The sequence below is a fragment of the Rattus norvegicus genome, chromosome 7 (assembly GCF_021556685.1).
Source record: "Rattus norvegicus strain SHRSP/BbbUtx chromosome 7, alternate assembly SHRSP_T2T, whole genome shotgun sequence".
NCBI lineage: Eukaryota > Metazoa > Chordata > Mammalia > Rodentia > Muridae > Rattus > Rattus norvegicus.
In genome coordinates, this window is record NC_141540.1 from 126,199,948 (window position 1) to 126,340,775 (window position 140,828).

The following is a 140,828-nucleotide window of genomic DNA, read 5'->3' on the forward strand; positions in this document are numbered from 1 at the left end:
CTTCAGAAAAACTTGGCCCTCTCCTTGCCACCCTGGTCTCCCTAGAATGAGGCTGTGCCAGGCAGGCAGCCTTGGGCACAGGCGAGGCTTCTTCTGAGTCCCTGTATTCAAGTAGACACTCACTTTAGTCCCCAAACCAGCCAGCTGCCATCCAAGCCCTTTTAAGAATAAAAACAAATATTTGTTAGGCGTGTTGTATGTGCTGGGGTTGAGTTTTTCTTTTTCTTTCTTTCTTTTTTTTTTCTTTCTCTTTTTTTCCCTTGAGGCTAAAAATAGAGATGTCTTGGGTCCCATCCCTGTGGGGAGCCCTCCCAACCCACTGCTTGGTGCAAGGTCTGGTTTGGCCTCTATAGTACGCCAAGCATTGACTTCACCGTCAGTTGGGGGAGGAAAGGTTTTTGGAAAAATGGTGACAGGCTGAGGTTGCCTGTCTGGATGGGTCCCAAGGGAGATTTAGTTCTACAAGGCTGTGCACACCCAGATGTGTAAGGGGCAGAGGGACCCAGGGAAGGGTTTGGGCACCATTCCCCAACAAATGATGTCCTAGAAAGGCCAGAGGGATGACCTGGTGAAGGGCAGGGTGTCTCAGACTGGCAAAAGCCTGAGAAATTTGGGAGGTAAAGCCAGTTGCCCAGAAGGGTCTGGTCCTATACCCTCTGGTTTGACCCAGTGGCTCTTTTGACTGCAGCTTGGCACACAGTCCAGAGACTGCACAGAGGTCTCAGGAAGTGGTCCCAGAGAGTCCTCTGAGGGGAAGGGGCTTCAGCTTTTCCCAAGTGACACAATGGGGACACAAAACTCTCAGGCCTCGAGGCGGGTTAGATAAGAGGCAAAAGGGCCGTGGTAAACTGTCAAGTTGTATGGGCACACACTCCGACTGCTAATCTTCCAGGCAGCCCCACTGCTGCCCCCAGCCTCAGACGGTCTCCAGAGACCACATTTCCCCTCACTCTGACAGGTCCCCAGGTCAAATCCTTCTACCATAGTCTCAGCCTAGAGAAGCGCTAGCAGAAGAAGAAACTGAGGCACACTGGGGCCAGTGTCACATAGCCAGCTGTCATGAAGCCTGGCTCAGAACTCCATCCAACCCAGAGGCCCTGATTGCAAACCATCATCTCCAAGGTCAAGTCAGGTCCTCTGCCTGCGGCCTCAGTGGTTGGAGGTCAGGTGCCCCCAGGTCCCAGGCCTCTCTCTGAGCAAGATGTAGACCCTCGCCCTGGCTCTTCTTCATCCCCAGAACATGATGCATACACACATCTGAGGGACAGTCAGGGAGCCAGCCTAGGCCAGTTTACCATCAACTTCCTCAGACCTTGTCCCCAGGGACTCTTCCAGAACCTGCCTACATGACTCTAGGAAATTGCTCTGCCTGCAAAATATGCAAGGAATCCCGCTGTATCCCCTGTGGCCGTGCCACACCTGAGCCGCTGCTGTAGACTCCACTCTCTCCCTGCCTTCTAACCACACCCTTATACCCCTCCAGAAGAGCCGAAAGGCCCCACCACTCACTTTCTTCCCCCTTAAAGTCCAGCCACTAGGAGAAAAGGCCAAACCTTGAGCTGGAACTTCCTGCTATCTAATGGCCTGTCTGCCAATCCCCTTCCCCAGGCCTGACTGATCCCTCTGCCTGGTTTACCAACTCCCTATCTCCTCCGAGCACGTGCTCAGCCACAGGCTTTCACCCTGTCTCCAGCCCTCCCAGTTCTACATAGCCATCGGCCCCTAGGCTCCTGACAATGCTGGCCTACACTGGCTGTCCCTTCTCATGGAACCTGGGCTTTTGAGCCTCCAGAACACTGTCCTAACTGCACCCTGTGGGATCATGGATAAGGGGAAGGCAAGGAGTTTCTAGTGTCAAGAGACCTTGCTGGGTGAGGGCCAGGGGTCATGGACAGACTGATCTCCCCTGAGTCTCTCAGCACTGTCTCCCTAACCTAGGAAAATAATCAAGCTCTTTTCTGCCTCAGGAATGAGATTGCTGACACCTTGGGCCTGAGCACACACTCTCATAGGACCTCAGAACATCTCTCCCCTTCTGTGGAGATCAAGCTATGCTTGAATTCCTCTAGTGATAAGGAGTGAGCTCCTTCAGGCTTAGAAGATCTGGGAATTGTGGCCTGTGGTCATTACCAGTCCCTGATTAGATCTCCCGGTCCATCCCAAAGTCCCCAAGATGAGACCTACAGACCCTGCTGTCACACTCATTCCCAATAGAATGGAAACTTAACACGGGGCAGTACCACTCCCTGCAGAGGTATGCCCTGTTCCCATGCTGTCCCAGTGACTCAGCTGCCCCTGTGGCTGCCATTCCTTCCACAGTATTTGTCATTGAGATGGAATCAATCTCTCTTGGCTGAGAACTAGGGAGGGGACGTGGGAGTGGGACACTTCTGCGTCAGGGCATCGGTGCACTGGCAGGTACCAACGCATCCTTCAGCTTGGTTGACAATGAGCTCACCGCCTTTGACAGTAGCCTTGTTAGTGTAAAGAGGAAAACGGAGCAGTGCTCCACCAGGTTCAGATAGTCCTCCCCAGCCTAATGAGATACTCAAGGCGAAACCAAGCCCGCCTTGGACAGGGAAACTGAGACCCAAGGAGCCACACAAAGGCCACTTTTAGAGTGTCTTTATGGTCTGTGGGTCCTTGTGGAGCACCATCTAAACCCCTCAGAATACCTCAGCCCAGCCTTCAGCCATGGGGCCCTCACCCTCAAAGTCTACAGACACCATTCTCTGTTACAATGGCAGCCCATGGGCAGTCTGGGGTTATAGGACAGTGAGAAGCTGGCCCTTTGTCCAGAGGGGATGCAGCAAGCCTTTCTGCCGAATCTTAGTTTATGGGGCTCAAAGGGTTCCTGTCTACACTCGTGGAACTTTCTAGAACTTCATCAGCTCAGAGTAGCTCTTTCCCTCTCCAAACTCCACCCCACCCCCACCTCACTGACTCTCAGTTCACCTCAGCTCCTTAGGCCTTCCTTCTCCCTTTCACCACACTTCTCTCTTTCCACTTGTGTTTCTGGCCTCAGCCTCAGGAAGCCATTACAGAGCCTCCTCAGCTCCGTGCCCATCCCTGCTGCTGTGGGAGGCTTCCCCACTCTCATTGACCACTATGCTTGGCTTCCCCCAGCCTGAGGCTCTCTGACTTTTGGAAGAGGCTCATCTCAGACTTAGCTATGAGCGCTCGCCGTGGTCCAGCCTGCTCTGGCCCCAAAGAGCTTGTAAGACCTGAGACAGCATAGATACTGTGTCCTACAGAAAAAGCTGGAGCCCAGGGTCTGGAAGCCAGGGAAGGGCCACAGGTAGAGCTCTTGGACTGCTCTATTGTAGGGGTGTGTGGTCGGCACAGCTTCTGAGGGGAGATGGAGACTGGGCCCTACCCAGACAGCTCATGCCAAGGGCTTCCAGGGGTTCAGCCATGGCTTTTTACAGGGTTCATAAAAAAAATCAGGATCCTTAAGTCACCCATGAGCCTCAGGTGTACAGGCTGGTCATTCAGGGGGGACCAGCTGTTTAAGGAAGGACATCTCTGTCTGGCCCCTGGAGAAGAGCCAGCCCTGTGCTCTCCTGCTGAGCCTCCTGTAGGTGGAGTGAGAGATCGCTTAATCTTCTACCTGAAGCCTTCTTCAAAGGCGGCTAAGGTAATGGCCCAACAAAAGAGGACACTAGGCAGCCTCTCCAACATGCACCCCTTGTGTCTGGAGGTAGAGTAGGGCAGTCTACAGCTTAGCCCTTCACCAGCATCTTCTTCAGACATCCTGCCTCTACGCACTTTCCTGGCTGTTGCTATAGCACCAAACCTATGATTCCCTGGGACCCTGTACTTGAATTCTGTCCTGGAACACCCAGTGGCCTTCAGTCACAGGGTCCTTCAAGTTCAAGGACCTAATGAACAAACAGGTCCAGTCCCAGTTGTGGACTAAGGAGAAGGAGAAGGAGAAAGTGTAGGTTCGAAGGTCCCCACTGGCATCAACTAGACCTGGTCCTGTGGTAGAGACTTGGGAACCAGCCTGCTCAGTGACTCTAATGCCCTGTTAGAACAGAGACACATTTCCACTCACCTCTCACATCCCCTTAACCTCTGCCTCCTCATCACACCAGGCCCTAGTCAACAGCCCCACCTACCCATTCACCAGAATACCTCCTCTTCCTCCCTTCATTAGAGAAGGTGACCCACAGCTACCCTATCTTGAACTCCCTCCAGTTCACTGAGAGATCTAACCCAGGTCTTGCCTGCTTCATCTTAACCTAGTCTTTCTTTCTCTGTTCTTAGAGATGATATTCTTGGCATTTCTTCTCAGCCATTTCTTTCCCATTGTGTGGTCTCAGAGGAAATCCTTCTGCTTACCTTTCCCCAGATGGGAGACTATGGACTGAGGAGAAAGAAGACCCCAGGAGACCTGGGTTCGAATCCTGGCTCTGGCTCTCATCAAATGTTCCCCCATAATTCCTGGGTCTTGGCTAATCCATTCGCAAATGAGATCTTGCACGGGAAAGGGTGTTGTGAAGGTTGCGGGTAGCAGTAGACTACCTAAAAAGGGCTAGCCTTGGGGATGTTCTCCATCATCAGTGGAGGCCTAGGAGGTCAGAGCTCAGCCTAGTCAGGGCAAGATGGCAGGCAGGAAGGAGCAGAGGTGGCGGGGGTAAGCAGGCTGGCTTTTCCTACAGCTCTAGTCTTTCCAGTTACTGTTTCCCCAAATTCCTTCTGGGGTCCGTGTGATTCCTGTTGCCAGAAGACTCTGTGTTCTTGGGGTACAGAAGGCAGGCCATTCTAGGAAGGGAAGTACTAGGTATGCAGAGAGGAAAGGCCTGAGGTAGGCAATACCCAGCAAGCTACAGGGGTGATGAGCTCAGAGGAAAGGGGTGTCATTTGAAGGATAACACAAAGCCACTGGGGATATCTGGGCTGGCCCAGGCCAACACTCTCACAGTGCCTTAAGGTAGGGCCTGGGGCCAGGCAGGGCAGTGCGGACTCCACGCCTCAGGCAGGGCCCCCAAGGATGCGTGCCCTGGCCCTGGGAGGCCAGGTTGGGATTGAATCACAGCCAAGAAATAAGTACAGTCTGGGCACTGGGGCCAGGGCATTCTCAGGGCTCCTTCCTCATTCCTGGCCCTGTGGGAGTAGCCAGACCCTGAGCTCCGCTGCAGCCGCCACTGAGAATTTGATGAGTGCTTCATGGGGACCCAGGGCCTCCTGCCAGCCCGTCCAGCCCTGGCCTGCTTCAACCTACAGATCACCAAGCCCCAGCCTTGGACTACCTCTTGCTCTCTGATGGGGAGACATCTCAAGGCTTTCTATGCATCAGGAAGGAACAAGGATCAGATGCAGGGTTCTGTCCCTAGAGTGGTGTACCCCCCTTTAAAAAGCACAGTCGGAGGCCCCTGCAGGAGACTAAGGCATGTTGTGTGGGTGCTGAGTAGGGAGCACACAGCTAGAAGTTCTACCCAATGCCAGGCTTCCCTGGGACAACGGGCAGTGGCCAAACCGGCCCCGCCACATGCCTTCTGACCCTGGGTAGGAATGCCATTCACCGTAGGCAGTGCATGGTCACCACAGGCTGTGGCCAGGCAAGCAGTTGGGGTTGTGAGCCCCTAGGGACTCTAGACTCAGGCCCTGTGTAAACAAGGGAAGTCCTAGAAGTTTACCACAGACATCTGGGGGAGACCCCAGGTCCTCAGGCCTAGGAGTCTGAAGTCAGAGAGGAATGGAAGCAGAAACAGGCCCTTCTATCCCACCTCCAGCTGAGGGCATATTGGGCCCAGATCTGTGGTTGGTTCCTAGGCAGCAGACCATTGGGTCTTGGGTTCCTGCAGCCTGAATCTTGTATTATCCAGAGAAGCTTCAAGATCTGCGTATAGGCACATACCCTGGGACTCTTGCTAGCTGCTAGAGGCTGGCAAGCCTAGTAGTCCCAGCCGAGCCTGGCCAAGAGCCTTAAACATGGAGGGGAGGCACGCCTCCCCTTAGCCAGCAGAGGAGGAGAAGGAAGTGGGAAAGACAAAAGGGCTCAGCTCAGTGGGCAGTGTGTGTCCCCACCCTCAGGGCAAGAACTGCAGGGCTGTCCCACGGAGATGTCACACACACTTGCTTTTCTGATTCCAGCTTTTATTGGGGCTAAGTGCCCCCCTCCAGAGGAGGCAGGAACACAGCCCATCAGAAGTAGGGCACTTCAAGGACATGTGGTGCCCGGCCACCTCCACCCCAGCACACAGCATTGGGACAGCCAGTGCCCTGCCTGGGTCCACTAACCACCTCTCTCCCCCAAGGCAAGGTCTGCGGCTGACCGAGTGCAGGCGCAGGTGCCTGGCAGCCCAGGGACAGTGCGAATTGCCTCGGTGGCATCAGGGGCCCCCGAGGGTCTGTTTCAAGCAGAAGGAGGAGCCTGGCTTGGGGGACAGCAGCGGAAGCCATCCCCCATCCCCTCCAGTACCCAGTGTAGGTCACAATAACTTAAGAGACATGACAGACAGGGGACGCTATATAACAATATAAGTTAACCAGGCTCCTCACAGGGGACACTGGGCTATGGACATGGGTATCCCAGGACTTGGGGTGAGGAGATGGGGGCCAGGATCAGGGTGGGACATCTCCAGTGACCCAGAGGCTTGGAACATCCTGACATGACAGGGATACACAGCTGGATGCAAGGCAAGGGCAAACAAGGGTCACTTTCCCCAGGTCAATGTCCGGGCCACCTGGCTTGGTGGCTACCAAACCCCACATTCCCATGGGCTTCTGCTATGAAACACCTTAGTGTGGGGTGGGCTGTGGGCAGTTGTATTTTCCACCCTGGCAGTTCTGTACCCCTGCCGTGTGTTGTAGAGGACAGGGACATGAGCCCAGGACTAAGCTCTGACGTCCTGTCTGGAAGGGTCTAAGGAAATGGGACATGAAGCCTCACACAGACCCCTGTTTGAAGGTCCCATGTCCTCCTAATATAAGGTCCCTCAAGCAGGTGTCAGTGGACACTAGGCCGGGAGCCTGGCAGATACAGGCCTAAACTCTGGATGTCAGTTCTCTGGCATCAGGGTCAGAGGAGATGGACAAACCCCAAGGTATGGAAACGAGGCTGCATCCTCCCCTCACCCTGGCAACTTCCAGAGTTGGGCTGGTTGGGGCTGAAGCGGTATATTTCACAGAAACATGGGGTCTCCAGGAAATCTTCAGATTGCCCTCTGCCCATCTGTCACGTGGGGCAACTGTCTCTGACCTCTCCTGAACCTGCGGGGCAGTCCTGGGTGTCAGGTAGCTCCAGAGGAGAAGGGAATTTGTAAACTGGAGGTGGAGGCTGGCAGCGGGCTGGGAGGGTGAAGGACAAGGGCGAGGAAGAGGCATGCCTGGAACCTGACACAAGCCACATTTGATTTGCATGACAGTCTCCAAGTGGGCTGTCCTCTGTGGCCATCTCAGGCCTTGTAGGGCCACCAAGTCCCTCCCAGGGTGCTGATAAGGAGTCCCCCCACCAGTCAGCCTCTGCGCCAACTCTGACATCCTCAAGTTCTGCAAGGGGCAGAGGACCTTCCAGGGAGGGGCCAAGAGAAGTGAGGGAAAGGAGATGGTGGTAGGGCATCCTCAAATAGGGTTAGGTCTGGCTACCCAGTCGTTAGTACTGAGTCCTCATCTGATGCTAAGAAAACATAAATAATTTTGTCAACATCCATCCACACTGCCCAGGGCCAGCAGGAAACAGCCCAGGAAACAGTTTTGAGTGTGACTGGTGGGTGTGACCTTTCGGTGTCCAACCACCAGGCAGGGAGGTGATCCTCAGAGTCTTGTGGTCGCTTTGAGGTTCACTTTCCCGAAGGGAAGTAAAGGGATTTGTCTCCATTGGGTACCAGACCACCATTGCGTTGACCTTGGACACTGGGTAGGGACAGGGTAGGTAGGAAGGAGCCTGGAATATCTCGAGCTCTCCACCCCCATCTCCACCCTCCCGTGTCCGCAGCTGGCAGCTCCGGAAGCAAAGAAGGATGTGCAAAATGTGGAGGGCCGCAAGGTAGGCAGGCGCCCAGCGCGCCTGCGCGGGAGCCTCACTTGCAGGTGAAGACCTCGGTGCGCTCGCTGCACGTGTTGCACTTGACGAAGCAACACCAGTGGAATTTGCAGTTGCACTGCCACACCTTGGTGTACTGGTGCGTGTTGTAGCCACGGCCGCAGCACATGGTGTCACAGCCGTCGGCACCCGGCGAGGTGCGGTTGCAAAGGCGGCCCTGCGTGCCTACGCTGCCCGTGGCCGCGTCCTCCTCGCAGTAGTTGGGCGACTTCTCGATGTACACCAGGTCCGTCTCCATCGGCTTCTGATAGCTGCGCAGCTGCTTGATGCGCAGGAAGGTGGGCTGGCGCAGGCGGCTGGCTCGCACCACCTCCACCTGCACAGCTGCGTTGTACTTCTCCTTGAGTAGGTGGCCCACCTCGCGGAACTTGGGCAGGGTGGTCCAGCAGGTTTTGGTAGTACATGAGCCCGACACTCCGTGACACTTACATTCCAGTTTCATGCGGTCCTCCAGAACCTACAGGAGACGGAGAAGAAGCTCAGCAGGGAATGAAAGAGGCTGGGTGCCGTTCAGAATTCCCCAGCTAAGAATGGGGATCCCGTGTGCGTGCTCTGGAGAGGGTGGTGTATTTGATTAGACTTGGTTAAATCCAGCCCTAATGAGGAAATGGCACCGGGGCCACTTGAGCGGCAGCAGGTAGGAACGCTGTGCTGGGAGAGGCCCGGCAACAGCGGGTGATTAATAAGCACAGGCCTCTACATCTCTGTCTCCCTGTGACCGCCCTTATGCCTGGTGCAGGGCCTGGCATGCAGTCAGAGCTTAACAGCCAGCTGCTTAATGACAGCCTGGCGTGCCAGTGATGGAGGGAACTGGGAGGGTGAGGGCACGGGTCAGCGAGGCCCAGTCGTGCCATCCTCTGGGAAGCCGACAGCCAGGCCTAGCCGGTTGTTGTTCTTTCTCCCAGCGGCATGAGGGCCCGGGATGGGTGCAACCCTGTGTTTTCCTTGGGCCTCCCTCTCACCCGGGAAGGCCAGTTCCCAGAGCTATCCCTGACCCCAGGTACTCATTTACCCAGATCGAAAGAGCCCTGCCAGCCGGCCTGATGAAAGATGGGGACTCACTGTTAGCCGCCGCCCTGTGGCTGCCGAGGGGCTATTTGTCAGCTGTCCCTGCTTCACTGGCCTCACCTCCACAGCCTGGGACTTCCGGCGTTTGCCCTCTGGTTCCACCCTCAGGCTGGAACCCACTGTCAAGGGCACCTCTTGTCAGCCCCCAGCTCTGCTCTAGACAAGAAGCCTTCGCGAGTGAATGAGTGAATGAATGAAACAAGAGTGAAAGGAAGACCTCCCACAGAGACTGCCTCTGCCTCAGCACCTTCCCTGGACCTCACAGAGGACCTCTGGAGCACATGGTCCAGTGTAAGAAACAGAGAGAGCTGGTAGTGGTGGCCTCCACCTTTAATCCCAGCACTCAGGAGGCAGAGGCAGGTGGAGCTCTGAGTTCGAGGTTAGCCTGATCGACAGATTAAGTTCTAGGATAGCCAGGGCTTTACAGAGAAACCCTGTCTGAAAAAAGGGTGAGAACGAGCACGGGGGGGGGGGGGGGGGGTGAGAGAGAGAGAGAGAGAGAGAGAGAGAGAGAGAGAGAGAGAGAGAGAGAGAAACAGATTAACTCCCAGGGAAGCTCACAACTCTGCAGGGATAATGGTACCTGGAGCGGGGGGGGGGGGGTCCCAGAGAAGGTGATGTTTATGATGGGCATTGACGACTGGGTAGGAGCTCACTGAGCATTCCAGAGCCTCCCAAGACACAACAGTGCCACTGAGGGTTCAGGGGAAGATGGGGCTGTGTGCTCCTCATTGCTTGGTGGACCCTGGATGGGCATCCCCATTACTGCTTTCCAATTAAGTGAATGATGGCCTGTGGCAAGGCCTAGAGAAGCTGGGCAGAAACTGGGGGAGCTGAGCTAGGACTGGCCCAGGTTTTCTATGGAGGGAAGCGGGAGTAGCGGGAGTAGCAGGAGTAGGTGGAACGGAGTAGGACCAGACTGATCTCAGGCATACTTGGTACCTGTTCCCTACATCCCTCATCCCTCATCCATCCTGGTGACTCTCCTGCCTCTGATTCTGCTTTACTTGGCTATGTTCCCTGCTAGTCTTCTCCGAGCTTGCTAAGTCCTCTCCTCTGACCACCTGTTTAGCCGCTAGCTGGGTCTCAGGCAGGAGCAGCCGGTCACTCAAGGGCTGGCCGAGAACGCTCCTCCAATGGCTGAGAGCAGTGGGGGACCTGGTTAAGGCCAAGCAATCTAGTAGTCAGCTACCAGTGTCCCTGCTGGACACCCCTCACCCAGGCCATAGCTCCTGAGCCCCATTGGGGATCTACAACGTGCTGCTCTGTTCTACTCCTGCCTGCCTGAGGACATCAGATCCTGTGCAGCCCTGTTGGTGGCAAGGGCAGATGAAGTTGATTGGGCAGGTGTTTGCAGAGTGAGGGGCCGAATCCTCGCTTGGCTGGGTCCCCTGAGCTGGAGCCTCGCCGGGAAGTGATCACAGGATTCAAGAATGTGCCGTTTCCTTCTCCAGAGCCCTCGCCATGAGAGCGACAGCAGTTGTGGCGCCAGGGACAGCCAGGAACTTGGGGCACTGAGACCAGCCCAGGCGCCCAGGAGACACCTGGAGGTTGCAGAAGGGGCCTCCTGCCTGAGGGGCTGGGCTGAGGCTGACTGCTCTGCAGGCCTGGATCCTTCCACAACACACAGGAGTGTGGTGTCAGCTGTACCCAGGGAAGGGCTGACATGGAGGAGCCAGGCTTTTGGAGCAGAACTCTTTAAGGCCAGGCTAAGGGAGTCACCAGGCTGAGGACCAAAGTCTTTCAGGAGCAGATTGCACAGCCCAGGGGAGTCTGGGATTCTTCTATCCCAGCAAGACAGGCCTGAGTGGGTGGGGAAGGTGCCTCACATTCAGTCTGGGAGGAGCTGAGGCCTGGACCCAGGAGTGGCTGTGAGTCTTGATGGCCTCAGACCAGCAGCCTCACTGGGTTCACCATGGGTTTCCTTCCCAGATGCGTACATCTGGAATAAGCCTGCCCAGCACCACTGTCAGGAACCCTTGGTCAGGACATGCTCTGAGGTCAGCTGATAGGGTGCCAGGCCTGATGGGTATCAGTGAGAGGACCCCAGTGCTAGCCTGAGCACAGCACCTGACCCTCCCACAGAAACAGCCCTGACTGTCACCCTGTCTGGACAGAGGAAAGAAACCATAGATTCCACCCTGTCAGGCAGCCATTCCATCTACCCATTGCCCTTGGTCCACACTGTCACGGGGCCCACGTGGGCAAAACCATTGACCAGGCTCCTTCACATCTAAGTATCTTTGGGATCAGTCTTTCTGTCCAGACACCAGGGGGCATCTCTCTTTAATGACCAGCACGGCCCCTGGTGTGTCTGGGAAGGTAAAGCAGGGCGGGTTGGTGCCCATAACAAGCTAGGTTCTGAGCTCGGTTCATCTCATCCCAACCCATCCAGGACACCAGCCTTTAGTTCATGCAGCCTGTGGTGAATGGGGAGTGAGATGGTTGGAGGCTGCTGCCAATGACTCAGATCACAGGAAATCTCAGAAGTGACCTCACTGGGATGAGACAAAGGTAAAACAGAACTGTGTCCATCTGGAACAGGGTGGCCCACAAGACACTGAGTGCCCTCATATGCGACAGAAGAAAAAACATCCTCAGAGAGGCCACACAGTCAGGAGCAGGGGCTAGAACAACACAGACACAAACCAACAAACGCTGGGGGCTCTAGAAACTGATCAAAGAAAGTGGGACCCGGCTCCTCCATACTCTATACCCCCAGATCCTTTGGAGAGGGCATGCATGGTCCTGTCACACCTTGATGCCAGGTTTCAGGGTTAGAATAGTTGGAGGACATGTGTCTATCCTGTTAATGCTGTGAGTCTGAGGGGGTCTGGGACATCTGTCTGATGGCCTGGGGTAGGTTCAGACCCAGTTCTGGATCAGTGTGGCAACCTCAGGCCTCCACCACAGCTAATTCTAGCACTGAGCTGCTTAGAGGAGAAGGCCCACATGCAGCCACCAGCTAGCTGGCTTTAAGTGTCCTCACAGCTTTAAGAGGTGGAGCTACTAAAGGGGCAGCAAAGGAGGCTGGCACAGCGTCCAGCATCTATTGTGCAGACAGGGGGAGGCAAAGGTTGAGCAGAGGGATAGGGTCAACTCCCACACAACTGAGGACAGAGCTGGCATGTGGACTGTGACCTCTAGTTGACGTTTGTTTTCGGAGGAGACGGTGTCTTACTGTATAGCCCTGGCCAGCCTGGGGTTTACTATGTAGATCAGGCTGGTCTCAAAATCCCAGAGATCTTCCTGACTCTGCCTATTGGATGCTGGGATTAAAGACACACACACACACCGCTGTGTCTGGGTCTTTCTCTTTCTGAGACAGGGTTTTGTCGTGTAGCTCAGGTTAGCCTAAAACTCACAATCTATGCCAGCCTCAGTAAATGCACTGCCACGCCTGGGTACCACTGGCCTTTAACAGTCTTCTCTTGTGGCTCCTAGCCAGCCTCCATCTATCCTGTTCTCCCGTGGTCTGCTTCTCAGTTTCATTCATGGTACTGCTTTCCTTTAAACCCCTAGGATGGTGTCTGGGACGTTTGTGATCCCTTATCCATCCCCTCAGCCGACACCTGCCAGAACTCACCTCTTATCCTTAATTTTGGTCCCTAGTCCCATTGTCAACTTCTATCTTTCCATAGCCCCAGGGGCCATTCCTACCTTAACTCCCTTACACCTCTTTACCAGATCAATCCCAGACCCAAACTGGAGATAACCCAAGCTGGTCTTCAGTGGTCTTTTGCCTGGAATCCTTGCCCCAGTGAACAATGGCCAGAACTCAGGCCAGAGGGACTACTTGGCCAACTCTGAAATGCCTTGCCCTGGGGCTCACTGTTCTTATCTGTAAACTGGGAACAGTGAAATCGTCCTTCCAAGAGGAAAAAAAAATCTGTTAAGAAAGAAGCCACAGAAGAGACTCAAAGGGCTCCTATGAGGGTCCAGCCTTGCCTATTCTCCATGATCCATGTTGGCGATTTCCTTTTTAGCATCCCTGGCAGATGGGCCTGAACCACGTGCTATGAATTGGTCCTTGTCTGGAGATGTGGGCTTCTCTGGGAACCCATTGGAGGCCATGCGACCATTCTGTTCTTACCTCTTTGTCATCATAATCTAACTGCCCCTGGTGGAGACACCCCATATCAACCTTCCTCCTCAAGCTTCCCTGGACCTGACTCATCCACCCCTCCTGCTCCCATTGGCTGGAATTGCTTGTAGCCATTCCCTAGGAACAGCATGCTTGTCCTTCAAGAACCTTCTCCTATAGCACTTCCTCCAGGAAGCCCCTGTGCCTTCCCTGGGCTCCTAGGCTCTCCATACCCTTAGGTGATCCCAGACCCCCTAGTCAGTTGGATTCCTCTCTACTGCCTGACCCGGAAAAAAGGAAGGCAGAGTGTTAACAGAATAAATGAATATACCCTGAAGTAGAGAGACTCATCAACACTTCTTTGTCTGAAAAGGCAGCTCATTCACGAAGCCCCTAGGCCCTGCAGGCATGGGTGCTGCCCCTAGAGAGAAGGAGCCAGATCCAGCCTGCGTTCTGCTCGGCTGGCTGCCCTATCTCGGGCCATCTTGCCGCCGCCTTGCAGCCGCTCCTCCTAGCTCAGTATCTGGGGCCTTCATCTCCCTGTGGTGGCTGGGCTCACCCTGACTTCTTCCCTAGTGTGTCCTGGCCTGATTTTCCTCCATTATAGCCCTCACGCTATCCCATGAAACGCAAACCTGGCATATTCTGCAAGCGTCCCCAGCTGACTGCACCTGCCCATCTTGAGACCATAATCTTTCTTTTTCTGTCCTTGGCTGTCTGAGTTTTTGTTTCTTTTCTTTTGTTGTTGTTGTTGTTGTTGTTGTTGTTGTTGTTGTTCTTACTCTTGATTACTGTTCAGAACCAGGGATGTGGGCTATTTTGGCCCGGTGCCTTGGTCCACCTGCAGGTCCCCAGCCAGGCCCAAGTCATGCTCTACATAGAAACTGGTCTTACACGTCCAAACCTGAGGTGTTAGGCCTGTACAAAGGACAGAAAGACTACCTGGGGCTGCAGAGAGATACAGAGACGACACAAAGAGGATCCGGTCCATGGAAAGCAGATACTATGTCTCTAATGCCCCCATGGCTCCCCGCCCACCAGACCCTCATCCCAGCCATCGCCGCCATACCCCCGTGCTACCTTTCTGCCTGCCTCATTGTTGTGAAGGTTCATGAGGCGCCTGGCATTCTTTTTGATCTCACGAGCATCCACGAAGCGGCGGGAAAAGTCAATGCCATAGCGGACGTCTGCTGAGCAACCCCCCCACTTCCAGCCTTCTGCCTGGTTGTAGTAGCCTTGCTTCTCGCGGTCACAGCCACAGTTGCTCAGATTGCCCTGGCTGCAGGCTGCCGTGACAGCGTGTGCCACTCCTGCTGCGGTGATGGCGTATGTGAAGGCAGCCTCTCGACTCCCTGTGGAGAGAGACAACAGGTATGGGTGCTGAAGCCTTCGAGTTCTGAGCCAGGGGGTCACCAGGGATGTAGTCCACCTGCTGTGTGACCCTAGGCTCAGCGCTTGCCCTCTCTGAGCTCGAGGTTCAATAAAGTGGGGCTGATGAGCCCCACCCTGATGGATATATTTGGCCACCATTTGTGTATGCTGTGACCTACAGCTCATACCACTGTTCTCTGCTGTCCCCTGTTCCCAAGGGAGAGGTCATTTGTGTTCTGGACAGAGGTGTTTTACTGGGCCATGAGGAAGTACAGAGTCTCTGCCCTTGTTGGAACCCCTCACAGCTCAGAAATGTGCTTCTCTCTCTCTCTCTCTCTCTCTCTCTCTCTCTCTCTCCTCATTTCTAGTCCATTTCAGGCCTTGGGCTCCCAGGTCTCCCCTTCCATCCAACCTCTGGGCCACAGCCACCCATCACTACCTGGGTCTTTCTAAGTGTGGTCTAGACAGGGCATCCCTTTACCCCAGTGTCTTCACTGGCTCTCCCCTGCTGCAGAGACAAGCCTATGACCCACAGAGCTGGAAAGGGAAGCCACTCTCCCATCCCATCCCTGCTGACACCTGCCTGGCTTCCTCAGTCCTCTCTCTATCCTCTGTCAGGGATGATGACTCAAGCTTTCTGGGCGTGGCTCACACCCCTGTAGATGTACTGGTCTTTGGGGTAGGATTCCCTTCCCCTCTTAAGACCTGGCCCTAATGCCTCCTCTTCTAAGTAGGCTTCTCAGGATAAAGCCCTCACTGCTCCCATGAGAACCCTGTCTACCAGCTTAGCTCTACGGGGGGCTCCCTGGATCCTTGTAGGTCTGAAGGTCTTTAAAGTGGGTGAGATCTGCTGTTTTCTTATCTTCCACACCCCCAGGCTGGGTCCTGCAAGCCTTCCAACTCAGACCATATCCCTCCCTGTTCACCCTGTTTCCTTCAGGACTCTACTCATGGCAGTGTCTGGTTGCTCAACAGACTCATGAAGGCCATTCCAGGAACCTAGGGTAAGCACCAGTGGGGTGTCTCCCCACCATCTCATCTATGGACAGCAGGGCCTATGGTCAGATATGGCTAAGGTAGTGGAAAAGAAAGTGCAGCCTTATCAAGGCCTCATGCCAGCACCTGCCTGTCCCAGCCTGTCCTGGGTACCTGGCTGCAGGCCCTACTATCTGAGGCTATGTCCGCTGTGACCCACCACTATGGAATAATGGGTCAGAGTCAAGCCAGGCCCATAAACCACGTCAAGAACCACCTCTATGCCTGGCCTACCTATCTACCCACCAAGCAGCTGGGAAGTGTCAGAAAGTATCTTCCTTCCCAGAGGGAGATCATTAGGGATCCCTCTTCCCTCAGATGAGAACAATTGTCTCAGGCCTATAGCAGTCTCTACTTTACCCTGTTGCTCTGCTAGACCACCCTCACCCCCACCCCCACCCGCAGAATGTCAGAATACATTCCCAGGGTCTGTGGGCTCTGGGTTCCATCTATCACACGGAGAGAATGGAGAGAGTCCCAAAGCCCAATGGACTCTGCACAGTCCTGTGTGGCCAGCATTGTTCTCAGAGGACCAGAGCTACCTTTTCCCAGTACTGGTAGAGGCTGGCCAGGAGCCCTGGACAGAACAAAGACTGGGCAGGTGCAGAAATCCATGTCCCTGGGTCTAAATCAGGTCACCAAGACCCTGGTCAGCTGTTGAGGATAGCAGTAGCCATTCCAGGGAGGAGTTCTGTAAGTTCTCTGTGGAGCATAGGACTTGGGACCCCAGAGGACATCCAACCTGTTCCTGCGGGCTGGAGTATAGGCCGACTCCTGGTGTGTGCTGAGGTACTGTGTGGAGGCTTAGGCTGGATTAGGGAATTGGGCAGTTCTGTGGGTGATACGAGCAGGACTGTGAGGTGTGGTGTGCATGCTGTGCTGCGGGGGTGTGCACAGCTTTCTAAGGAGAGCAGTGGCTGGCAAAACACCACAAGACCCAGATACAGAAGAGTTCACCATGACTGCACGGGAGACAGGATTCTGAACCCTTCAAAAGCAGCTCAGTGTCCTCATCGTGGCTAGCACTCCTGCACTTCCACCACCATGCATCCGGCTCCTTTCTGACCAACCTCTGTTCTTACAGAATTCTTATGACGATGAGATGAGGCAAGCTTTACTCCCGGTTTCCAGAGGAGACCAAGGCATGGGGAGGGTATAACTCTGGGCATTAATGGCTGAGGTGGGATTTGAACCTGGCTATGGTGCAAAACCTAGAAAGGCTGGTAAGGGGGGCAGCTGCTGATCCCTGAATAAGGGGTTTATGGAGGCCAACCTGACTTTCTAGTGAGCACAGGTTGCGAGCACCAGTGCAGGGGTCTAGAAAATTCAAGTGATCATACAATTCTGCAATACAGACAGACAGCTGCAGGTGTCACTTACCACCACCTCCAACACTACCAGCACCACCACCACCTAGGCCAAGGCAGCCACCAGACACTGTTCGCTTTCAGTCTGACCAGGAAACCTATCTTGAAGCCCCAGGCAAGCAGACAGGTGTCCTGGCTGGCAGGTGTGTTCCAGGACAACCCAAGGCGTCCCGCATGTGTCCCGCTTAGGCCTCAGCCTTCACCTGCTTCTGCCTCTACTTGCTCTGACTCAGCAGTTACTCATTAGGCTGCCTCGCCTGCTAGGGCCTTTTTTTATTTAGTTTTAATGAGCCAAGCCCTCTGTCTGTTGCCATAGAGACAGGGAAAGGGGACCAAGAGGTAAGTGGTAGTTTGTGGAAAAGAACACCCATGTGAGGTCAAACAAGAGGTCTGAGTGTGGGTCATGGGCTGAGGGGTCCCTGCAACTAGCAAGTGTTCTCTTGAACAAACCCTGGATGCTGGCTCAGTAGGCTTGGTAACTCGCCCCTGGCTATAGCATGCCCAGGTGTTGAGTGTGGAGGGAGGAGTGAGTCTAGGCTTCCGCCATCCCTCCTGGAGCCTTGGCTGGAGCTAACCTAAGACTTTAGCCTACTCTCTCCAGGAGAAAACAAGCAAGAACTGACTCAGAGTTTATCATTTTCAGATGCAGACAGCCCGAGCTCAAGGACCTACTTCAACAACCATTGATGGCTCCCAAGATCTCTCAGATGGATTCTAGGGTCCTGCCCTGGTCCTCAAAGTCTGACAACTTATCCTCTCACACCATGAGCTGCAGCTTAACATGGCCAGGGTGACTGGTGGCTCATCTGTGGATAGGAACTTGTAAAGAGAGGAACCCACAGCTCCCTGCCTCCTCTCTGACAGCAGTGGCAATTCTGCCTTTGGTGACTGTCAGTGTCCCCATGTCAAAGGCTCTGGATGCAGCTGGGACACTAGCCCTGTCTCAGAGGTGTATCCTGGGGGCAGTTAGAGCTTCCTCAGGGCAACCTTCCGGTCAGTTTTCTCCTGCATCCTACATCCAAGGTCCTCTCCCATGTCCTCAGGCATGGGCGGATCTGGTTATCTTATTTTATCATATCTTTCCAACATGCCTAAGAATGGGTCATTTTAATTGGACACATTTCTCAGATAGGAAGACTGAGCCTCCTGCTGGTAAACAGTTTGCTCCAGACAGTGGCTGCTGCCTGGGCTCAGGTGGTTTGTTCTCCGTGATTTGATGGTGAGGAGAGGGACCAAGTGAATGAGGCCAGCATGCAAGATTTGGGTAGCCACCAGCTGCCCTGAGAGGATGCCCGACTCACAGACACCTAGGGATCCTTTGGGATCAGAGACTCTTCCCACCCAGGTCTGCACCGTTAAGCCCTGGAGCCCCCAGACCTCCCTAGAAAACACTACAGGTGGGTGAGGAGGCTTACAGTGGCCACCCCTTATTTCTGACTTTCCAGAGTCCTTGGATGGGTTTCTGAATCTTGATGGTCCTCGGGGGACTAGGATGAGATAGATCCTCCCCATCCCCTCACCCCCCAGCCCCCTGCCTACAGCATTTGGATACATCAAAGCAAGCACCATTAGCTGAGGGGCTCCCGCCAATAAATGGTAAAGTAGAGAGAGCCTGCAGAAAGGCTTGGAGCAGTAAAGGCAGAGAAAACACTGGGCTTGAAGTTGCTCCAGGCTGGGGTGGGGTGGGCAAACCACAACCCGTCTAGAAGCCCATGTCCCCATTGGCTTTGTAGAAACAGAATGCTCCCCTGGTCCCTTGGTCTGGAGCTGGCTCTGGGAGCCAACAGAACCAGCATCATTACCCCTATCAATAAGAGGGAGAGGAGGTCTAAAGCGAGTGGAAGAACCTCAGGATGGCCAGGCACTTCTCTGGGTCCAGTCCTCTATCAGGGGAGCAGCCTCTGAGACCACCACCATGTGAGTGAAGCACAACTGTAGAACAGAGGCTGGCCCAGCCACAGGAGGGATGCCCAGTTCAGTGTGGCCCTTAGGTTATTCAAACTTGCCCTCACTGAGCCCATGCGCCCCCCTCCCCCCAAACTGGCACAGGCTGGGCTCATAGACAGTACACATAGCCCCTGCCTGTCGCATGCCTGCAGTGAAAGACTAGAGCTGAGCTGACTCTCAACTGCCTGCTGTCCTCTCACACTGACCACCAGAGAACCCACTGGCCAGAGCTAATGGGCCTGCTTGCCAAAGCAGAGTGAAGATGGGGCTACTGAGGTGGGGGGCTGCCTCAGGGCAGAGCTGAGGCTAAGCTACCCCAGACCTATCACTCAAACTACCTGCCACTTGCTGGCATCTACATAGGCCACACACTATTTTTAGAATGCTATAAAAGCCAGAATAGAGTTCACAATGACCCCATGGGCTACACTGAGGAGGCCATGCTACAAAAGCCCTTGGCTGTCTGTCTCTCAGAAGGGTTCTGGAAAGGGCCTTGAGCACCAGGATTGAGGCCTGGAGGAGGACAGCATACTGCCCAATACTCAGGACATGGTAGAGCCCGGCCTCACAGGCCAAAGTCACTGAAGTCAGAGGTCAAAGGTCTGGAGTTACCCAGGGTCTAGAGTCCTTCTAGAAGTCTAGATCCTAAAATTGGCTACTTGGGTAATGCTGGCCCAGCCAAGGGGCCTTCCTGTGTCTCTGTGGCCACACATAGACCTCCAGACAGGTTTCCCTAAGGTTCATACCCACATATGTTACACACACAAGGTCTCTGTGGTATGCACATGCTTAAGCAACCCCATGTGGTGTGTGTGTGCGTCATGTGCCCACACACATGTATTTGAGTATGCACAATATTCTGTTTAAACTCAGCACTTGGGAGTGTGTGCGAAGGTGGGTGCTGTGTGACCCCTGTGTGACCTTGCTCCTCCTCTTTAAGAACAACACTGTCTTCAAGTCATTAATAAAAAAAAAAAACAACCAACCAATTAAAAACAGGCAAAGAAGGGGCAGTGGGCATGGCCCAGTGGCAGAGTCCTTGCCTAGCATGCAAGGAGCCTCAGGTTTCATTCCCAGGACTGGGATATGAAAAGGGGGGGGTGGCGTCAGAGAGGGGAGTGTGTGGACAAAGACTCTAAGAGACGTTTCTCAAAGAGTACGAAAATGGCCAAGAGACCATTAGAAGATGCTTAGTGCCCAGTGTCATTAGCAAATCTAAATCACAGGGAGATGCAGCTCATACCCACCAGAGTAGTGAGAATCAAAGACCACTACTATCACAGGCTGGTGAGGGCCTGAAGCTTCCCTTATTTCTGGCTTTCCAGAGTCCTCGGATGGAACTCACTCTGTAGACCAGGCTGGCTTCAAACTCACAGAGATCCACCTGCCTCTACCTAAGTGTTGGGATTAAAAATGTGTTCCACTGGGGTTGGGGGCTTAGCTCAGCAGTAGAGCGCTTGCCTAGCAAGCGCAAGGCCCTGGGTTCGGTCCCCAGATCCAAAAAGAAAGAAAAAAAAATGTGTTCCACTTTGCCTGGCTTCACACAGAAAGAGAGGAAGGAAGGAAGGAAGGAAGGAAGGAAGGAAGGAAGGAAGGAAGGAAGGAAGGAAGGGCGGGAGGGAGGGAGGGAGAGAGAGAGAGAGAGAGAGAGAGAGAGAGAGAGAGGGAGGAAGAAAGAGAGAGGAAGGGAAATGTGGTATACCCATACAGCGGATTGTTACTTAGTCTTCAAAGAGAAGTGACCCTAATAGAAAGTCCTGGTCCCTGAAAATGTGGTGTGTGGTGAACGAAGCCAGACACGAAGGCCCCACATTGCAGGCTCCCACTTGTAGGAGTATCTACGGTTAGCCAGTCCACAGAGAGGAATTGGACTGGCGTTGCCAGGGTCAGGAAGATGGGCCATAGCAACTCGAGGCACAGAGTTTCTTCCGGGGCCAAGAAAATGTCTATAATCAATAGTGATGGTGGCCACGCTGCAGAGACTCCGGAGCTGTCTGTGCAACATCCACAGAGCTGTTTGACTGGCCACACACATCCTGTTACAGAGGTGCCACATTTGATGGTCTGAAGGGTTCCACACACCGGTCTTCATGGGACTCTGTCAGCTCCAGCTAGATCCTCAGTTCTCCATAAAGACTTGAAGCTGAGACGAGTGACTAGCCCGAGGGCACACGTCATGTGATCCACTAAGCTGGAGTCTGACTAAGGAACACCTGAATCTCACTGCCCCTGAGGCCTAAGTGCCAAACTGGAAACCTCTACACTCCACCTCCTGCCTCAGACCAGGGACCTCATACTCTGAGGTCAGTCCAACATCTCTCCATCACAGACTATGTCACAGCCTATGTGTCCCACACCACCAAGCCCAGCCCTGCCCCTGGCCAGACCACCTAGAATCTTGAAGAGACATCTAAGATCCCCCATCTTTCAGAAGGCTAAGCATGGGAGGGGGGGATGCTGACCCAGGGCAGACGTGTTAGGAAGGACTCCAAGCTGTGAAGCAGAGGGCAGCAGTTGGATTGTGCAGGGGTCAGCTGGAGGGCAGTGGGGGGGGGGAGTGGGGCGAGACAGGCAGGATATGAAGCTGGAGAGAAGTCCTAAATGGTAGGAAAGAAAGACAAGCAAAGGCCTGAGGAACTGTGCTTCGGGCAGGTGGACCATCAGTGCCACAGTCCTGAGGAGGAATGAACTGAGCACCCTAAGTTTATCCTAGGAAAGCAGTGACAGTTCTCGGGGGCTCCACACTATTGTTCTTGGAAGAGAGTCAGGAAGAAATAAGGCTTTCTTCTGAGAAGACAGGCCATCCTTGGAGGTGTGGCTCTGATCTAAGCTGAAGGGAACCCTCTGGGCAACTGTAGGGGTTTGGAGGTAGCAAGGAGAGGCAGGTGCAAGGGTGCCTGTAGGTGAGTCAGTGGGATCAACAGCGGGTGAGAGGGACAGAAGATTCCAGAAGGAATCTATGTGGTATAGGAGCCTCTGGTGGAGGACATCACCAAGGGGGAGAAGAACCTTGGGGACTCAAAGGAAACCTTACCTGTGAGACATAAAGGGTCTGAAGGCAGGAGGGGAAGAGCCTAGGACAGGCTTAGTCCCAACAGAGCCCTGCTGTGCCCACAAACAACATCACCAAAGCCAGCCTCAGACACAACTGGGTCTGGGCTATGTGACCCTGGCCAGACCTTTACTCTTAGGCCTCTGCGTTCCTGAGTGCAATGGGTCCCCTTTCGAATCTCCTTCAAACAGAGTAGCACTACTCTTCTGAACTTTCTGGAAAGATTCCTAGGCAGGCAGTAAGGAGGCACATGAGACAGTGGGACTGAGCAGTGGGACATAGCTGGTGATCTCCCTGCTCAGCTAAGATCCCGTCTCCCACCCCAGCCTACCAGGTCTCCAGTATCCTCATAAGTCTAGAACTGAGCAGGGAGTATACTGTCTCCAACAGATCAATCTATAACTGAGAAATTGAGACTTTCAGAGATAAGGACATCCCTGGACCTGTGGTAGCTCCTGATGTCCCCGGCCATCATCCAGGGGGACCTCAGTCTGGACAGAGCTCTGAAGAGCTACTGGGCACAGAAGTTGGGAAGGAAAGGCTAGGGAGTCAGAGCAGTGTCCCGTATGTCCCTTATGGCTCTCCATACCCCAGCCTGGCCACTCAGCCCCAGTGTGGATTCAGTTCCCATGGTCTAGGTGCAAATCCTGCCTAAGTGGATCTCATACCTGCACCCTTAGCACACAGTCTCGAGCTAGGGACATCTGTGTGCAGCAGGGGTTGGGGTGGGCCAGCACAGATACCAGGGACACCGAGGCAATCTCCAGGCTCTGCCCAGTATAGGTCAGGCAAGCTGCCTTGTTTCTGTGCTTACTTCTGCCCCAGTAAAATGTGGTGGCACCAAAGGCCCCTTGAAGAGGCCTCTGATAAAGTAATGCAGGAAGGTGTCACACGTGCCAGGGCTTGAGAATCAGGTGACATATGTATGGACTGCGGATACCATCCCTGTCAGAGCGGGTCTGACCCTGGGCCTGCATAGGTGCTGTATATCCCATGTGTGAGCAAGGAATATGCATGTGCACGTGTGTGTGTGTGTGTGTGTGTGTGTGTATGAGTGTATGTATTTGTGAGACTGTGTGTGTGCATGCACACACACGCACACACACACGCACACGCACATACACACATATGCACACATATATTAAGCTCATGAGCATGCATACATGTGTACATAGGTGTATACTTATGTGCAGTCTGTGAGTGTGTACATACATACATCTGTGAGCACGTACAGATGTAGTTGTATAGATACATGATTGTGTGTGAGTGTGTGTGTGTGTGTGTGTGTGTGTGTGTGTGAGTGTTTCTATGTGCCTATCTGTCCTTCTCTATCTCTCTGTGTCCCTCTGTCCCCTCTGGCTCCCACCCCACCCGGCCCCACCCGGCTTGGCTGAGTCAGTGTCTCCACTCTAAGCTCCTCGCTGCCGTTGTCATAAACAGAGCACCAGGGAAAGACCTGCCAGGTCCAAACATGCAGGCCCGCCCGCGCCCCAGGCTTTTGTTCCGACCCAGGGTGGCCTGCACATGCTGCTGTGCAGCCCTGTAGATAGTGCCCCAAGTGGGGGCACTGGGCCCAGAGGACAAGATCTGGCTACCTGACAAGGGGACAGAAGGTCAGAGTCCTGGGGTCTGCGTCTCTTTGGATCCTGTAGAGATACTGAGGGAAGATAGGAGGACCCCGGACAGCCATAGCCTCTCATCCATGGTGCCCTGGGATAGGGTTAGCTACCCTCCATTTCTCCCTCCCTCGGGGCTGCAACAAAATCACCGCTGAGAGAAGCGGGGGTTTAGCCTCAGCCCCTTCTGGCACAGGAGGGAAAACTAAGGCCCCAAGGACACAAGGCTGTACTCAAGGTCATCTGGGTGAGCTAGACCACTGTCCCAGGAAAGATCTACCCTTTTCAGGCCTCACCCTGACTATACTGACAGGAGCCTAACAACAAGGTGAAAATTCCAGCTCTGGACAAGTTCCAGGTCGCCTCTGAGGGGCTGAAGGATGACCCAATTTACCACACCCAGCTGCTTGAGGCTGCAGAGGTCGAAGACAGTGACAGCGAGGTCCTCTAGGAGCAGCTCTCTCGTCTGTGAGCTGCCTTTCCAAGGAGGGGTGGAGTCCAGGCAGTAGCCTGGGGTCTCATCACATCCCAGGACAGCAACTGACTTCCAAGCTCCTGATAGTCTCTAGAGTCTTGGACACTGGGACCTGGACAACAGTTCTGCTGCCTTGGCTGGCCCTGGTGACAGGATCTACAGGACCATGATATGAGATGCTCAGACCAAGTCTGAAAACCTCTTTAGCACTATTGCCATCTTCCTGCCTACCCATCCCAGTTCACTCAGGGTGCCCCGGGCAGAGCCCTAGCAAGCTGAATGGCTACGGGGATTAATAATGGCAACTATCCCTCACACCGCCCTGATGCGTCTTATATAACTGTCTATTCAGTGAATGCACACCTGTTAGCAGAGACCTACAGCCATGGAGAAGTTAGGGCAGCCAGTGTCCTTCTGAGGACAATGCCCCCCTGCCCCACAGGGGCCTGCTTGCAAGCCCTGGCAGAGCAGCAAGGACACGTGATGAGGAGCCACCCTCCTTCCCCAAAGGCCCTTGATTCTCAGATGACCTAAAACCCATCAATCGCCCACTCCCCGGGGGGCCTCAGCTGCCCCTCTGCTGGAACATTCGTGGACTTTGGTTATAGGGATGCTGCCCCCCATAACGAAGCTCATTCAGAAAGCCAGCAGGAGTCAGCCTTGGTCTGCTCACGTGAGCTCAGATTAGGGGCAGCCCTTATGCCTGGTCATGTCTGAGAGCAGCACATGATGGGCAGAAGTTTGCATTATGGAGCTGAGGGCTGTGCAAACCACAGACCAGGCCAGGTTAGTGGGTCAGAGGCTCCCAACTCAGGAGGAACTGGGGTTCATGCGTCCTCAAGGGAAATTCCTGCCTCTTCAGATTCTTCTGGATGCTCTGACCTCTTTGAATGCTCGGGACGCTCTATCAGTGTCTTTCCCCACCCTCAACTCTCCCTCACCGATCCCCCAGCTTGCCCCACAAACCACCTGCCCTTCAAGAGAAAATACTTTCCGCTTTCTGGCCCAGGGTCTTAGCACATCCTGTTTTCTCGGTCTCCTTCCCTGATCTCCCCTCTGAGGGAGACTTTGCTGAAAGTTCTGGCTTTATTATGGTGACTATTAGCGGCTCCCACACTTACCAAAGAACCCACATTTCTAGTAGACTTCCCTGGACTGCCCAGGTACACTCTCATGCCTCACCTCTGTCCCTCTCCCATCTCAGGGCAGAGCACTTAGGATGTACGCAACCCCAATAGAAGAGACCCGATGGAAGAGCTCTAGGCCACCGCTGTGGAAACAGAACTGGACAGGCTAGAGTAGAGTGCCAAGCATGGACTATCACAAGAGCAGGGGGGAATCTAAAGACTGCCTTGACTTTCTCAAAAGGACGGACTCACTAGCCCTCTCAGCGTGTCAGACAAGGCTGGTGTAGTGGCCATTGTGGGAGCATTGAGCATCCCTTCCCTGGAGATAAACAGGCTCTTGCAAAGGTGTTGGAGAAGTGTAACTTTGCAGGGGGGGGGGGTGCTTTGCTGTCTTCACGAGGTTTCCCTTCAACATTTAAGTTTCAGGACTGATCCAAGGTCACAGGCAAGGCCTAAAGGGGGCTGTCTCACCATCCAGACCATTGCCACTCTCGGGGACAATCATTAATTGGCCCCGCTTGAGAGGCTGCTCCCATGAGAGCACCCCGGCTGCCTGCCAGCTTGCAGCCCAGCTTTTGGGCATGTCCAGGCATCCAGCAAGCCTCTCAAAGTGGCCAGCTCACAGTACAGCCAGCTTGCTGCTTTTGACTCCCCCACCACTGAGAAGGGAGAAGGAGCCTTCCCATACAGGCAAAGTCCCTGTGGTTCCTGCCCTTGTTCCATCAGCTTGACCTGTGGCCAGAGCTTCTCTGCTTGAGTACAGCAGGAAGACACAGGAGGCTACAGCAGGGCAGCGAGACCCAGGCTGGGCTCCAGAAAGCCTGCCCATCCCCATCCCCGGGGCAGGGAGGGCTAGGGACAGGCACAGGCTGACCCAGCTTCAGGGTTTGGGAAAAGCCCCCCAGGAGGAAGATAGATAAGCTATGAGGAGGTATAGCAGAGGAGAGAGGCCTCTCAGATTGAGAAACTAAGCTCAGGCAGAGAAGCCAGATGTGGCTGGGGCTCTGGTTAGAGGGAAGCAGGACGAAGTACTCCAGGCTTAGAAATTACTCGTACCTAAGGGCAGTAGAGAACTTCTGCAAAGATCAAACATCACTGGTTTTTGTTGTTGGTCATGAATTAGAAACAGAGTCTCAGGAAGATTTGGTGAGCCAGTATCTGGCAAAGGCCCCTCCCGCAGCTTCCTGAATCAGGAGGTGCTGGGGAGTGAGAATCAGATCCTGTGGTGTACTAGCCTGGGTGTCTACCCATAGAACAGAAGGGAAAGGACACAAGGAGGCTGTGGTCTGACCTGCTAAATGGGTCTGTAGGGGACGGGAGGCATTCACAGCTTCCAGGGGAGGAGCGGAGAGAGAAGCAGCCCTGACAGCGATCAAAGGGTAGGGTAGAGGGGTGGAGAGTGGGAATGGTGTCAGGCGGTCAGGTGAGTAGGGGGGAGCCATGAAGAAAAGCCAAGGTATCTGTGGATCCGGGAGACTCAGAACATCAGGGAGCGATAAGCTGCCAGGGTGCTGTGGAAAGGGTCCTGCACGTGTGCCAGGCAAGAGAGCATACCTTATCCAGGGCCACACAAAAGACAGCAAGAGGCAGAAAGGACTCAAGTTGGTGAGTCAAGACAGAAGGCAGGGAATGGAGACAACCAGCAGCACATAGGCCGTCAATGACCTAACGAGAAGCTGCGTGGAGGGGACAGCTGTGGGCCAGGTTATCAGGAAGCCTGCCAAGGGCCCCGAAATGTTCTTGAAGGTGGGATGAAGGGCCAAGGTTCTCCCTAGGAGAAGCGTTGGAAGCAGGAATGGTGCTCTCCAGAGTAGGGGCCACAAAGAGTGGGAAGCACTGACTATTGAACAGCCTGGTCCCCCAAGGGAGCAAGGGGCAGGGGGGAAATTCAGGCCAGCCCCGCCTCAGTGTCTTTCTGGAAGACAGAGCTGTGCTCCTCCTAGCTGCTGGTGGGCCCAAGGCCATTTCCCAAGTGTCAAAAGGGGACACAGTGAGGTAAGGGGACCACTGTGGGGCCAGCATTACCCCTGTTCTCCCAGAGGCCTCCGCATATGGCACCTGCAGAAGTGGGTGGGAAGCCACACAAGGCGGGTACCTCTGCCCACTACTGCCCTCCTCCCCACCATCCACCCCCCAAGCTGGCACCTGGAGGGAGCGATCTGCACTTGGGTGGCACAGCCCCGGGGAGGGGGCGGTGCCATGCTTCTGGCTGCACTAGGTGCCACCCACAGGCTGCTCACCGCAAAGGGGCCCTCGGGAGCTTTCCTCTAACACCACCTCTAGCCCCATGCTGGTGTTTGCAGCCCTGCAAAAGCAGGCTCTGGACTGAGTCCTGTGGCAGCTGCAGCCCCCTGGTGTCTGGGGGACCCTATGACCTGAAGGCTAGGCAGCCAACAAGCCATCTTATTTAGAGCCAACCAGAGTCGTGGTCCCTGACCACGCATAGCACACGGCATTTGTTGAGCACTTAACTGATTTCTGGTGTTGAGAGCCAGACAAGAGCCTACTGGCTCCAAGTTCACACTACAAATGGGGAGACAAAGGCTCCAATAGTCCTGAGGGACACAGCCAAGGTCACACAGCTGGATTCGGATCCAGATACTTTCTGGAAATTTCCTTTAAGCCTCTTCCTAGCCCCGAATAGGGTCCTTCCTCGGCTTCATTCACAAAATATTCACCACACAGTGCTTCAAGGGCAGGCAGGCACCACCACAAATCGGAAGGGCTGTGCCCTCAGTAGCTGCCCCACCTGACAAGTTCTAGTAGCTGATCACTGTCTTCAAATGGAATCCCATCCCTGTATCACCCAGATCTACCCCTGCACGTGGAACCCTTCCTTCAGGGTCAGAGCCATCATACCGGAGTCTCCTATAGGCTCTGTCTACTGGAATCGCTCAGCGAGGAGCAGGTGGCATCTCACGGTCCCCTCTGGGTGAGCTGTAGCTCTCATCTACGTCCAGAGCCCCAAACATTCTCCACGCTTTCCAAAGAGCAGCCACAGAAAGTGGTGCAGGGACCTGGGTACTTGAAGCTACAGAGTAGACCAATCTACTGCATCAGATCCCCTTCCTCTGCTCCTGTCAGTGCCCCCAGCCCCCAGCCCAGAGCTAGGACACTCATCCATACACATAGGCTGCATGAGCTGTCTGGCCTGGACTTGGGTTGGCTGGTGGGTGACCCGGCCCAGAGACACCCTTACCTACTCGGAGCTCTTGCCCAAAGACGGTCTTCTCGCCCAGGGCGGAGCAGTTCCAGCGGCCGAATCGGAACTGGTGCTGGCATTCATCGATACCCATCTGCGCCCCCTCCCCGATCACGATGATGGCATCGGGTCGGCTCTGGCAGATGGCTCGCTGCCGTGGGGCCAGGCCAGGAATCTTGTTGCAGATGATGTTGGCTCCCAGGGCCACCACGGATGACAATGCTCTGAGGTGGGGCAGAGAGAAAAAAAAAAAGGTGTTGAGAACCCCTCAGGCGGTCTGCTGTCCCCCACTGGCACCAAACACCTCCTCCACTCAGCCCCACCAGCCCTGGAAGTGTTAGAACCACAGACCAGTTCACACCTGCAGAAGCCATGATCCCCGGGCCTGAGTCAGACACATAGATCCTTCCAATCAGACAGCATCCCACCTGGGATCTGACAGGCTTGGCCCAGTTCCCAGCTGCCTTGGAGTGGCACGCCCAACTCCCAGACCACTGAACTTCCCTCTCTGCTCCTTCTGAGTCCTAAGGACACTTCCTCCAGTTCCTACCCGTGTGTGACCTGGACAAGACACTCTGAGCCTAAGTTTCACATTCAGGGAATGGGCATAGACACCTGCTGCCCCCGGCATGCAAGCGCAGACACACACCTGGAATAGCCCGGCCCCTTCACGTCTACATGAGTGGGTACACTGGGAAAAGACAGGAACTGACACGAGATAAGCACCTACTGTGTGCTGGACTGGGCTCAGAGACTGTGGTTGCCTTTGTAATGACTCCTGGCAACTCCCAGGGAGGAAACCTCTTGCCAAGTTCACTCTGAGCTTGGAGTATTATCAACATGGTTGTTTGTTTTTGTAATGAGGGGAAATTCGCATAACATAACATTAACCGTTTAAAAATGTACAGCCCCGTGGCCTTTAGCGCACACACACAGTATTGTTGCCTCTGCCTCTATCAAGTAACAAGCTTTTCTCCACATCCCAAAAGGAAACTCTGTACCCACGGGCAGGCACTCCCAGCCCCTCCTCCCCCAGCCCCCGGCAGCCACTAATCTGTCTCTGTTCCCACGGGGCTGCTGCTTGCGCTCGGACAGTCTGTGGAATCTTACAATCCACATGGTCTTTGGAGCCAGATTCCTTCCACTCAGTGAAACGCTTTCAAAGTTGATTTGAGTCACAGCCTATATCAGGGCCTTGTTCCTTTTAAAGGCTGAATAATATTCCATTTGCACACCGGGCCCTCACTTGTTGATCCACTCCCCATGGATGGACACCTCTCAGCTGTTACAGGCCATGGAGGCACTCGTGCCCGTCATTGCCTGAGACCCTGTTTTCCATCTTTCAAGCACCTGCCGCTAGGAATGGTCTTCCGGAGGCATGTGGGGGCCTTTGACCTCCTGAGGAGTCAAGGAATCGCTAAACCGTCTTCCACAGCCTTTATACTGATCTTTCGGTTCTAGGCAATTAGAGAAAGATCATTAAGACAGAGGAGTGGAAGGCCAGTCCCCAGCTTAACAACCAGGGATCAGGCTCAGTTTGTGGAGATCTGTCCTTCCATGTACAAAAAGCCCTCAGCTCAATCATTCCTAGTAACGCACAAACCGTATGTGGTGGTGGCTCACGCCTGTAATCTCGGCACGCTGAAAGTGGAGGCAGAAGAATCAGTTCGAGGTCATTCTCAGAGCTCCTTAAAGTCAGCCTGGGTTACAGCAGATCCAGTCTTAAAAACAACAAAAAAGTCTCTGGCTCTAAAACAACACCACTCTGGTGGTGGTGGTATTGGCCTTTAACCCCAGCACTCCGGAGGCACAGAGAGGCAGGTGGGTCTCTGAATTCCAGGACAGTTAAGATTACACAGAGAAACCCTTTCTTTAAAAAAGATGATAATAATAATAATAATAATAATAATAATAATAATAATAACAATAACAATAGTAATAATAAACAGAGAAAGGTTTGCTTAGCAAGGGAGCACCAGTGCAGAGGAACCACCAGGGGCCCCCAAAGCTGACAGCTAGGCCTGTGGCTGTTCTTTAAGAACTCTGTGTTTTTCCAAGCCACCATACTCCCCAGGCAGCTGGGCAGTCTCCGTGTGGCTAGAGCCCCCAGCATGAGCTGCAGTCCTGTGACACTCAATCTCTGTGGCACGCCCCACCTGCTCTACCTGCTAATCTGGCCAAGACACCCCCTGGGTCTCCCATGACACAATGGGGTAAACACGCCCCAGGCTGGCGTTGAGGAAGGGCATCTGGACGGGTGGGGCTGGGAGCGGGCTGGAATCCGGGGAATCCGGCCCAAAGTAACAGTAGAATCCTCGGAAACCGAGCTGGGGAAACGAGAAGGATGGGAACGCCATGGGGCACTGCCACTGCGGCAAAGCTGTCACTTTGGTACTAGATCTCAAGGGCACTCCTTGTTCCCAAGTTCCTCCAACAGGCCTGGACCTCATGCCTCAACTGCCTTCCCTGGGGGAGCACTCAGACCAACAGGCTAAACTGTGGGGACCTTCAGGGGTGAACAGATCCCAGGATGCACTGAGATCATTGCAGCCACCCCTGGGCCTACGCTCCCACCTACAGATGGCTCCTACAGATATCCACAACCCGAGACTTTTTGTCATTGTTTTTAAGACTAGGTCTGCTGTAGCCCCTGCTCAGTAGTCATCCACAGCTCCTATTGCCCTGGGGTATTGCCAGAAATATCCCCTGGGGGATTGGCTCCGATGAGCCCTCCCTCTGTCTTCACTGTCCACCTTGACTGTTCACATCAATCCTTCTGTTAGCACGCTGTCCCTCCTCTACGACTCCATCTGGAAAACTCTACTCTCCCTTCCAGGTGTGCCCTGGCACCGAGAAGAGGAACAGTGAGCATTTGTTCTGAGAGTCGAATCTCATCCCTCTGTACCCTGCTGATACTGCCTTTATGCCATCTCCAAATGCGTCCTCAAAATACCAAATCCTAGCTGATTTGGGGGCCCAAGAATGGCTGTGTAGGGGAAAGGCCCTCTCCAGCTCCCATAGAATGCATGAAGCACACAAACGACTGCTGGACTTCAGCACCAGACAACAAGACATTTTTGTAAAGGACCTGACATGTTTTCCCCCAGAGACGTGGGAGAAGCAAGCGTCGTGCCCAGTGAGGTACAACCTCACCCATTCTTCCAGGAATGCAAACCTGTGCACGCCCACCAGGACCCCTGTGAACAGAACGGGAAAGCTGTAAAATACCATGTGCGGGTGAAGAGGCAGAGGAGCAGAGTTCTCCCGCACCGCAGTCCCTGTGGGCAGCCTTTGGCAGAGAGTTAAAAGTCACACACACAAAGCTGCCCGGAAATTCCATTTCTTGGCATAGATCCAAAAGAATTGAAGACAGGTGTCGAAACAAAACCTTCTGTACAAACGCTCCCAGCAACACTATTCACAGTAGCCAGAGGATGGAAATAACCCAATTCTCCATCGACGGGTGAGTGGCTGAAAACAAAATGTGGTATGCCCATGCCATGGAGTATTATTCAGCCATGAAAAGGAATGAAGCACGCACTCATGGCCCAGTACGGAAAAAGCTCGAAAAGATTATGCCATGAGAAAGAAGACAGACTCGAAATCCCAGATGTTATCCGACTCCATTTAAAAGTGAAAAGCAGAATGGGCAAATCCACACAGAGAGAAGAGAGAGACATGAGGAGGATGGGGCGGAGACTGACTGCTGACTAACAGTGGAATTCCCATCTGAGTGATGGAGTTCTGTAGGCTTATGTTCCTGTAATGTCACCACTCAATCACACTAACAACAACCACCACCACAGTTCACAGACTCTATACACCTCAACGTAAGGGGTCCATTGGAAGTGGGCTTTCACCTAAAGGGTGGGTGTTGGTGCTGCCAAGACGGGGCTTCTACCTCCTCAGTCCAATTTGTACCCACACACCCTTGCCAGGTTGTGAATCAGAGCCTACAAGAAACATCGCCTAAGTGACTAGGTACGGTCACCAACTTGAAGCTGACAGCCAACTTGTCCTCCTTTGCACTAGAGGGAATTCCACTGACAGTACTCAACACTCCCCTCTGAAACCAGTCCTCTGTGGTGTCTCCCATACCCCAACCCTGCAAGGACTCTGCTCTGCAAGGATGGGGGTGAGAAGTGCTCTAGGGAGCTGGGAGGTGAGTGGTCAGAGGGGGTGGGGGGCTTGGGAGGCCTTCAGTCCCACTCAGTGCCTGCACTGCACTTCCAGAGCTCAGGGATGGAGGCTGAAGTGTGCAGTTGGTAAGACCAGGGAGAGGTGGTGAGGTGGGAGGTGAGGGTGGGGTGGGAGGTGGGGGTGGGGTGAGGGTGAGGCTCAGTCCTCCTTCCTTTCTTTTTTTCAAAGAATTTGTTTTTTAACTTATTATTTATTTAGTGTGTGTATCTATGTGTTTGTGCCACAGCTCATGTGTGGAGATCAGAGGGCAACTTGTGAGAGTCGGTTCTTTCCTTTCACTGGGTGGGCCGTGAAGACCAAACTCAGGCTGTCAGGCTTGGTAGAAACACCATTAATCCATGGAGCCTCCTCTTCTCTCTCTCTCTCTCTCTCTCTCTCTCTCTCTCTCTCTCTCTCTCTCTGCCTCTCTCTGTCTCTGTCTCTCTCTCTCTCTGTGTCTCTCTCTCTATCTCTCTCTCTCTCTGTCTCTCTCTCTGTCTCTGTCTCTCTCTCTGTCTCTCTGTCTCTCTCTCTCTCTCTGTCTCTCTCTCTCTTTCGCTCTCTCTCTGGCAGGTCTTACTCTGTAACCCAAGCTGACTTGAACTCACTCTACTGGGGTTGTAGGAGAGTGCCACCCTATCACACTAGGTCTGTTTGAGGTTTGTTTTGTTGTCCTCAAAACCCAATCCAAATCACCTCCTTGCTGAAAAGCATTCATTCATTCATTCGTTCATTCATTTGTTCATTCATCCATCCATCTGGGCTTATGGCATAGAGGTCTAGTTGCAGCTCCCCACACACTAACTCCTAGACATCAACCGATCATTTCCTGAGCTCTTAGAACAGGTTAGACCGTGGACAATCCAAGTCTTTGGGACAGGGGAGTGGATAAAGGCAGAGCCTGTGAGTGGGAAACATGGTTTAAAATACTAAAAATTAAGTAGTGGTGCCAGCAGGAGACTAGTGGCGTGTGGGGCCTTGCTGGGGTTTTTGGCAGTCGGATGACAGTATGCCTGGCACCTTCATCGGGCCACCCTGCAGGTGGGCCCCCGACTGTCATCCCACACTGGGAAAACCTCTTCCCAGCCAGCAACTGCCTGTTCAGGTGTCCCAGTGACCAGACCGGGGAGGGCCTGCGAACAGTGAAGCCTGGCAGGGGTGAGCGCCTCTGTGGCTGACTTTTTCCGTGGAAAAATTCTGTTCTGGGCTTGTCCCTCAAACTGCTCAGGGGCCCTAGGACGTGGGCAGAAAGCCAGGAACAGTGGGCCACACGGTGAGCCTGCAAACCTTCCTCACCTCTTGCCTGGATCAGAGCTCAGAGGAGCCGTGAACAAGTCAGTCCTCCAGGCTCACACCAGAGGCCAGCGGAGGCCGGGTCTTGTGATGCCCAGCTCTGGGTGTAGACTGGGTGCTGTGAGAAGGAGGACTTTCCCAGACAACAAGAAAACCTTTCTACCTACCAGAAGCTTAATTAAGGGAATGGGGCTGCCTTCGTGGTGAGGGGCTGAAGGAGGGAGTGGAGGGCAGAGGAGATCGTCTCAACCTTGCTGGCACTCCCCAGTGGTAGATATCCAGGCCTTCTGATGCAGTGGCTAGGGCCACAAATTGGGGTGCCGACAAGATCCACGGGAGCCCCAGATGTGCCTCTTCATGGCTGAGCGGGGCGGGCTCAAGCACACTTCTTGGTTCTTTGTGCTCCAGCCTCCTTCTCCTCAGTAAAAGGGGTGTGAGAGCATCCTGGACATGGCAGAGTTGATGGGGAGAAGACCCGTGTGGCACAGGCATACCACAGCCAGCGTGTGGTAACATTTCACGTGTGGGGCCCACTCTACCCTCCAGGCCTGAGGCTGGGATCACTCTGGTCCTGCATTTACTGGACATACACGGCTGCTATACTCCTGGCTCCAACACTCCCCCTGGGACCAAGATGGTGCCATGCCTATAGTGGAACTCTGAACTAGTGAGTTCCCACTGCTGTCTCCATGCCAACCCAAGGGGCCATCTTCAGTCTCTTCTTCCCTCTAACCTTGCCAACTCACTCTGTGTCTGAGAAACAAGGGACCCCAGCCAGTACAGTAGTCAACCACCAGATGAGCTGTGGCCGTGCATAGGGGACACATCTCTTCTTTAGGCCAGGCTTCATTCACGCTGGGGTCTCCTCCAAGTATCTCCCCTCTCTGACATTCTTGAAGAGCACTAGTTCACATTAAAGGCTGGTGGAAGGGTGTCCCCTAAGCCCAGGACTGAGGTTGCCCTGTCCTTACTTGGTGTGTCCTACTTCCTTCAGGAAGTAAGCCCTCCAAAGCCTGCCCTCAGGACAGGGGTAGGAATCTAATCTAAATTCTTCATGCTGATAGTGTTTTCAGTGCCTGAGTCAGAGAAGACCTACTGTGTGCTAGATTGGGCTCAAGGTCCACATTAAGTCCCTATGTGAAAAATGTGTGATAAGAATTGATATTCTTCCCCCGCCCCAGAGGCCCAGAGAGGCTTGGCTGCCCTGGGCTGGCAGGCAGAGAAGGATCGGGGGACTGTAGCCTACTGCCCCACCCCTCAGTGGGTTAACAAATGAAGGAAGCTCAGACACACTGAAACACAGAAGAGGCCCCTCACAGGACAATGACCAGGCTCCTGGCTCACATGCCCAGCTGAGTAAAGCATGGGGTAGTCTAAGGTGGTCACTTAGGATCTGCACCCCACTATTCTCTTTAAATCTCTACCCACAAGAGCAAACAGGTCCCATAAGAGCAGTGACCTCTGCCAGGCTTTTCTCTCTGACCTGAGGCCTTTCCACGTGGGACCAGGCTGCCCCCAGGCTGCTGGGTTGGAACAAACAGCTGTGAGGAGAGAATGTGAAGACAAGCATAGGACCCAAAGACAACTTAGAACTGGAACTGAGCCCATCCTGGCCTAGAGAAAGATATGAGCCATTCTCTCTAGAAAGCAGGACCCTTTCAAAAAACCCTTCCTTGGGACAGGCCCCTTAGCCCTCTGGTCCCACCACCCTTACCTGCTCCAGCTCCTGGCCTAGCCCAGAGCTCAGTCTACACCACACTGGGCCTGTCCCACCTCAGGGCCTTTCCCAGCCCTCCCAGCTGCAGCCACAGCCTCTCAAACAACTTTCTTTGCTCCATGCTACCTACCCTGTGGTACCAGGATTAGGCCAAGCTCTTCTCCCTCCTGCTGTGCTTGACTTTCAGATCTGTTCTCCCACTGCAGACACACCTCCTCACAGGCATCGGACCTCTCAGCCAGCTTGGAGCCCTTGGACTCAGTGTGTGACCCTCAGTCCTCTCCAAAGGCCCTACCTCTTTGCCTGCTGCTGACTCCCCAGAGCAAGGATTTCCCACCATTGCAAGGGAACCAAGGTCACTGGGTCTCCTGCCCCAGTTCCAGTTCTCAAGAGGAGGGTCAAGCTGGTCTAAGCGTCCCTCCGCGCCCCCTCAGCCTTGGCTCGGACAGCTACCCAGCTGCCCAGCAATTCCAGCCCACACTCCTGGCCCAGGGCGCTTTGTAATTCTTCCTTCTTGGGCATCCTCCGGCAAAATATTTGAAGAATGTTCTAATTATCTATGATCGGCCAGGAAGGCGGGCCTGGGTCCACTCATCCAGGAAGTAACTCAGCAAATCCCCTGGAGGGTGGTGCTGAGCTCTCCCTCCGGTGGGCAGGTGTGTCCATGGCTTTTTCCAGGCACTGAGGGGCCCCGGGGCTCTTCCCGGGCTCTGGATCACACTCCGGGTTGGGGTGGGAGGCTGGTTGGGAGCCAGGACTAGAGGAACCTCGATGTTCTTGCCAGGTAAGCGGGGATAGGAATGTCTTCCCATTGCAGATTGGCCTGAGCCCCCAGATCAGAGTCCCCACACACCCACACACACACCCCACACACACAGACAGACATTAGCTACAATCTGAATTAGATTAGAATGACCAAAGGAAAGCTCACCTAGGCCAGAACTGAGTACAGCAGGTCCCTCTGGCAGGTCTGTGGAACAGAACCGGCCAGAGTGGAACACAGCAGATGCCAAGGCCTCTGCCCTCAGGCTACCTGTCCTCCCTCAGTCTTCTTCCCTCTGCTGGCTCGTAATCCCAGCTCAGAAACATGGGCAGAGCATGTAGCTCCAAAAGCTGTGTTTTCTTTCTTCACCCTTGTCTCCTCCCTCCTCCCTCCTCCTTTCCCTCTTCCCTCCTCTCTCCCCCCCTCCTGCTACCCCAGTCTTCCTCCTTTGCCTCTTCTAATTTTCATGTAGCTCAGGCTAGCCTCAAAACACTAAGAAGCTAAGGATGACCATGAACTTCTGATCCTCCTGCTTATATCTCAGAGTGCTGGCAATGCAGGGTGCCCCACCTGAATAGTAAGTGCCTGGACCCAGATGAGGCCCTGGAGGGAGTGTCAGAGGGCAGGTCCAGCCTGGCCATCTAACTAGCCCTTTAACATGCCCTGATACGGGGTCTGCACCCATAGCTACAGAGCAGAAAGAGCCATCCACCTAGTTCAGTTTCCTGCCTGTTCTGCCCCTCCCTACAGCAGCTCCTGGGGTCGAAGCCTCAACTTACAGAGGGGAAAACAGACTGAAAGAGACCCAGAAGGGTCTGGAGGCAGCCAGGGGCTGGAGATGGCTGAAGGTGGGCAACTCTAGGGTTTGCTTGGGAATTCAACCACCCCCAAACCCCTCCCTGGCCTGCTTGTGCCTCAGTTTCCCATTCGAATACCAAGGGGATGAGATGAAAGTCGGGGTACCGAAGACATCCTCTGTGGCTGTGGTTCCAGTTCTGCTAAGTCTCTGACTCTTTCTGACTTAGCTTGGCCTCAGTCTACCCACCTGTCAGTAGTGGGGACAGCCTCTGGTGGGCAGTCCCTCCCCTCCAGCATGGGGCCCACACGCGCCCTATCTTTTCAAGCCACTGCCCCCCTCAGATGCTCCTGGTGTTCCCAGGCAAGAGAGCAGAGATTCTGCTAAAGACTTTCCCACCCTTCTACATAGCTGGCATTCCAGCCAGGCATCCCAGAACCCCACCCTGGAGAGAAAGAAGGCAGTCTGGGAGAAGCAGGCGCTGAGCGGGAAGCCTGGGTAGGTTGAAGTGGTTGAAGATGGGAAAGCCACGCCCACCAAGTGGCACCTGGAGACTTGGGCCAAGGGCTTAAGGGGGCTGATGGGTTCACTGAGTCCTCATGGGGTTGGGGGGGGGTCACTGTAATTTCACTGACTGACCTCCGACTTCAGAAACGTCAGCTTTCCTGGCACACAGGGCCCAACATAACACGCCAAGTCCTGGCCTTAATGGATCAGGTCTTCGCCCTGGGAAGGGTACCCTGTCTCCCCAGCCGTCAGACAGTGCCTCCACCTCCAAGAAGCCTGTCTGACCCTGCTTTGTTCTCACTTTGAAGACACCTGTGTGTGCCAGGCCTGGTGCAGGGGCTGAGGTGGCTCCTCTGGCCCTACTTTTTGCTTCCCACGGTACAGATGGAGATTGTCACATCCGGAGATGCCAGGGCCCCTGAGGCTGTGAGGCTGGCTGGAGTCCAGCTGGTGCTGAGACCCCCTAAGCCCAGCATGGCGCTTGCTAGAAAACCTATGTGATATGAGATGCCCTGAAGGCATAGCTGGCCAAGACACTAACCTGAGAGAACTAGGGACAGAAGGACAGGTGGGTGTAAAGGGAGGGAGGGAGTTGGCAGGCCCCGCTGGCCTACCGCCAGTTTGGGAGTCTAAACACTGGATGGCTGAGCCAGCACTTCCTGGGACACTCTGAGTATGTTCTGAGCTGTGAGTTTGGGGACCAAGTCCCACACACGGGGGACAGCAAGTCACCATCTCTCGACAGACTTCAAGGCAGGGCTGAGTTCTTATCCAGAATCAGGTAGGAGACAGAGTCTAAAGAGGGTGTGGTCTGTCTGACCACACAGCACCCAGGGCAGTGTGAGTCTCAGCTAGGGGTCTGACCACCCCTGCCGTCTTCTGTCATCACAGCCTATCTGAGTCAGAGGCCCCCCTGGGGACTGTTCCACGGTCCCTCACTTTAGGGCTCTCTCCATGACCTCAATGGCTTCCCCAGTCAACTGCCTCAGGCTGAATGCCCTGGGAAAGGGGCCACTCAATCCCAATGGCTAGCCTGGCTGGAAGCCCATTGTTCCCATTTTCCAGAGGAGGCTCAAAGAAAGGCAGAGTTTTGTCCAAGGCTGAATAGCAGCTTGGCAGGGATAAAGCCAAAGTCGTCTCTGTCTCCGTGATATCTTCCCGCCGCAGCTGTGGCTACCCTGTTCCTTCCTGCTACAGGAGTCTCCATGTTGGAAAGCACAGGCAAAGACAGGGGTCTGGGCTTGTAGAGCTGACTGCACACCCTGCTCCACTACTCTGTGAAGGGTCCAGAAGGCATCGCTGACCTACATGCCAGCCTATGCAGCTTCTGGAGCAGGGCTAGCCCACACACTAAAAGGACTTCCCCCAGGTGGAGTCACTGCGACATACTCTACCACAAAGATGCCAGGGAGGAAACCCAGACCCTCAGTCAGGGCCAGGAGCCCGCCACCACAGGCTCTACAGGCTAAAGGAAGGTTGTCCAGACCCAGCACCTCGCCTCTGGGAGAAGACAGGATAGAAGTTCAAGCACTGTTCTTTCTGGACATTTTAAGGGTTGTGTCCCTGGGGTCCCTCATGCTAGGTGTCTCTATCCCAGAGCTGTGGCGGGATGAAGAGGAGCTAGAATTGTGACCCTCTGGCTAACACTCCATACCACCTGTCTGCCCAACCAACCTCAGGCTCTCTCATTGCACAGTGCTTTGGCTATGGTACATTACAGCCCATCCGAAGGTTCAAAAGGTCACCCTGAGATGCCTGCGTGCTTAATCTGGTGCTCCACCCTGTGGCAGGGCCACCAAAGGGAATGTCAGTCCTGCTGCTGCGTCCACAAAAAGGCCACTCCGGCACTTCAGCCGACAGGAACATTTACGGTGGCTTAAATCCATCCTTCCCCACAGGCCAACCTGGTCTACAGGGTCACACCATGCCTCTGAAACACAGAGAGAGCAGGGTGGCAAATCTGGCTCCCCGGGGAGAGTCAGCACTTGGAAAGTCCCAGTACTCGGTGCTATAGGTGAAGTGGGAAGACTTGAGTCGCCTCCCGGAAGGTCTTCGGACTCAGCCCAGCCCAGTCTCTGCTTCAACCTCAGGCTGGTAGAGATGATTTCTGGACATGCTCAAGTCACCCTACTCCAGAAGCTTTTCCTGGTTCATCCTCACTACAGGTGGTCAGGGTCCCTGCTATGGTAGTGTTGGGGCTCTGTGTGAACTCAGAAGAGGGTGGACAGGAAGGCGCTGATGAATTAAGGGAGCGTGAAGAGTCCACTGAATACAGTAGGATTAGCTAGAAGGGCTGTACAGCCACCCCCAGAAATCTCAAGAAGCTGAGGATACCACAAGTCTGTGCCCAGCCACATCTGAGAGTGTATCACGAAGCACATACAGGTCACAGGGTGGCTTGCTGGACCTACCTACCTTTTTCCCTGTTAAAGCTGATCTCAGAGATGCTGAAGGGGTGCCAAGTCAGGCAGGGACATCGCTACATCCTCCAAGAGCATCGTATCTCTGTCCCCAGGGCTAATGCAAAAGCTAGCCCCCAAGCTGTAGAGGAAGCCTTTGCTCAGGGCCCAGGACCCCCTGGTCCACAGACAATTGCATCCCATTGCCCTGGTTGGGTTCTCAACCCTTATAAAATATAATGAATGTGAGGCAGGCAACCATGTTGGGTAGAGGCTGGGAGGCACCATGGACCTCAGAGTCTTACAGATCTGGGTTCAAATCCAGGCTCAGACTCACCTAGCCCTGAGCTCCCCACCTCACAGTCCTATGCTGGAGGTGGCTTGGTTTAGCCCCTGTGCCAGCAGCCAGGGAGGAAAAAGACTCAGCAGCAGACTCCAGACAGACTGTGCGTGCCAGCTCACAAGACAGGTCCTTCTGGAAATGTGGACTCTGGGGTCTATGCTCCTAGTCAGGAGTCAACAAGACAGTTGGTCCATTCTCATTCTAAAAACGTTGAAACAGGCTGCAGTATGAAACACACCTTAGCTTTAAACCGATGGTCCTCCTGCCTCGGCCTTGAATGCTAGGGAAACAGGTGTGCGACATAATACCCAACCAGGGCTTTTAAAAATCTGTTTTATACCCAATGACCTCCTGCTGGGGGTAATCTGAAATCCCACCTATCTTCTTCTTTCTGAGGACCTGGCCACATGTCACTACTTGGGTTTGGTGTTGGGAGTTTTGAGGACAAAGAGGTGGATCAGGAAGCACTATGGGAGAGGGTTCTGGAAGGTGGTGGAAGTCCTTGGTATCAACTGATGGGACTCCTGGGGGTGGGGGGCGGGGTCTGGCTTTTCCTCTAACCAGCCTTCAGGAGGTTTCACGAGCAATAACTGTAGTACTGACTCTTTTGTTGTTTGTTTATGGCGATTTGATGAAGGCCGGGGTCACCTAGAAAAGGGGAATCTTTATTGAGAAAATGCCTCCATAAGACTGGCCTGAGGGCAAGTGTGTGGGAGTATTGTCTTGATTAAGGATTGATGAGGGTGGTTTCCGTCTCACTGTGGGGGAGAGCTCCTGGGTGCTGTAAGAAAGCAGGCTGAGCAAGCCACGAGGAGCAAGCAAGTCAGTAAGCAGCACCCCTCCATGGCCTCTGTTTCCATTTCTGAGAATAGGTTCTTGTCTTGGTTTTCCTCAATAGACTGGTCTGGGATACGCAACCCAAATAGATCCTTTCCTCTCCAAATTGCTTTTGGTGACGGTGTTCATCACAGCTATATAACAAACTAACAAAGATGGGTGCCGTGGCCTCTCAGGGGGAGATGGTGCCCTGTGGCATCTTCTACTCACGGTCTCAGCACCAATATAGTAGCCTCAACCACACACCTAGAGGCTTACACTGAGGCCCAGAGCACTGGACTCTCTGCTCCAGCAAAGCCCTTCTTTAGAATCCCTGTGCTTACACCTGCTTGGATACCTCCAGGGCCAGGAAGCTCAGTGTCTCCCAGACACACACAAGGCTGGCCCAAGCTTGGGGATCCACACTCAAGGGCAAGGTGACCGTGGGTGGGTAAGGGGGCTGGGGGAGGGGGCTGGGGGAGGGGCTGGCTGAGCTGGAAGATGAGGAAAGAGAGGGAGCCCAGAGTGCACCTGTACCCACCCCCACCCATCAGCCAGCCTGAGGGGAGGCCCCCAGCCCCACACCAAGGAGGGAGGACAAACGGCCGTTTTGTCCTTGGCCAGCGGGCGGCCTGTACTACACAATGACCCTTTCATCAGGCTGAGAGAGCCCTGGGCCGGGGTTTCATCTGACAAGGGAGGGCGCCAGCCTCTTGTCCCCTTGGGAGGGGAGCTGAGCCCTATCCCAGCTGGACTCAGGACTGTGCAAAATGGAGGCCTCCAGGGAGCCTGCTGGGACTGCTCCACCTGCCTGGGAGATGGAGAGGTTAGTGAACTGGGTAGAGGACGCACAGAGCCACCCTACTTGGGACACTTCCCCCTGACCCTCTCATGACAGGCAACCTCTGTTCAAAATACTGCTTCCCATCCCAGCCATCCACCACTACCATGCCCAGAACACTGGCTCAAACCCTAGCAGGGCATTGATGCCCACCCACCAGGATTCCTGCAGCAATGTAATCCTGGTCTGCCTGCCCCTCCAGGCCAGCCTGAGGCTTGGAGGCCCAGCAGGAGAGCTCCAGGAAGAGTCAGGAAGAAGCATCATTTCTAAATATCTCTCTTAGCAGTGGTCACCTGTGTGATCACTTGTAACAGCTGGCTGTGCCACCTCTCCCTTCTGGGATGGATCACCCAGGGTGAGCCATGTAGGGGCTAGAGCCAGGAGGACAAAATAGGTGACCTCATCTCTCAGGACCCCAGTACTATGTCTATCTCTCCACAGAGTCCCCTGGGCAGATGTGTTTGACAGTCACAGTCTCCTTCAGTAGTCTTCCTCTTTAGTTTGGCCAAAACTCATCCATTCTTTAAACTCAGGTTTAGATTGTAAAGGAAGCCCTCTGAGGCATCCAAGGAGCGCACTACTCCTTCCCGAGTGACTGCTTCCTCTGGACCTCCCTCTGGCTCCCTAAAGGCAAATGTCTCTGCTCCTGCTACCCAAGAGCCAGCCACCTGTCTCCTGAACTGTTCCTAACACCAGAATCTAAACTAAGCACTGGCCCTGAATCTTCTCTGAGTGCTCCAGTCACCCTGTGAGGTCTGTGCCCTCGTAGATTCTCCCTGGGCAGAGGAGTGAGCTAGAATCAGAATACAGCCACACAGACAGAGGTGGCCCTAGGATGAAAACCCAGGTTTGGCACATCTGGTAGTTTCTAGGACTCCAAGGAAGAAAGGTTAGAGAGGGCTCCAACCTCCAGCTTGCCCCATAACCAGAGACCACAAAGGCAAGCCCTCTCTCCGCACACAGAGTGACTGGGAAAAGCCCATCCCAGAGTGTACTTCAGCTCTCCCCTCTCAGCTGGTGAGTTCTACCATACCACAGTGGGTTTGGGGTCGTTTTCTGTGGTTATAGGGGCTCCGGCTGGAAGGTTTCCTGGGACTTAAGCTGTTCTCGGGTGTTCCGGCTCTAACCCTGTTGTGTCCATTTCCCTATGGGGTGTCACACACATGCTTTCAAACCCAGAGAAACCTGGGCTTGACCCGAGTCTTCTTTCCCCTATGACATATGAGGACACTGAAGTCCAGACCCTCCAGGTGACCTGTCCATGTTAAAGTCCTGTGACCCACACTGCCCCCGGACTGTGATGCCACGGGAGCAGCCTGATTCAGCGCCCATCTCACCAAGGGGCATACCCACAGGGCTTTTAGGACTGTGGTCAGCACCACCGGCAAAGCCACAGCAGGAACGAGGAAGAGGCCTGACCCGGCCTGGGGAGGCCAGTGGTGAGCATCCTCTGCACCCTCAAGCCAGGTGGTCGGTGAGTAACCATCCCGTCATTCATGACTCACTCGACTCCCCAGAACAGGCGGTTACCATGACATGCTCTACCGGAAGACATGGGGGGGGGACGCTCATCACAGCCAACTACCACATCTAGGATAGGGAGGCCAAGAACGGAAGGGACCTGCCCTTACAGTAGCCCAGACTGGTTCTGGCTCCAGACTTGGGCCAGGCCCTCATACCAGCTGACCCAGCACTAAAATGCTTCTTGTGGCCTCATTTCCCCATTTGCCTTTCCTTGGTCCCTTGTTGATTCCCCACTGGGTCGTCCCCCTCCCACCCCGCAACACAGGGGTACAGGTGGCCAGAGCTGCCTTTCACAGCCAGGTCACACGTGGAGTCTGATAGGGGCTCAGGGCCCTTCCAGGCCAGCACACCCGTCCAACATGATCAGCGGCAGGGGCCCAGGCATGTGTCTGGGATTCACTGTGTTCGGATGGTAACCCGGCATGGGGAGCTGGGAGGACAGCCCAGTTGAAAGGACAGGATCAACTGTTGGCTAGTGTTTGTGATCCTAGCAATGGGATGCCTTCTGGAAAGTTCTCTGGAACAGAACACAGCCTCCACTCAGGGCCCCTCCTCTCTATGGCATCCTCTGGGACATTCCTGCAGTGCTAGGAGGGGTGGGTGGGTGGGGTGTCTCACACTGACCCCTACTACCTTCCACAGTTAGCAGAGTTCTATGCTGGCCATCTAGCCAAACTCCGCTGACAGGGGTTGTCTAAGCAGGCATCTTAACGAAGCCAACCTCTCACCTGACACACAGCAGGTGAGGAAAACCCCACCCTATTACCATCCTTAGCCCTTTCTCTCTCCCAGGAGCAGGGCTTATGAAGGGCGGAACCAGTCAGGGCTAAGGATGAAGAAGAGACCCCTTGCTACCTCCGGCCACCATCACCCACGTTGGCCTCAGCACTGGCCTGGACACACTTGAAAAGCTGCTCCTTGGGAAAAATATCAGCCCGGAGAATTGGCAGTATAGTCAGGGACGGCCCTATGTGGCAATCAGACCCCACTAAGCTGGAATGGGCCCTCCTGGAGAAAATTGGGGGCCTCAGAACTACACTGGCTACCATCTGCCAGAGAGCCCTGCAGTTGCTGTGGGGCAAACCACTTTTACCATCCTGTCCTCTCAGACCCAGTTTCTGGCCTCCACTCCCTGGACACCTCCCCAACCTCAGTGCCTTAGCCTCCCCAAATGATTTCTCAGACAGAGTAACTGCTGCCTCTTCAGCAAGGCTTAAGACTGACAGGCCAGGATCTGGGAAAGAGGAGCCTCGGGAGCTCCAGAACTAGGAAGAGCCTCGGCTGATCCATTTCAAGGAAGAACGACAGAAGCAGAATTCTCTTGGCGAGGTCTCCATGATCAGGCGGTGCCCACAGGCCCTGAGCCCTGCCCGGGGAGGCCTGCTACTCTCCACCCCAGGCGATGCCTCCGTAGCCAGGGCTGCCCGCCGGGCCTGGAGCGCTCCCTCTGCCTGGACCTTGTAATTATGTTCCACAGCCGGGGAAACCGCGGGCCTCGCAGCATCTGGCTGCGGTTGCGAACTTTTGTTTCAAGATGCGCGACTATTTATAGAAGGAAAACTGGTAGGATAGTAATTTCCTAGGAGCTGGAGGAGAAATTGGCCGCGTCTTTATTAAAAGGGGTGGGGGCGGGGCAATTTATCAGGACTGTGGCCGCGGGGAGGGGAGGGGGTGGTGCAGGGAGCGGGAAGGCGGCTGCCGCCTCTGGCCGCGTTAGGCGACCCCGGACGTGGCCCGCGTGTTAAGGAGGGGGAGGGGGAGGGGAGGAGAAGAGAGGGAGAGGGAGCGCTGGCTCTGAGGTTTAATCAGTAGCATCCAGCTTCAATTCCCCCAAACGGCGGTTCCATAAATCAAACTTCTTTTTAAATCGGAGGCCAGAGCATATGCGTCCCATTAGGAATCGGGCGAAGCCACCGCTGTGCGGACGCGCCCCCTCGACTCGCAGGGCCGACTCGGGCCCTGTCGGGAGATTCCGGTAGCCTGGTGGGCGATGCTCTGCGCGCTCCCTAGACCTTAGTTACCTGCGCGCACATTGTGCGCCCTCCTCGCCTCCTGAAGAGGCGTCTAGTAGAGGAGAGGTCAAGACCTCCCGGTGCCGCAGGACAGCACCAGTGGCCACAGAGACTTCGGGGAACAGCCTGGGCACGCTGTCTGGTGGGGCGCAGCATGCACGTGTCTGCCAGTGTATGCGCTGGGAAGCGGATGTGTGCTTGTAGCTCTCCTTAGTGTGGCACGGCCATGCGCGCCTCGTGGGTTAATATGGTCTAGAGAGAGGGTCACCCACTGATCCAGGATCATGCTGGGACGCGACTAGCTAGTTCTGGCTCTCACGCTCAGTGCACATAGCCTAATCTGGAAAGGCAGTCGGACCGCTTTTCGGCCACCTTTTCTCTGACCCCTAAGCTAGAATTTCTCGTTGTTACAGCTGTCCTCCAGGTAATCTACCTCGGCGGCTTAGGCCAGCAAATTGACCCAAAGGCCCACAGTTTCTTTGCGCGCAGGGCACCCAGCGCCCCACCCGCGACCATCTTACCACCTCCCCCTTCCTCCTCCAGCAGTGGTGGCCAGGGCTCCCTTCCCGCCCATCCCTCCCGGCACCCGCGGCACTCACAGGTAGCTGCCGCTGGACAGAAGGAGAAAGATCTGCGGGCAATAGACGGAGACCAGAGCGCTGCGCGGCGACAAGAGGAGCATGGTGGGCCGGCGCGCCTGGCTGGGCTGGGCAGGCCCCACCCGCAGGGCTCCTGCGCCAACTGAGGTTGGGGTCTCCGCGGCCCTCCCTGATGCAGGGCAGCAGCGCTGGGCGCTAGGGGCCAGGGCTCCTCGGTGGCCGGGGGACAGTGCTCGCCCGTGACTCGCTGCCAGGACCGCGCATCGTGCTGTATCTGGGGCAGTAGCCGGCGCTGGGGCTGGAGTTCGGGGCGGGGGCCCGGCAGGGGGCAGTGAGCGCGCCTTAGCGGCTGTCTGGTCCTCTGTCCGTCTGTCGGTGCGAACCGGTTCTGTCGCTCACTCTGGCTCAAGTCTCCAAGTCTCCCGAAGCGCGCAGCTGCCATTGGACAGGCCGCCCCTGCATCCGCCTCCTCCGCGGGCGGGTTTTTTTTAAAGGGGAGGTTGACCAGAGTGTGCGGCGGGTGCCGCCCCCAGGGTTTGCCCAAGTTGCCTTGGCCGGGATACCCTCGCCACAACCTTTGGCGAGAAACACCGCTACGGAGAGCGCATCTCCGGGAGGCACCGCGCGGAGGCGTGTGCGCCTCTTAGGGGCTGTGCTCAGCAACGTGTGCTCATGTATGCATGCATGTGCTTGCATGTTTCTGCAGAAGCATGGGCGGTATGGGAGCCCGCAGGTGTGTGTGCACAGATGCCCTGTGTGTGTGTTGTCCCTCTGTCTGCATGTAGCCTGGTTAGGGATGGTTGGGTGTGGGTCCCTTTCACTGCACCTGGGCCAGCTCTGTTCTGGAGCTATCGACTCCACGCACCTCTTTGGAGAGGCAGGCACGGAAAGCCCTCCATCACACAGGGCTATCACCTCTGCTTTTTCGTCTCTCATTTTTTACTCTTCTTTGAAGAGAGTTGGTTGGAGTCGGGGCATGGAGAGATTCTTCTAAAGAGCCGTCCTTTTTCTACTACTTTTTTTTTTAATAGTCTAGACACAGATTTGGGGTCCCATTCCATCTCCTATTTCTGCCGAGCCTGGCTGTATCTGAATGTCTTAGTATAGAGGTGTACGTCAGCCGGGGAAAGTATCAGAGCAGGGAGGACAGCAGGATAGGAGGAGCTGTGTGTGGTACAGTGGTGGCCCTAAAAACTGGATCCCCAGCTCCTGGACTTAGCATGGAGACTCCTGGGCATCCAGGAGTCAGAAACTTCCCCTACCTCCAGATCTCCCTGCCCTCAGCCCCTTTGCTTCTCCCATCCACAAAAGCAGAACAAGCCTAGCACAGGGCTGGTCCTAGCACCTCAGTGACCTTGGCTGCTCCCCACTTCACCTTGGCTTCCTCCAGGACAGCGACTCCATCCACAGGGACCTTAGGCTGAGCATTGTGACTCCCCAGTGCCATGGTGCTTGGAACTTGCTGAGAATCAGAGGCACTTCTGGTTTTGGATGGTGAGGGCTGAATTCTGGTTCTTGCTTGCACAAGAGGTGTGTATGTGGGGTGAATGCTCTGGTGGATTTCTGGAGGCCCCATTGCACATACAGAGACATAGGGCAGAGGCAGGTTCAGGGGCCTCCATCACGAAATAGCCCCTCCCCCCAAAAAAACTATCCGTAGGAGTTCCCAGAATGGCTCCCACACCTTAGATCTCACAACCACTGGCAATAAACCACTGGTGGTTGCCAGTGATATTCCACCACTTAAGGTCAGGGCAAAAGCCATCTGAACTAATCCCTCAGCAGTCCCAAGGGGGATACTACCACGACTCTGTTCTTTTCAGATGAGGGTGAGAGAGTGAGAGACACCTGCCTGAAGTGATGTGGGGTGCCTACTCCAAAGAGATCGTGTCCACACCACCTACCCCTTTAGGTCACATGGGAAGGCCCAGCTGCCTTTCCTGCTCACCTGATGGGACACACACACACACACTCACGAGAGAGAGAGAGAGAGAGAGAGAGAGAGAGAGAGAGAGAGAGAGAGAGAGATTGTAGAGGTCCAAGTCTCCCGTTTGCAGGTCTCAGGGTAAGTCTCTGACTTCCCTGGCTGTCATTCCACTGGGTTTTGGTTTTTTTTGTTTTGTTTTGTTTTGTTTTTTAAACTCAGAAGCGGAGTGTGTGTGTGTGTGTGTGTGTGTGTGTGTGTGTGTGTGTCTGTGTGTGTGTTATGTGCGGGGGTGCAGTTTATGGAAGGAAAAGAGTTCTCCCTTCGCAGCTCTTGGGCAGAGGAAAACTTGCTCGGTGTTAGAAAGTAGTGGTCACAGGCATCCAGGAACCCCGGCTGGGCTAGCAGAGACGCTCGGGGTCTCACTCATTCATTCTCTACTCAGCACGAACCACCATGTTGTTCAGAGCACCAGAGCCAAACCCTCCCCAGCCATGAAAGAACAGGTAAAGGCATGAAACCCAGGGACCGCTCCAGGGAGCCCCCCCAACCTCGGGACCCCAGATCCTTCTGCTGACACCTTTTCCCATTTGATGAAGAGGCCTTTGCAGAGACCTCTTGTTGGAGAACCAATGCTAGGAAGGAAGGTCAGCGATGGAAGCTAGAGCCAGTGGAGTCAAGCACCCAACTCAAAGGCCTTGGAGCCAGAGCAAGGTAGCTGGGACCTGCCTGGAGCCTTCTCCCAAAGGGCTGTGGATGGATCCTTTCACAGGCCCAGGAGAACCATTGCACGCTGCTGAGAGTCCGGGAAGCAGTGGCCTGCCACCCCGCCCCCAACCCCAGCAGGCTCAACACCGGGCACCCCTCACCTTCATAAACAAACACTCAGGGACACAGCCTACCCGCACAAACCTACAATAAACACAACCACTAGCAGCCGCAGACACTCCCGCCCAGGTCTGCAGGAATAAGGAAGGGACTTCCAATCCTGCCTCTGAGGCCACCAGGTTTGGTCCCTGCCCCTCTTCGGGCCTCAATTTCTTCACCTGTAAGATGGCGGAGGTGCAGAGGGCTGGGAAGGGTGCTGATCTTCAGCGACTGTTTCTACCTCTCTCCTGGAAAGCCGGTCTCCCAGGTACCGGAACCCGCCCCTCCTACAGGTCTAGTCACTGGCCTTCCTAGGGCCAAGATGAGCCTGGTCTCAGAGTGCCAGGCGGCACATAGTAGGAGCACTGGGCGAGGGGTGCACAGATGCCCGCAGGTGCTCAGAGTGGGGGTGGGGGTCTAGGCCGGCCCGGACCGCCAAGAGTGACTAACACCCGCGAGGTGCACTGCGCTCCGTTCGGTCACACTGCCCCTCCACCCCCAATCCGGGGAGGCCGAGACAGATTCCGTCTAAAGGAGATCGCGGCTCAACAGGTAAGGACTCGGCTGGGTTCAGGAATGTGGAAATACGACTCGGAGCAGCTACGGCGGCGAGCAGCGAGCGCGGCCCGCCTGGAGCCCGCCCGGCCGGCCGCGCCAGGGGGAGCTCCGCGAGAGGGGGCCGGGCGCAGGGCTCCGGGCGGGCGGGGGCGCGGGCCCCGGACGGAGCCCGAGGCTGCCGCGCCAGCCACACAGCCCATCCTGAGCCAGCCGGACGAGTTGTCAAGGTAATTTCAACATGTCCGGGTGATGGATAGAGACGAAGGGCCGCGGCCGGTGCAAGGCCTGCGCGCTCGCGGCGAGTGCGCGCCCCGATCTCCCCCGCCGGGGATGCCCCCCGCCCCCGGCCCGGCGCGCCCTCCGGGCGGCTAGCGCTGGGCCCGGGCTCCGCGCCCAGCGCAGCCCGGGGGAGGGAAGGCGCGTCCCACCCCCGGGGCCTGGAGCCCAAACAGGTGAAAGTACGCGCCCGGCACGCTCCCCGCTACCCGCGAGCCCTGCTGCGGCCGTCCGCGGGCCGCGCTGTCCGTGCTGCGTCCTGGCTCCGCGCCCCTCCGGAGGATATCTGTCTCCGGGGACTCGGATGAGTCTCTGCGAGGCTTCGGCGGGGTCCGGAGACACCAGCCTACCCGGCCACTTCAAGGAACGCCCTCCCCCACCAACTCCGGTCCTCAGGTCCGCTGGAGGAGGTTCTGGAGGTTGCCGGCTCCCCTTCTGCCGCACCGCCCCCCCCCCCACCCCGCTCACAGGAATACTCACCCGAGCTTCACGTAGAGGACGCCAAAGCAGAGAAACACGTAAAAGATCCACTTTCGAAAGTTTCTGTGCATGATCCAGGGAGGGGGGCTGCGCCATAGACAGCTGCGGCCGGAGGGGACGCGCGAGTGGGCAGGGGCCGGGCAGGGGCCAGGGGGCTGCGATAGGACCACGTTCAGCCGGCACTACGGCTCGGGAGGCGGGCGACGCGCGGGCACCCGGCACGCGTTGCCACCATGGTGAGCCCAGGGCGCCGCAGCCGCCGCGTGCGCCCGGGGGAGTGACCCGAGCGGAGAACTGCGACCTCGGAGCCCAGAGAAGTGACCGTGGGGCTGTGCGAGCGCAGGCCAGGGCCAGGCGCAGCGGGCGGGCGCTGCCTTCACTGGGCTCAGCCGCCTGGGGCCGTGCGCGCCTCGCGGTGCGCCGGGGCGGCCAATGTGTCCGCACTTGTCCGCCTCCCCAGGTGACTCGCGGCCCCGGCAAGCGAGCCGCGAGCAGGCGAGCGCGCCCCAGGTAGGAGGATCCGCCTCCCGCCCGCCCTCCTCGCTCGCAGCGCGCTCTCTCGCGCGCGCTCCCTGGCTCTCCCCTCCCTTTTCTCCTCCCTCCCCCGTGACACACGAACGCATCTAACCCCGCGCCCCCCCTCCCCAGGCCAGCTCCCTTCGGATCGCCCTTTCAGGACTACGTGGGAAGAGGGGAGGGAGGAGAGAGGGTGCGGCTCCAAAGAGACACCTGCGCCCCTGAGACAGTGAGGGTGGGGGTAGGGGCGGGGGCTAAGAAACTACTCGCTCAGGGCCTGGTGGTCACTTGGTTTCCAATTTCTAGTTGAAGAGAGAGACCACCCACCACCATCTCCTGTCTATATGCAGACATCTTTCCCCTAGACATGGGTGCTTCCAGGACCACAACCCCGGATCAGACATTGTTCCCTGCCCAACAAACTTGGGTGAAAAATCGTTCCAGCGCCCAGCACTGCAGAGCGCAAGCAGAGAGCGCGATTTACGACTGGTAGACACCCCAGTTTGCCCACCATTAAGAGTGGCACCATGACAGAGACTCAGAAAGGCATCCCTAGAGAGTCCCAGTCTTAGGATTCTGTCTCACTCTGCAGGCCTGTCCGATGCGGGCGTCAGATCTGATTCTTGTTGAACATCTAGAGTGGAAAGTTAGACTAGCCTAGGCGCCTGGCACATCCTGTGTGTCTCGCTTGATTCTATCCCGCATAAATGGGTGACAGGGACACTGCCTGCCACAGCTAGGTCTGTCCTAGCTCAGCCTCAGCGGACCAGCTAGTAGCTAGACACATTGTTGGGGGTGGGAGGGGGACCAAACCAGGTTTTCAAGCGTCTTTGGCCTCGGACAGCAGCATCAAATGGAGCCTTTGTGACTAGGGGATGAACTTGGAGAGCGCTTGTCTTTAAAGACTGGCCATCACCCAATTGCCTGGTGTGGAGATAAGGAAGGGTATGAGGGGGCGCTGTCCTGGGCCCGGAACCTCGAGCTCAGAAGCTACCGTCTCTGCTCCTAATCCCCTCTTAATCTTTCCAAATCCTCTGAACTTTTGCCATGACCTGACCTGGGAGAGTCCCGCTCCTGAACCCCAGGTTCAGAAGCCAGCAGGTGCAGCTGTGTAGAACGTTTGGGCTGAAGGACTTTTTAGAAAGGAGAATTTGGACATCACAATAAGGGAAACTAAGGCACAGATGTCAAACGGTAGTTGCAGTCCCACACCACTGTCCCTTAAAACCGAGAACTCTGGATGTCATCACACAACTTGGCAAGAAGCTGAGCTGGGCCAGGTGGCTGGGAGCAAGCAGAACAACCTGGGAGCTTGGCAGGTGGATGCTGCCACCCTGTGGCGACAGGGAGCAACGCTTGCAGCCAGAACTGAACTTGAGATGTTTTAGAGATCCCTCACCTTGTCCTGGAGTCCGGGGTCCATTCCACAGACCCCGCCAACAGCCTCTGTCTTGGGATCTGTTAGAGAGACAAAAGATTTATGTGGCTGCAGCGGGGCTGGGATAGGAACTACATCCACGACCGCCCCCTACCCCCGAAAAACCAAAAAACCTGGGGTCTTAAGATTCCCACCCCATCTCCAGCCCTGTCAGATCGAGAGGCCCAGTAGAGGGTTGGCCTTGGGATTCTCCAGGAGGGTTATGTTGGAGAAAAGTGGGTACTTCTATTGGTAGATGGTACCTGACCTGCTTCTATGCCTTAGTTCCCCCAAAACAGAATGCATGGTTGTCAGACGTTCCGCACAGGATCTGTAGCACAGCGATGTGCTTCCCCCTGCTGGCAGCACGTGGGAAGTAGCACAGCCCAGGCATCCTAGGAGACCCAGAATACACAGATGGGCTCCTACCCACCATTTGACCTTGCAGCTTGAAGAAGATCTGGTTAAAGCTTGTCTCCAAGGTCCCCCCACACTTCTCTGTGGGATAAGGTGGGAACTTGCTGCTACTGGGGGAGCTTCTCTCTGCAGGGCTGGGTTGGGATTGGTCTGAAGAAGACAGAAGTCTCCAGAGCCAAGACAGCTAGCTAATTTGAGGGGCCTGGTTATCTGTGGGTTCAGCCAGGTTCATCTATCCTTGCCTGTGCTTCCTCCTCACCATTGTTGTCATCATCGTCATCGTCATCATTGTCATCGTGATCATCATCATCATTCCTATACTCCATGGTGTAGTTTTGAAATAACCACTCCAAAACGAGTGAACAGTAATGGGTGGATGCATGTCTGGATGAATGGGTAGGTGGGGAGACTGAATGCACAGATGCATAGGAGTGGATGGATGGATGAACGGATGCATTAGCAGGTGGGTAGAAGTGATGGGTGCATACACTCATAGAGTGCATACATAGATGGATGGTGTCTTCTATGGAGTTTCTATTGGGATAAACAGCATAACCAAAAGCAATGGGGTGAGGCTTTTTTTCAGTCAACTATCAAAGGAAATTCGAGCAAGAATTCAAGGTAGAGCCTGGGAGAGAAGTCTGGAAGGAATGCTGCCTTCCAGCTTGCTCCTTGTGGTTTGCTTAGGGGGCTTTCTTATAGAACCCAGGACCACTCTCCCAGGAGCATACATGCACTGCCCACAGTGAGCTGGGCTCTCCTACATCAGCCATTGACCAAGAGAAAGGCCCCATTATTTTGCCTTCAGGCCAGTCTGGTGGGGGACGTTTTCTCAATTGAGGTTCTGTCTTCCGAAGTGGCTCTTAACTTGTGTCAAGTTAACATAAAATAGCCCAGAACGGCTGGTTCCTTCTCAGCTTGACACACAAAGACATTGCTGTTAGGTTAGAATGTTTCCTTTGTCATGTGTCCCTAAGACAGGACAGTAATATTAACACCACAATGTAAAACACTCCAACCTTGTTTTTGCTTGTTTATTTTGTTTTGAGACAGGGTCTCTCTATGCTTTCCTGGTTGGCCTTGAACTCGCTTTTGTGAGTTCTACCCGTCTCTGCATCCTGAGCACTGGGATTAAAGGGATGCACCACCATGCCTGGCAAACAACGTTCCAATTTTGAAAATCTCCACAGTCTCTAAAAGTCCAAACACAAGATTAGTCTCTTAAAAAAATCCAAGGTCTCTTTAAAAGTTCAAAGTCCCTCTAAAATATCCAAACTATCTCTAAAATTCCAAAGTTTCTCTAAAATACCCAAGGTCTCATAGCTGTGGGTTCCTGTAAAATCAAAACTCACGCTGAATGCTCTCTTTTTCCAAGAGGGAGGAATCAGGGCACGGTCACAATCAAAGCAAAGCCAAACCAAAGTCCAGCGGTGTAAAGAGGTCAGTGCTTGACATCTGGGACTCCAGGGCCCAGCCGACCTGTGGTACTTCTATGGCTCTAACATTCACAGAGCACACAGTCTGTCTCCTGAACTCAGACCAGCTCCCCTCCATAGCTGTTGCTGTCCTTGGTGGTCTTCCCATGGTGCTGGCATCTCCTGCTAGGGTCTCCTCTGCAACCCAGCCGTGCCTTTGCCAATAGCCTCTTCTGGATTCTTTTCAGAAACTCTGAACCTACCACATGATGACAACTTCTCTCCACAACCCCTTCAATCCTGGAGCTTTACTTCGACTGGGGCATCCGTGGATGAGCAGGTAGGTGGGTGTGTGCATGAGTGGATGTGTGTGCATGAGTGGATGTGTGTGCATGAGTGGATGTGTGTGCATCAGTGGGTGTGTGCATCAGTGAATGCATGTATGCATGAGTGGATGTGTATGCATCAGTGGGTGTGTGCACCAGTGAATGTGTGTGCATGAGTGGCTGTGTGTGCATCAGTGGCTGTATGCACCAGTGGATGTATGTGCATGAGTGGATGTGTGTGCATGAGTGGATGTGTATGCATCAGTGGCTGTGTGCATGAGTGGCTGTGTGCATCAGTGGATGTGTGTGCATGAATGGATGTGTGTGTATGAGTGGATGTGTGTGTATGAGTGGCTGTGTGCATCAGTGGATGTGTGCATGAGTGGCTGTGTGCATCAGTGGGTGTGTGAATCAGTGGGTGTGTGCATCAGTGGGTGTGTGTGCATGAGTAGATGTATGCCTCAGTGTGTGTGTGTATCCGTGGTTATATGCATCAGTGGATGAATTTATCATCTTCCATGGTGCCAAGTCTCTTCATGCATTCAAAACCAGTACCACTTGGGAGGCTCTTACACATTATCAAGTTCAGCTGCCAGCACAAAGTATTGCTTTAGCCCCCTCTGGACTACAGCTCCTGTGTACTGATCTTGAGGAAACATTTTCTAGAAGATTTTTCCTCCGTGCTGCTAGACTCTTAATCATGACTGATTCTTTAGTTTCAATTGACCAGCATCAATTGTCTCAGCAAAGCAAGGTTTCATTTAGTGGTTCTTAATTCAAAATATCACATAAATGACCTTGGTAGAGTCTTTTTTTTTCCCTCTGAAACTTGACGATCCAGGCTTCCATTGTCCGCTTTGCTCTCAGTGTTATGCTCCAAGTTTCCAGAAAAGCCAGTTAAGCTCTGAGCACTCAGTAGCTTTTCCAGACAATCCTTTCCAAAACAACATGGTCATCGACACCCCACTCCTGGTACCAATATCTGTCTTAGTTGGGGTTTCTATTGCTGAGATAAAACACTATGACCAAAAGCAACTTTGGGAGCAAAGTTGCTCATAGTTACATATCACAGTTCATTATTAAAAGAAGTCAGGGCAGAAATTCAAGGCAGGGACCTGGATTCGAGAAATGAAGTAGAAGAAGCATTGGAAGCCATGGAAGAATGGAGCTTACTGGCTTGCTCTCCGTGACATGTTAATCCTATCTTCTTATAAGAACAAGGATCACCAGGGGTGGCACAGCCCACAGAGAGCTGGGTTCTTTAATGTTAGTCACCAATCAAGAAAATGCCTACAGAGGCCAATCTAGTGAGGGCATTTTGTCAGTTGACATTCCTTCTAACTTGTGCCAAGTTGACATAAAACTTAGCTAGTGCAGAAGGGCAGCAAACGGATGGTGAGTAGGTGGGTAGATGGATGCATGTCTGGGTGCATGTATAGATGGATGAAATCATGCGTGGATGGATAGGTAGGTGAGACACAGATGTGGACATGGACGGATGAATGGATGGGTAGGTATGTGGGTGGATGGGTACATGAATGGATGAACTGAGGAATGGATGGATGGGTGGGTGAGTGGACGGATGCACAGACGCGTGGATTTATTGATGGGTAATGGGTATGTGGATTGCTAGACACATGGATGGATGGGTGGAAGGATGGATGGATGAGTAGGTAGTTAAATGGATGTAAGTGTAGATCCACAGATGAATTTGTTGTGGGAATACGCACTCACCATCCTCAGGTAGACCAATGTGGGTTATGGAGATGGAATCAACTCTAGGTGCTTTACCTGGGACCTTCCCAGGTTGGTTGGTTGTTTTTGTCCAGTTGGTTTGGTTTTTGTTTATATGTACATAACCCTGGCTGCTCTGAAACTCACTATGTAGACCAGGATGGCCTCGAATTCACAGAGGTCCACCTGCCTCTCTTGAGTACTGGGGTTAAAGGCATGCATGGCATGAATGGCAGAACGTTTTAAGCACTGAAAGTTTCCCCTCTCGGGAGTTCACCAGTTCCGGCCAATCACACCAGATCTAAAATAAAAGGGAAGAAAGCAGAATCCCCCACAAGCTAGTGGTTTCTCCGGGACACTGGCAAGAAGTGCCTGGGAGTGATCACAGAGGGCTGGGCTGTGGGGGTGGGAGGCTATGAAAGCCAATACCAACTCACATTTAGTTGACAGGCGCTGTGTGTCTCCATGACTGCCCAGTCCCTCTGAGCCCTCGCAGGACCCCACAAAGCAGCCTTTCCCTTATCCCCACACCCTGGAGTCATTTCTGAATGCCTAGAGGAGCGGTTCTCAACCTTCTTAATGCTGCAACACTTTAATACAGTTCTTCATGTTGTGGTGACCCCCAACCGTAAAATTGTTCTTATCGCTACTTCATACATTGAACCTGTAATTTTGCTACTGTTACATTATCATAACTTAATTATGGGTTTTTCAATGGACTTAGGCTACCAAAGGTGTCGAGACACAGGTTGGCCTAGATAGTCCAGTCTGGGTCAGGTACAGACCTGGGTTATGGAGGAGCAGGTGGATGCATAAAGTAAATGAATAAAGTAAAAGCCCACCTCCATTTCTCCTGTCGTTGATGTTCCTTGTGCCTCTTTGACACTCCAAGCTAATTCCTGCCCCAGGAACTTTGTACATGCTGTCCCTTTCAGCAATGTTTTTCCTCTGGTTGTTCCTGGGCTCAGCTAAGTATTCCCAACACACACACACACACACACACACACACACACACACACACACGCACGCACGCACGCACGCACGCACGCACGCACGCACACAATATACCCATTGGCATTCTTTACTGGGACACTACCTATTCCTGAAGACAGAAGCCATGTCTTATCCGTCTGGCTTCCATTAGCATATAAGCTCTTCAGGAGCTTATCTTGGTTAGTACTCTACCCTGGGGGCATTGAGTAAGTGTTCTAGTAAGTAATTATTTGAATGAATTAAGGGATGGAGGAATGGCTTTGCTGGAAGCAGCAGGCATATGGGACCTGCAGTGCTCCGGGTTGGAAAGAGAGGGACCTGATCCAACTCCCCTGAACCTAGAGGTTAAGCACCCCCACCTCCAGCATCGGTCACACCTGGTTGCTGCTTTGCCCCTCCTTCCCTGCTTCTATGTGGCATCCCGTGACACTCAAGTGATGTGGTCACTGGCATTTCCTGAGACCCAGCAGCTGCAACCCCAAGTGCCATGAGCTTGCACTTCTGCTTGCTGAGGAGCTGGGGGACCTCTAAGCTTGGGCAGAAGAAGAAGCCAAGCTCACATCCAGTCTGGGGCAGTATGCTGGCTCGTTTGATGTCAAGAATATAACACAAGCTGAGTCATTTTGGAAGAGGGAAGCTCAACTGAGAAAATTTTCCCTACCTGATTGTTCTGCGGGCAGGCCTGAGTCACATTTTTTTGATTCACAATGGATGTGGGAGGCCCAGATCATTGTGGGCAGTTCCATCCCTGGCAGGTAGTCCCAGATGGCTTAAGAAACAGGCTGAGGAAGCCATGGGAGCGGGGCAAATAATGTTTCTCTGTGACCTCTGCTTCAGGATCTGCCTTCAGTTCCTGCCCTGATGTACCTCAGTGATGGACAGTATCGGGATGTGTAAGCCAAATAAACCCTTCCCTCCCTAAGTTGCTTTTGGTCAAAGAGATCTTGCTTAAACTAAGACCGGGAAGTAGGATTCTCACTCACACCTGTCAGTCAAGCAGAGCTAGGCTCTTCCTGGTGCAACGCTCAACGTCTTCATGGGGCAGAAGCAGAGGGGGATGTCCCTGCAACCACTGCTGGAAAACCCCAGTCCAGGGAGGGGAGGGGCACTAAGGATGGCCACAGGTCAGTAGTAAGGTGTTAGGGGTGACTACATGATTCCCAGAGAGACTGAGGCAGATGGGAACAGGAGGAAGAGGAGAGATGTGGTAGGTTCTTCAAGATGCCCTGCACCAATCCCAGTAGTGCCCAAGACTGTGGTAACCTACGAGACAAGTGCACTTAAAATGGCAATCTTTAGACTCCATCGGAGCTTACCTTCACAGGCTGGGTGCGATTTCCTGAGCTCTCTAGAAGCATAGTTTGCAGCGAAGGACAGGAGACCTTGACCTCTGTGGTAGCAGCAGCACGGAGGAGGACCAGCCTTCTGGGGAGAAAGCCTCTGGCCTCTAGGGACTGAAAGCTTTTATAGAAAATGGAAGCCTCAACCCTCCCCTCCCACAGCAGTGAACAGAGTTCTGTGCCTGCAACCAGGACTAGTCCAGAGGTGTAGACCTGTAGACCTCCAGGTGGCCCTCACCCACCCCATATAAGCCCCAAGCCATGCCAGGCTGAACTCCAGATGGGGCAGGGGTTAGAAGCCACACACTTCATGGTAAACATCAAACCACTGTTGCAGGGTTTGGAGAATCAGAAAGGAAACAGAAACCCAAACCCCAAGACAGTGTAAGCAATGGCTCCTGGCATGGACAGAGTAGGAGATGACTCAGGAAAAATGCAGGGTGCTACACACGGTCTGCATACCAGGATGGGGAGCAGGGGCTTTGTTTTCTGCCATGGGAGAGCTAATTTCTGGGGAGAGAGAAGAGTATCAGAGGTAGGCCCTGGATGAGGTGCCTCCTGCCTGCCTGACCAACCAAGTTGGGATCACCCAGAGGCAGATTCCTCAGTAGTGGGGGAGGGGTGCTAAATGCATGTTGGGAGTTTCCGGAGACAAAATCTGATTGGGAAGGGAGGAACCTGAACCATAAAATCAATGACTGGGGGGCTGGAGAGATGGCTCAGTGGTTAAGAGCACCGACTGCTCTTCCTGAGGTCCTGAGTTCAAATCCCAGCAACCACATGATGGCTCACAACCATCTGTAATGAGATCTGATGCCCTCTTCTGGTGTGTCTGAAGGCAGCTACAGTGTACTCATATACAATAAAATAAAATCTTAAAAAAGAAATCAATGACTGGTTCTAAGTCCGTTCTAGCTCCTGGCAGCTTACACAGCTGCCCTGCCCCCTCGAAGGCGAAAGGCAGGACCTTAAGGAAGAAAAAGGGATTGAGACCCTCCCCAGAGAAGAAATGGGGGAGCCATCGCTGGCTGGGCAGGCCAAGGTACTGGTTCTTTAGGGATGATAAGTAAGCCCAGGAGTTTGACAGGCCAAGAGCAAGAGAGGGAGCCTGCCCCTGGCCAAGACCCAAATCTCCAGGAGCCTGCACTGTGTGGATGTGGCCACTAGGGGGTGTGCGCACACCTGCTGCCCCTTTAAAACAGATGGTCTGTGTGCCCAACAGAAGCCCTCTCTCGGGGCCAGAAGGCAGACCACAATCTAGCTGAACCTTGATCCTGACCCTGGTCCAGCTTGACCTGTCATGAACATAGAGGCAGTGGCTTAGAATGGACGCCTCTCTTCTGGAGTAATGCAGACCAGGGCACCGAGCTGTTCTCTCTGAGGGAGAGGATGCAGGGCCCATCAGGCTTTGCCTATTTTGGTAGGGGAGTTTATCTGCCATGACTCTTTGCTTCTAAGCATCAGCAATGCTCAGCTCATACCCCCAGTCCTTGAATTCTTCCCCTTTGGCAAAGGTCCCATCCTTCCATCCCTCTCCTTGCTGGTGATAGGCGCCATGGAGACACTGTGTGGCGGCTTCCAAGGAACAAAGGCCCCTTCCAGCTCATCCCTGGAGAACATTTCTAATCCCCTACTGGGCTCCTGTGGTCTTTGGCAACTTGACAGAAGCTGGAGTCATCTGGGAAGAGAGAACCTCAATTGAGAAAATGCCTCCATCACTCCAGACTGTGGGTAAGTCTGTGGGGGCATTTTCTTGATTAATGACTGATTTGGGAGGCTCCGGCCCTCTGTGGGCTGTGCTCCCCAACTCCTGGCCTATGGTCCTGAGTTGTATTTAAAAACCCACTTGAATAAACCAGTAAGGAGCACTCCTCATGGCCTAGGTTTCAGTTCCTGTCTCTTAAGTTCCTGCCCTGCTTGAGTTCCTGCCCTGACTTTCCCCAGTGATAGACAGGGACTCAGAAACCAAACAACCCCTTTCCTCTCCAGGTTGCTTTTGGTCATGGTCTCTATCGCAGCAGACTAAGATGACTCCTCAGAGAAAAGAATGGATATGTAAGGCTAGACCCGAACATTCTGGAAAAACATCTCCCCCACAGGTGTCCATCACCTAGAACTGGAGACATTCCTTCCTAATAGGCATTGGGAAATCTAGAAATCATGGTTGAGCATGACTGGTTGAACAATCAAGATGTGAGTGCCTGACGCCCGGAGAACGGGGTCAGTTCAGGCCTAAGGATACCCTCACAACAGTTGGACTGCTTACAGCACCCAGAACGTTTCTGGTGGATGGTTCTTTGTAGGCAGTTGTTTTGAGTCCTGTGTGGCTTAGCAGGGTCCCTAGCTCCCCTCTTACCACACACTCATAGCCCCTCCTGTGAGGCACGACAACCAAAAGGATCTGTATATATTGCCAAATGTCTTCCTGGGGCACAAAACTGGACCATAAAAAGCCAGTGTTCTAAGCTATACAGAATAGTGCTTTCGGGATGGAGGACCCAGGTCAACTGTGTGTGCCCAGTCCATAGACTGGTAATGAGGCTTATTTATTCTAAGGCTTAGTCAGAACCGAGTTTTCAGTTTCAGGAAGCACAGACATCCAAGAAAGCAGGTGACGCTTGTACCCGTGGCATCCCACTGATGCAAACTCGGTTTGGGCTACACCTAGATGCAAGGGAGGCTGGGAGCCTGGGTTCGGTCGCTGGCTAGGACCAGCTAACACTAAGTGACCCAGGGAGGAAGGAACCAACAATGGATTCTGGGAGACATCTGGCAGCTCACCATTGTTCTTAGGTGCAGTCCCCACTGTGACCCTGTGGACTCCTTGCTGACACCCTCCTGGGGTCTTCATCTTGTTTCCACCAGTTCCTCTTGTCTCCTGCCTCAGAGCGGATAGTCCCGGCTCCTGTGTGTGGTGTAGGAACTTTTCCGCCCTGTCAGCCACCCGGCAGTCATAGCTTCGTCTGGTTCAGGTAAACTGTACACCATTCCCCAAGCTCGCCCATCTCTGGATCTCTCAACGTTCTCTCGGTCTCCGATGTTCTTCACTGCGAGAAAGTCCCAGCCCACTACAGAGGGGTTTAAACAGTGAGCATGCAGTTTGCTTTCTCATAAGAGAAATTCAGTTATAGATTAAACACCAGAGCTGGTATCAAGGCCAAACATATCACCAAGGACTCGACTGCCATCCTGAACATGAAGCTAATCACTTCAGAGTGATGAAAATGGACACAGGAGAGTTCCGCCATCACATTCTGACTTGCATGATGCTGGATGAATGGCCAAAGAAGGAGTAAGGTTGATTGTCAATCTCATTGGATATGGGATTAACTAAGAGACATTGCCACAGGGTAAATCTGGAAGGTTATGTCCAGGGGGCATTACCTGAAGGGAGAAGACCCTCCCCAAAAGTGGGCAACACCTTTACCAGTGTCCCAGATATAAAGAGACTTGAGAAAAAAGCAGTGCTACCTGCCCACCTCTGGTTCCTGCAGGCGAGGGCATCTACTTTGCTGCTGCCGCTGCCGCTGCCACTGCCACTGCTGCCACCATTGTCTGCTATCATTAGAACCCAACTTCTTTGGCCTTCCAATGTGAACTGAAGACCAGCAGCTCTTCCGAAAGTTCTCAACCCTTGTGGATGTGGGGCTGCAGCTCATGGCCCAATGCTAACGCTTTTCTGCTTCTGGGATTCTGATGACTCTCAGGTATGTTTTTTGCCTCTCAGGTCAAGGACAGCTTTCTCAGCCTGTCCACCCTAGCTGCTGGGTGAAGGAAGTTCATTTCAGAGCCAGAGCCTGTCACTGTCCCTGGAAGGTAAATTGACCATTTTGCAGATTTTTCAGGTAGATCTAAAAGTTGTAGATGGGCTGGCGAGCTGGCTCAGTGGGTAAAGGCGCTTGTAGCACAAGCCTGACAACCTGAGTTCAATCCCCAGAACCCACATAAAAGTGGACGGAAGAAACCAACTCCACAACTTATCCTATGACTTTAACATGCAAGCCACCACACACACACACACACACACACACACACACACGTGTGCACACGCACATGACAAAATAATAATAAATTTTTAAATGTAAATAAAACAATAGGTTCCGTTTTGTTCTCTTGATAGGAAATCTCATTCAGTCCAGGCCAATGGACTTGAACCTTTCTGAAAAAGATTTATTTATTTTATGTATATGATTATACTGTTGTTGTGTCCAGACACACCAGAAGAGGGCATCAGATCTCATTACAGATGGTTGTGAGCCACCATGCGGTTGCTGGGAATTCCAGGACCTCTGGAAGAGCAGTAGGTACTCTTAACCACTGAGCTATCTCTCCAGCCCTGACCTTGAACTTTTGATCCTCTTGCCTCTGCCTTGGGTGCCACTGCACGATTTGTGCTGTACTGGGGATTGAACTCAGAACATTGTGTGTGTTAGGAAGCATGGTGCCAATTGAGACACATTCCCACACTTGAAAAGTCAGGTGTCCTTATTCATCTTGGACACCAAGGGCCACAGCATCAGGCTGACCAACCAGAGGTAACACTTGAGCCTGGGACCCTACATCCTCGCACCATGGCAACCACACAGGACTCATAAACCACAGACCCTTGTCTTAAAGCAGTGACTTTCAACCTTCTGAATGCCACAGCCCTTTAATACAGTTCTTCAGGCTGTGGTGACCCCAACCATAAAGTTATTTTTGTTGCTACTTTAGAAATATAATTTGGGACCGGAGAGATGTCTCAGTGGTTAAGAGCACTGACTGTTCTTCCAGAGGTCCTGGGTTCAATTCCTAGCAACCACATGGTGGCTCACAACCATCTGTAATGGGATCTGATGCCCTCTTCTGGTGTGTCTGAAGATAGCTACAGTGTACCCACATTCATAAATAAATAAAATCTTTTTTTAAAAAAAGAAAAAAGAAATATAATTTGGCTACTGTTAAGAATCATAATGTAAACATCTGATATGCAGGACCCCTGTGAAAGGCTCTTTGGACCCCCTCCCCAAGGGGTTGGGACCCACAGGTTGATAATCACTGTCTTAAAGAGTTGGGGGACCAGGATTCACCGTGATTCTATAGTCACTGAGAAGGGAGTTGAACCCCAATGCGCTCAGACCATGGCTGAGGGGTTGTCTCTCCTGGCTATGCTGGTTGCCCTACCTGCTCCTCTCCCACTGTGCACACAGGAAGTGGACCCTTAGCTTTGCGCTCCTCAGCCTCTGCAGAGGGCCCCTCCTTTCTCCCTGAGGAGGCTCCCAGGCTGTTAGGAGTAGCACACAGCTGTCAGGATAGAGTCCATGTTATACTGGTCTGGGAAGAGCCTTCTTGCTCAGCACACTCCAAACGATGGTTTACACCAGGAGCTAGATTTGAACCCAGTACATACCCTGTGGGCAAACCACTCTTCTCTACAGCATCTCATTCCTGGGGGCACAGAAGTCCATGCTGCTGTGAGGCTAAGTGCAGAAACAGAGGCTCCTGGGTCCAGAGGGCAGAAGGTAATCTCAAGAACAGGACCGCAGATGGGGATGCAGCTACTAGTCCTGACTGAGCCTGTTTCCCTCTCTGTGCTTGGTGCCTTCCCCTGCCATTCTCAGGTGCAGAAAGCCCTCAGTAGGGCCTGGCATCTAGGGAGCATTCTTCTCCAGCACAGACATCATCCCCACGAGTGACAAGTTCGGTGGCTGTGGGGACACTTCCAAGTTTATCAAGATGGAAACTGTTCTGTGATCCGACCTGAGAGGGGGCTGGGTCCTCTTCAGAGGTTTGGCAGTACTGAGTGGGTTTGCAGACCTCATTGCCTTCCTCCAGGGCCAAGGGGTCCCTACAGAGCTCTGGGTGGATGTGCAGAGGGAGCGGAGGTGAAGTGTGGTCTCTGAGAAAGCGAATCTACAGTGCATGCCAGCCTTGGCCCTCAGACCAGGGGAAACTGCAATCCCAGCTCCTCTGTTCAACTGCGTTCCACTCTGACTGAAGCCGTCTCTTCATGCAGGGTACCCTGGTCGTCCTCACCAGATAGGCAGTTAGACACACAAGGGCCCCTTGTGAACTGGTCATTGTCGCTCATTGGTAGAGCACTTACCTATCCTGCACGAGGCTCTCAGTTCAAGTCCCACGACTGCCACACATGCGCACACAAGAAAAGAGAAGTGTGGCATCTAAGAGCTTAGAGGGCACCTAAGTGGCACTTAGTGGACTCTGAGTTAGTCAAGTAAATCTTGACTCCTGCAAGTGTGGGCAGCTGGTGTTGCTGCTTGGCCATTGAGTTATGAACGCAAATATGAAGGCATCAGTGGCTGTGATGTCTGTGTGTCTGTGGTATGTGTGTGATACATGTGTGTATATGGTATGTATGTGTCTGTGGTATGTGTGTGATACATGTGTTCTGTGTGTATATGGTATGTGTGTAATATGGTGTGTGTGTGTGTGTGTCTGTGGTGTCTGTGTTTTTGTGGTGTTTGTGTGTATCTGTGTGCCCTGTGTGTATATGGTATATGTGTGATGTGTGTGATGCAGTGTGTGTGGTATGTGTGTGTTTGGTGTGTGTGTTTGTGTGGTATGATTGCTGTGTGTGTGATTGTTTGATGTGTGTAGTGTGTGTGTGATTGTGTGATGTGTGGGTGTGGGTGTCTGCGTATGGTGTGGTATGGGTGGTGTGTTTGTGTGTGTGCATGGTATATACGATGTGATGTGTGTGGTGTGTGTGTTTGGTATGAGTGTGATTGCTGGTGTGTGTGTGTCTGTGTGTGGTATGGAGTGTGTGGTATGTGTGTGTGGTGTGCCACATGGTATTTGTGTGTGTGCGCGCACGTGTGTGTGTGTATGGTGTGTGTATGGTGTGCTCTGTGTATGATTATTGGTGAGTGTGTGTGTGTGATTGTGAGATGTGTGTATGGTATGGTGTATGATGTTTGTGTGTGTGGTGTGTGTGTATGTGTTGTAGTGTGGTATATGTGGTATATGTGGTATGTGGTGTATGTGTGTGTGTGATTGTGAGATGTGTGTATGGTATGGTGTATGATGTTTGTGTATGTGGTGTGTGTGTATGTGTTGTAGTGTGGTGTATGTGGTATATGTGGTGTGTGGTGTATGTGTGCGTGTGTGTGTGTGTGATATGTGTGTGTGTGATATGTGTGGTGTGTGTTTGGTATATATGGTGTGGTGGGAGTGTGGTATAGTGTGTGTGTGTAGTGTATGTGGTGTGTATGTATGTATGTATGATATATGATATGTGGTGTGTGTGTGTGTGTGTGTGATATGTGTGGTGTGTGTCACCTACACATATATCTGTGTACAATGCACTGGTAGTGCCCATGAAGGGCAGAAGAGGACATTGATCTCTAGGGATTGGAGTTACAGACAATTGTGAGGAGCCATATGTTAGTTGGGAATTGAACCCATGTCCTTTAGAAGAGCAGCAGTGTTCTTAGCTACAAAACGATCTCTGCAGCCCATGAAGTGATAAATCTATTGACTAGATTTGTCTGACAGAAGCAGTTATCTTTAGGGCCTTCCTGATGGAAGAACCAGGAGGGATGGGGCAGACTCCCTGAAGCCCACACTGCCCACGGTGCCCCAGGCTCCTGGAGGAGGCTAGGGAAGGGGCTCTCAGAGGTGCTACTCTCCTCTTCAGGGAAGAGCATATACAAGCTCCCTGCTTTTCAACAGAGTTCTTACTCATGTGGGCCAGGGGATTGGTCCCCAGCCAGTAAGGGCCCATGAGGAGGGAGGGGAAGACTGAGTTTGTCCTATGTGATAAGCTGGCTGTGGCCAGAGAATCAGAAGCCATTGCTCTTTGGAGATGCCATGGAAACAGACAAGAGCTGGGCACTGTGAGCCCAAGGAGATGCACATGCTAAGGACATCCCCTGTGCTGATCTCCAGAGAGTGAGCCAGACAGGCCAAATGAGAGAAGTCTTTCTGCGAGGGATAAAGGTGAGCGTGGCCCATACAGAGGACACACGTAGTGAGAATTTGGGCTTCTTAAAATTCCAGTTGTGTGATGCGACTGTGTTTTTGTTTTAATCCCAGGTATGGGATATGGGGCTGCTTCAGATTGTCCAAGTGAGGCCACAGGTGTGCATTGTGATAAGGCCAGGCCTCGTGAAACTCTTGCTGTGAACTTATAATGAGCTTACAGAATGAAACACTACATTGAACTTACTATTGACATCCTTCTGTGACTCCCCTTTGTGTAACATTTTATCTGTGAGGTAATTTCATAAGAACTTTTGTCTAAGAAAGTATAAAAAGGCTGAGAGAAAAAATAAAGAATGGCTGTTGGGGCTCTGCTCCATCCACCAAATATGTCTGTCTGTCTATATGTATGCACACTTAAGAGTTAAAAGAGTTCAGAGTTTCTCACTGGGCATGCGTCGGCTCTGGATAGTTAAGTTTTGTTCTGTCAGTAGAACTGACCCTGTAAATTGCCTGTCACTGTCACTGGACCCCTGTCTGCTATCAACATGACCCCAATCACCAACACCATACCCTCTTTGGCCACCTGTCTCAGCTAAGCCTCTGATGTCAAAGCTGGCCTTTGCCACTAATCAGCGTGACAAAGTACCTGATATAAACAACTTAAAAGAGGAAGAAATACCGTTTGCTTACAGATTCGGAGGGTTTAGTCCCTGCTTGCCTCCAGGAACTTGGGCAGAACATTCTGTCAATGCAGGCATGTGGCATAGATCAACATGAAAGGTCTATTCAGTTCTTAGTCACTGTTCTATTACTGTTCAGAGACATCATGGCCAAGGTCACTCTTATCAGAGAGAAAGCATTTAACTGGGAGCTTTCTTATAGTTTCAGGTTCAGTCCATTGGTGGGGAGCACGGTGCATGCAGGCGGGTGCTGGAGCAGTAGCCGAGAGCTACGTCCAGATCTATAGGCAAGCCTAGGCCTCCCATAGGTTTTTGAAGACTCAAAGCCCACCCCCAGTGACACACTTCCTCAAACAAGGGCACATGTGCCAAGCCTCAGAATCCTTTCAAAGAGTTCCACTCAAAGAGGAGAGTAGCACCTCTGAGAGCCCCTTCCCTAGCTTCCTCCAGGAGCCTGGGGCACCGTGGGCAGTGTGGGCTTCAGGGAGTCTGGCCCCATTCCTCCTGGTTCTAAAACATCCATCAGGAAGGCCCTAAAGATAGCTGCTTCTGTCAGACAAATCTGGTCAATAGATTTATCACTTCATGGGCCACAGAGATTGTTCTGTGGTTAAGACCACTGGCTGCTCTTCCAGAACACATGGGCTTAATTTCCAACTTCCATATGGCTCCTCACAATTGCATTCAAATATACGAGCTTGTGAGGGACATTCTTATGTAAACCACACAGGCTTGCAATTTAAGAATGGCTATAAGGGCTGGAGAGATGGCTCAGCAGTTAAGAGCACTGACTGCTTTAAAAGAAATAATAAAGAGGAAACAACGACAAAAAAAAAAAAGAGCACCGCCTCCTCTTCCAGAGGTTCTGGGTTCAATTCCCACCAACCACATGGTGGCTCACAACCATCTGTAATGGGATCTGATGCCCTCTTCTGGTGTGTTACAGTGTACTCATATAAATCAAATCAAATCAATCAATCAATCTTTAAAAAATGACTATGAATGGTGGTGATGGAGATGATGGAGGTGATGGATATAATGGAGGTGATGAGATAATGGAGGTGATGGAGGTGATAGAGTTGATGGAGGAGATGGAGGTGATGGAGATGATGGAGTTGATGGAGATGATGGAGGTGACAAAGATGGTGGTGATGGAGATGGTGGTGATGAAGGTGATGGAGGTGATGGAAATGATGGAGATGATGGAGATTATGGAGGTGATGGAGGTGATGGAGGTGATGGTGGTGATGGAGGTGATGAAGATGATGGAGGTGATGGAGATGATGGAGGTGATGGAGGTGATGGAGATGATGGAGGTGATGGAGGTGATGGAGATGATGGAGGTGATGGAGGTGATGAAGATGATGGAGGTGATGGAGGTGATGAAGATGATGGAGGTGATGGAGATGGTCGTGATGGAGATGGTTTTGGTGATGGAGGTGATGGAGATGGTCATGATGGAGATGGTGGTGATGAAAGTGATGGAGGTGATGGAGGTGATGGAGGGGACGGAGGGGATGGAGGTGATGGAGATGATGGAGATGATGGAGGTGATGGAGGTGATGAAGGTGATGGAGATGATGGAGGTGATGGAGGTGATGGATGTGATAGAGGTGATGGAGGTGATGGAGCTGATGATGATGGTGGTGATGGAGGTGATAGAGGTGATGGAGATGATGGAGGTGATGGATGTAATGGAGATGATAGAGGTGATGGAGGTGATGGATGTGATAGAGGTGATGGAGATGATGATGATGGTGGTGATGGAGATGATGGAGGTGATGGCACTGTCTTAGTTAAGGTTATTAAATACTGCTACGATAAAACACCATGACTAAAATTTGAGGAGGAAAAGGTTTATTTCACTCACTGTTCATCATCACAGCTCATCACCAGAAGCAGTGAGGGCAGGAACTCAAGTAGAGCAGGAACCTGTAGGCAGGAGCTGATGCAGAGGCCATGGAGGGATGCTGCTTACTGGCTTGCTCCCCCTACTTTCTTATAGAACCTGGAACCACCAGCCCAGGGAAGCCCACTCACAATGGGCTGGACCTTCCCTATCAATCATTAAGTATGAAAATGCCCACAGGCTTGCCTGCAGCCCTTTACAGAAACATTTTTTCAATAGAGGTTCCTTCCTCTCTGGTGACTCTAGCTTGTATGAAGTTGACATAAAACTATCTAGCACAGGCAGTGATGGTGATGATGGTGGTGATGGTGATGATGTTGTTGGTGGTGATGATGTTGATGGTGATGATGGTGGTGGTGATGGCGGGGATAAGGAAGATATTGTTGGCAGCTGTAGTGCTTTTGAGAATAAGATAAATGGCAACATCTTCGGTGGACTCCAGTTTGCAAGCTGTCCTCACCATATCATAATCCCTGGGAAAGAGCCACAGTGTGGACCCACTTTCCATGGAAGTCATGGGGAGAATTGAGACTCTCCAGCAGCTCCAGCTCCTGACCAGTCCCTACCCTGTGGTCCTCCGAATGTCCATGACTTTCAGGAATCTGCCCAGTTCTGGATTCCTTCTCTACAGCCTGACAACTCCCAATGGCGCCACCAGAGGGCGCTCTGCGGCAGGGAATGGGCACACTGGGTCTTAGCCACGGAGCTGGACCACGGTCCTGATATGGAGGGAGAGGGGCAGATTCTGGACTCTCAGGGGCCGTCTGCCACGTCAAAGGCTGTGTGGCCATGCAGGTCTTCGCTTACCTGAAGGCTCTAGGGATGACTCATGGGAACCAGATTGGTGCTGGCCTGGAAAGACCCAAGCGGGGATGTGATATCGGAGACAGGGCTGGATCACTGTGAATAACGGTAGGTGCCTATTTGAAGCTACAGCTCTGAGGACTGAGGGGTCTACACGCTATGACATCACCCTGATGTTCAGGGTGCTGGAATGGGAACATCACTGGCCAACCCAGCTCCTGGATGGCCACCAAGGGACTGTGTAGAATGACCATCCATGCACTTGTCTCTGGATACTTGGCTCACCCAGGCCCCTTTGGCTGCTCTAAGCCTGGTTACTCAGGAGTCTGATTCAGGCCCTACTGTCAGTCCTCCAGGATTCAGGTTTGGAAGTGGGTTTGCTGGTGGCGTCGTCGTGCTCTGTGTTGACCTTTCTGAGGGGCTTTACCTGTGGGGCCGTTTCACAGCCTTTCAGCCTCTTGTGAGGGTCACCCTCCATTCTCTTCCCTGCTAGCTCCTTTTCTTTCTAGGGCATTGTATTACTGTTGGGCCATCGCTGTTGCTATTGTAACATCCATGTGCACGAGAGGCGGTCTGCCAGTCACAACTGAAGGAGTGGGCTGCATTCTTTCCTTGAGAATTCATAGTCAGGGTTCGAGGCAAGACCCTGCTGCCAGCCTCAGCCAGGGCAAAATAAGGGCAGAGATGGGCCCCACTGGGCAGGGCAGCCTGGCAGGGAGGAGGCAGCATACTTAGGAACCAACTTGTTCAGTCATCTGTCAGCCCTCTGTGAGGACCTGCTAAGTGTTCAGGTTTTATGCTAAGACCTAGGCGGGCAGATTCTGTCCTTCTTGTTATTTCTGAAGGATGAGGAAACAAAGAGGCAAGCGCTGAGGGATGTGGTACGTGGGCTCAGGATCTGCCTGTGTCAGGCAGGTGGGCAGGGGCAAGAGAGGGAAGGGGCCAGGAGAAGGGACAGACAGCATTTGAACAGGAATGCCTGACCAGAAGGGACTCTGTCAGGGAGGACAGGAGGGGCCATGGAGAAGAGTGCAGACCACTGGAGTAGACCTGGATGGAGCAATCTCAACAGATCTACAGTACAGAGGACATGGCCACCAAGGTAAGGATGGCTTGCACAGTCTGAGGTCAAGGCTACCAAAAGAAAAGAAAGGCCAAGCCAAGATTCTCTGACCCCCCCCCCCACTCTCTTTCATTCCCTCCCACCCCGGGCAGTGTTCCAGGGTCCCGATGGGTTCAAGGCTGGAGGAGTCAGTTTGAGTTACCCGAGAGGCTCCTCCTCCTCCTGGAATCTGACATTCTAAATCACAGGGCCTGGGCAGTGGGTTCACTCGGGGACACAGTGGCTCCTCTTCTGTGCTCTGTCTTCCTGTGAGGCTGGGGGGATGGATGGTCCTGGCCTAGGGCCACCCGCCAGCACATTGTCTGCTAGTCTGGCCGGAAGCAGCTGCTACACAGGGCGGGTGGGGACTGCGGGGGCCATGGGCTGGGAGGCTGCAGGGCTGCAGAGGCAGTCTGAGCCCTGAGAGCTGCCTAGCCAGTCAACCATGCACGGGGCTGGGGGTGGGGGTGTGATGGAGGGAGACTGGGATGTGGAAGCTGGGTATGGGGAGAGAGGGGCTGGTTGCTGTCCAGTCCATCCTTCTGTCTACACATTTCCCCTGTCTCCCAGGCACCATCCCCACCCAGCCTGACAGTAACCAATCAGAGGATTTTGCCCTCTTCTCAGCCTGGACACAGGAGAGGAGACAGAGGGAGCAGCTAAACCCTAATCCAAGGAGAAATGACCCCAGTCCTGGCCAGGTCCTCATCTGAGAAGAACATGCCCTTGGGTGAGGATGGTGGGTGCTGATGTCCAGTCTGGGAGCTCACAAGTCTCCTTATCCCATGACTCCTGTCCTGAGCCAGGTTCTTTCTGCCTCTCTCCTCTCATCCTCCCCTCCCTCCAAAGCCTCAAAGAACACTTCCTGTGTGGACAACTATGAAGAAAAATGGCGTGTCTCGGCTGGAAGAAACCGGCTACTTTCGTCTGTCCACGGCTGACTCCATGACCTTGCTCATGAGGCAAAGCACCGTCCTCAGCGCCTGCATGTGTGTTTGGCCTGGCATCCACCTGTTCTGACAGGTATGCTCTGCCCCAATCTGGCTACCATACCTGTTAAGGGGCCAGGATGCTCTAGGTGACCCACGTGGTCACAGCTTCTGTGTGGTTCACGGCTGTTGTTCACCCCTGCCCCTTGTTGGATCCCACAGAGCACCCAGATACTTCAGGAATGAAGTCCTGGCCAGCCCTGCCTGACCCTGACTGCTGCTGCTCTTGCCTGAGGGTTGGGGCCGTATCTCAGCAGTACCAGTCAAGGCCCTGACTCCTTACCTCCACAGAGAGCCATCATCTGGGGTCTGAACTCACTCTGGCTAGGGACCTTGCTTCCAGAATCTTCTGTTAATTCCCCTTCGAATGTAGTCTGTCTTCACTTTTCAAAGTATCGTTTAGGATTAAAAGCTGACCCGAGTTGGCTGTGGCAGCGCGTGCCGAAAATCCTGACACTCGGTATCTCAAAGCAGGAGGTTCCAGCCTGAGCTACGCAGTCAGGTACTACCTTAGAGTAAAGTCTTAAAAGACCTGGGGGTGTGCCTCCGTGGCAGGGTACAGGCCTGCAGTGTACAAGACCCTGGGTTCTTTGGCGAGGTGGGGGGAATCAACCAGATTCTCTGCTTTGTCTCCCCAAACATCTGAGACTCTGCAGCAAGGATGTGTAGGGTACCAGTCCTGGATTTGGAGGCCCATCCCCCACTCCCGGTTGGCCCGCCCACCTGACAAAGAGGTCATTGGCTCTCTGAATGGTTCCCCTGTGTAGCATTGTACCAATGAGTCTGGCAGGCCCTCCCTTATAACCCTTCATGCCCTTCATCATCCCCTGAAGGCCTAGCTCCACCCTCTGAAGACCCACCCCCTGAAGGCCTAGCTCCACCCCCTGAAGGCCTAGCTCCACCCCCTGAAGGCCTAGCTCCACTCCCTGAAGGCCTAGCTCCACACCCTGAAGGCCTAGCTCCACCCCCTGAAGGCCTAGCTCCACTCCCTGAAGGCCTAGCTCCACACCCTGAAGGCCTAGCTCCACTCCCTGAAGGCCTAGCTCCACCCTCTGAAGACCCACCCCTGAAGGCCTAGCTCCACCCCCTGAAGGCCTAGCTCCACACTCTGAAGACCCACCCCCTGAAGGCCTAGCTCCACTCCCTGAAGGCCTAGCTCCACACCCTGAAGGCCTAGCTCCACCCTCTGAAGACCTAGCTCCACCCCCTGAAGACCTAGCTCCACCCCCTGAAGGCCTAGCTCCACACTCTGAAGACCCACCCCTGAAGGCCTAGCTCCACTCCCTGAAGGCCTAGCTCCACCCCCTGAAGGCCTAGCTCCACCCCCTGAAGGCCTAGCTCCACCCCCGGGGGGTCCCACCCCAGCCCCACCCCAAGCCTGCACTGAGTACTGCAGCTTTGTTCCGATAGCCTTTCCGGGACAAGAAAACCTTCCCCCTGCCCTCTGGCCCCCTACTCCATCAACTGTTTCACAGACCCAGGTGCCAGGCATCTTCCCAACTCCAGGCCTTCAGAAATCGAGAAGGCTATTTGATCTACCCACCAGTTGAACTCTAATGCCTTCCTCTGGATCTAACCTTGAAGGCCTCTCCTCTCCTGAAAGTCTTCACCTGCCCCCAGAACAGTTGGCCATTGCCCCGTGAGAGGGGCATCACTGAATCCGAGGGGTCCAGGCTGCTAGAAAAGATGAGACCATCAACGAACAGGCTAAGCCCAGCACTGGTGTGCCTCTGTCATCTCCACACTGAGGAGATGGAGGCTAGTGACCTTGAGTTCAAGGTCATCCCCAACTGTGTAGCAAGTGGACACTAGTGGTCAGCCACTTCAGGACTGTGGCTAGGGATGGGACGTGGCCTGCCTCAAACAGCTAAGAAAGTGTTTAGGTGAGGAAGTTAGTGTGAGCTGACGAGGCTGAGGAGGTCATGGATCCATAGCCACCACCTGCCGCTCTTAGACTCCAGCCTCCTCAGTCCCTCACACCAGCATTCTCTAGGGAGTGCCCAGGTCGGATCTGCTCAGGCTGTCTCCTGGTTCTGTTGCCAGGACTGAGTTCTCTGCCTCTCCAGAATCCAGGTAGTCACTATCGAATTACCCAGCCCCTCTGGTGTAAGTTAATCCAGTGCATCTCTTACTAAAGAAAAGTTTTACTAGCATATGTTAATTATAATAATGAGTTTCGTTTTGATATCTCATACATGTATATACTGTCTGTTGATGACTTTCACCTCCTGATGTCCTCTCTGCTCCCATGTCCACTGACTGGGTCTCTTCCTCTTCTCACCTAGTGCTCTCTCTCTCTCTCTCTCTCTCTCTCTCTCTCTCTCTCTGACTCTTTGTCTCTCTTTCTTTCTTTATTTCTTTTTCTTTAATCAAAACCACTGAGTTTTATTGGAGTTGTTTGCAGGAGCATAAACGGCTCACCAACGGCTATGCTGCTTGTGCTGACTACATTTATGTCGAACTTGACACAAGCTATAGTCATCCAAGAGGAGGAAACCTTGTCTGAGAAAATGCTTCCATATGCCTGGGCTGTGAGCAAGCCTTTAGGGCACTTTCATAATTATTGCTTGATGGAGGAGGACCCAGCCCATTGTAGGCAGGGTCATCCCTGGGCTGGTGGTCCTGGGTTGTATAGGAAAGCAGGCTGAGCAAGCCATGGGGAGCAAGCCAGTAAGCAGCATCTATCATGGCGTCTGTATCAGCTCCTGCCTCCAGGTTCCTGCCCTGTGTGAGTTCCTGTCCTGACTTCCTTCAGTTACGGACTACTATGTGGATTTTTTAACCCAGTAAACAAATGCTTTTCTACCCAACTTGATTTTTGGTTATGGGGTTTGGCTGAAGTAGTAGAAACTTTAGCTAAGACGTCACTGAAGAAAATTTCTCCCTTGCTTAGCAACCATTGATTGCATGTAGATCCCTAGAGACCCTTTCAATACTATCTATAGTTCTATTACCTATGTATCTATCTATCCATCTATCCATCCATCTATTCATTCACCCACCCACACACCTATCTTATTTGTCTCTGTCTCTATCTACCATCTATCTATCTATCTATCTATCTATCTATCTATCTATCTACCTATCTATCATCCATCTAATCATCCACTCACCCACTTATCTTTATCTGTCTGTCTCTGTCTGTCTGTCTATCTATCTATCTATCTATCTATCTATCTATCTATCTATCCATCCAACCATCCACCCATCTACTCATTCACCCACCTATCTTTATCTGTCTGTATCCGTCTATCTGTCTGCCTATCTATCTATCTATCCATCCATCATCTATCTATCTATCTATCTATCTATCTATCTATCTATCTATCCATCTAATCATCCACCCACCCACATATCTTTATCTATCTGTCTGTCTCTGTCTATCTGTCTATCCATCCATCCATCCATCTATTATCTATCTATCTATCTACCTATCTATCCATCCATCTATCCATCTATCTACTCATCTACCTACCCACCTATTTTATCTGTCTGTCTCTGTCTATCTATCTGTCTGTCCATTCATCCATCCATCCATCCATCCATCCATCCATCCATCTATGCTTTCTGTTCCTCCAGACCATTGGTTCTCACCTATGGGTCACGGCCCCCTGGGTTTGCATATCAGACATTTACATTATGATTCATAACAGTAGTGAGATTACAGTTATGAAGTAGCCAACAAAAGTAATTTTATGGTTGGGGGTTACTACAACATGAAGAACTGTATTAAAAGGTCACAGCATTAGGAAGGTTGAAGACCACTGCTCTACAGACTCTTTTCATACTGAACTACAGCTTGGGCTGATAAGGGTAGCCTGGTCCAACCCCAAATTAGACTTGCCAGGCCCTCAGCCCATGCCTGTCACAGAGCCTCCCTCTATCCCACAACTGCCTGGGCACCTACTTGAGGGCCAAGGCTTTCGCTGCTGCTCTTCCAGAAGTGCTGGAGTTGCAGCAAATGCTGGAAGGGAATGGCCGTGCTTCTTCTGAGCCTGCAGCAGGCATTGGGGTCCCTGGAACACATCTCTGTCCCCTTTACAACCTCATCCAGAAGTCTCCTTAGCCCTCTGTCCGGGTACCGCACTTTTGTCTCCCCCAGCCCCTGCCACAGGCAGCCCAACTCCCGGCTGCCACACGTGGCTATGAAAGCCTCATTCAGTGTGGCTGTCCCTGCCCATACAGTGTCCCGAATGTTGCTGGCAGAGTCAAAGGATCAGACCTCTCCCACTGATGATAAATGATCCCTCTCTGCTCCCACCCTTCCCCCGATGCTCTTGTTCCTTTCACCCTTATCAAGAGATAGCTCCCCTGCAGGTCAGCAACCAGGACTCTGGCAACATTAAAGCCAAGAGCACTGGCCTCTGCCTGGAGCAAGGCACACGAGCTAGGCTTCCAGTCTTCTCCGTACTCACTAAGCTCGGATTCACAGCAACCACATCTTTCTCAGCCAAAATGCCTGGCACTCATCTGTACTGTGGGGCTGGGGGTACTTCTCTAGGTACTGTGCCTGCTGTGTAAGAGGGAACCCCTACACAGACCCTGACAACAGCCAGTGGTTATGTGCACATGGGAAGGAATACAGGCAAGGTCATTTATACCAGGTCCGGGTGCATATGTCTGTGTGTGAATGGAGAGGCCAGCAGTCAATTTTAGGTGTCCTTCCTCAGGAGCCATCCACCTCATTTTTTTTTTTTTTTGAGCAAGGGTTCTCATTAGCCTGGAGCTCTTCAAGTCAGCAAGGTTGGCTGGCCCACAAGCAAGTTTGGCTGACCCGCTCCAAGGATCCTTCTGTCTTCACCTCTCCATCATTGGGATCACAGTCTCAGGTCACTCTGCCCGGCTTTTTACATAGGTTCTAGTATGGACCCCAACAGCCACACTTTCAATGCTTATGACCCCTGTGGGTTGCAGAGGAAATACTCAGCCTCTGGTCAAACTTGCTGGGAACCTCAGCTGTAATTGGCCTGGTAGGTAAGGTTGGAGTCTGGGGGTGTTCTTCCTCAGGATTGGCAAGTAATGGGCAACTGTGCCTGAGCTGGGTTCCCACAGCCAAAAGATCCCACAATCCAGTCCTGTGCCCAGGTGACACCTCTGTGGCACCATGGGGCTGCCATAACCCCTACCTAGGGCCAAGGGCTTAGACACCACCCTGGATGGTATATGGCCCGTGTCACAAGAGTCAGAGGATAAAGAGTGAATGGGGTGGGGGAGTGTGGAGCCCCCTGGTGTGGCTTCAGTGGTGTGGTTTCCTATGACCTCCTTGAAGAATAATCCTGATGTTCTTCCTGAGGAGGGCCATTCTAGCGGCACGGCTGGCTTCTTCAGGAACCTGGCAACTGCCTTTCCTAGATTTTCAGATTCCTTTTCATCCACCCAGGCGGCTCCAAGACTGACCTCGGCAGTCCCCAGGCCTCTGCACGCAGACTTTTGCTTGGTCCTAGCCAGTGGGGTGGGGGTGACAGCTTAAGGTTCCTCCATTAGAGGCCTCTGTGCTTGGCCAATGCCTGTCCCTCTCAGTCAGCAGCACCTCAGTTTCCCAGTCCCTCTGCCATAGGTCCCCGGTACAGTCTCACTTACAGCCGCGCACTGGCTGCCCGTGATGACTTCTGCAGAGAGCTCTATCTGCCCAGGAGTAGTCACTGACTGAGCATGCTCTGTGAGGAGGACAGGAGTGCATGTGTTAACTCCAGAGAGACCAGGTCCAGGTTAGGACTTCAGCGCTGGCCCAACAGCTGAACAAACAGGGCCGGCCTTGTTTCCTGGCACCCCGCAGTCTGGCTACCCCATCAGACTGGAGGCCACTCAAGGCCATTGTGGGCCATGACCCTCTGTGAAGATGACAGTCCCCTCCCCCTCAACTTCCCAGTTCTGCTCCTAGATCCCACAACCAGAATCTCTACCGGGCACACAGCTGAGGGCCAGTTGTTCTCCTGGCCCTGTCAGATCCAGTTCCAACATTGTTGTCTCAAGACCTTCTCCCTCAGTTAGCACCCAGCCTCCTGGTGTCCCCCACACATCCTGCCCCAGGTCCCGCTGCTGCCTCACCTACAGCCACATGCTGGCTTGCCCATGATGACCTCCCTGTCTCTCAGTATTTCCAATTGTAGAATGAACTGATGACATCCATTCCTGTCCTAAGAACAAACAGGGCAGTTGCCATCAGTGAGGGACCTGGCTGATGGAGCCCCAGAGGTTACATGAAAACCTGACTACTCCCATGGCCAACAACAGACCATTTATAATCAGGAACACTCGGGCTAGACAGATGGCTCAGCAGTTAAGAGTATTTCCTACTCTTCCAGAGGAGCCAGGGTCAGCTCCCCACACCCAAAGGGTGGCTCACAACTGCCTGCAACCCCAGTTCCAGAAGGATCACACCACCTTCTGGCCTCCCTGGGTACCAGGTGTGGGAGCAAGCCAGTAAGCAGTACCACAAAGCCCACCTTTAAGGGGTCCTGGTCATCATCTTAGAATTATGAGATCTTTTCATTTTTATGCTTCCTGGTGTTTTGCCTGCATCTATGTCTGTGTGAGGGTGTCAGAAGCCTTGGAACTGGAGTAACAGACAGGCCTGAGTTACCTGTGGGTGCTGGGAATTAAACCCAGGTCTTCTAGAAGAATAGCCGGTCCCAGAATTCTGAGGTTTTTGTTGTTGTTTTTCTTTTTTGTGTTTCTTTGTTTTTCAAGACAGAGTTTCTCTGTGCAACCCTGACTCTCCCTGAACTCACTCTGTAGACCAGAATGAGCGCCACCTGCCTCTGCCTCCCAAGTGCTGGGATTAAACGTGTATGCCCCCACCACCCTGCTGAATTATAAGACTTGGTTGAACCCCAGACAAGAACTTCTGGGCTTTCAGACTTGCGTGCAGCATCTTAGGTCCTCTGACACCTGTGCAGCTCTGATTCTGTTGGGTGCCCTGGACTGGAGTAGAGGATGCAGGCCAGGGCATGGTAACGTATACTCCACAGGCTGTCTGGGGCCCTGACACTTGTCTATACCGGGTCCATGGGCCAAAGCTCACAAAGAGATGGTTCCCGTCAGCCACCAGCCCTCAGACTGCATCTGCCTGATCCAGCCCTGGCGAAGGCCCTGGTGTAGGCCCTGGTGTGCTCCAATGGATAGAGTTTTCCATTTGTCTCCTATCCTTATTGGTTACACAATGCTGGTCTAGGAAGCTTGTCCCCAACGCCCCTGGTGTGAGTCACTTCCTATACCAGGCTTCCCAGGAGGGCTGACATGTCCACCCCTCAGCCCAGTCAACTCCTAAGAGCTTAGGTCGTATCTTGTTCACCTTGAATCCCTCTCCTCAGCACCAATGTAATAATGTCAGCAGCAACGACAATATCTTCTATGATTGCTAGACTATCTCCTGTCCCTTCTCTGTGTGTGTTAATCCGTTGTCTTCTGGGAAGGAAAGACTGTGGTGATGAAGTACAGAGAGGTTGGGATTACTGTTCATTACTGTGACGCACAGCTGAGGTGGGGAGAGGCCTGGAAAGGAATTGGGCGATTGCCCCCATCCCTGTGTACCCTGCTCTGGTACACAGCCTACCAGGCTGATTCCTTCTGCTGGTCATACCATGCTGTCTTTCTACACCAGAGCATCTGCTGAGGGCATGGCTTCCTCTATAGACCCAAATAATGACATTCTCAATCCCCAAGTATCTCTTCTTTAGAAGGTTAGAAAGGGGGACGTCAGACAAGGGGGTGTGTGACATAGAGCTTTACTCCTGCTGGACCCTCAGACACCAGTATCAGACTCCCAGTCCTCTGGACTTGAACATGGAAAGTTCTGACTCTTCACCCTGGTCCTCTCTTTCTATCAGCCCTGTCTCATCAGTCAGGGTAGCAGGGTGAGAGGTATGGAGTATGTTCCAGACTAGCTCAGTCCTCAAACCTTCCTCTGGAGATCCAGTAACACAGTGCCAGTATCCCTCTGGACTGGTGACTACCCCTGGATTCTGTGTCCATCCCAGTTCCAGGTCTGTGTCTGGCTAGTTCTGGGCCTTACCAGGTCCTCTGCTGCAGCCTCAGTTTATCTACCAGTGCAATGGATACTTGGCCCCTATCGGCATTGACCATTCAAGTTCTAACATGATGGCACTCTGGGGCCCTGTCATTCCATGAGCCAGGTATCCTGGTGAGGGTCGGGGGGGGGGAAGAGGTTTGGCCATAGGACCCCGACAGGATTTGGGGGGTGGGAGAAGGAAAAGGGGGGCTGGAGGGGTGAACATTCTGGAAAAGCATTTGAGCGATGCTTGGAAATTATCTTTTTAAAATATTTCATTTTTTTATGTATATGGGTGTTTTATTTGCACTCTGTGTGTTCAGTACCTGAAGAGACCAGAAGAGGGCGTCAGATCTCCTGGGACTGCGATTACAGGTAGTAGTAAGAGGCCACGAATGTGCTGGGAATTAAACCTGGGTCCTCTGGAAGAGTAGCTCTTACTGGCTGAGCCATCTCCCCAGCCTTCTGGCACATTCTAAAGACTGACCAGTCTGTCCCGTCTCTGATGATGACATTGAAGGTGCTAGGTCCCTAGGAGCCAGACTGGGCTGGCCAACCTGGCTGATATAACCCTACAGTCTTCAGCACTTGCGGACTTCAGAGAAATTGTCCTTGATTCTGAAAGCCTGCTGCTGTGAGATCAGGCCAAGGCTAGTGGACCCGTCTTGTCCCATGATGCCGCTTCTGGCTCGGGAGACAGTGGGAAGAACCAGCAAACTGAGCCCTTCTCTTCACTGCCACTGCTGGGAGTTAAAAGACATGCACTTCAGCATCCTGTCCACCTCCCACCACTACAGCCTGAAGCGCCAGAGGGTGCTGACAGGTGGGTGAACACTTATCTCTCTCAACATTGTTCCCATCTTTGAGTCATTTCCTGCAGGCCCTAACCACTCCTGACCTGTACTGCACACTCCTCAGACATAGGTGGCAGGGACATCCTCCTGTGGGGGGGTGTTAAAACCAGAGCTCCCAGCATTGGTACCCCAACCCTATAGTGCCCATCATGTAGGTGCCCAAGGTCCTGTGGGTCATTGTGACTCTGATGGTCAGTGACCCTGTAGGTTCCCAGTTCTGTGAGTTCTTGTGGTACTGTGGGTGTCTGTGGCTCTGTGGGTGTCTGTATCCCCGTGTATTCCAGCGACCCTGTGGGTATCTGTCTGTGAGTGTCTGGTTCTGGGTGGATGATAGCCCTGTAGCGTCCAAAACCCTGACTGAACTGCCGTATGTCCTCACAGCCACCAGGGGGCAGAAGAGGGTGCAGGCCCACCTTCCAAGAGGACCTGTCTTCCCTTGTAGAGCCAGAGCTTTGTGTAGACCAGAGAGGTGGGGGCTAGAGAGCAAAGGAGGCTGAACAAGGTCACTCCAGGCCAGCAGAGAAATCTTGGCTTGGATCCTGCCTCTGCTGCTACCTCCCACATGACTTCACCAGCCCGGCCCTCATCGGAACATGCAGAGCACTGGGCCCACTTCAGGCATTGCCTCCAACGCGGAAATTAACTTCCTGCCCGGAGAGGCTGCGCCCACACAGCTGCAGGTCTGGGCCGCCAGACCTGGGGCGCTCTGGAGTCCAGTTGAGGCCTCTCCTGCCCTCCTCCTGTCTGCAGATGGAGAGATTGAGACCCGGCCAGGACAGGGGGGCTTGGATAACATTGCGCAATAAATCCAAATCGGGGACAGGGCCAGCTGGGCCTGCAGACGCTAGGCCTGCTTGCTTCATGGAGTCATCTTCCAGCCTGCGTCTCAATCCCACCAAGCACTGGGGTCCTGCAGGGCTGGAGAAAGACAGCTGTTATCTAGTCCTGAAGGTCTTCCGGTGCCAGCCCCAGGCTCCGGGCACTGTGGCCACCAGCTTCGGAAGTGAGAAGTTTCATATTGTTTTCCAAGCCTGAGGTGTGGGTGTTTCTGGACCATGTGGGTATTAGGGACCCCATCGCCAGTGCGAGGCCTGGCAGGCATACGGTAGGAGTGAGGAAACAAGGACGTTCCTGGCGTAGTGTCTGTCTCTCCAGCTTCTCTCTCCCTCAGGTTATAGAGCGGAGAGTGGATAACCCAGCAGCTGTCCTCTGGGCCAGCATCCACCCAGCTCCAACATAGAAGCATAGCTAGAGACTACTCTCAGACCCAAGCGGGTGACCCAGGAGGATTTCTTTGTCCCTCAGAGTGTCAAATAGAAGTAACTGTGGATTCCTGCTGGAGCTCTGAGAGTAACCAACCCCCTACCCCTTCGGGCCTCAGTTTCCCCTCAGCTGAGAGGCAGGGAAGAGAACTGTAAGGCTGCAAGCTCAGCCCAGCCCTGGGATAGTCCCAGCTCAAGGCTGGGAGATGAATGAAGGTCTGGAGTCTAGGGCCTGGTCTTCCTTTCAGCCACCAAAAAGGGTTCATTTTGTGCCTTGGGCAGGTCGCCCAGGCAAGGAGGCCACTGGCTGCCATTCTCCAGGACCTCCTCCCGTCTGCAAGAAGCATTACCTCATCGGGAAGCCATTCCGGAAAAGGGCTTCAGAGCTCCATGAGTGGGAATGAAGAGGGCTTTCCAAGAGCCTCCTGGCCACCCAGGAGCCCAGCCAAGGCAGACAGTGCCTGTCCAGTGACCGCTGCAGGGAGGTGACAAGGCTGGCTTGGACTGAGCAGGCAGAAGGGACAGTCGTGCCCGAAGCCAGCAGCTTCCAGGTAGACAAAGTAGATATTTCAAAAGCTGAAACAAAATGACATGAGAGGGGCTGGGAAAATGCAGGGCAGAGTCACCAAGCCCTGACCCTCTCCAGCCCACGTCCCTGCCTGCAAAATACATTAGGCACACCAAGCTGTACCCTGCTGTCTAATGATACACACCCGGATGACATGATTGGCCACATGATCAGGGGTGGGGAGGGAACTCTAAGGACAGCTTGGGGTGGGGAGATGTGCTAAAGGCGATCAGGAGAGTTCCCTAACCACTGGCCCAGTGACGACGATACTACGGGACACTCTTGGAGCCTTGATATTTCTCATCTGGAGAATGGAGCAAATAAGCATCCCTTGAAAAAGACATCTGAGAACACAGGCACTGACAGGCTGGTGCTTTTGGGGTCACATGGGTGGGTCCTCCTCTGCCTGGGTCAGGGGACTTCTCCTAGAATGAGCACAGGCTTCTCTCATTGCCCCAGGGGGAGTGAAATTCTGCCTTCCAACTTCTCCCAACCACAGAACTTCCTGTGCTTGCCATCTTTCCCCAAATCCTACCTGGAGAATGTCCATGCACCCTGAAAATAAATCTAGAAGAGATTGGTCCTGTCTTGGTTATACTGAGACCCACTGAGGGAGTGTGTGGACACAGGTAGGTCCAAGGTCAGGTCTATCACACGGGTTACTTACTTATTGGAGAAAAACCTAGGATACACTAGCGGTCAGGAAGTGTTGTTGGGGACAAGAATTAGATGTCTTGTGCCTGGGACTTCAGGCTGATCTTAATGAATGATTGGAGATTTCAAAAGAACAGGAGAAAATCAGAGGCTGGGGCAGATGGGCTTTTTGTTTATTTGTTTCATTGATTTTTGTCTGCATTTATATCCATGCACCATGTATGTGCAGTGCCCATAGTGGCCAGAAGAGGGCACCAGATCCCTTAGGACTGAGGCAAAGGCACTTGTGAGCTAGCATATAGGGGCTGGGAATTGAACCTGGGTCCTCTGGAACAGCGACGGGTGCTCCTGACTGTTGCTCCATCTCTCCAGCCCCTGGTGCTGCAGTTTTAATGAAGCTGTGGAGCCTTTGAGGGACCCCACAGCCTTCCTCCTACGTACAGGAAATCCTCCTCCGTTCAGGGCGGAGGTCCCAGGTAAAGGATTTCTGTGCTGGACTCTTGAGTTGCCCTGCAGGCAGCAAGCAGTCAACCGATTGGGTGCTGAGGGTGCCGGAGCTAATCCCAGGATCTGTGCGATCCCCAGGGCCCCTGAAACCCTTGGCTGTCTCTGCACCCAGCCTAGCTAGTGAGGGGGTGGGACGAGGGCAGCTGGGGCAGGGCCAGTGCAGCAGGAGGTCTGAAGCGACTGAGAAAGCAACTGGGCAGAAAGCGGGGGCTGGACAAGACAGGTGGCCTGCGCTGTTTCCATGGCACCCGGGCCTCTGCCTGCCCAACTCAGCCTGGGAAAAGCAAGCTGGGCACTGAGCAAACAGTGCCTGTGGCCACTAGGACAAAGGCAGGGCTGTTTAGGTGCTCACGGCAGCCAAAGGGCCTCCTTGGCGGAACATCAGTTTAGACTAGGCCAGTCGGGGCTGAGCTGCCACGCCCTGCAATGGCCCGTCTCTTAACCTCTGGGGTATAAGCTGTGGCTGTGGGCTGGAGGAGGGGAGAAAGACGGGGGCTGGCAGCACCCTGGATATCCACTCTGGGGTCACTGTCCCTCATCTGGGTTTTCAGGGCACTAAGAACAGCAGGATGTCCGTCTCTGTCTCTGGGCAAGCAGTCTCACGGCAACACAAGAGTCCCCCGCCCCCAGGGGCGTCTCAGAGAGTGTGGGAAGTGCACTTTTCCCTGCCACTGGGACAGATGCAGCTTTGGCCACAAGCCAACTGAGCTGGAAGGTACCAGCTAGAGTGCTAGAGAACAGGCCTGACCCTGAGCTGGAAGGAAGCACCCTTAGCCAAGACAGAACTCCCAGAATCCTGTACTACTGTTCCCAGCTGCCCTTGGGTAGACGTTCTGCCCTGGCTAGAGCCCCTTTCTTCTGTCTGCTTGAGTCCCCTTTCATGAGAGAGCCCAACTTACATGTGGGCACCTGTGGTTTGGGGCCAGCTTGTAGGAAGATGGGAAGAAGGGTCTGCAGCAGGCTGGTTTGAGTAACCAAGGTCTTCCTGGGTCATAGAAAGGCTGACCCTATGTGGTCTCATCTCAGCAGGGAACATTGCAGCAGAATGGCACTGAGGACAGTTAGGTCTGGAAGATATACTGAGGGTTAAGAGCTGGACTGGGTCCTTTTAAGAGGGGGGAATTTATTTGAGGAGCTAAGAAGGGGGGACCAGAGCAAGGAGCCATCAAACAGCAGCCCTTGGAGCTCACAGGCCCCCATGGAAGACCTTTCTCTCCCTAGCCTATACCTCCACAGGCTCCAAGATTCAAGGACTAGACTACCTTCCAGCGGGATAGCTGGTGCTGTAGCTGGTGCAGCGTGGTCTTATAACCCCAGCCCTAGGGTGACCGAGAAAACCAGTGCTTAATGATCTCCTGTGTGGAGAAATGGCCTGGGATGGAACCAGGGACAGGAACAGAAGGAAGGGTGCTGGGGCGGACACTGTAGAATGAACCCTCCATGATGACCCCAGAGCTGTCCTCAGTCTGCCAGAGTGGGCCCTGGTCACATCAGTCACTGGGAAGGCCTGATGCAGGGGCCACAGCCTGGTGCCTAGGCTGACTTCTGCAGCCAGAGGCCCACCCGGCAGTGTCCAGTCGGGACTGTGTGCTGAGAGAAGGATGGCTGGCTCATGGTCGTCTGCTGGAACTCTTCTCTCTGCCTGATGCCGCCACTTACTCAGACCTGAATGCGAAGGACCACACCTCCGTCCCTTACACCCTGACATGCTCGAAGCTTCCCACTTTCACATCCTCATGCCCCTCTCTGCAGCCTCTGCATTACAGATGAGCCTTTGACCTCATGTCCCTTCTGCTCCCCTTTCACACCCGGGCCTCCTCACGAGCCCTCCATACAGCCTCATCACATTCTGCCCAGCTCTCTCAAGGCTCCTCCCAGATTAACCCAAGGTTCCATGCCCCAAGGGATCCGCCCATCTCAGGGCCACGCCTAGCCCTAGGTTCGCCGCAGTTAAGTCCAGGGCTTCAATCATTTTAGGACTCTTGCTTACCTTGCTCAGGGTCCCCCTCTGTCCATGTCAGCCCTGGGTTCTGCCCAGCTCAAGGCTCCGCCCAGCTCAAGGCTCCGCCCAGTCACAACCCTGCACACCCCAAAGCCCCTCCCAGCTGTCCCAGGGTACCATCCAGGTCAGTCTAGGGTTTCCCCAGTTTGGGACTCACCTCTCCACCTGCCCTGTTGGCTTTGGCCGCTAGGTCTGTCACCTTGACTTCGCTGTTCCAGGACAGAGGGCAGGCGGGTTGCAGGAAACGCGTGCTCATGGAAGGAGCGTGCTCCATGAGCGTGCGGACACAGAATGAGTGAACATATAGATGACGCCGGTGACAGTGAAGATGGAGTGGTGAAGGCGCCCAGCACAGGCCTTTCCATAACCTGCCCACAAGGGATTAACCCTGCGCTCTGAGGCCCTGGGACCAGTTTAAACCTTTGAGCTCTGGAGACAGTAGAACCCCCTAGAGTGAGTGGTAAGAACCACTCCAGAGCAGTCCCAGCAAAAGGAACCAGGGCAGACCAGGGCAGGTAGCACCCTGCCGGACTCTGTCTGTCTCCAGGAGGGCTGACTCAGGCTGGCATGCTGCTGCCCCCGCCGAGACCAGCAGCCCCTGCGCCCGCCGAGCCCTGTTGGAACTTGTGTGGGGAACTCAGGTGTCCTTCCAGCCGCCTTCCCACGGCTGCCACAGCCCATCAGATTGTCACGCAGATGAGTCATGGGGATGGGGGGGCTAGGGGCTGTCCCTTGGCCTCAGGCAAGTCGCTGCGTGGCTTGCCGGCTTCTCTGTGGCGTCTCTCCCGCTATTGCCACAAGCTTCCTAGCACCTGAGCCCACGCCCTCTCCTGCGCGTTCCCACCTGTTCTCAGGACCTATCTATTCTTTTCTCTCCACCTCCCTTCCCCAGCATCTGCTGCCTTGCCCTTCCCTCAGGCTATCTGCAGCACAAGTCTCTCTAGTAAGGGACCCACACCTAGTGCCCCGCCCCACTCCAGACCTAGCCACTTCTCCATCCTACCATCACCCAACAGTCCAAGACCCATCTAAACTGGCCAGCCCAACCTGCATTTCAGACCATTTGGGATTCTTGCTGCTCTCCAGGTGATGGCTCCACTAAAGGTCAGCAGCGAGCTCCAACCTGATGAGGCCAGCCTCCCGTTTTTCTGTGATGAGGCCAGCCTCCCGTTTGTCTGTGTGCCTCTGCTTCTGTCCTTGCTGAGCTACTCAAACCCAGACTTTAAGGATCACACAGACCTTGGAGAGGATTGTGATGTTGAGCTCTGTACAGCTGGAGCCCCAAGTCTCCTGTAATGTGGGGAGAGGTTTCGGAGAGTCAGAGGAGGCCTGAGCTGCCAGAACCCTGGTATTGTGAATTACCAAGAGCTGACTCCATCTGACCCAGGTCCACCCAGCATCCTGGGGTTGCCGCAACACATCTGGAGTGTACTCCCCCTGCAACACTGCCCTAGTGTCCCACTCCCTGTCATGAGGGCTTCTCGGAGTTGAGCTGAGTGACAGATAACTCTGGATTAAGGATTAGTTGGTGATCTCTGGAAACTTGACTCACTTGGTGGCACTTGGAAACTGGGCATAAAGGAAGGCATAGAAAATAGCACCCAGGGACACCACTTCAGAAACTCCTCATCATCTACACCACTCCCATTCCCCCACCTCACCCATCCCCCACCACACCACACCCACCCCACCCATCCCACCCACCCCCACCACACCTACCACCCACACATCCCTTACTTTACCCACCCCACCCACTCCTCCCACCACCACCCATTCCCCATCCCACCCACTCACCCCACCCCCACTCCCACCAATGCTCCATATGCTAACACCCAGACCTGAACACCATCACACTCTCCTGACCACTGGCAATATTCCATGCAGCCTCCTCCAGTCCCCAAACGCAGAAGATCCTTCTTAAGACAGAGCCAGTCAGGGGAAGGGCATAATCCTTCCCCTGACCTGCCCCATGGGAGCAGAGACCAGAATCTGAGCCAATAGGGACCTGCTGAGACTGCATGGTCCTAGTGTTGATTCCACCTTCTCTCCTCGTTGGGCTGGCCATTTCTTTCATTTAGAGGCTGGGGTTTAGTGATTAATTTTGTTGTTGTTTTTTGCTTGTTTTTTCTTTTTCAGTTTTTTGCAACTTCAATACCACATACTGTGAATGTAAATTCTTACAGACACAGAGTGATTCTTAGAGGTCAAATCGTGATTCTCACGCAAAGAGAAAATAAATCCACGTACAGTTTGACTTAATTCATTAATCAATAAGGGAGCCAAGAAGATGCTGGAACCAGTTCCTAGGGGCATGGGAAGGATATTGCATAGGAGACGCTGATGTACACGCAGAGTCTGTTACTTTCCTCTAGGAAGAGGTTTGCTCTCAGGGGTGATGGTCTCTGCCACAGAACAGCGTTCTGTCTCTATAGAAGAAACTCACTCCCTGCTCCAGCCAAGATGGCTGCCTCGGTCGGTCATCCACATACCCATGGAACTGGAACATTCTCAGCAGGGTCTGCTGGACAGTTGTCCCTCAATGCCCTCAGTGGAACAGCCAGCAAGGCTATTTCCAGTCTGTGACACCTTGCCCTCTGGGCTTTTACATTTCCATCTTTTGTCAGGAAGAGGTTTTTCACGTCAATCTTTACCCTAGCTTAACTTTTATGCTTGGAAATTAGACTTTATCATAACTATATTGGAAGTTGGAGTTTTGTCTCATCAACTCCCCCATGTCCTTTGAGAACGTCTAACTGGCCAGCAGAGGCGTCCTTGCATATTTGATCACATAGTTTTCCCCCAGAGATCGTTTTCTGACTCTTAAACAGCCTCCCACCCCCAGGGAAAAGTGACCCTACACACACCTTCCTTGCTAGCTCTTCTATAGATCCAGAATGAACTTCATTACTTAGCCAGGTATTTCTCCACCCCAATCTTCTACAGATATTCCCTACATATTTTCCTAGTATATTTATAGTTTTCTGTCACAACTTTGCCTCTTCTTAGTTCTCTGTTCTGATTATAGAACCACCTTTTCTAGTGATGGCCCAATCATTTTTAAAAAAAAAAAAAACACATTGCTTTAAAATTCACTTTACTATTGAGTAGTAGATCCTTTGTGTCAGGACTTTCCTTCTCAGTCTAGTGGTCATCTTATGAGGCTGGAAGATCGGCCATGAACAAAATGGACGGCAGCACTGCCTCTGTGGAACTTACATTATGTCCAGACTTCCTTGACTCATTCCTTCCCATGTCAATGGACAGTGTCAGCAGATATCATGGCTGCCAAAGGGTGGGAAGTAAGCCCTGACCTGAGAAACGATGTCCTCATGTGAAGGGACTGTATTGGTTAACTTTCTATGGCAGTGATAAAATCCCATGACCGGGGGTTGGGGATTTAGCTCAGTGGTAGAGCGCTTGCCTAGCAAGCACAAGGCCCTGGGTTCAGTCCCCAGCTCCAAAAAAAAAAAAAAAAAAATCCCATGACCGAGGCAACTTATAAAAGACAGCATTTAAAGGCACCCTCGGTTCCAAAGGGTTAGAATTATGCAGGAACATCTGAGAACTCATTTCTCAAAACCACAGGCAGGAGGTAGAGAACACACTAGGAATGCCATGATTCTTTTGAAACTTCAAAACCCACCCCCAAGAACATACTTCCGACAAGGCCACACCTCCTAATCCTTCCCAAACAGTTCCGTTGACTAAGAATCAGGCATTCAAACATATGAGCTTGTGGTGGCCATTCAAACCTCTTCAAGTCCAGCAGGGAGATTCACCTATCAGGAGGTAGATGCAACCATCCACTCATCTGAGGCCTTAGCTACATCTGGGCAGAGGTGTCTCATGTGCTCAATTCCAGTAGAAATGACAAGAGATGAGCTTTTGGGATTTAGATAACCTTAAGTGTCACGAGGAAAGCTCGCACGCTGAGGTGATGGGTGTGTCTAGTCCGCTACGTCTCTTGATCATTCTGGCCTCCTCGTGCTTGTGTAACATTAGGCAGAAAAACAAGTCAACACACAGGGCCCTGATCCTGATCCTCAAGAAGACCTGGGCTTGTGGGCAGAGAAGAGTCATTCTCAGAACCAGGAACTCACACTATACACTCTTGGTGTTTTCAAGAAGGAGATAGGTGGGGCTGGAGAGATGGCTCAGCGGTTAAGAGCACTGACTGCTCTTCCAGAGGTCCTGAGTTCAAATCCCAGCAACCACATGGTGGCTCACAACCATCTGTAATGAGATCTGCCCTCTTCTGGTGTGTCTGAGGACAGCTGCAGTGTACTTATATATAATAAATAAATCTTTAAAAAAAAAAAAGGAGATAGGTGTGAGCAGTCAGCAGCAGTGACCATGGCCAGCAAAAGTAATGCAATCTGAGACAAAGGACTGGAGCGCCACAGCCCAGTCACTAGGCATGATCCCTGTGTGATAAAGGGACAGGGCCCTGCAGCCCCCGCCATCAGATTGGATCCTCCTGGGAGAAAGGAACAGGACCCCACAGTGACTCCCCCAGACCAGCTGAGCTGCTCATCTGGAATATGTGTGGGAAAGGAAGTGTCGAGTGTTCATCACGGCCTCCGTTCTGGTGTCATCATGGTAACCGTAGCTGCTGGTCAACACTTACAAGGTGATTCTGTGTCACAATACCTTCCCAAAGGCACAAGTAGAGGAAATTGATGAAGGAAGTGGCCTGTGGTGACAGCTAGTTTTCACTTAGCCCTTTTCAATCCTAACTCGGCTATAGCCTCTGGGCCAGTCTCACAGTGACTGGCTGGTTGGGGACTTGTGCCACTAGACTGTTCCTTCCTGTGGTGGCCATCTCTGGCATCCTGTCCTGGAATGAATCTGCACAATGGATTGAATCTGCACAATATTTAGACTCAGCCAGCCTGGGACTGTAGGGATGTCAACATGTGTATACACGTGTTCATGTGTGTGTATACGTGTGTGTATATGTATGTGTGTGTGTATACATGTGTGTGGGGGGGCTAAATTAACTGGATAATAGATCACTGGTATCCTCCTGTGCCTGTCTCTTCTGGGCTAGGATTATGGGCATGAACTACCACACCCATTGTTGTTTATTTGTTTTGTATGTGGATGTATGTGGGGGGGGGGGCACCTACAGAGGTCAGAAAAAGTTGTCAGATCCCCCTGAAGCTGGAAATAACAGCAGCTGCTGGGCAGACATAGGTGTTGGGAGGCAGACTTGAGTCTCCTGGGAGAGCGTCTAACCGCTAAGCATCTATTCACCCCAGCCCCCAGCTTTTTACTCAGGCTCTAGGGATTTGAATGCAGGCCTTCACACTTGTGTGGCAGACGGTTGGCTGACTGAGCCATCTCCCCAACCTATCAAGTTGCTTCTTGCTGAGTATTTGATCAGAGAGATGAGAAAAATAACCAATAAAAAGAGTCATTCTCCTGCCTCAGGGCCTGACGTAGTAAAGCATCCTTGAGTTGGCTTCCTCTGGAATCCCATCCCTGACCAAAAGCCCAGGGGCCAATCTCTGTCTGAAGCTCTGCTTTCAAGGAAAGAGGTCTAAGGCATATGCCATCCTAGAGCAAAATGGCAGGAAATGACCCGGTGAATTTAGAAAGCTGTCACTGGTGTGAAGGAATCGTCTTGTCTCCGTGTCACGCTGTCTAGTCGCATAGCCAGTCACACAGGAGGACTTCAGTGTGGTGATTTACCTTAAGGTGGAATGAGGGTGACAGGAAGGCACTTGTCACGTAAACCTGAGATTGATCCCTGGAACCCAGGCCAAAAGCTGGATGTCGGGGCATGAGCCTGTAATCCCAGCACTCCTGTGGTAAGATGGGAGGGAGAGACCGGAGACTGAACCGAAAACTCAAGAGCCAATGGCTGGGAGTGTCGCAGAGCAGCAGAACAGTCAAGGAGACCTTGTCTCTGTCAACTCCTGAGAGTTGTCTCTGACTTCTACATGTGCACTCTGGCCTATGGTACCATTCTCAATCTCTGTCTCTGTCTCTGTCTCTTTCTGTCTCTGTCTCTCTGTCTCTGTCTCTGTCTCTGTCTCTCTCTCTCTCACACACACACACAAATTAATTTTAATTAAAAATGAAATGGAATAAGATATGAAATTAATTTCCCTGCTCATCCATTTTTTGGGGGCTCAGTAGTCATACGAGCTAATTGTGGCCACTTTGGGGGCAGCATAAAGACCACTGGGGTCATCACAGAACACTCTTTCTGACAAGTTACTCTGGACAGTTTGAACCGGCCCCTGCTGCTTCCTGCTAAATTGCGAGTACTAGAATCCCTACCTGTCCAGTTGGACACTGCCCCCAGCAAGTGGCACAGCTGCCAGACAGAAAGCACAGTTAATAGGAAGAAGGAAGGAAAGTGGGAGGCTGGCATCTGGGTGAGCGTCAGATGGCTGAAGCATTTGCTAAGCACTTACTGCATGCCCGGTGCCATCCCAGACCCTCACCTTGTGCTGCCTACTGATTCCTCACTATCCTGTGCTGCTATCTGAGTCTACAGAGAAGCAAACAGAAGCTAGGCAGGTGAGGCAGCTTGCCTAGGGCTACACACAGCCCACTAGCTGCAACACTGGTTTCTTAGTACTTCCGACAAGGGAAGATGGCCGTGGGCATAGCTGGGTGTCCATGCTTTCCTGGGTAGGAAAGGTTCCAGGGCTTTGCTTCTGCTGCGCCTGGGGCAGCTGAGTGGGATACGCAACCCTCCTGTGCGGCAGCAAGGCGGGAAGTCATGCTACTCCCTCTACAGGCTCCCCCCATGATGTCAACATCGCCCCAGCCACATCACCGCAGCCCAAAGCGTCCCGTGAATTGGCCCAGGTGACATAAGGAAGCTCTGCTGCATTGCATGAGATCCGCAGGCTTCCTTCCCCCCTCACCCCAGGTGTTCTCAAGGAGCCAGAATGGAAAGACTGACTCTCCCAGAACTGAAGTGTGGGATGGCTTTTCCATTGCTAATTTCTAAGGAATCCGATGAAGTAGTGGAAAGACCTAGAAGGCGGGAGACTTGCATCTCATGCTGGCCTGTCCTGGATTCAGACCAACCCACCAGGGCCATGGATGCTACTTCTATGTGCTAGGAATTGGGGGTTGCAGTGCCGAGGGTCCGTCCGGTTCTGCCTTGTGAAAAGTCAAAGGTCATGAGACGCAGGAACACTGGAGTGACAGCCTGGTCAGCCCTTCAGTGCTGGCTTAGAGTGAAGATCTTCCCGGCCTACAAAATTCACTTTTATTATGATGACAAAGGACTTGAGAATTCAGGACAGGCTATCCCATGTGTCTGGCCACACGGGGCTTCCTGTCACCCTGTGGTTGTGCCTATTGCAAATACCCAGCCTGGCACTTGAACTAAGTAAGCACCTAGCAGTCCCCTACATAAATTGCTCCCCAAACAGCATATCACAAGGACACAGAGTCATGATCAGAAACTGCCGCGTAGCTCACTGGCCTCCAGCTTTGGCTTTGGGAGTCAGAGTCACACTGCCTGTCTCCCAAGCGGCGAACTGTTCCTCAAAGCTGAGAATCTTTGTTTTTGTTTTTCAAAACGAGGTTTCTTGGTGTGGCCCTGGCTATCCTGGAACACACTCGGTAGACCAGGCTGGCCTTGAACTCAAGAGAACCGACTGCCTCTGCCTCCTGAGTGCTGGAATCAAAGGGGTGAGCCACCATCTTCTGTTGAAAAGGCCGAGAATCTTGAGATTGAGTGCATGTCTCTGAGGGAAGTGAGCCACCCATCTGAGTGACCTCTTCCTTTTCCATCTCCTCTCCTCAACGTGCCCCTTCCCTCAGCCTTGCACACCCTTGCGTAGGGAAGCCAAGGCCTTGCCAGAGCCTTCTGGTGCCTCCACACGGGCTCCACCCATGATGTCAGCACCACCACAGTCCTAAGGATCCCATGAGCTGCTCTAGGTCACATAACTCAGTGTACCCATGTCAGATCTTCAGGAATTCAACCGTTTGGTCCCTCTGTTGAATGTTAGGGCTGGGGTTAGAATTAGGGCTACATTTCTAGTTTGTTTTAGGGTTGAGATTAGGGTTAGAGCCAGTGTCTGGGTCAGGTGAGAGCTTTTTTGTATACTAGGGTTATGGTAATAGATAGGGTTAGGGCTAGGTTTATGTGATGGTTACAGTTAGCACGAGGGTTAGGGTAATGATTGGGGCCTGGGTAAGGGTTATGGCTAGGATTGTAGTATGGCTAGTTATAGGTTTAAGGTAAGGTTAGGTTTAGCATAGGTTGGGGTTATGATTATGGTGAGAGCTAGGGCTCATCTCAGGACCCGCATCAGTGACAGAGCCTGATGCAGCGTTAGGGTATGAGATACGGTTGGTGTCAGAAATTGGTTCATGTTTGGTTTTAGTCCTTAGTGCTTGGGCTGGATGTAGGATTCGGGTTACAGATTTGGCTAGACTCTGATTAGGGTCATTGTAGTGTTAGAGTAAGGGCTAAGCTTAGGGTTAGGGTTTATGGTTAGGGTTAGGGTTAGAGTTTTAGAGTTAGGGTTAGGCTCACGGATGGGATCGTGTGGTACTTTCTTTCCTGAAGACCTTCTTTTCACAAGTGCTCCTTCCTCTGGAACTCCCTGAGTGCTCCCTGGCAGTTTTCCCCTGGGATGGAGTGCTCGCCACCCTCTTGTATCTTGGTAGAAGCTACTTAGCCTTGCAAGAACCTCCCTGGACCGTCCATTGCTGGCTGTGCTCTCCCACTGCACCACACCTCCTCCCTCCCTCCCTCATCAGGCTCAAAAGCGGTCCTCTGGGTTTGGTCCCCAGCTCCGGAAAAAAAAGAAAAAAAAAGTGGTCCTCATTCATTCTTTTTCACAAAGTCTCAACTCCCCAAGGGTCAACAGGCTCCATGCATGGCTTTGGGCTGGGGAGTGTTCATAATTGCCGGCCTGGAGGATACCTCAGCCAGACCATCTACAGGAAGCCAACGACACACTGCCCTCCCTCTCCAGGGTGACGTGACATGTGTAACCCTGTCCTGTTCTTATAGAGAAATCCTTCCTTGTCATTTGTCTCTAAGGAAGCTAGCAGGGCCGTGTGTGCTGAAGCAGGCAGACCTCTGTGAGTTTAAGGCTTGTCTGGTCTACACAGGAATTCTCAGGCCGACCAGAGCCAGATAGTGAGACCCTATGTGCTCACCACCCTCTTGTTTGAATGAGACTAATCCCCATAGGCTCATATGAATACTTGGTCTCTAGTTGGTAGAACTGTTTGGGAAGGATTAGGAGGTGTGGCCTTGTTGGAGGTGTGTCACTGGGGGTGGGCCTTGAGGCTTCAAAGGCCTCTTGTCATTGGCAGTGTGCTGCCTGCTTTCTGACTGTGGTTTTGAGATGTGAACTCTCAGCCGTGCCTGTTGCCACGCCTTCAACCACCATCATGGAATCTAACTCTCCGAAACCATAAAGCCCAAATAAACTCTTCTAGAAGTTGCCTTGGTCATCTTTCATTACAGTAATAGGAGAGAGAGAGAGAGAGAGAAAGAGAGAGAGAAAGAGAGAGAGAGAAAGAGAGAGAGAGAGAGAAAGAGAGAGAGATTGAGCATGCTTAGGGTTCTTAGACTTTCTACACAACCCCTCCCTTAGTACCCGGGGAAATTGGCACCTACCCAAGAACATCTGCTAATCTCTTGCTCCTGTCCTGGCCCCCTGGTCATGGAAGAGCAGAGCTCCCCAGCACATACTCCCATGCCTGTGTGAAGGCACACCAAGGCCTCCTTATACCAAGAGCAGCCTGGTAGCCCAGGGAACCTGCCTTCACACTGTGTCTCTGCAATACAGGGAGATAGGATTCACAGACCCTTGCCAGACAAGGACACCAAGACTCTTGACAGACAAGCAATGGGTTACTAGTCAGTTGCAGAATGATCTGGGTTGAGGCTTAGTTTCAAACCAGTGGAACATACTGGAATCTCTTAACCAGGAATGTGTGCATGAACATTAGGGCAGGCTTCCTCTAGTTAGTCATGTGACCACAATAGACAGTCTGGAAATGTGCTGTAGTGGTTCCAGAGGATCCTTCTACAACCTCCTGGGCTGCGCCCTGCAACTCCTGGTGAGATATTTGTTGTCTGTGCAGTCACTTTAAGGACTGGGAAGAGCCTGTTTGTTCATAAGTGGTTGCTTCTGTAACGGGAACTCCCCCCAACAAAACTTTAACCTGAGCCTCAAAATCAAGATAGTGACTACAAAGAGAGGAGGCCCCAGAGAGAAAATATAGGCATAACCCCACCAAGACCTGTCTGTGTGAGGTGGGTAGCAGCCTTTATTTTTCATATTTATAAGTGTGCGCGTGCAAGTGTTCGTGGTGTGAATGTGTGGAGGTCCGAAAACAACTTCCAGGAGTTCACCCTGTGGATCCCAGGTCTCGAACTCAGGTCCCCAGGTTTGGTGGCAAAATGCCTTAACCAGCTGGACCAACGTTCTAATACCAGTCTTTATCTTCTTGTTGATCATTGGAGGATTTAAAATATTCTTATTAAAGGAAAGTGGGCAGAGCAGGAGTGGGAGTTGGTCCCAAACCTTTTGGATATGCTCACGACCAGGCCTGACGCTAAGCCACCTACTGGGCAGAGAGTGGCTAAAGTCCGGACCCCGAGCCCACGCAGCCCGCCATGTACTCGCGGGCACTGCGCAAGTCCGCATCCGCATTCCTCGCAGCACTGCCTGCGCCGTTCCCAGCCCGCAGCCCCGCACGGGGACAGCGGCGCATTGTTCCCCGGGACACACCGGGAGGCGCAGCGCCCTCGGGGCTTGGCGCGGCCCCGCCGCGATTTGCATGCGCTCCAGTCACAAAGGTTCAAGGTCAGGAGCGCGGGGCGGCCAAGCCCCGCCTGGCCCAGGCGCTATTCTTCGCCCGGGCGGCGGGAACCCCTCGCCCGGCCGCCCCAGCGCGTGAATGGCCGAGCGCCGCCGCCGTCTGAGGCGCTTTGTGTCTCGGCCCGGCCAGCTGGGCCCGCGCGGGACGTGCCAGCTCGGCCGGCGGCGCCCCTGCGCCAGCGCCCCTCGCCCATGCTAATCAGCCTGGCAGCGCGTCTGGGCGGGCGGCCCGCCGCCGGGAGCCCCTTGCGTCCCCTGCCAGGCCCCCTCCCCCAGGCTCCCCCTGCTGCCAGGAGCCCCCCGCACCCCTAGCTGCCAGATGCCCTCCACCGCACTCCTCCTCCACGCCTTGTGCCAGGAGACCTCTGGGCTGCCAGGAGTGCCCCGGCCCCGTGGGAAAGGCAGGCTCATGGCGGGGGAGCGGCTGGCCAGGGAGCAGAGGGGGCCTGACATCACTCCCATGGGGCCTGGGACAAATCTTATCCTCAGTTTCCCTTAAACCATGAAGGCAGTTTGCCCTCCAGTCTCCAGATGCGCTTCTGGATGAACCTGCCTCCTAGCCTGGAGGCCCAAGGACAGGAATACTAAAATCTAGGCTTGCTGTGTTGCGGTCCTACTGTGCTGAGCTAGTGTTTAGGGTGAGAGAGGGCCCCAGGTTGTTTTTGGTCGTCACCATCATCATACCCAGCTCTAGTCCCACGGTGTTTCAACTATTCTCACTGTCCTGGGATCCTACCCACTTTCTTCCTGGGGCAGGAACTTGTTTGTGATCCCCGGGGGTGCCAAGCAGTACTCGGTACAGAAATACTGATTGCAGACTTGGATGGGTGAAATGCCAGCCAGGGCTGGTCATGCTGGGTGGTAGCAGAAAGGGACAGGCCATGACATTAGGTCTCTCTGTCTCTCTCTCTCTCTCTCTCTCTCTCTCTCTGTGTGTGTGTGTGTGTGTGTCCACGCGCGCGTGCGTGCACGCGCGTTTCCCTGGAGGGTGCCTCTGGGTTCCCTTTGCCCAGAGGAAGGTGCCCACCCCTGAGCCTCTGGAATTACCAAGAAGCAGGAGCTCTGTGTGGATGTGTGGGTGGTACCCACGCGATGCCAGTGATCCCAGGTATCTGTAGCATCTGTCCCTGTGCGTTCATGTGAAGCCACAGGTTCAGTGGGGAGGGCAGGAGCAGTCAGCACACAAGGAGCACCATGCTCTCGGATGATATCTATGGACTTGCTGCTACGGCCAGGGCCAGAGCCAGGGCCAGGGCCAAGGGCAGGCTCTGGAAGAAGGGCCAAGGTGGGCTGGTGAGGAGGGGCATCATGGAGAGGACATCTAACCCCAGATCGTGGGTAGCAGAGAGTCTACCCTAGAGTCAGATCCGCCATCAAGTTATTTCCCAGCACCCCTCGTTCCATGTGACTTAAGAATGGGGTCCCCCTTCCTGGAATCTTGTCCATTAAGTATACATTTTGGAGCCTGGACATTGTGCTTCATCTGCTTTTTTTTTTTTAATGTCCCTATGTCATTCCTGCTCCCTGCAGATGGAGTTACATTGTATTGGCTACTTTTCTGTTGCTGTGATAAAATGCCATGTCCCAGAGCAACTTATAGAAGGAAGAATTGATTTTGGCTTAAGGTTCTAGAAGGATAAGAATTTATCATGGTGATAGAGCACAGCACGGTGACAAGAGCAGGAAGTGGATTGTTCACATCTCAGTGGTGGGCAGGAAGGAGAGAGAGAGAGAGAGAGAGAGAGAGAGAGAGAGAGAGAGAGAGAGAGAGAGAGAGAGAGAGAGAGAGAACCACCCAAACCTCCAAACAGCACCACCAACAGGGACCGAATGTTCAAATGTCTGAGACTGGAGGAGGGGACTTTTTGTATTCAGACCACCACTGCCTTTTACCTATCCACCCTTTGCCAAGGGCTATGACGCTCCTTCTTTGAAGGTGACAACTCTTGTCCTGTCCTCCCTTGTCTTAGCCTAGGCTTTGCAAAGGAATCCAACTCTAAACTCAAGAACAACAGGGAGCCACCTCAGACTCTAGACAGGAAGCGGCGACTCCATGGCATGTTTGAGACACTCGCCCATCAGAGGGTGAGTCCTTCGGGGATCTACTCCAAACTAGTGTACTGGCTCCCAAATCCCCAGGAGAGCAAGTGAATCTCCCAATGTCCCCTGGATCCTCTGTGTCCTCCAACATGGCTGTTCTTAGAAGATGACCCAGGTGGGAACGTGACTAGACATTGTGACTGGACAGGGCAGCAGAGGACACTGGCTTATAAGAAGAAAGGTATGTATGAGAAGGAGAGTGTCAGAGTCTGAATTTGTGTGACCTGGCTGTCTGTGCCACTGTATTGAAAGACGTGTGTGTGTGTGCGTGCGTGCATGCGTGTGTGTGTGTGTGTGTGTGTGTGTCAGGGTGTGTGTTGGTGTGTGTGTGTATGTGTGTATGTGTCCTCCCATGCTCATCATGAGCCTGAAACTTTCCTGTCATAAGCTGGTGGCCTCTGCCTGTTGGAAGCAAGTATTCTCAGGGAAACACCTAAAGTAAAAGTAAGAATGTGCCACAGCCCAAACCAGGCTAGCAAACACCATCTCAGAGGGGTGGGGTGAGAGCTCGGTCAGTCAAGTGCTTGCCTTGTAAGCACAAGTACACGAGTCCCATCTCCAAAACCCACATTCAAAGCCACATGTGGGCTGAGCATGGTGGCTCGCTCTCTTCTTCCTCTCAGCATCCAGGCAGACAGGTGGATCTCAGAGTCTGGGAACAGCCCAGTCTGCATAGCAAGTTCCAGGCCAGCCAGGGCTACGTAATGAGTGAGATCTCCATCTTCAATCAACAAAAATCACTGGGTGTGGCAGTGTCCACCTGTAATCTTTGTGCTGGGGGGGCCTGGTGGCCTATACTTGGTGAGTTCCAGGTCAGTGAGAGACACTGCCCCCCACCCCAAAAAGCAGAGTGGATGCCGCCTGAGGAATGACAGCTGACATACATGTGCCACCATGGCATCTCAAATATCAAGCCATTTCCAAATGACTACAGATTTGAAATTGAGAGATCAGAGCTAACATGGGAGCCATATTGCTTCAGCTGTCTCTTCTTAGCCACTTGCTTATCAATATCTTATCAAGTCACTGTCTTTACCAGTTACCAGCTGGTCCTGGACCATAGCTGGAAACCTATACAGTAGGCCCTGTGCTGGACAGTGGGGACACTGAGACCATTCCTTGTTCTCAGGAAACCCACAGCCTGGTGGGACTCATCACAAAGATAGACCATGGCAAAGGCAGGAAGAACCATTGATGTCTATGTGGCTTCTCGTGGCTGAGGGATCCATCTCCATTATTCTAGGAAGCTTCCCAAGGGACATGATGGCTGAGGGAACAGCTAGCAAGAACGGCCTGTGTTGCTATTGTTATCTTCAGGAGGAGCTGGAATTCTGATCCCCAGGAAGCAACAGCATCCTGCAAAGGAAAGGCCAGTGGTTCTCTCTAGCACAGTTTCTGCATTAAGTGCTTTGCTTCTGGGCAATAGGAAATGGGGTTGCTGAGGAGGCCAAAGAGAGAAGCAGAGATCAGCTTGCTTCAAGTCTCAAACCAGAGGATTGGGGAACAGGCAAGGGCTACAAGTTTTTTTGGGGGGGGGCATTAGTGGATGCTCAAAGGAAGCTCTACAGTGAGGGTTGGGCACTCCCGTGAGACTACAAGAAAGCAAGCCCACACTTTATTCTTAAGGATGCCCAGGGCCTTGTTTATGGTCAGGTTGGACAGATGTCACAAGTCAATCTCATAGGACTCATTGGTGCTCTTGTGATGAAGAAAGCTGCCTTCTGACCACACCCACTCTTTTAGAGGTCTTGCCTGTTAGCCAAGATATAACCAAGATTTGCCTCTGCCACCCTCCAAGTGAGAGTAGGAACACAGTGGGCCTGGGAGTGCAGGAGAGCATTGCACAAGCTAGACCTGAGAACCAGCCCATTACCTGACAGCAATAAGAACAGTGACAGGTTCCGCAGCCTTGGGAGCAGCAAGGAGTGGAACCAAGTTCTTTGAAGCTCAGAGCCCCAATTCTCCTTGGCTACCTGTCTTCAGGAGTGCTTGGCAAAGGTAAGTTGGCAGGGGTCTACAGCAGGCCACAGCCTCACAGGACCATTCTCTAACATACTGTTCCTGCCCCCAAAGCTCTCCTCACAGTGAGATGCTTCACACATGCTCAGTTGGTATGGAAGCCCAGCATGGAGGAGGCAGAGAAAGAGGAATCCCCATATGTTTGACGCCAGACTAGTCCACAGAGAATCCAGGTCAACCAAAGCAATGTAGCAAAATCCTGTCTTAAAAACAAAATGGACCAGAGAGATGGCTCGATGGTTAAGAGCATCAGTTGCTTTTCCAGAGTACCCAGATTTGATTCCCAGTCAGTACCCAGAAGGCGGCTTCACAACCATATGTAACTCCAATTACAGGGGATTCAATACCCTCTTCTGAATTCTGTGGGCACCAGGCACACATGTGGTGCACAGACATACATACAAGCAAAACACCCATACACATTAAAAAAAAACTTTTTTAAAAATCAAAACAGAATCTACTGTGCCATGTTGTGCTACTAAAACAAATTTTGCCCTTCCTGGGTACCAACTAGTGATGATGCCCTCAAGAGCTTTGAAAGTGCTGACCCTCGCCGTGTGAGGTGGGGCACACCTTTAATCCCTGCACTCAGGAGGCAGAGGCGGACAGATCTCTGTGAGATCAGCCTGGTCTATAGAATGAGTTCCAGGACAGCCAAAACCCTGTCTCAAAACCCCAAATAAGCACTGGAGAGATGGCTCAGCGGGTTAAGAGCACTGACTGTTCCTCCAGAGGACCCAGGTTCAATTCCCAGCAACCACATGGTAGCTCACAACTGTCTGAAACTCTAAGGTCTAACACCCTCACAGACCCTCACGTAGACACACATGCAGGTAACATAAATGCACATAAAAATTAAAACAACAAAAAAGGACTGATTTTCTGTGAAGTTGCAGCTTCTCTGGGGGCACATAAGAAGCGTGAGAGACACATGAGAATTGCCCAGATAGCCAACAATGAAGAATTAAGTACAGGAGGTACATAAGGGGCATCCAAACAATGGATGGCATGAAGTCGTTAAAATGTGCTGCTGAAACACTAAAGCAGGAGAATTTTTTTATTGCCTGTTAGTAAAGACAAAGATAATAACAACATGACATATAGTCACAGTGGCTAAGGATGTGCCATGAAGAGAGGAGGTCCTGACAATGGCAACTTCTCCAACTTGTAATTCTGTTATCAGACTTCTTAGCAATAAACATGTATGGTGTTTAGAGAAGAAAATGTGTGTGTGTGTGTGTGTGTGTGTGTGTGTGTGTGTGTGTGTGTGTTTTGGTGGTTCAAACAGAAAGGATCAAGTTCAGATAAAGATCACCAATGATTTACTTCTTTTTCCAAATTAGGCTTGCTTTCCTGCTTGGAGATTATTACAGAAATGCCTGAATGAAGCCATCCCTAGCCACCTGGAGAGGGACTTCAATGGGCCTGAGATTTATGTACTGGGATTAGCATCTGAGAAAAAGACCCTATCCCTCCCCCATGGTTTAGCGTATAATCTAGTACTGTGAAAGCAGAGGGCAGAGGATTCCTTGGGCTTGCTGCTCAGCAAGTCTAATCCAAAAGTTGAGCTGCAGGTTCAATGAGAGACTCTGTCTCAAAAAATAAGGTGGGAAAAATAGTAAGGCAGAGAAGAATTGAAGAAGCCACTTGAAGTCTACCTCTGTCCTCCATGTACACACACACACACACACACACACTTCAAAACGTCTTCCCTCCCCCAAAAAATGTCTTTAGGGGGTGTTAAAATATTTGTAACAGTATTATTAAGGAGGCTGGCTAAAGTGTTCAAGAGGTAAAGGTGCTTGCCACACAAGTTTGCCAACTTGAATTTGAGCCCTGGAACCCACATAAAAAGTCTGATCTACCTCAGGTGTGTATCTAATCTCAGCACTTCTGTGAGATGGGAGTCAGAAATAGGAGAATCAGCCCCAAATACGTGGGTCAGCTTGCCTGGAGTGTACTGTGCAGCAGAAATGAGAGGCTCTAGCACGACCAGGTGGAAGGAAACACTCCTGAAAGTTGTCCTCTGACTTCCTCATGAATATTAATAAGCTTTTTAAAAAAAATTTACTGTTTCCACAGCATTAGGCATACTCTCCTTGCTCTGCAGCCGTCAGCAGTCATTCCCACACCTTCTCATTATCCCAAGCTGAAAGTCGTCTGGTCAGTAAGAACTCCTCACTTCCTCTGGCCTCAGAGCTTAGAAACCCCTATTCTCCTGTCTATGGGGCTTGCCTGTTGAGATCTCATGATTTGGATACTTTGTGTCTAGTTTTCTTCAACTAGGGAGTTTTCAGGGTTCAATTCTGTCGTAGCTGATTGGAGAACTTGATTCCTTTCTAAGCCTACCGGTGTCCCTTTGTAGGTATTTATGATATCAGCTTCTCCCACTGACCCACCCGTGACCGTCTGGGGCTGTTTCTAGAATTTCTACCTTTCCTCTCCTTGGAGCAGGAGTGCACAGCAGCCTGTCAACATTCCTGCTTTCAAGTCTACGGATACATACTGACAAGCGAAATTACCTGGTCACATGGTAGCTCTTAGGTTTCCATAAGGGTTTCTGTAGCAGCAACGTCATTCCTACTAGCGACATGAGAAGGTTCCAGATTCTCCACACACTTGCCAACACTTTAAATTTTTTTTTCACTTTTTCAAATTGTTTGTGTTCCCTACATTCATTTAATGAATTTTAGTTATTGTTTTTCTGTACTTGCGTTGTTACCTTTTAAATGTAGAAAATTCATCTTAAAGAGATGGAAACAAAATGGCCTAGATTTGCGTGTTTGACAAATAACATTCCACATCTAGGCATGTCACAGATCAGAGGAAAGGAAGAAATGAAACCGCCAAAGCAAGAGGCCATAATGAGATGAGGCTTAAATAACAAAGGGTTTCCCATCTAGGGCTGTGTGTGGCCACAAATAGGGCTAAGATGGGACCCTCACAGAACCAGCCACAAAAAGACAAGGGGCAAGGTAGTACTGTACAGTCTTGACCCTGTTTCTATTTCGTATATACATAGAATTGCAAAAATAGAAACATGTCAAATATTAATACTAGTGATCTTAAATCAAGGGTTTTACTTTGTTTTGTTTTTTTGAGACAAGGTTTCTCTCCATAGCTCTGATTAACCTGGAACTTGTTCTGTAGACCAGGCTGGTCTCAAACTCAGATTCACCTGCCTCTACCTCCCAAGTGCTGGGATTAAATGAGTGTGACACCACCTGACTTATTGACCAGGTTTTTAAAAGTCTTTTTAACTTTCTAAATTTTCTCCAGTAACGTGTGATTTTTTTTTTTTTTGAGTTGAGGACCGAACCCAGGGCCTTGCGCTTCCTAGGCAAGCGCTCTACCACTGAGCTAAATCCCCAACCCCAACGTGTGATTTTTGAGTTGAGAAAATTATCAAGTTTTTTTTTTTTCTTTTTTGTGCGCGTGCGTTTGTGTGTGTGTGGTACTAGAATGGAACTCAAACATCCCCAGACCAAGAACTGGATATTTTTAAGGTATTCACAAGTGTTATTGCAATCTCGCAAGAATCTTTATACCATGTACACAGCCTCAAAAAAGGAAAAAATCTCCCGAGATGCTTGAGGGTTTCCCGTTTTCTTCCTCCTTGCCAAGGTTTACAAATTCCAATTATCTGGCAGTTTGGTCTGGTTTCTGAGAGGAAGGGTAGGAAAACTTTCAAAACAGAAAAGTCCAACTTAAATGAAAATCTGATTCAAGTGAAATGCAGCCCCACGGTCCACAGCAACAGGCTGAGATTCAGCGTGCAGCACGTGAGCATGCAGCGGGGTCCTGAGTCTGCGCATACTCATTTAGGCCGCCTGCAGAGGCTCCGCCTCCCGCCTGTCCGCACTTACGCTGGGAGTGCACTCCGCCAGGTCCCGCCCACATTCCTAGGCCCCTCCTCATCACGCACGCAGTCCTGGCCCGGGAGCCGCTGCCTGCCTAGGCCGTAAATTTGCATTCAGAGCTGGTCGACCCAAGGCCCGCCCACTCTATGCTCCATTCCTCCCGCACCGCCTGCGACCCCGGAAGTCGGAGACGATGGCCAAGTGGCTCCACCTCCAGCTGTGCAAGACTCCGCCTCTAGTCATGGCCCCGCCCACCAGTTGCGAACCGCAGCCGCCCTGCCTGCCGCACCCTGGACTTCATTTCCGGCGCAGGCCGCTTGAAGTCACGCCCCCAGACGCGAGAGGCCCCGCCCTACGTCTACCGCGAGCCTGCTTCCGGGGTGGGGCGTGGTGGTTGTGGGTTATGCCCAAGGGCCGTTCCCGCTCTGGGCGCATTTCTTCCTTTTCAGCTCTTTCTGTAGCCCCTCTAGGTGTGAGCGCGAGGCCTTCTAGGTCTCTAGAGAGTGCAAGCCAGGGCACTATCTTGGCGGCAGAGTCATGCCCGGGAACCCGAGGCCCCTCCTACTTTGGGCTGTAGCCCCCTTCTGTACAAGGAGCGATGTAGCCTTGCTGGGTGCTCAGCCCAGGTCCAAGAAATTCTGTGCACAGGCTAGCCCCACCGTGTGAGCGCCCCTTTCGGAGGCCTGCAGGCCTAGAGACGAGAGCGCCTATTTGTTGACAGCCACTTTCCAGGAAGTCCTGCGCATACTTCTAATGTGCTGTCGCAGTGCTCCTAGCAACTGTAGCCAGCACTGTCCTTCCACAGAGAGACAGTCCTTCCACCCCCTGGTTGTGATTCTCTGTTTTAACCTGTTGTGTTCGACTGGAGCCTGTAAACATAGTTCCCTTCCGTGGTCACCACTGGTTGCCTGTCCTGCCCTGTTCATCATTCATCGTTATTTCATCTCTAGCCAGAAGACCCTCCTTCCTTAAGCATCCTGGAGGTATCTAATGTCCCCACCCCAACCTGTTCACCAAGACCATCAAATACAAATGTTCTTTAGCCTTTGATCATACAGAGGATCCGCTGTGGCTTGAAGATACCATGGGTTGCCTAATCTAAATGTCCTGGCTTATCAACGCAGCACACAAGACCATGTGGTTTCCCCTAGAGATGGCTGGCGTTGGGAAAGGGTGTTTCTCTTGCATTATCACACGCATGGAAAAGATCAAACCCAAAATCCCAAGTACTGTTTCTGCTGATGCCTGTCGCTTCTGCACCATTAGAAGATCAACCCCCAAACGAAACATTGTAGATTATGCATCGTCTGTACTCTGTCTCTCTTTGTTCCGGCGTCGGGGGTGGGTTGGGGAAGATGGTCTCTATGAAACCTTTGAAGAAAACATGGGAAAGTAGATGACTTCCAAGCATCTAGTTTGTTGGACCAAACCTGCCAAGCGACTCATGGACAGATTGTGTATGAGAGAGACCACCCAGTGTTCTCATATATAATTTTGAAGAAACCAGCTTTGTGGTACATTGAGGGTGCCTCTCTCATCTGCACTTAACTGCTCTTCTTGGGATATCGTAAGGTTTCTTATTGGTTCCATAGCATCTTTCTGGGTTTTTTGTGCTGGGTGTTGGCAGCAGTGGGTACATGGGGTGCCTGGCTCTGGGCTTGAGGCTCTGCCTAGCTTGTGTGCAACAGTCCAGAATTTCTAGACTGAAGTGTGCCTCAGGCAACTTTACAGTGGTTTCTTTTCTTTCTCCATATTAAAAGACGGAGTCTGGGAATTGGATAGGCATCTCTATAAACAGATGACACACAGTTTCCAACAGAATGGCCTCTCCATTTCTTGGTTTCACCAATTGTGGACAGAAGCCCATTTCAGTTCAATAATTTCAAGTGCAGGAAGTCTGGGAGTCAAAAAAATTTATGAATTGAATGAGTGTCGGGTGTGCTCCAAGGAAGAAGGTCTCTTGGAACTGAGCAGGACTTGGTAGAAGGATCTAGACTACTTCTGTGCTCAGAGAATCATTTTGGGTTCTACCTGAGCTAGTTTAGGGTGATATTTATACCTCAGGGTCTGCTAGTCACATGTGCAGAGAGGCCTCTCTGATTTAAAAGAGGCATTTAGCTGCAAATCTGTAAGGAGCAGGTTTCCTGAGAGTTGAGACTACTCTGAGACCTCATGCAAGCCCTTCATCATCATCCTCCTCCCTCTTCTCCTCCCTCCCTTCCTTTCTTTCTCCGTCCTTTCTTTCTCCATTTCTTGTTAAAGATTTATATATTTCAAATTGTGTGTGTGTGTGTGTGTGTGTGTGTGTGTGTGTGTGTGCGCGTGCGCGCATGTGATTGTACCTGTGAGAGCACAGGTGTCCAAGGAGGCCAGAGGTGTTGGGTTCCCCAGAACTAAGAGTTAGAGACAGTTGTGAGACACCTGATTTGGGTGTTGAGAAGCAAACTTGGGTCCTCTGGAAAAGACCTATGTGCTCTTGACAGCTAAACCTTTTTTCCATCCCTTAGTACTTTCTTTTTGTATATGTGTATATGTTTCTGTGAGCCACAAGAGTATTCATGCATGTGTGTCTGTGGAAGCCAGAGTCCATGTTCAGTGTCTTCCTCAATCATTCCCTTTTTTGTTTAAAATTTTTGTTTTATGTGTATACGTATTTTGCCTGTATTATGTACGTATGTATGCATGCATGCATATTAGTGCCCACAGAGATCAGAAGTGGCTGTCAGATTCTCTGGAACTAGAGTCACACATGGTTGTGAGCCATCATGCAGGTGCTAGGAACTGGGTCCTTTGCAAGAGCAACAGCTCGAAACTACTGAACCATCTCTCCAGCCCCTCCACTTCATTTTTTTGAGGCAGAGTCTCTCACTAAACTAGAACTTAGAGGTTTGGCTAGGTTGGCTGGCCAGCAAGATCCAGGGAACCTCCTGTCCCTGCCTCTCCAGTACTGGGATTGCCCACGATGCCCAGCTGTTATATATAGCTTCTAGAGGTCAAACTCAGGCTCTCTTGGTTTGCACAGCAAGAACTTTACTGACTGAGTCATCTCCACTCTCTTGACTTCTCTGAGCCTCGGGTTTCTCATCTGTTAAATGTGAATAACCGTATTTGGTTATTTGGGATTAAATAAGATAAAGGGATAGGATCAAAATACATTGTATACTTGTGTGAGTTTTTCAAAGAATAAATATTAAATGTCATTTTAAGAAGATTAAAGGGGTCTGGAGAGATGGCTTAGCAGTTAAGAACACTTGTTGTTCTCCCAGAGGACTTAAGTTCAGTTCCCAGCACCCAAATCCAGCTACTCACCCAAATCTGTCTGTCAACCCAACTCCATGGGGTCTCACACCCTCTTCTGACCTCTACAGGCACCTGAACGCATGTGCACATACACACACACACACACACACACAAATAGTAATAATAAAATAAATCTTTCAAATGAAGATATAGGGAAGCTCTATCAGACAGACCTGTAACTTAGAGCTAATTAATTCAAGAGCAAAACCAAACTTGGGCCCAGTTTTAATGTTGAATTCCTTTTATGCCCTCCAGGAATTTGTGGAAGAACCCAGGAACCGCTAGAGCAGAGGTTCTCAACCTGTGGGTCGTGACCCTTTGGGGGGGTTGCATAGCAGATATCCTGTATATCAGATACTTACATTGCAGTTCATAGCAATAGCAAAATTAGAGTTATGAAGTAGTAATGGAATAATTTTATGGTTGTGGGTCACCATAGCATTAGGGACTATATTAAAGGGTCACGGCATTAGGAAGGTGGAGAACCACTGCTCTGATATATCTAGAATTCTCTAGTGAGCACCTCTTTGTCCCCATCTTTGCCTGGACTCTGCTGGCTCTATCAGCTGTGATAAATCTCTTTAGAAGCAGCCACCTCGGTGACTCATCCTTCAGAAGTCCCCAAAAGATACATCTGCATTCTCATGGGAAGACTGGATTTGGAGAATCCATTAGATATTTCTGGTCTGAGTCTTCTGAATGGTTCTGCAGTAGCCAAGTCCAGGCCAGGCTCTGCTGAGACCATAAAGCCAGCATCCTTCCTGGCTCTCAAGAAGGACAGTGTGGCCTAGAAGTCTAAACTGGCCACCACTAGTTTATGGTTAGTGTTAGTGTCTGAATGTGTAGAACCATAGAAATGTTCACATGAAATTCCAGGCTTGGTGGAGGAATCAAACTAAAGCAGCCTCATTAACACAAGGCTGCCTTTGTGTCCTGTGTAGTTTGGTTTACACAGGATGTTGTCCTTGCAGGATAATTTTGGAGCACTCCTGTCTTAGTGAGGGTTTCCATTGCTATGAAGAGACATATAAGGGCAACATTTAACTGGGGCTGGTTTATAGGTTCAGAGCTTCAGTCTTTTATCATGAAGGTGGGAGCATAGCAGACCCCAGGCAGGTATGGCACAAGAGGAACTGAGAGTTCAACATCATGTTCCAAAGGCAAACAGAAGATTGGCTCCCACATGGCTAGAGAAGGATCTCAAAGCCTACCCCCACAGTGACACCCTTCCTTCAACAAAACCACATCTAGTCCAACAAGGCCACACCTCCTAATAGTGCTACTCCCTGGGCCAAGCACATTCAAACCACCACAGTTTCTGACTAGCACATCTGTGAGAGGAGGTGTCTGTCCTTTTGATTGTAGGATTTTGAGATTTTGAAGCTGGGTTTCCTCCCTGCCAGCCCTGACCCACTCCAAAAACAATCCAGTGGTCCGTCAGCACACAAACATAACTTTCAGTCAGCATGCAGTGGTGACTAAAGTGAAAAGGAACAAACTGTGGCAGCGTGAACAACAGAGGTGAGAGTCAGGTGTGCCAAGCAGGAGTTCATACTCTGTGGTTCATCTGTGTTCAGTCAAGCAAAGGTAAAAGCGCTATGACATGACAGGGTTCAGGCATGTGACCCTGGGGCCCGGGAGTCATCAGAGGAGGCTCCAGGGAGCATTAAAGAACATTAAGAAAGATATTTTCTTTCTTGGTGCAGACGGCAATGACACAACAGTATACAGTGCTGACTGCATTTTCTTTGTTATTTGTTGACATAGAGTCCTGTGGGACCCATGCTGGCCTCAAACTTGCTATGTAGCTGAGATGCCCTTGATCCCCCCAGTCTTCCAGGTGCTGGGATAATGTAATTGTACCACGCGGCATTTGTGCATGGCACTGGGTGTCGGAGCCAGGGCTCTGTGCATGTTGAGTGAGTGTTCCACTAAACCGAGTCAAATCCCAGCCTAATAATATCGATTTTAGAAGTTATTTACCTTTTATATGTTCAAATACCGTAGAGAATAATATCATCATAAAATTCTACGACACATTAGGCAAGATTATAAGATAATCTATTCTATGATCTGACTACATGTACACATGCAGAAGACATGTAACTCACAATGGAGTCTCCTTTTATGCACACACACACACACACACACACACACACACACACACGTATGCTTCCATGCACGTACATGTATTGTTTGAAATATCCCAGGATTTGAACAAAATCTACCCAGTAATTACCTTGTGAGCAATTTCTGTTTTCTTTTTTATGCTCTTCTATATTTCCAGATGTTCCTTAATGAACACTTTTATATTTATAAACAAGTTAAATAAAATCAAGCATGCCTCCTTTCCTTTTTGCCAACTACAGCAGATCTGTGAAATGGGACTCGACTCCTAGATGGGAATCAGAGAACATTTCAGTTCCATCAAAATGAGGTGGCTGCAGGGAAAATGGCTTTGGTCTGGAATACCCAACCCTCTGCCCTTGGCTCCGTTTCTGGGCTGGTCACTCGGAGGGGCTGTGTCCCCCATGGAACCCTGCAGAGCTAATGTGCTCTATGGGCAAGGGGAGCCAAGAGAGCCCTGTCCTGGGGAGACCTTTCTGATTGGAGGGCTGGCCTCGGGTCACGAGCACCTGTCTGGGAATAGCTACCTTCTGTATTGCCCTGCCCAGCGTAGGGCTTTGGTTTCAGACCTCGTTGCTCACCCCGATTCCTCAAGGACTAGAGGCAGTAGCAGGTAGGAAGATCTTGTCAGTCACTGAACATAAGCCCATCCAATTATAACCCCAAAAGTTCAAGGCTATTGTTTGGGGCACCCAAAGCTTTAGATGAGGAGTAACTTGCCCAGAGAACGTGGGCCTGCAGTTGTGAACTAAACCCCTTGCCTGGGCTTCCAGTGCTTTTAACTTCAGTTCCCATGAATCTCTGGACCCGGTAGCTGATTGAGGTGGTGTGGGTTTAGGGTCTGGACTCTTGTGGCTTTGAAGTTGACTGTGAGCTTCTCTCGGAGAAATAGGACCCTGCCTTTATTGGAAGCTGCTGGAACCCAGTGTTCACTACTCCTCTCTCCTGCGTGCGGATCTCACAGAGCCGCTGAGAGAGACACCGGGTGGCTCTGGTTTTTTTCCGCTCCCTGATTGTGGGAGCAGATTCTGTTAGCAGCCTGTGGGTATAAATAAGAGCCCGAAACTGTTCGAAATAATTAACAAAAAGCCAAGTCTCAAATAGGAAAGCTGAGGCCCAGAAGGTTAAGGACATGGTGTGATACAGAGATTTCAGTCAGCAGCAAATGTCTAGTCCTAGAGAACAGCCGGACATAGAGGCCAGGTTTATGCTTAGTGTGGTCAGCTGGGCATCCTTGAAGGGTATAGGGTGGTCATTGGCTCTCCTCAGTCTGCAGTCGGGTCTTACTATGTTTTGTTCTCCCTCTCTCTCTCTCTCTCTCTCTCTCTCTCTCTCTCTCTCTCTCCAGGCCTTTCTCCTTCCTTCCCTCCCTCCATCCCTTCCCACAGGGCTGATGGGATTCCAAATACTTTTATGTTGGGGATTTGAACTCAGGTCCTTATGCCCATATGGCAAACAAACCCATTGAGTTATTGGCTCATCGGTGAGTGTTTAAATTAATTAATTAACTTATGTATTATGAGTATGTGTATGCGTGTAGGCATGTCACGTCACATGTACAGAAGGTCAGAGGACAATTTGTGGGAGTCTGTTTCCTCCCCGTACCATGGAGGATCCAGGGATCAAGCTCCGAGCCTCGGGCCTCAAATGGCAGCAAGCACCTCACCAGCTCAACTGTCTGGAGGCCCCGTGCTGCTGCTTTCATGTAAGGACAAGGGATGGATGTCTGGGAGTGTCGGCTTATGCTTATAACCTCAGCACACGGGAGGCCAAGGCTGAAGGAGTGCTGCCTCCGAGGCCAGAATGATTTACATGGTGAGTTCTAGGCCAGCCAGGGCCGTGTAGTAAGACTCTGTCTGGGCAGCTAGTGTGTGTGTACGCACGGGGGTGGAGGTGGGGTGGGGGCATGTGGTGTGTGTGTGGGGGGGGGTTGGGGGGGACAGAAAGAGAAAGTGAATACACAGTTGCTGAAAATAATGAAACTAGGCATAGGAACATGTGTCTATAATTCCAGCGCTGGGACAGAGTCAGGAGGACCACATGATCTAGGCTAGCCTGGGTCACATGGTGAGACCATATGTTAAAAACAAGGGGGGCTGGGGATTTAGCTCAGTGGTAGAGCGCTTACCTAGGAAGCGCAAGGCCCTGGGTTCGGTCCCCAGCTCCGAAAAAAAGAACCAAAAAAAACCAAACAAACAAGGCATAACCACGAGAGTCAGGGGTGCTGGTTCCTTACTGACTGAGTGCCTCTTCATACTGATCGACTGGGATCGCCATCCCTCTGGTTCCTAAGAATTCCTGCAGGCAAAAACACTTGTCCACCCTGCAAGGAAACCGGAACTCCTGCGCTGGAGCACAGCATCCACACCGGAGAGCAAGGAACGGACCGATGGCTTCCATCCTTTTTAGTCCCAACAGTGCCACATTAAGACACACATTCTCTGAAACATAGTAAGTAAGCACTGAAATGTTTCTTTTGCCCTCATCTCCCCAGGATCTGAAATCATTCCGGTAGGCAGAGCTCAGTAACAGACACCACTCGCATTGTGACCTTGTGACCCTACAGCTACAGTCAGGACAGGCTTCTTAGTTCTCGGAGCCCAGAGCAAGATGAGAATGCAGCTCTGAGCTCAAAAATGATTCGGATTCCCGGGCGGTGACAGCTGACAAATGTGAGGTTCCTTTTGTGCGCACGGCCCCGTGGAACTAAATATACCGCACACCTCCACCGTTGTGGTCTTTCCCCAACCCTACTTTTTTTTTTTTTGGATAGGTTTTTATATAACCCAGTCTGGCCTTGGACAGATTATGTCACCAAGAATGACTCCTAATTATCCTATTCTACCTCCCAAGTGATGGGACTAGGTGTGGTCACCACTGCTGTTTGGTGCAGCACTAGGGATCAAACTCAGGGCTTCAAGCACACCAAACAAATGCTCTATAACTGCTCTATAATTGAGCATATTCCCAGCTCTCTTTATAATTATTATTTCTCCCTTCTTACATGTTTTTCTCTTATTTTGAAGTTTTTAAAGATTTATTTTATTTTTTATATGTATAGGTACTTTGTCTGTGAATAGGTCTGTGTACCATGTGTGCTCTCCAGTGCCCTCGGAGAGCAGAATCAGGTGTTGAATCCCCTGGAACTGGAGTTACAGACAGTCGTTAGCCCCCGAGTATGTGTTGGGAATCAAACCCACGTCCTCTGGAAGAGCAGCAGCCAATGCTCTTAACCCCTGAGCCATCACTCCAGCCTCAAGACTTTTTTTTTATCTTTTTAAAAGATAGTAGCCATGGCTGGGCTGAAACTTGCTGTGTAGACCAGGCTAGCCTCAAACCCATAGAGAGAACTGTGTTCTGCCTCCTAAGTGCTGGGATTAAAGGTTATGTGACATCATGCCCAACTCTGGAGATTCATTTGTGTGCACGCGCACGCACACACACACACACACACACGCGTGTGGTCGTACGTGTACGTGTGCGTGTCTATGTATGTCTGCCTGATGAGCCCAGATGAGGAGGATGTCAGATTCTCCGGAGCTGGAGTTACAGGCAGTTGTGAGCTGCCCGATCTGAGCCAAACACAGAAGACCAGTCAGTACTGGCTTTTACCCATTTATTTCTTCAGCCCACTTTGGTTCTGACACAGTTTCTCACCATGCAGCCCAAAGTGCCTCAAATTCACAACTTTTCTAGCTTCGATTCTGGAGCACTAGGTAACAGCTGTGAACCCCACCCCCAGCTCCTTTGGGACAAACTGTGCTCCAAAGGCAAGGAGAGCAAGAGGCAAAGGAAGCCACGCTCCAGGAAGACATTTTGGATTCATTGAAAATACACTAGGGCTTGCAGACACACCAATGTCCCCGTTGCCTCTTGCCACAGCCATGATCAATCCCACATCGGGGCTGACTGTGAACCCTGGGCTGCATCTCCTTCAAGCTATGTGCTGACAAAGTTCCAAAGAAAAATCCAACCAACCAAACAAACAAACAAAAAACCAAAACAAAACAAAAAAAATAGTTCACGATTTGAGCACTGAAGAGAAAAACTTGGGCTGTAAGAGCTCCCCCTTTTATAGTGGCAACTTTGTATGCTATCAACAGCCCTCCATCTGCGGGGGAGAGATTTGAGGGTGAGAACTTGGTCCTGAAGCATTCAGTTCCTGGCATCTTGTCTATGGCAAGCACTGAGCAATACACAAACAGTTCCCAGTTCCGCATCTGCACTGTGAGGCCTGAGTGGCTGGACAGCAAACGTGGGCTTTGGGAAGCTGAAAGAAGCCATAAACATCACAGAAGCCATTAGAGCGGTTTGGGGTCCAGAAACGGCAAGACCAGCAAGACGGTCGCCATTGCTGACTGTGGACAACTCTGATTCATCTGACTTCTGGGTTCCCTATTTTCCTCCTTTGTCTCTTGAGTCTTGACAGTCCCCTGCAAAGTTAAGTTTAGGATTATGAATAAAAACTAAGTAAAGGGTTGGGGATTTAGCTCAGTGGTAGAGCGCTTGCCTAGCAAATGCAAGGCCCTGGGTTCAGTCCTCAGCTCCGGGGGGGAAAAAAAAAACAACAACAACAACAACAAAAAAAAAAACTAAGTAAAGGGGAAAAAAACAGGAAATGAAAATATCAAATGGGGTTCCTGGTAAGGACGCCAGCGGAGAAATCAGACTTCCCCCTTGAAAAGAGGTGTGACTTGGACTGAATTCTGTGGAAATGACCACCCTGCTTCCAAGGAATTCCCCCTGCTCTGCGGCGGAGTCATTGCAGGCGTCTATCTCAGGGCTTGTGGATACACTGGTTACTTTGAAAACAGTGGGACGTGCCATCCTGTCCTCTTAGGACAGGATTTCCAGCCTTACTGGTAGGCAGCAACACCCCACCTCCCCATCACCACCACCACCTCCACACACGAAGCCGGTGGGGATGCTGGGAACACACTGTAAACCTGTGGAGGCCAAAGTATCCCTGGGCTCTAAGAATGGGTGCCATGCTTTCTTAGCTAGCCCCTGGCTTCACCCACTGTGTCCCTAGCCCCATGCCAGGTTGGTAGCCAGTATTGTCACAGGCTCCAACTTTAAGTAAGCTCTTCTCGGTGACCTGTGTAAACTGACTCTTGTATAAAGAACTGAAATGAAGAGATCCACTTAGCAGAGAGGTGCCGACCGGCCACCACCACTCACTTTTGTGGAAGAAAAGAACATATCCTTCCTTACCCCACCCTCACCCACGTCCAGATTGGGATCTGGACCCTTTTTATTTTCCCCTTAGGAAAGACAAAGCAAAAAAAAAAAAAAGCTCTCGGGTATCATTTCAAGTTCTAAGGCTTTCTGAGCTGCTCCTGTCCTTGCCGCTGTCATTCTTTTTCCTCTCCCCCGGGCCGGGCTGCTTTCTGTCTTTGTTGCCAAGCTCAGACGTCGCTCCTGAAACCCAGCCCAGCCTCCGCAAAGCCCGGAAACTTCGAGTTCAGCGACTGTGTAAGAAGTTGAAGCGGCGAGTCCAGAGAGAGGGGCATTAGCACCCGGAGCTGCCCGAGGTCGTGACCCGGACTACAGCAGAGCATAATTCTAGAGACATCCAGACAGCCCTGGCGGTGGACGTGAACTTGACCCGGTGCTCCTCCCGCCTGCATCGCCCCGGGGCTCCGGTTGACCTGGTAAAGCGCTCCGCCCACTGCTCGGCCCAAGCCGGGGTCTGGGGTGGGGTTAGTGACTGAAGCTGGAGGGAGCAGCCTGGGGCACGCGTTGGGGCCGCCCTGGGGTGCAGTCTGGGTCCTAGTCTGTGCAGCCCAGCGTCGCACAAAGGAAGGCTGCAGAGTTAGGCCAGGAATGCTCCGCTGAGACAGTTTCCTTCCTGCAGCCAGAGCTCTTAAAGGGGGAAAAAAGGATCACGCACTTAGATTCTCTGCTGGGTGTTTTTGTTGCACATGGTCCCTTTTGGGATACAGTGGGGAGGGGGAGGAGTTAGCCTTCCTAGACTGGGCTGACCAGAGGCAGCAGAGTGGCGGTGGACATTGTTTTGGATGGCCCCTCGAAAAGACTGGAGCAATTCTCCTGTCCTGAAAAGTAGAACAACGGTCACTGTTATGCTACCTGAGGTCAGCTAGGGTGTAAGTGGGCATGGCTAGTGTTAGAGACACAGGCAGCTGTGGACCGAGGGTCACAGGGGGAGAGATACATTGGGGCCCTGGAGAGCCAGGTCTCTAGGTTCAGCCTCTGAGACCACTTGTGTACCCCACTTCTCAGCGCCATCCCCCTTTATCTGAAATAAGTACTTGCCTAAAGAATAACCTGGTACGGGTGTGCGAGGAGTCCCTAGAAGTTGAACTCTGCTCCCCAATCCACAGGCAGTGGCAAGCTCCCAGAGATCTGCTCCGGGCCAGCAAGACTATAACCAGACACCCCGGCCATTGCAGAGATCACTGGCTTACGGCTACTATCAATGTTAGCCAAGTGCCCAGTTGTCTACGGTCAGCCCTAACCCACAGATGTCCCTTGGGCTCCTGGGACCACAGAAGCTGTAGAGATCTTGGGGGTGGGGAAAACCAGATATGAACTAGAGGTCTGGCACCCTTGGTCCCCGCAGGCTACTTGTCCTCAGTACCTCACATCCCCTGGCAGGTTCTCAAATGTGGGTCTGGGGAGGAGAATGCCAGACCTTCATAAAATTGAAAATACTACATGGCCAGGAGGTGGTGGCGCATGCCTTTAATCCCAGCACTCAGAAAGCAGAAGCAGGTGGATCTCTGTGAGCTGCAGGACAGCCAGGGCTACACGGAGAAACCCTGTCTTGAAAAACAAAAGAAAGAAAGAAATTATGAAAGGAAGGAAGGAAGGAAGGAAGGAAGGAAGGGAGGGAGGAAGGAAGGGAGGGAGGAAGGAAGGAAGGGAGGAAGGGCGGAAGGAAGGAAGGGAGGAAGGAAGGAAGGGAGGAAGGGCGGAAGGGAGGAAGGGAGGAAGGAAGGAAGGAAGGGAAAGAGAAAGAATTACAGGAGAAGGAGATACGTCATCTTCAGCTTAGGATCTTGTACATTCGTGTGAATAGCCTCATGTTAAAACGCAGGCTTCTTGGTGTCTTGGCAATGAAGTCAGAGCCTTGAGGAGGAAACCTGGACAAATCTGAGAGGCAGATTTGGGCTCATTCACTATACTCCATGGAGAAGTTGGGTTGCCCTCTCAGGCTAGATTTGACTGTGTGAGATGATTCCAAAGTTAAAATCTTCCACCAAACAAGATTCCCAGCACTAGAGAGACAGTTCAATGGTTTAGAGCCCATGCATGGTGGCAATATGCCTTTAACTCTAGGGCTCAGTAGGCTGAGGTAGGTGGGTTTCTGTGAGTCCAGGGCCAACCTTGTGTACATAGTGAATTCTAGAACAGCCAGAGCTCTGTAGGAAGACTCTGTCTCAAACCACCAAAGCAAGCAGAAAAAGGGCTTACTGCTCTTCCAGAGGAAGGGTTCCAACATTTGGTTCCCAGCATCCACTTTTGACGGCTCATAACCACCTGTAATTCCAGCTCCAGGGGACCTGATACACTTCTTCTGGCCTCTACAGGCATACACCTGCTTATACACATGCATGAGTGCACACACACACACACACACACACACACACACACACACACACACACACACACACACTTGTTACCAGTCGCTCAGAAATCAGAGCCCCTAATAACCCTAATGGTGGTCAAGAGCCCGGGCTCCTCTTGGGTCATCTGTCTTTGAGGCTGCCCAGAAAGTTCTCTCCTTCGTCAAATGCCTCTCCCCTCACTTTTGGTGGTCTTTTTCCTTCTCTCCTTCCACTGAGCCCCTTCCTGAAGGGACCAAGATGCAGGGTAGAAGCTGTCAGTGCCAGCCTCAAGATGAGGTTTTCTACACCCGCATCCCAACCACAGGATCTCTTTTCTGTACAGCGCCCAGGCGGCTGGCCCTGTGGTCTGTTGAATGCCTGCAGAGACAGGCAGCTCTCCACTTCTCTGTGGATGCTGTTGGATTGCTATTGAAGAAAACCTTCCAGGTACCCTTCAACATTACTTGAAGGGGAACAAAGATAGGGGCAGGTAACAGTTCTATAGCTCACTGGGGAAAGCACTCCTAAGAAGGTCCTGAGAACGTTTCCTAGGTGTGTGTGGGCATGTGCATGGTACATACTCTGTGTGTGTGTATGTGTGTGTGTGTGTGTGTGTGTGTGTGTGTGTGTGTGTGTGTGTTGTGGGTATTCTATGGTAAACTTAGATTATTTTGGATCTTCCCCAAAGAAGAAAACCATCTATTTATTACCTTTGAGCCCACAGAGTGCACCCACTGGAAACAGTTTATGTGTCACGCATTGTCCATGGGAACAAACCCCACTAGTGTCTGTTTCGAACTGTACCTCATGTGTATCTCACTAAGTAACCAGTCTCAGCTCTTGGCCTTCATAAAATGACACAGCACTACAGACTGATTGTCATGGCTAAGGGGAAATCCCTGGGTGCATTTCCCTAACCCCAGTGCATTTCAGCACTGGACATGAAGATTCTTCCCAGACTCCTTTGCTGTTAACCACAGCACAGAAGGAACACAAGCCCTGCTTCCCAAGGCTGTGAGTCCATTCAAGAACCCCTGTCAGTCTGCTAAGGGAGACACAGGAATCCTCACGGAGCTGACAGTGCCCTCTTCCCCCGTATCATCAAACTATGGAGGGGATATGGGAGACCACAAGTGGGGAAGTAGGCTGCCTGGACCCTGGGACTCATTGGATGGAGTTGGAATGAAATAGCTCGGTGGCCACTCGTGGATGGTGCTCGATAAATGAGCTGTGTCTGTGCAGTGGTCACCCTGTCTAGCTGGTCCTTGCATTGTTCTTCACCCTCAGGGCCACTGAGGTTGTTGCCAGAACAACCAGGGGTTTAGGAATCAGGCGGAGGTCTCACTGGGCTGAAAGCAAGGTGATAGGTGGCTATTCTGTAGGGGAGAGCGCTGCCCCGACTCTGAGGCATGGGAGGAACATTTACAGAGTAACTAACTATGTGTCAGGTCTTTCATGACCCCAACTGTGTGGGATGGAAAGAATTGCCCCCTTAATGAAACCAGGTGTACCCCGTTTTTTTTTGTTGCTGCTGCTTTCTTCATCCTCTGGTGGCTGCCTGCATTCCCTTGCTCCTGCCTCCACTGCCAGTGATTCTCTCTGACTAAAGGGCTTGCAGGTAGTCAAGGCCAACCTTCTATTCCAGGTTTTAGCTTCATCACACCTTCCGTCCCCTTGTCTTGAAAGGTGACACATACGTAGTTTCGAGAGACTGAGCTCTGAGTATCTCAGGGTCATTGTCCTGTCCAGTAAGGGCGGGGTCAGGAGTAGCCCGATGTTTCCTGGAGCACTAAGAGACGTCACCCTCCTCCCCAATGCCTTCTCCCCCTCCTCTCCATCCCTCCTCCTGCTCTTTTTTTTTTTTTTTTTTTTGGTTCTTTTTTTCGGAGCTGGGGACCGAACCCAGGGCCTTGCGCTTCCTAGGTAAGCGCTCTACCACTGAGCTAAATCCCCAGCCCCCCTCCTGCTCTTTTTCCTTCTTTTCTTCCCTGCTTTGAGTATGAACTTACATAAGGTCAGGGAAGCCAGGGACATAGAAACCTGGCCCCAGAGCAGACACCCCTCCCTGTTCTTGATGCCCCATCTTCAGAGACACCAGCTTCGAAACTTTCCCAGTACGGTCTGAAGGGATCTGAGGCACGGGGACACTATGGAGTGTTTTATGCGTATCAGGTCCCACTTCACCTCCCCAGCCCCCGAGAGATAGAAAGAGCGGCCCCCTCAACTCACAGAATGCAGCAGCTTGTCCACAGAGGAGCCTCCTCTCCTGCAGAGAACCCCCGAGGCCTGGAGTTGGCAGAGAAGCAGATGCGGCTGGGACTGTCCCATGGCCAGGAGAACAAGGGTCCCTGCACCCTCTGCTTGCTGAGGGCTAGGAAGAACCCAGATTCACCTCTCATGGTGACACCTGAGAAACAGGCTTAGAGAGGGATATTGATTTTTCCCAAAGACACAATCACTGGGCTGCTCTTCTGCCCAGGCCTTTATCTGCCTCCATCCTCTACTCCCTCTTCTTTACAGGGACATGCACATGTGCGTTCTCTGGCCGCTGGCTCTGAGGGGCCAGACTCAGTCTATTAGGGGTGGGGTGGCCCATCTTTGAGGGTGTTTGGTTGCCTTTCTACTCCTGGACAGGCATCAGCACACTGTACCCATTCATGATTACAAACCAGGGTGTGGGGTGCATAGGGCTGCTCCAAGTTCAAATCTAGTGACCCTATTTTGGGGCAACTGATCATTCTATATCTAGATTTGCCTATCTGCCACTGGGCATGGTAGATAGCCTCCTCCCACCCAGGACTCCCCTCCTCCAGGAGGCCCTTGCCCAAGGACAATCTGTACGAACTCAAGGGCAGTGGGTACCCATGGCCACAGGATTCAGTCAACTTCACAGCAAACTGACTGCTGTTTGGGTCTTCCAAACTTGTTTTGTTGTTGTTGTTGTGTTTGTTTGTTTTGGGGGGTGGATGCAAGCTTCCTGCTGAAGGCTTCCCTGGCCCCACCATTGCTCATCCCAAAAACTAATGACCTAAGACCTCAAGAAGGCCCCCCGGTCAGCCAGAAACTATACTATATTGTCTCAATGCCATGGGGGAAGATACAAGTCACAATACCCTTCCCATTTTACAGATGGGCAGACTGAAGTCAAGGAAGACCAGATACTTGCCTCAAGACAAATAGCTGGCAAGGTCAGGGTGGACTCAATGATAGCTGGGCCCCAACCTCAAGTATATAGTCTCCCTCTATCACTTAGCTCACAGTCCTAGACTCTATCCAGAAGGGTCACAAGGCCTCCTGTCTCACTGGCAGAACAGGCTGCCTGCTCTCAGGGCCAGACAATGGAGCAGCTTCTGGCTTTGGAAGGGACCTGGGCGTGTGTTGAAGGGTCGGCGAACAGAGTCCTGTTGCAGCTTGCATGTGAAGGGAGAGGTGTCCATGGAGAGAGCTGTCTCAGCCTGAAGTGTCCCAGTGGGAATCTTGGACATGGCAGATTTTTGTGTGTGTGAACCATATTGGAACACAGGAGAAACTTCTCGGGCAGCATCTAGAGTCAGGTGGCCCTGGACATAGGAAGGTGTCCAGTGTGGGCACCAGCAGGGTCTCTTCAAACCATCTGCAGCAGTGCCCCCTCTGGGCCTGGCACGGGAGGAGTTAAGCCGCTGTGGGCACCTTGGCACCGTCACACTGACCAGAATGTCCGGCTCCCCACCCCCACAGCTTTTCTTCCTTTTTGCCTTTTTCCTTCTTAATTAATCATACGCTGCTGCCCAATTTAAATATGGAAATACCCAGTCTGAGGCTCTGCAATTATTCATGAAGCCAGGCCTGCTGTCCAGGCTCTTGGGCTGCGGGGAGCATCATGGCTTCGCCTCCTTTCTGTGAAATTATGTGCACAAAGGCAGCTCCTTATCTGGGTGTGTGAACTAAATAAATAAATAAGGGCTTTTGTTTGTTTGCGGGCTCCTGCACATGACTGTTTTGACTAAACCACTCGTGTTGTCTGCGCCTTTATAGGACTCAGGAGACAGGGAGTGGGATGTTGGGGGGGGTGGCGAGGGCTGGAGCGGGGGTTGGCCGCCGGGCACCTGGGGCTCGCTCCTTCCCTTGGCACCAGCTTCACTCCAGCATCCCCCTACACACACTCCGCTGGAAAGTTCGCCCTGCCCAGGCTGGGCTCCCAGGCAGCCTGGCACAGTGCCAGGCTCGCCGCAGAGCGCGGGCAGCAGGGTGGGGCGAGCGGCAGAGGCGCGGAGGACGTGGCTGGGCGCCCTGGGCACGAGAAGGACCCGAGGCCAGGGGCCAGGGGCCCAGAAGGTGAGGGCACTCCGGGTGGGAGCAGGGTGAGCCATGGGGGTGGGCAGGCAGTGCAGCCCGGCTGGGAGCAAGCCTCGTGGGAAGACGCTGGCTGGCTGGCGGAAGAACCATGGCAGTACCAGGCCGCCAGCATGCAGCATGTCTTGCCCGCCCCCCAAGCCGGAGGTTGCAGCCTGTGATGGGGGGGGGGATGAGTGCGTGTGCATGGGGCCTCCTCAGGAGCAGCAGCCATGGAGTGGAGCCTCTGCTGCAGGGCCAGCCGCTGTAGTTCAGCTGAAGAAGGCCAAACTAGGCAGGCGGGGCCCAGGGCTGTCAAGGAGAAAAACATCCCAAGGCCTGCAAATTGCTGCTCTCAGCTCCCCCCACCCCTCCTGCTGGGGGTGAAAAAAAAAAAACAGTGCTTCCTCTAGCGGCAGATGCAAACGGATGCAGAATTTTAACCATCTCCTGCATCAACCAGGCCTTCCCCAAGCAAAGTTTGCCGGAACTAGGCAGTGGCACCATGGGAAAGGGGTTGTGGGGAGCCCACATGCCTTTTCTGTGAGATACCAAGAAGTCAAGGCTTCTTCAGTATCCCTTCCAGAGCCAGGGTCTGGAGCACCCGTTGTGGGTGTGAGTTTAGGGGTATACTGTCTGGTTCCTGCACAGGCCCGGTGCATCATGGGTGGTGGCAGGGTGCCAGTCATTGGCCCTGTTATTACCAGACCTGGGCTTTGCTCTTGGAGTCGAAGATGTTGACCAGGCCCTCTTGGAAACGGGATGAAAAGTCGGTGGTCTCAGTTCCTACTGACTTGGGCCCTCAGTGGGATACTGAACGTTTCCCCTAGCTGATATCTGTGCTTTGAAAATCCTCTGGAATGCTTTCTGGTGGCTGGTGGGGGCCTCCCCAGTGTCTATCTAGGGAGAAAGGGCATACATTCTAGGGGGACAGTGGTCAGGGGAAAGTGGTAGGCGTGCTCCCAGAAGGGGACGTTTGTGTCTGGCTGGCAAACCCTAGGGATTCCAGCTGCAGGTGTGGGAGCTCCCAGAATGGCTTGGGTCCCTCGTTTTCCCTTCGACCCCTTCAAAAATTAAAAGAAAAAAAAAAAGGCTGTGAAATAGTGAACATGTAATACTGAATCCAGCCTGTGTTATGTCCATATCCGGTCTATTCATAAAATAGAATTTTTAATAGTTATGGGAGAAGGGCCCCAGGAGGGCAACAGCGATTGGATAAGAAAAACCAGGGCTGGTTATGAGCTAGTCTTGTCTTTTCTGGGTCTGAAGGCCTGATGTCTGGCTCTGGGGGTACTTTGGGGGGCCATCTGGGGCCTCTGTGAATCTATCTGGCTTCTCTGGTGGTTGTCTGGACAGGTGACTCTGTCATGGAGAGGAGCCATGGCCTGGTGTCTGTGTGTGTATGTGTGTGCGTGCAAGTGCACACGCTTGCGTGTGCATGCTCCCATTTACTCATGTTCCCCAATATTTGAAGGTATAAGTCGCAATTTTCAATACAGGAAAATGCCAAGTTGAGGCAAGAGCCAGTGTGGCTATGACTGCCTGGCTTTCCTGAATCCTAAGAGAGGAGTCATTCTGGGCTGGGGAGCCCTCGTCTGTCTCCCTAAGAGAAAACAGCTTTCACGGTTCCTTCCTCACCCTGGGCCCTCTCCTGGCCCAGTCCTATCCAGTAGAAACATAGTGTGAGCCCCAGTCACAGGCCCAACAGCGATCGTACAGGTCCTCACGGCCATGTGGGCAGCTTGCTGTAGTGGGCAAGGCAAGTTGAGCTGGTTTCTCAAAGCTGGAAGCTTTCTTTTGCCTCTCCCCACACTCACCCCTGCTGGGTGTCCCTTCCTGGCTAGGGCAGGGGACGCCTCTATTGGATTGTCAGGTCCCCAGCAACCCTGAAAACAGATAAAAGGGGACTCAGGCTGCAGGTTTCCAGGGCAAAGACGAACCGCTGGAAAGGGTTCTTCACTATGCTCCCAGACACCAGGGGACCACACAAAGGACTGGCCTCAGGCTTACAATGGTGGGGCGGTTAGTCACTGTGCCAGGCCAGCAGGCAGGCAGACAGAGCCCCCTGTGTCTGTGCCTGTCAGGCTGGGCCCTATAGCTCCTGATCTCCTGCCTGTGTGCTTTTGTTTGCACCCCACCCTGCTCCCCAAGTTAACCCTCTGCTACCCAACGCCTACCTGGCAGCCCCTCATGGTGTAGTCTTGCCAGGCTTTGGTTGCCATCAAGTTACCTTGGCCAAGTCACACTCGTAGGAGCCGGGCTCAGACCTGTAAGGTTTCATTGGCCTCTCTGGGGGAAACTATTGGCAGGGCCTCTGTCACTGTGACCTCACTGTCGCTGTATTTTCACGTTGGAGAACCCAGAGTGTGTGCGTGCCGGAGCTCCCAATTTAAAAGATCCCATCCTAATTGGAAAGTAGGTGTCGTCCAAAGATAGGGAAGGAGGGCCGGCATGGCCGGGAAGGCCGCAGGAGTCACTCTGGAATGGGCGTAGGTTTCAAAGTGAGAGAACTGATGTGAATATTTTAATCCTCTGTGTAGATAGATGGATAAGATAAAATAAATTAATTATGACCCTGCCCTGTCTGGAGCGCCCCGCCCTAAAGCACTCGTGCTGTTAACCTCAGCATTGGCTAGTCGGGCAGTTACAAGTGAAATCTCTCCTAGGCCTTGGTCCCAAAGCCTCAGCTGGAATTGGCATTTCACTGTGATTCGATTGCTAAATGATTGATGATTGCATAAGGTAATCCTCCCAAAAGGTATAAAGCACACCGGCAGCCCCTGCCTGCCTTTTCATTTAAAACTCATCTCAGCAGAGATTTTTTCTAAATTAAAATGGCATGTGTTTTTGTTTTAGAAAGCAGGGATTTTTTTTTTTTTTTTTTTTTTTTTTTGCTATGCCCAGTGTAAGGAAAGTAAGTAAAATAAATCTTTTGAAAATGCTCCCATCCATTCACGGCTTAAAAATTCCAAGTCCCAGACATTCTCCCTTGTCTCTTCAAGTTGGAGGAAATAAATGTGTGTATTCATGCAACTCACCTGTTGATCATATTTTTTTTTTTAGTTATTTTTTATGGTTTAATCCTCATTGAGCACTGAGACTGTCTTTGGCATCTAGCAAAGCTGGGTCTGTACAGACTATGAGAGGTTTGGTGCCTCCCAGGTCCCGGGCCTGCCAGAGTCTGGACCATGAGCTTGTCGTGAGTCAACACATGTCTGTGTGAAGCAGCTCAAACTGCCTTCAGAAAGCCAGTAGTGATGGAAGACATATGCTCGCACACAGCATTTTGTTCCGATTTATTTTAGGCCTTTAAGATGCTTTTAGCACGAAGAGTGGCGGATCTCACTCACATTCTGAGAACCATTGGATTTTTTCAAGCTCAAGTACTTTTTTTTTTTTTCAATCCAAATTTAGGAATTGCCTTTTAGAGTTGGAAAACAGCACACGGTCACGCCTTTTAACCCACTTTTAAAGAAAGATATTTAAGCCATCCTCATTGGATCCGGAGACCCATCCCTGCAGCTGGGGTCTAGAAAGAGCCCACTGTAAAAAACAAGTGAGAAGCAAGATGATGCTACCACAGGGGTGGGGGGTCCCAGGATTAGAGTGTCCTCAGGCACAACGCTGAGCTCTGGTCTGTGCACAGTTCTTCCTTCTAAGGCTGTCGTGTTATCAAGTGGGAGAATCCCCACCCAGCAGACACACTGTCACGCTCCACAGGGCCACTAGTCAGACCCACAAGCTGCATCACGCCTGGCCAGTGATAAAGGGACCCCGGCAAATGCCGTTACTTGAAGGCGAACCTAGACAGTCTTTGTTCCCTGTCGTTCTGCCCTGCCTCCAGGCGCTACTACTGACACTGTGAAAACAACAGACAGACAAAATTCTGTAGGAAATACATGGCCTTTCCAAGGGAAATGGCCTAGAAGCTGTTATAGGGATACAGAGTAGAAAGGCTTGAGGTGTTTCACTCCTGGTATAAACAGAAGCCTGTTCACTGTAGCTGTTGGGGCTACTGCATGCAGGACAGTGACACCAGTAGCCAGTGTTGGCGGATCCCTTGGTTTCAGTTTCTGTTTGAGAACTGAAGTTTTCCCTACAGGGTCAGGGGCTGGAGATATGGGAACGGCTGTAAACTTAACTTTTTTTTCTTTAAGGCAATGTGCGGTAATCAGTGTTTGTATTAAACTCATTAATAGTAGCCATTTGCATATTTTATTTTCCATGTGGATTACATCTTTCTGATACAACTTAGTCCTCTGAGTCTGAATGTGTCGTGGACACATTGTAAACAATGTAGATGTTACAGAAATGAATGTAAGAAAAGGTGGTTTGTGCTTTCCTTGAAGAGACGAGCTCTGCTCACATGTTCCTAGGCTTCCTCCCTCTCGACTCTTGCAGTGTGCGGGCAATGCCACGTTGCCTGTCTTCTCTGTTGTCCCCGTTTCTTTGCCCCTCGGTTCTAGCGGCACTTCTTCCTCCCAGGTGAACCCTATCTGTCTCCTCCAAGTGGCCAACTCAGGCCCTGGGTGTTCAGGGAGAAAGCCTTGGACCCTCTGGAGGTTTCTTTCTTCCCTGACGTTTTGGGAGCCCATATCGGGCAGCCGGACCATAATCAGTCCAGCAGCGTACAGCTGCACCTCAAAGCTGAGGATGTCTGCAAGCTCTGGATGCACAGGAGTAGAGGAACCCAGAACCCTGCTATGAAGGTGGAGAAGGGCCGGTGAGGCTTTCCTTGGGGTGGGGGTGGGGGCAGGCAGGGAACATGGCTGTCAGCATAGGGACCTGCAGTCTGGTGATATGGTAAACAGTAGTACTAGTGTTTGGATCCTGGTCAAAGTAAGACATTTGGGCCAAATAAAGCAGGCCTCTTGTTAGATGTGAAGTGTCCCTCGGAGCTGTTGAGATTGTTATAGCCAAGGTGTCCACTGTATGGCCTTGACTTAAATCCACCAAGTGGTGGGTTGCCAATGGAATGAAGGGGCTTGCAAGTGGGGATACACCAGCAAGGTTAGTATAAGAATGCAGTCCCCAAATGCCATATCGGAGTTAGGCATATACCTCGGCTGGTCCTACAAACTAGAAGAAAAAAAAAATCCACACAGCCAGGCCTCTAGAAGGGGAATCAACAAATGTATATACAATGTATATATGGAGTCAGCTAAAATCAAAAGAAATTTTAACATTGTTAAATGTTAAGTTCCTTGCGGAGAACTAGGGATTTCTTTTTTGTCTCCCTTTCTTTCCTTCTTTTTTCTTAAAAAAAACTTTTAAAGAAGATTTATTTATTATATTTTATATGCATGATTGTGCACCATTGGCACTCCTTGTGCCCTTGGAGGCTAGAAGAAGGCATCAGATTCCCTGGAGCTAAAGTTAAGTTGCTTTGTGTGAGCCACCAGGTGGGTGGTGGGAACCAAACCAGGGTCTTCTGCAAGAGTGACTCATGCTCTGAGTCACCAAACCACCTCTCCAGCCCTTAGAGATTTCTTGGTAGCTCTCACTGCACACAGATTTTTACAGCCAGGTTCGTGGGTCGTAGTATTAATTACAGGGGAAAAATAGCAAAAAGATGAAGTTCGCAATATAAATGGCACCGCAGTAAATTATCACAGAACAGTAGTGGCATAGTGTGTCACCCTAAAAATGGTGTCAACAAAGAGTTTGTGGTGGCTTGGGGAAGTACAGAATGGGATGGTTCTCTAACAGTAGGTACACATGTAAATTATGTTGTGTGAATATGTTCATTGAATTCTAGTGGAGAAGGAAGTATCAGGAATATTAGGACCTATACCCAGATTTTCCTTCTGTGTATTTTGTATTTAACCTGCACAAATATGTATGTATATATATACTTTCTAATTAAATTACCTATATCTTAACATGTTTATATTTTATTCTCAAGTTATTTAGACTTTAAGCGTTTTCCTGCATTCCTTAAACACGTGGTATTTTCATAGTCGGGATGATTATTTGTAAAGGCTTAGAATAGAAATATAGACAAATGACATGTTTTCCTTTACTTGTTGGGAATAGATGTCAGGCAGCAGAAATATTCGTTAGGCCAACATATACCCTACGGTGAGTAAATATTATTTGTTCCTCTGTAGAAGATGCTTACATTGATAGGTTATCAATCAAATACTTCACGGGGTCCCTAGTCAAACACAAGTGCTTACATAACCAGAGTGTAAAAAATGTCAATTAAAATTTTATGCGGACTTAGGAAGAAGTGATTGGTGTCCCCTAAAATTTAGCCTGAAGAGGGAAGGGGATTCTTGGGCTCTGTGTGCTTCACTGTGGCTGCTTAAAGTCAATTTAAAGGCATAGAAACTTTTGGGTAATGGAGAACTAAATGAATCTTGGATTCATGATATCAAATGATAATCTTAGCAATCTATTTATAGTCATCTTTAAAAACACATATTTTTTAAGGTTATGTTTACAAGAATTTCTATATCTCAAAAGTTTTCTTTCACACGCAAGCCCCTTTCGATTCACATCTGGGTCACACGGCTGGTGTCAAGACCAGGGGCCTGAATTTGTTTTGTTTTGTTTTTGTCAGTAATGTGGCAGAATTGATTTTGTAATATGGAGGAAATCTGCTCATGTGTCTAACTAAAGAATTTCTTAGCCTTCAGGCAGGGTCTTCCTTTAAAAAAAAAAAAAAAAACGAATTCCTGGGTCCTGCTGGATGGAAAAACGGCAAAATTCTGTCACATGCTGAGCCAGAGAAATGTCAGTGTTCCTTTGGCTTGAAAGGCTTGGTGAGGCTCCCTGGAGTGACCCCTGCGTGTGGCAGGGACACCAGGGCTGCGGGCGCAGGACTCTGAGCCCTCAGGGTGCATCCTGAGCCTCAGTTTCCCCAGGGGCGCACAGCGAGCAAGCTGCGGCCTGAGAAGGGCCGGTGCCCCTGGGAGGTCCAGGCCGCGGGTCTGCGCGACCGTCAGGGCGCGACCCTCTAATCCTCTTTAGTCAATATAGTGTGCGCTCTGCTCGGCCGAGCAAACACGGGAACAAAACAGCGGCCGGCAGCCCGCGACTCCTGACCCTGGGGTCGCGCCCTTTGTTCGCCCTCAATGGGGCTGCTTGCCGCCTGGCCCGCGGCTAATTGGGGCGCGTGCGGCCTTCGCCGCCCGTGCCTGTGCGCGGCTGGCCTGGATCTGGATACGGACGCAGACCCCAATCTGGACACCCACCCTGGGCACAGACAGGCGCCCAGCCTCCGGACACCCACGCGTGGACCCCGGAGCCTGTGCAAGGCGAAGATTAGACCAGGACCCTGGACATTGACCCTGAGCTTAGACGGGGACCCAGCTTCGGACACTTCTGAACACTGACACGGACCCGAATCTAGACCCTGAACCTGTCCAGGGGGAAAATCAGACCTGGATATTGATTCAGACCCAGCCAGGACCTCAGATTCTGTCCCCAACACCCTCAGAGACGCTGGATTCAAATCTAGACGGACCAGGGCTACAGACTTGAACCTAGTCTCGACCTGACAAACACATGCATGCCGGGGTTGTGCCTCTAATCGCAGTCCCAGCATCCAAGCAGTGCCCAGCCTGATTGTAGGTTGCACACTGGTCTGCCTTGGGATTCAATGAGGCACCTTGAACCCACCCCTAGGACCTGGAGCTTACAGTGCCTTGGCTCATGGATCAGCCTGGGGCTGCCTGCAGGAGGCGTGCTAGGCCAAATCCTCTTCATCCAGTGAGCTGCTTGCTGCTCCTGTGTATGTCCTGCTTACAGGTCCCAAGCAGGCCTGTGGCCAGGTGAGACATTGGTCCTCTTAGTTTGTTACTTGCCCAGGAGTTATTAAGGATCCGATGATTGGGGGTTGGGGATTTAGCTCAGTGGTAGAGCGCTTGCCTAGCAAGCGCAAGGCCCTGGGTTCGGTCCCCAGCTAAAAAAAAAAAAAAGGATCCGATGATTGGATGCAGATACGAGAGAGTATTTTTTGCTAACCCCTTTCTGTTCTTTCTCGATGCTTGGAAGTCTGTTTATAGAGTAGGGAAAGACAGAATCCTCTGTCCAGAAACTCGGACTCCTCAGATCCTTCTCCACATAACCCTTCTTTGCCCTCCAAATTACATCCCCAGTGGAGAGTAATGCCAGGTGACGCTAGCATCTCACGCCACGCACACAGCAGGCACTGAATTCAGGCCCAGTCGCTCCATGCCCCACTCCTTTGTTCTTCCACCCATATTGGACAAGGCTATAATTTTTATCCCGAGAAGCTTTTAAGACTTAACTCCTTGTGTTTTGAAAATGGGCTTTATCTATTTTTATAAAAGGCACTTTCTTGTAATTAGGTGCAGAAAGAAAACAAGCAAAGGACTCTTAGAAGCCGTTGCTTTTGAAGATGGCAGAGAGTCCTTCAGCCCCTGGCTCTTCTGGGCAAGGTCTTCTGGCCTGATTCTCGGTTATTTCAAAGTTTTGTTCCCAGCTTTAACTATTTGCCAGGCTCTGCCAGGAAGACTTTCAAGATGTGGGTTTCCTTTCTGAACGTGTTGTTTGCAGGGTAGAAACTGCCTCCGGGAAGGCCAGGCACTCTGGAGTTGCCAGGGCATGCCTTAGCATTGTAAGGAAGGTTCCGGAACAGGGTCCCGCGGCGACCAGGAGTGGAGGGGGAAGCTGCACGGTAACTTTGCCTGTGTACAATGCGCTGGGCTTGGAAGCAGCACCGTTTGGAGCCGGCTCCTGCACTTGGGTCTCCCATCAGTTGGCTTACCAAATTATCCTTTCTCCAGGCCTTCCCGAAGCCTTAGTCCCCCCGGTTACTGTGGCGTCGACCTAGCCTTCCTCTTTTCAGACAGTTGGCAATCTGCCGTAGATGGTTGCCTTGATGGGATGCTAAGGTTCTTGAGTACCTTCTGGATGGAGAATCTCAGGAGAAAGTATCCTGGGACCTTGCTGATCGGAGGAGACCTTCAGATTTCCCACCCATCGGCACCAACCACTCTTCTTTTGACCCTGAAACCATGGCAGAAGTATTTGTCAGGTCTCAGAGTGGCTGAAAGCAGGCGTGGGGCTGGGAACCACTCTGACTCACTGGTCGAGAAGGCTCCAGTTTCAGGGGGCTTGAGAGCGGAGCCCTGGAGATAGGACCCCTCATTTCAGGCCGGGTGGTTTTCTTATGAGGAGTCTCAAATGCACTGCGGGGAGCACGTGTCCCTGATTCTTCTACCTCAGGTGTGGTTTTGAAGAGGTGGTCAGGATGTACCTTTAGTGGGAGCCTTGATGATCAAAGCTGGCTTCGGGAGTTTGAGGGGGTTGCCCAAGCCGAACCAGCTTAAGGCAGTTCTGGCCTGAGGTTTCAAGGAATTCTGGGTTGGTTTTTTTTTTTGTTGTTGTTTTGGTTTTTTTGGTTTTGTTGTTGTTGTTGTTGTTGTTGTTTTTCCTTCTGTGAAATAAGCCTATATGGGAAGAAGCTAATGGTGGTGTTTTCCTTTTTTTTTTTCTTAAGTGTATTTGTGTGACAGAGGTTGGGGGCACAGGTCTGTGTAACATTCAGCTCTGTCATTATTCTCTGCCTGCTGGGCCTTGGTCTTTCAAATGGTCTGATCGTTTTTGCTGTTCCTCTCAGGTTGAGAGGGTCAGATGAGATGAGGTGGAAGCATGTTGTGTAAGCTATAAGTGCTTGTTGTATACACATGGATTCCTGTCATGCTATGGACTTTGTGAAGTGCTTGCTGTATATCCCAACAACGTGGTCACGTCTACCTTCCAAACACCCCTCTCCAAGGAGGCAGTCATTTGTGATTTAAATACTTAGCAGCTCCTATAGTGTCCAGTGCTTATGGGATAGCAATGCTGTTGTCGACTTGAACCATGTCAAACACCTCCCTCCGTACTGGCTCTAATAAAGGCAAGGACTGAACAGGAGAGGAAGAACCTCAACTTCTCCCTTTAAACTTGATTAATAAGATAGCCCCAATTTGGGGAGACTGGATTTGATGGTCCTCTGGGGTACCAGATAGCTGTTTGTCTGTCCACGGCCTTCATAGTTGTGCCCAGCCCGGCAGAGGGAATTGTCCTCGCTCTGAGCCTGAGCCTAGTCTACACCCTTTGGCTCTACCAATGTAGCCTTGGGGCCCTTGAAGCTTTCAGAGTGGCTGAGCCAGGAGCCGGGCTCTCATTCACAAAGCATGGCTTTTATTGCAAGGAAAGTTGCACTGTATCAGACATCTGTCTGTTACCTAGGTCGCTGTTTCTCTCTGGCTTTTTTTGGGTGTTGGCACAGGTGTAATGAGAAAGGGTGTAGCTCAGGAGGCTACAGATAGGGCCTGCCCTGCACCTGGCTGAGGGCTATCCAATAAGGATTTCAGATCGGCCACTGGGCCACAGAGAAAACTGAAGTGTTATTGCTGCACACACACACACACACACACACACACACACACACACACACACACACACGTCGTTACCTCTATGAATCTAACACTTCATGTTCTCAGTATTAAAGTTTGAGGCACTAACAGGCTGTCTTAAAGTCTCTCTCAACCTGTCTGCCTTGGAGCGGTTTTATTTATAATTCTTCTTGTCACATCAAAGAACTCTGTGTTTCTTGCAGACTGTTTTCAGGCCGAGTGTTTTGGTTTTTTTGGCTACAGCCGGTTAATTTTTCTGAATCTGTAGCTCCAGGTGTGCGCCGACAGGCTTTTTCCCAGCTCATGAAGTTTCCTTGTGAGCCTTGGGGTCCTGCTGTAAATTCAGTGTTCAACACAGGACAGATTCCCGAGTCCTCGAGTTTCAGAGGGAGAAAAGGAGCTAGCAGTACCTGTGTCCAGCACCTCCCCTAGAGAGAAAGTATTCCGGGCAGAGTGCAACTGGGAGGCAGACCATGCTGAGAATTTGGAGCAGCGAGCTGAAACACTGGTTAATGGGTTAGGCATTCACAAAGGTGGAAAGTCTTTTAATGTGAACTTAAACCCTCTTCTCTGCATAACATGGTGAATTAGGCGTAGCAGTGAAATGTCTGCTTATGTTTCTGGTTACCACAAAATACACTTTCAAAATCTGCATTTATCACTAAGTTTTTAATATATATTATATTATAAATTATATACATATATTTATATATAACATATATTATATATGCATATATTATATATTTATATCACACACACACACACACACACACACATATATATATGTATGTATATGTATTTCCCAAGATCAATACCTCTTTTTGTCCAGTGGCCTACATGACTACTTTCTTTTGCTTAAGGAAAATAAACTTCATATTCTTTTGAAAGCAGGAATTACTGTAATAGTCAAAAGCAAAATGAAAGCATTGTTCTTTCTTCCTTCCTTCCTTTCCTTCTTTCTTTCTTCTTTCCTTCTTTCTTTCTTTCTCCTTCCTTTCTTTCTTTCTTTCTTTCTTTCTTTCTTTCTTTCTTTCTTTCACAGCAGTTAAATATTCCCTTTCCTTGAGTAAATCCCTAGTTAAGGTATTTCCTCTCGACATAAAGGGTATCCATGAAGAATCGGACTTTTAAGTCTGAAGTTGACATTAGGTACAATTAGGGAAATGAAGCCGTAGAGGAAATCTCACTGAGCGAAATCATATTTGATGTTTTAAAATAATAAGAGTATCTCAATAAATAAGAGCACCCGGTCAAAATCCAAGCACCTTGTAATTAACCCCCTCCCTGAAAATGACCATGTCCAGTGTGTGCATGATCTACAGACAGCTAAGTTGTGCCCCAACCCTTAAAAAAAAAAATCCGTAAAGTTTTGAGTTTCAAAGCAGTTCTGTACTTTAGCAATGAGCCACTGAAATTCTGCCTTAGCTTTGTGCCCCCCCCTTGCTTTAAAATCTTTACTCTAGCAGACTTCTAATGTGCTTCGACTGTATAATGTGGAAGATCTCCTGGTGTCCTCCTTTCAGCTATGGGGAAGACACATCTTCCTCGGACTTTCTTATCATGTCAGCCATTAACTTTAAAATCTGGAGCACACGTAAGCCCTCCACGGTTTCTGAAGTTTAGGATCACACAGCTCAGCTTTGCTTCTGTGTTGTGCCAAGGGAGTCTGCAGTCTCAGGATAGTGGCCTTTAAAGACCCCAGTAAAGGATGAGTAAGTTACGAAAGTCCTCCTCAGAGATGGAGGTGTAAAAGGAAGGCAGCCCTTTGGGCCTTCTGGGGGAGGGAAATGCTTCTCGAACTTTTGAATGTATTTTCATTTTCTTGGAAATTTGTACCTCCTACCAGAATCTGCAAAATTACCAATTCTAATACCCTCTAAATTGCTGATAAAATGCTATGAGGTGCACAATATATCCTTTAGAAGGATATTAGCTTCCCAGTTTATGATGGCACCATTTTAGAAATTGTAGAATTGAGCAACTAAAATTAACTCAGCACCCTCTTCCCTTTGAAAGGTAATTTTTATTTAAAAAAATTTTTTTAACTTGTGCCATGCCGTTTCTTATTCCACATATAAAACCAAGAATCAGGCCGTGGTGTTTTTCATCAGCAATCATGCTTTCTTTATCTCCAGTTCATTAATTTTTTTTTTTTTTGCTGTTACTACTTTGGATTGAAAAATATTAATTATAATTCATCTGAATCAAGACGAAATCTTCATTCTAGTGTGCATGTTACATATAAAAACACATATATATTTATGACCAAATAAATACATTTATCACAGATTCCCAGTTATTATGTTCCCCTTTTATTTGAGAGATAATAACTCCTTCAGAATGTTTGCGGGGTGGTTAGACTCTTTGATGTCAGTACAGGGTAACTGAAAAAGAGACTGGGTGAGCTTCTGAAGTGCATTAAAGATGCTACATGGTGGCTCGGAGAGGCTCTCCAAGCACAAATGAGTGCACGGATGTACAGTTAAGCACCCACCAGCAATGGGAGCACAGAGCCTCGCCTCAGTCAGCTACGCTGTGGTCTTTATGTCAAAAAGAAAGAGGATTGGAAAGAGGGTATAGCAGGGAGATCAGCTGCCTTGATGGAGACGCTGGTGGCCGTCTCGCACCGTCCTGTGTCTGCTTCTGCCCTCAAACAGGCTTATGCTACAGCCAGAGTTTCATTACTGCTGGTAACCAACGGAAGCCAAGTTTGACAGAAAACAGAGGGAACCAAAGCAAAAGATTCTGAAAATGGCTTCATTATGTCTGGGAGGAAAGAGTCCTTTCCCACAGTTGCTTGCTTACAGTTGGTCAAACAGCTCAGGATTTTCTTCCATTGCTCTGTCTCTATTTGAGTCAGTGAGCTTCTTTCCTTTCTCAATTTCCTAACCAATACGTATCAACACACACACACACACACACACACACACACACACACACACACACACACGTATATATGCACAGTCAAGGGACACCGGTGCTGATAGATTCTGTGTATAAATAATCGAGTAAGAAGGCTGCCTCCCCAAGATAGAAGCACAAGTTCGTATGATACAGGCGTGGTAAAATGGACTCTCAAACCTGCACTCTACTTCCAGACAAAGACGAAAGGGAAAAAAAAAAAAAAGAAAAGAAAAGAAAAGAAAGAGAAAGAAAGAAAGAAATGCTAAGCCTGGTTTGCCTTTTCACAGAACACTCAAAGCTGGCTTGCAGCTCCTCTGAAGGGCATTGTCAGCCGTGATTGAAGTGGCATCTTACCCAGGAGCGGCTGCAGGCTCACGCTGCCAGGGTTCCCGGCCAGCCTTCTAAACACCATTATTCTTGGACAAGCAAGTCGAACGAGTGAGAACCTGAATTCCCCCCTCACGATCACCCTGCTTGTTTTAACTAGATTAAGTGCATCTGTTTACTAAGTCCTCGTAATGCCCTGGATACTGAAGATTTAACACCATTAAACGTGTCTTTGTGGAGAGAGGCAAATCGAAAGTGGATCCCCACGGCTTTCTGAGGCTGGACTGTGGGCCAGGGGCCGAGCAGAGAAAGCCAGGGCTCAAGAAAAGGCATGGCAGGAAGTTGATGGCTAAATTCCCATCAGGAAGATCTTGGAAGAAATCAGAAAAAAATAACTATATAAGGCCAATATTATAAACATCCTGGTCTAGGGACAGGCTTCTTGGGTCTCATTTTCAAACATTTTACCCTAGGCATGGCTGTGGCCCGGAGGGACAGCCATCGGAATCTTACTGCAAACTTGTCTGGCAAAATGCTCACCAATGGTTTAAAAATTTTCAGGTGTCAGATCAAAATTTCCCCTTAGGTCAATTGAGCATAGTTTAATTTTTTTCTTTGAATAATATGATAGCAAATAGATCAAAAAAAAAAAAAGAGCTAGCCAATCGAACTGCGTAATGCCCAATCGAATTACCTGAAGGCCATTATTTCCCCTAAATTAGGCAGAATTTGATTTCTGAATTTGCAACCAAATTACACACAAACCCTTGCCAAGTACAGGGAGAATTTTAAAAAGTACGTGTTCCTGAATATTGCTCTGACTCACCCAATTTCTTGTGTTACCAAATAAAAATTGGGAAGCGGATGGGGTGGGGGGGAGAAGACATTAAATTAATTTATTACCATGTGAAAGTAAGAGGGGGGGAGTCAGCTAATAAAAAGAAGGTTAGCAACCCTGCGTGATTACACAATGATTTCAGGTGAAAATTACAAAGCTAATATCCTGGCATTTAGTCCTCGGGCTCAGTAATGATACATTTGTCAAATCTGTATTTGTGCTAGTGGGGACAAAACTTGTAAGCAGCACAATGGAAGATAATCTCTTTTTCTTTGTGGCTTTTAAAAAATTCAATGTTTTAATCCGCCGTCTAATCACAAGACATATATCACATTACTTATAATATTTACAGTGTTCAGGGAAGTGATTAGAAATAGCTTGTAGTGCGGTGGCTGGATGCAACTTTTATTTTTATTTTCTCCCTCACAGGCATATCTCAAAGGTATGCAACCATTTTAGAATTTTCACTTGAGAGCAGTTTTGTGTGAAAACAGGCACCATATATTTGTATTCAGAATCCCCCGTTTGGTCGTTCCTGAGCTTGCTCGTTATTTTGGAAAAACCAGGTTCTGCATTCAGAAGGGCCTGGTGTTCAGAATACCAGGACCTCTGCAGTTAGGCTCAGCCCTAGAGTTTCTGTTCTTCTGGGGCCTCAAAACTCACTAGACCACAAGCCATCTTTAGTGTTTTCTGACCTCATGGTTGAGGTTACCCCCCATCCCCTACTGTGGCTTCCCAGGGGTCTGTGTGGCATTAGGAGACTGCCTAGCACAGCGTCACCTTTTGCCACACTTTCCTGGTCGAGGCTGGGGATTCAGACAGTAAGGAGAATTGTAAAGGACCACACAGTGCCAGGAAAGATCAGTTTCACCAGCCCTGTGGTGGGGACTCGGTAGAGCCACTCCGGTATAACACTGTAGGGCTCCTGCCCTTCTGGCCCTGAGACTCTAGCCCTGGGAGCTGGGGCCACAATACACTCTTCCCCAGAAAGAATGAAGCTCACTAGTTGTGACTGTCCTCGGTCACGGGCAGTTGTAGAAAATGAAAGTTGATCAGGACAGGATGTGTCCTGGATTTTTTTTTCTCCCTTCTCCTAAACTGTATGTTATGAGGTTGTCTGCACTGATGTAGTGTGGCTGTAGGACAGGCCAGGGTCATGGTGATCTCCAGAACTTATAGAACAGGTCACTGGGAGCAGTTAAAGGCCCCGGCAGAGCCAGCAAGCCCAGGCTACCTTTACCCAGTGTGTTCAGGTCCTCCCTCGTGGCAGTCCGATACAACGAGGAATGAACTTTCCTGGGAAGCGGGACACACGAGGAACTTTTGAATTTACCAATGGCATAAAAAATTATATTTTTTATTACAACGGGCAAGTTTCAATTGGTTGACAGAAATGGCGAGATATGACGTCAAAGGACACTGGTTAGAATGCCAAGGCCAGTGGGGAGGTGGAGGGGGGAGACAGGCACAGAGATTGTGGGATGGGCCCTGGAGGCCTTGTTCTCCCTGGCCCTGGTCGTCAACGGGCTATCATACACCTCCAGAACCAGCCAGGTCCAAGTGGCTGTGATCCAGGGCATGTCTGGACAGGAGGAGGGAATCCAAGTCTAGGGACCCTGTGTTCACATGTGTCTCTGAGAGCCTGAGGCCCAGGCTGGCCTCTGTTTGGAAAACGCTTGTGCACGCCAGTGAAGCGATCTGGAAGACGCTGCGGCCTCCTTGGCATTCTAACCAGTAACCAGGTCCTGGAGCCCAGCCGTCCCATTCCCCCTTTTAGGGGCCCGGGGTGGCCTGGAGCCAGCAGTGTTGCTGTAGGGCTGAGAGCAAAGCCATGGCCTTGAACTACCCCCGCAGCTCCTGTGCCCCAGTCCTAATAGCAGGAAGTTGTTTCCAGCGGGAAAGGAGCGAGCCTGGAGGTGGGCACCAGCTCTGGGCAACATGCCTCTGCGAATCCCATGCCTCCCCAGGCACCTTGCACGGCCCCTTTGCATGCTCAGTTCTGTGCATTACTTCCCATACCCATTAGCTAGGTTGTGTGCCCTCCCTGCCGCACCCCGCTGGGCACCGCGCCCCTTGCTCCGTTGGACTGGCTGGGTCGCCCATGCGCGCGCCCCTTCCTGCGGGAAGCCACTGCCACTATCCGGCCCACCATGCTGTCTCAGTACCCTATCTAGAGCTCGGCGACCCTGGCGGCTGTCCTCAGCGCGCACTGGGCTGCGGGCGGGCAGAGAGGATCGCTGTCGACCGATGGTCCCAATCGGCCCCGAGCGTGCACGCGCGTCTTGGTACTGCCCGCAATCATGGCAGCCAGAGCTTTGGAGCGCAGCCGCGGAGCGCGCCCAGGCAGCCGCCTCCGTGCCAAGGCGGCGCGGGCAGGGGACGCGCTCCTGCTCAGCCCTCCCCGCTGCTTTGGCCCCGGGGCTCTACCGGTGGGTCTCCGCCGTGCGGTGCCCAGTGGGGTGGGCGCGCGAAGGCGACGGGCGGGGCCGCGGGACGGGCGCGCGCAAGCGGGGAGCGCCTCGGGCGGCGTGCCCGCGGGGACGCGCACGCGGAGCTGCGGGGCCAGGCGCGGGGCCGGGGCGGCGAATCCGCAGCTCCCGCCGCCCGCCCAGCCCGAGCGCGCCCGTCTGGGTGGGGGCCGTCCGGGAGGGGCGGCGCCCGGACGCACCGGCCCGCAGCGGGCACAGCGGCCTCGTTGGTATTCCGGGCGCGTTCGCAGCCCTGACCTCCCAGCGAAGCAGGGGTGCCCCGGTGCTCGGGCACGGCCGCCGCCGCCCCCGGCGGTCTCTCCAGGACGCAGGGCGCGCGGGCGCCTCGCTTCCCTCGTCCCCTCCTCCCCGGTCCCCCGTGCCCCCTCCCCCGCCCCGATCCGGCGGCGAAGGGGTGGGCAGGGAAACGCGCTCTCTGGGACAGGTGCCAACTCCGAGACAAAAGACATAAAATAGGCGGCAACGGGGGAAGCGCGGCCAGCGCGCTCGGGCGGGGACCGCGGCGCCGCGGGGGCCGCATCCTCGGTGCGGGCCGGGGAAAGTTTGGGAAGTCGGTGCGACCGCTCTGCGGCTGCGGGGGACGCGCGGCCCAGGCCGCCCTCCGAGCCGCGCTCGTCCTCTCCGCGCCGCTGCTGAATAATTCATGGCGCGCCCGCCGGCCATTAGCATGCACCGGGCGCGCGGCGCGTCTGTGCCAAGCCGCCACTGCATTCGGAACCCGGGCAGCGCCAGACGAGTGGCCCGCTCTGTCCCGGTGCCCTCTGGTCGCCCCCGGTGGCTCTCACTGTGGTCCCGCCCGCGCGCTGGGCCGCTGGGTCCCGAGCCCGCCCGACGGCCAGGCTCTGAGCGTCCGGGACAAAGGTCTCCAGTGGCGCCAGCCGTGGACGCGTGACTCGATCCTTCGCGCCACTCTTTTGCGTGTTGGGTCGTTGGATGTAAGACTGCAGAAACCCGGAGAGCCGTGGGTCCGGGGTTTGGGGCCTCGCCGTGCGCTGGCCAGAGGCCATTCCACCCTTCGAAGAGTTGCGGGAGCGGCTCCGCACTGCCCTTGGCTGTTCCTGTGCGCCCAGGAGCCGAACGCAAGTCACCCCGGACTCCAGCCAGCGGCTGCGGGCATGCCAGCACAGCGCTAGCGGCGGCCAAGAGGTGGTCTGGCAGGGCGGTGGACCTGTGCGCTGCGGGCATGATCAAGGTTGGAGAGGTAAGAGCTTTTTCACTTTAGCTACTTGGCATTTAAATATTTAATGGACAGATTTCTAAGAGGGGTCTGTCCTCCTCAGGGGCTGCCTTTGAGAGTCGGGGACACATCCTCGGTAGGTTGCTCTTGAACCCGAAGCCAGCCAGCTTGCAAAGAACGTCACACTGTCCTCTATCCAGAACTTGGGATTTGTGAAGCACAGCTTCTGATCTCAGGTTGCGGGGGGGGGGGGGCGGGGGGGTTGCTAGCCACGTAGAAATTTTATCGAGCATATAAAATAATTATAGCAGGGATTTTTAAACAATAGAACGGAGAAAACATCTGTTGGGCGGTGGTGTTTGGAACTGTTATTTTGAAGCCTAAGTCCTTTCTCAAAAATTTGAACTGTTTTGCTAAACCCTTTTTACTTTAAAAATATTATTTAATGCTAGAAGGGATGTTTTCAGAGAGCTGGTTTGGGGTGAACCTTCAGTGTAGCAGCCAAAATCCAGGGTGCAGTGGAAGATCCTTGTGTGGGAAGTTCTTGTTTATGGGGGGGGCAGTTAAATAAAGCAAAGCAGAACCAAAATAACAACAACAAAACCGAGTTCATAGCCTCTTTAATAAATACACTTTCTTATAGGCGGCTCATTGAGCCCAGCAAGCAGGCTTGTGTTTGTGGGAGATAAAAAAAAGGGGGGGGTGTGTGAAAGAATTTGTCTTTGACATAATTATAGGGTTTTTAGGTAACACTGAAATTAATTTCTTCAAAGTTGGATTTCGAAAGCCCAAGTGATCTCTCCCAGCCAGCAATAGCTTCATTTTATTTGAGCACCTAGGGTCTGGCTATGGGGAATAAAACCGTGTCTCTACGTGTGTGTAGCCTGGGTTAAAA

At 52.1% G+C, this 140,828-nt stretch overlaps 2 protein-coding genes, 3 long non-coding RNA genes and 1 other non-coding gene across 18 annotated transcripts in view; 4 read left to right on the plus strand and 2 right to left on the minus strand.

Moving 5' to 3' along the window:
• Nucleotides 1–6,085: 6,085 nt before the first annotated feature.
• Nucleotides 6,086–50,757, minus strand: Wnt7b (Wnt family member 7B). Of its 5 annotated transcripts, none has more exons than XM_087557502.1 (4): nt 50,289–50,757; nt 28,396–28,618; nt 14,283–14,554; nt 6,086–8,507 (listed from the first exon to the last, which is right to left on the minus strand). In XM_087557502.1, the coding sequence occupies exons 2-4, from the start codon at nt 28,472–28,474 to the stop codon at nt 8,028–8,030; spliced, it is 831 nt and encodes a 276-aa protein (XP_087413628.1). In that variant the 5' UTR covers nt 28,475–28,618; nt 50,289–50,757; the 3' UTR covers nt 6,086–8,027.
• Nucleotides 48,328–66,751, plus strand: LOC120093705 (uncharacterized). Of its 4 annotated transcripts, XM_087559557.1 has the most exons (6): nt 48,328–49,242; nt 54,302–54,393; nt 57,944–57,999; nt 59,997–60,177; nt 61,312–62,153; nt 64,047–66,751. In XM_087559557.1, the coding sequence occupies exons 1-4, from the start codon at nt 49,161–49,163 to the stop codon at nt 60,070–60,072; spliced, it is 306 nt and encodes a 101-aa protein (XP_087415683.1). In that variant the 5' UTR covers nt 48,328–49,160; the 3' UTR covers nt 60,073–60,177; nt 61,312–62,153; nt 64,047–66,751. The 4 variants fall into 4 exon arrangements, 3 of the variants coding, with proteins under 3 accessions (XP_087415683.1, XP_087415680.1, XP_087415681.1); XM_087559554.1 differs by lacking the exon at nt 64,047–66,751 and having other exon boundaries at nt 61,312–62,608; XM_087559555.1 differs by lacking the exon at nt 64,047–66,751 and having other exon boundaries at nt 61,240–62,529.
• Nucleotides 66,752–69,647: 2,896 nt separating this feature from the next.
• On the plus strand, nt 69,648–74,045 carry LOC102554082 (uncharacterized). Of its 3 annotated transcripts, none has more exons than XR_015624910.1 (4): nt 69,648–69,870; nt 71,435–71,594; nt 71,714–71,887; nt 72,016–74,045. It is a non-coding gene; the product is annotated as an uncharacterized LOC102554082 (long non-coding RNA). The 3 variants fall into 3 exon arrangements; XR_015624912.1 differs by having other exon boundaries at nt 71,492–71,594; XR_015624911.1 differs by lacking the exon at nt 69,648–69,870 and adding an exon at nt 70,736–70,864.
• Nucleotides 74,046–77,027: 2,982 nt separating this feature from the next.
• Nucleotides 77,028–83,143, plus strand: LOC148004911 (uncharacterized). The gene is made up of 2 exons (XR_015624914.1): nt 77,028–80,687; nt 81,100–83,143. It is a non-coding gene; the product is annotated as an uncharacterized LOC148004911 (long non-coding RNA).
• On the minus strand, nt 79,565–87,001 carry LOC134479761 (uncharacterized). Its single transcript, XR_015624913.1, has 4 exons — nt 85,869–87,001; nt 84,609–84,776; nt 82,331–82,556; nt 79,565–81,636 (listed from the first exon to the last, which is right to left on the minus strand). It is a non-coding gene; the product is annotated as an uncharacterized LOC134479761 (long non-coding RNA).
• A 28,381-nt stretch (nt 87,002–115,382) lies between these two features.
• Nucleotides 115,383–140,828, plus strand: part of LOC148004912 (uncharacterized) — a 51,792-nt gene continuing 26,346 nt past the window's right edge. For 2 of the 4 annotated variants that reach the window (XR_015624919.1, XR_015624917.1), the window contains exon 1: nt 115,383–115,594. This is a non-coding gene — a transcript (uncharacterized LOC148004912). Of the gene's footprint in view, nt 115,595–121,749; nt 121,826–140,828 lie in introns of those variants that run through there. The other 2 variants (XR_015624920.1, XR_015624916.1) reach the window with 1 other exon arrangement.

Bases quoted from the DNA above. Each gene is read 5' to 3' on its own strand.
- Wnt7b (XM_087557501.1), bottom strand. From the start codon at position 28,488: ATGGGTATCGATGAATGCCAGCACCAGTTCCGATTCGGCCGCTGGAAC. The intron at 14,555-28,391 runs GTAAGGGTGTCT...CTCTCTCCACAG, and splicing joins TGGGCAAGAGCTCCGAGTAG to GGAGTCGAGAGGCTGCCTTC. The intron at 8,508-14,282 runs GTAGCACGGGGG...CGTCTCCTGTAG, and splicing joins ACAATGAGGCAGGCAGAAAG to GTTCTGGAGGACCGCATGAA.
- LOC120093705 (XM_087559557.1), top strand. From the start codon at position 49,161: ATGGCGGAGGTGCAGAGGGCTGGGAAGGGTGCTGATCTTCAGCGACTG. The intron at 54,394-57,943 runs GTAGGTGGGTGT...CCTCTGCTTCAG, and splicing joins GGGCATCCGTGGATGAGCAG to GATCTGCCTTCAGTTCCTGC. The intron at 58,000-59,996 runs GTAAGCCAAATA...TGCTGGTGATAG, and splicing joins GATGGACAGTATCGGGATGT to GCGCCATGGAGACACTGTGT.